Consider the following 144,179-nt stretch of genomic DNA (forward strand, 5'->3'; position numbering starts at 1 on the left):
TTGATTTAATCTTAAACCAGTGTTTTAATATTTATTTTATTTGTGGTTTATTTGTTTAAGTCAGCATTACTTTGATTTAGTCTATTGTCCAGGGAGTGTTTTTAGGAGGTCAAGTGAATAATGGAGAGGTGGAGCAGGAGTAGAAGTTTGGGTAGTTTTCTGTTTCCTAGTTTATAGCAGCACTTATTTACTTTTCATTTATATGCACGTTGTATTACTGGTTGAATAAATGCAATCAAGCGAGAGAATTTTTCTCCATTGCTTCCGTTCTTTTTCTGTGTGAGTGTGTATACATATAAGTGAGTACATCTTGCAGAGTCTGTGATCTCAAACTACACAAAATGGGGGCAAAGAAACGGACGTTTGCTGCAAACTAGTGGTAGCCCCTATTTTGCAGCAAATTCCGTAGTTCAAATATATACAACTTGCAATTTCGACAGTTCAGCCACATAATAATCTGTAGAAAAATGATAGTTCACACGCACATTTTATGCTTGAATATATACAAAATATTAAAATATGTCCGATTTTTTCTTCGATTAATCCCCGATTATTCGATTAATCTTAAATAAGTATTTTCTGCCTTCTTTTCTGATTATTGATTTTTATAACATTGCATCTGCAGAAAAATGAAAGTTCACACACACATTTTATGCTTGAATATAAACAAAATATTAAAATATATCCGATAATTTCTCCGATTAATCAATCCGATTAATCCCTGATTATTCGATTAATCTTAAATAAGTATTTTATGCGATCTTTTCTGATTAGTGATTTTTATAACATTGCATATATATATAGAGGCTACTCCAATAGAAACCAATTTAGAATAGAAACTAGAAACCAAATAATTTTTTTTAAAATTAATTCGAAATATAACACATATGGTATGCAAATCGATCGTTGAGAGATGTAGAAAAATACAGTGAAATCGGATTTTTAAAAAAATACGGTTTGACGGGAAAAATCAAATTAAAAATAGAGGGCAAAAGCTGAAATTGGGTGTGTGAGGGTAGAGAGTAATTGGGTGGGGTGATTTAGATGAACCATTAGATTAGGTAAATCTAATGGCTTAGATTGGTTCCTAATTTTTATTTTTATTTTAGTTTGTATTTGATTATTTCTATATATATATATATAATTTACATACCAGACATTTTAAGTTTAAAATTAATAAATTATGTAAACGTTGTGCAGTGTGTAAATATATTTAAGTCCAGAAGAGTCGGTACATTTCTATAAATTAACAGGATGCATTACAAACTTATACATCAGTTTTTTTAAGTTTAAAGTTGACCTTCAAATAGAGACAAGTGTGCAGGTTAGATTTATCATAATTAATGTTGGAGTAAATTGCATGCCTAGCGAGCTTTAAACGACAAATTGTGCAGTTACCAGTAGGGTGTACGCGGTTCGCATCGGATCGGTTTTGGGGTAAAAGTTGAACCAAACCGCGAAGAGCGGTTTTAAAAAATTGTCATCCGCAACCGCAAGCGAAGAGCGGTTTTAAAAAATTGTCATCCGCAACCGCATTTGCGGTTGCGGTTAACCGCGTCATTTGCGGTTGCGAATTTGCGGTTATTGCGGATCGGTTTGCGGTTCAACCACTTATTTTAAAATAATTAATAATTTGCAAAAAAATAAATTTGAAATATTAATAAATTGAAGTTTAAGTTACGTGATAAATTACATTCAAAAATAAAATATAAACTAATGCTCTGTGTGGAGTAAGGATATTAAAAATATACAAAAATGTGGAGGCGAGAGAAAAAAAAATGATAAAAAAAATTACATACTGATTATATTTTTCATTTGTTTGGTTATATATCTTATAATGATTTTGAATTTGATGAATGAAGTCTTAACATTAACCTAAGATTAGTTAATAAATGTGTATACTTATTAATTTATATGATATCAACTACATTTTTGGAAATATATTTTACTATAAATATATGTTGCGAGTTGCGGTTGCAGTTGCGATTTTGCGGTTTTCAAGAATTTAAAACCGCATCCAAACCGCGAATGAGCGGTTTTTAAAATTTAAATCCACAACCAACCCGCGTTTCGCGATTATCCGCAAATGCGGCTTTGTTACGAGCGGTTGAGCACTTTATTTATACAGCCCTAGTTACCGGAAAGAGCTACACATACAACTTAAAATTTAAAAATCAATAATATAAAGAATAAGTATTCAGAAATTGACTGATCACCCATGTGGTCTTTGTCAACATATAGATCCTGATTATGAAAGTCGTACAAAAATTATAAAACAAATGGAAAAGAAATAGCAATAAAAATGCATGTACGACTAACGAGTAACGACCATAATTTAAGCAATGTAGACTCGACATCTACTTTATATTAACAATATATTTAATCTGTACTAGATATCTACTTTATATTAACAATATATTTAACCGTCTCGTCAATTTTGATCTATTCAGGCACGCTACAGTTCTTATTATCTTTTTCGTGAGTGCTGGTTGAAAGTTAGCGTTTTTCCAAAAAAGCGGTTTTTTAATTGAATTAGAGATTTTATCAAATTAAATCTTTAATAATAGTACTTGATAGTTTACGGATTGCAATAATTTTTTTTATCTTAAAAAATTAATTTTGAAAAATTACAAGGAGAGATTTTTTCATGTATGTAATATAAAAAATTAATTAAAACATCTACCACAAAACAATTTTACTTGAAATAGTCAAATTCAGTTTTATAATTAAGATATCTTACTCAATAACTTTTAATATAACTACATATAACATATTAATTACATCTTATCCTCATATATTGTTATTTATATAAGGGTTGCACCCATAAAGAATACTTTATATAAAAAATATAAATGTTGACCGAGAAATTTGGAAACAACAAAGTTTGAGGTCCGTGATCGGAAACAAGATCTTCGAAGGTGGTTTTTCGTCAATAACGTGAACAGTAATCGGTGGATTCGATGAACAGTGTTTGGTGGTGGTGGTTATTGGTGGCTGAGATTGCTTAGGGTTAGTGGTGGCTCATTTGCGCTCTCGGTTCTGACCCCTAACAATGTGCCTACGTATCCCTATTTATAGGGAATCAAGCCAACGCAGTTCTGAGGGAACAAGAAACCTAACGGGCTTAGATTTCTTGTCCCGAGACCCAATGGGAAACCCACTGAAAACCGTCTTCTACTAGCTTTAGAAATGTCCGCCGATGAGGCCTAAGGCTCGTCCGCGACTTTGAGACTTCACGGATAAGACATCTCCTTGGCCAAGGATAACCCTCCGCTACCAGTTTTTTCTCTAGTCCGTGGATGCAGGTATAGTCGTGGTTCACCCCAAATGTTGGATGCATCCTTGTACCCCGATAAGGAGCCCCTACCAGATTACAGGACAAGTGATCCCAAGCTTTTGGGTGCAAAGTGCAGGATACTCCGAAGTCTCCCAACGAGGACACCAGTTGACTACAGAGACAGAGCTCCCAAAGCACACACCAGAATTTACCCCACATCCCCAGTGAGGACACTCATTGACTACAAGAGGAGGCCTTCCGTCCAGGCATACCCCTGGAGGTCTCTGACCACGGACACCTCCTTCATGTAGATATACTACAGAAAGGAGTTCTTCAATGGAATACATGCATCAAATAGGTTAGTAATAATAATCTCTTTCTTCCTCGAATCCTCCAAAGAACCCTTCCAAGAATCCATGTCAAAGCTCGTCTCTAACCATTCTTGAACTTAGGGCGCGCCCTAAGCCTTCCCCGGGACAACACCAGTCAACCTTATAAGGAATCCTCCGGCTTTGTTCTTATCACCTACAGGGCGCGCCTTCCTCATTCTAGTGAGGGTGCGCCATAACATTTTGCAGGTATGGCTTCTCTATCAAGCATCTATAATTCAAGGCGCGTCATTACCCCATATAGGGCGCGCCTTCTTTCCTTTTATAAGAGATATTCATCTCCTCTTCTCCTTAATTTTAGGCACATAAACCTCCATTTTGACCATTTCATCAGTCTTAATCTCAATATTGTTTATACCAATTTTTGGGCATAATAATAAAGATTATTATCATAATACTTCATTTTTTTTAAATAAATGACAATATTTAACAACAATCAAGCATAACATATCGAATCTAATTGATAATTTCATTTAAGATTAAAAATCAAATTTAAAATAGAATTCAGTATAAAATCTATTTTATATTTTTGTAACAATGAAATTATGTGTTATGATGTGTTATATTTGATCCTAGTTTTTGGTTAGATTCTATTTTTAGTCATAAAAAATATCTTTTTTGGCGTAAAAATTAGAACTAAGTGTGATTTTATGGTGTTTTCTAATGTTTTTGATATATAAAGTTCACGTGGTTTGCAGGCTATTGCGTGAACCCGTAAGGTTTACCCAGTGTGCACCCGAAAGGTAGCGGCTGCGGGTTACCTACGATAAAAAAAAGATTTGTGGGATATATGGATGTTTTTGTTAATGTTTTGATTTTTTTATTTTGAATTAAAATTAAGGTTTTAATATCATATTATTAATTTGAATTGAATTGATAATGGCTTTTATTTAAAAAAAATGTACTCCCTCTATCCTCTTAATTCTATACATTTCAAAAATAGTAAAATTGTATAATATTATAATTAACTATTATCCACTCACATTCATTAATTTCTCCACTACACTCATTTTATATACTAAATATTAATCAGTCTCATCATTTTACCTATATTCCTACTTTTTTCAATTAAATTTTATTTTTTTCTTAACTTCCGTGCTACATCTATATGTATATAAATGGTTGGTACGAAGAAAGTAATGGATTAAGAAAGGGCATGACTAGGAAAAATAACAAAAATTGTTTTAGCTGAAAAATGTAAGTTGAAAGGGGTAACATGTTAACTATTAATAATTACAGTGATACAAATTATTTGTTAATTTTTGGTTCAGAGTATTTTTTAGCTTGTATCACACTATATTTCGGATTTGAATCTTAATTTTATGAAGTTCTATATACTTTGTTTATATTTGAACACACTTTACCTAGTCCAAGTGTGATGGAATTCACATTGCATTATCAATCCTGGTTCCTCTTCTCACCCAACAAATTCATATTGATTACCTTTCCGAATAATCAGGCTGGCTAATAATATGGGCTAAAGCCCATTCCAATCATGGTTACAGAAATCGCTAATCGGACTAAATCGGTTGATGTACCGATTTGCCATTTATTGGAAATCGGAGATATATCGGATTAGAAAAATGAAATAAAATCAGATATGTTTTAATATTATTTTTAAAAAATATATATTAAATATATGATGGATCAGACCTTGAGATATTAAATTACAGTTGGGCCTTGTAGATATATGGTCCATGGACCAAATTTGGTTACAGCCCGTGTAATTTTTACAGGAGCTGTACTACCACTTGCTTGTACTACCACTTGTAGAAATGTAGTGCTTTACATGGAGTACAAATTAGCACTAGTACTAGTACCCCAGCATGGTTACGTGATCTTTTCCAGTCTCTCCCTCCTCCCTTTCTTTTTCCTTCGTCGTCTTACCATCAACTCTGTTTCCGTCTGAAACTTTTTCTTATCTACTTCTCTATTTCCGTCTTATTCTTCTTCGTATTCATATTATTCACTGGGAGTTTATGATTCATTGACCGAAGTATTTTCCTTCTCCTTGTTCAACTCTTTTGTATAATTTCTTGTTAAATCACAATAGAAAGAATCAGTTGTGATTGTGAAATATTTTGTATGTATAGTACTTGACCCAACGTCTGACTATGCCGATTTTTGACTCGAAATTTGATCGATGTCAACTATACGTATAGTGCGGCGATTTGGAAGAATAATATTGGCAACGTGACTCCAGCCGATATTTCGGCCGATTAAAAAAGCGCAATAAATTAAAGATGGTGTATATTTCAAATATCATTTCTTTATTTAAGTTAAATAAAGCATTCAATGTAAAGTTCAATCCACAATTCTCTTTAATTTTTTTTTATTAATTTTATTTTTAATATTTCAAGTTACACGTGTTATGAAAAATAAATATATCTAAATAAGTATTCATGAACATATATTTTAATGAAATAAATATTTACAATAATAAGACATGTGAAAATAGGTAATTAATTAGACATTTGATATCATACTATGTTAGATATATTTGATAATGTCATGTCTAATATGATTTGTGTTTAGTTTTCAGATCTTACTTGAACAGGACAAATCAGTACTTAACTGAAATCAGCACTTATACTGAAGTCAGAACTTAAGTTATCAGTACTTAAGATTCAGGAGATATTTATCAGGAGATAATATCAGGACTTAAAGAAAACTTTCAGATAAGGAAGGCGGCTGATTGAAAGGAAAGAAGATCAAGACAAACGTAAGAAGAGATATGCATGAAGAAGGAATTCTGTGAAGAATGGAATACTTGGAAGAAAAGATAACTGATTGATATATTTTAGGAAGCAAAATTATATTCCATGTCAATTAGCGATTATCTTGTAACTGTGTGATATATAAACACAGACATAGGGTTTACACTGTAAGTGTTATCATTATCGAGAATATTATTTATTGTAACCCTAGCAGCTCTCGTGATATTTGTTCATCACTGAGAGAGGACAGTTCTACATTGTAACAGAGTTTAATAAAGTTTGTTTTCTGTTACTTGTGTTCTTTGAATTCGATTTGATTGTGTTAAACACTGTATTCAATCCCCTTCTATAGTGTGTGTGACCTAACAAGTGGTATCAAAACCTATCTGTTAACACACAAACAGTTTAAGATCCAAAAACAATCATGTCTGAAGCAGAAACTCCAACCAAGCCCACCAAAACTGAAGAACCCCCAAAGACTCAAATCCATAGTCGATATGAGGCTATTAGAGTTCCCATACTGAAACCATCTGAATATCCCATATGGAAGGTGAGGATGACTATGTTTCTGGAAGTTACAGATTCAGAATATCTTGATAGAATCAATGAAGGACCTCACAAGCCAACAAAACTCGCTGTTGTAGTTGCAGGTGAAGCAGCAAAGTCTGTACCAAAGGAGAAGAGTGATTACACTGCTGAAGATATCGCATCAATTGCTAAGGATGCTAAGGTACGTCACTTGTTGCATAGTGCCATTGATAATGTAATATCAAATAGGGTAATTAACTGCAAGACTGCAAAGGAGATATGGGATGCCTTGGAGACAAGATTCCAGGGAACTGATTCGATTAAGAAGAACAGGAAGACAATACTCACTCAATAGTATGAACACTTTGACTCAAAGCCTAATGAGTCATTGACTGATTTATATGACAGATTTGTCAAACTCTTGAATGATTTGTCACTAGTTGATAAAGAGTATGATCTTGAAGATTCGAACCTTAAATTCATGTTAGCTCTTCCTGAAAGTTGGGATTTGAAGGCAACAATTATAAGAGACAACTATAATCTTGAAGAAACAACTCTTGATGAAATTTATGGGATGCTCAAGACTCATGAACTTGAGATGGAACAAAGAAACAAGAGGAAAGGAGGAAAGTCAAGGATAGTTGCTCTTAAGGCTGAGGAAGAATCCCCCAAAGCAGCTACCTCAAGGAAAGGCAAGGGAAAAGCGCTCATCACAAAGACTGATACTGAGTCATCAAGTTCTGATAGTGATGATGACTCAGAAACTGAAAGCTTGCCTGAGATGGATGCTGATGAAGAGATGATGAAGCTGTGTGCTCTTATGGTGAAAGGAATCACAAGGATTGCATACAGAAAGTTTAGGAAGGGAAAGAAATTTTCCAGGAAAGGTGCTAGTTTTGATAAGAAGAGTTTCAGAAAATCTAAAGGCAAAGGAGGGAAGTCTGACAGAGGAGATTACACAAATGTCAAATGCTACAACTGTGCTGAGAAAGACCACATATCTCCTGAATGCAAGAAAGTGAAGAGTGACAAAGGCAAGACTCTTGTCACAAAGAAGAAAAGCTGGACAGACACTTCAGATTCTGAAAGTGAGGTGAACTATGCCTTGATGGAAAATGCTGATAGCAGTTTTGAAGCTGCTGAGTTAAAGGTACCTCAAACTACTTATGCCTTTCATACTGATGATATTAATGAGTTGAGAAGATATCTTAAAACCATGTTCATTAGTTATAGAGATCTGTTAGATATATTTGATAATGTCATGGCTAATATGTTTTATGTTTAGATTTCAGATCTTATTTGAACAGAACAAATCAGTACTTAACTGATCAGTACTTATACTGGACGACAGAACTTAAGGGATATCAGTACTTATGTTATCAGGAGATAAGCATCAGGAGATAGATATCGGAACTTAAGTGCTGAAGGACGATCAGATAAGGACAGTAGCTGATTGAAGTTAAGAAGATCAAGATAAACATAAGAAGAGATATGCATGAAGAAGGAATTCCGTGAAGAATGGAATACTTGGAATAGAAGATATCTGATTGATATATTTTAGGAAGCAGAATTATATTCCATATCAATTAGCGATTATCTTGTAACTGTGTAGTATATAAACACAGACATAGGGTTTACACTATAAGTGTTATCATTATCGAGAATATTATTTACTATAACCCTAGCAGCTCTCGTGATATTTTGTTCATCACTGAGAGATAACAGTTCCAGATTGTAACAGAGTTTATTGGTTAAATAAAGTTTGTTTTCTGTTACATAAGTTCTTGAAGTTTGATTTGATTGTAATAAACACTGTATTCACCCCCTCTACAGTGAAAGTGTGACCTAACAAGTGGTATCAGAGCCTTCTGTTAACACACATACAGTTAAAGATCCAAACACAATCATGTCTGACACAGAAACTCCAACTAAGCCTACCAAAACTGAGGAATCATCAAAGACATCAACTCTGAGTCGATATGAGACTATCAGAGTTCCCATATTGAGACCATCTGAATATCCCATATGAAAGGTAAGGATGACCATGTTTCTGGAAGCAACAGATCCAGAATACCTTGATAGAATCAAGGAAGGGCCTCACAAACCTACCAAGCTCGCTGTTGTAGTTGCAGGTGAAGCAGCAATGACCGTACCAAAGGAAAAGAGTGATTACACTGCTGAAGATATAACATCTATTGCTAAGGATGCCAAGGTACGACACTTATTGCATAGTGCCATTGATAATGTAATGTCAAACAGGGTAATCAACTGCAAGACTGCTAAGGAGATATGGGATGCACTGGAGACAAGGTGTCAAGGAACTGAAACAGTTAAGAAGAACAGGAAGACAATACTCACTCAAGAGTATGAACACTTTGACTCTAGGACTAATGAGTCATTGACTGATGTATATGATAGATTTGTCAAACTCTTGAATGATTTGTCGTTGGTTAATAAGGAGTATGATCTTGAAGATACAAATCTTAAATTCCTGTTAGCTCTTCCTGAATGTTGGGATTTGAAGGCAACAACAATAAGAGACAACTACAATCTTGATGAAACAACTCTTGATGAAATCTATGGAATGCTCAAGACTCATGAACTTGAGATGGAACAAAGAAGCAAGAGGAAAGGAGGAAAGTCAAGGACAGTTGCTCTCAAGGCTGAAGAGGTATCCCCCAAACCACATTCCTCAAAGAAAGACAAGGATTCTGAAAGCTTTCCTGAAACTGATGCTGATGAGGAGATGATGAAGCTGTGTGCTCTTATGGTGAAAGGAATCACAAAGATTGCATACAGGAAGTTCAGGAAGGGAAAGAAGTTTTCCAGAAAAGGCATAAGTTCTGATAAGAAGAATTTCAGAAGATCTGAAGGAAGAGGAGGAAAGTCTGACATAGGAGATTACGCTAATGTTAAATGTTATAATTGTGGTGAGAAAGGCCACATATCTCCTGATTGCAAGAAGACCAAGAGTGACAAAGGCAAAGCTCTTGTCACAAAGCAGAAAAGCTGGACAGACACCTCAGACTCTGAAAGTGAGGAGAACTATGCATTGATGGCAAATGCTGATAAATCAAGTTCTGAGAGCAGTTCTGAAGCTGCTGAAATAAAGGTACCTCAGACTACTTATGCTTTTCATACTGATGATATTAATGAGTTGAGAAGATATCTTAAAACCATGTTTGTTAGTTATAGAGATCAAACTTTAACATGTGAAAGATTAACTTCTGAAAATCTTGCTTTTAGGAAAAGAAATGATTTCTTAGAAAAAGAGTTAGTCATGTTCCATCAAACTCAGCAGGATAGAGATGATGCTTTTTATGTTAGGGATGAAGTGCTAAAAATGAATGAATCTCTAAAAACTGAGTTAGAAAAGGAGAGAGAGATTATCAGAACTTGGACTAACTCTGGCAAAACAACTCAAAATTTGCTAAGCAGTGGAAACTGGAAAGAGGGCTTAGGCTATGGAGAAAATAAAAATGAAAAAGGAACTGTAGAAATTAAGCCTGTTGATAAGCAAAAGCCGAAGTTAAAACCTGTTAAGTTTGTAACTGAAAAATCTGAAAATGAGAAATCAGAAGTTAAAAAGGAATTAACTTCTGACAAACTAAAACAGGAAAAGACAGCTGAAGTTAACATAGGCTTAATGACAAAGAAGCAGCTTAAGCATAAGCTGAAAGATGTTAAGAATGCAAACAAGGTAAAATCACCTAGGAAAAACAGGAATGGAAAGGAAGGTGTAAATAAAAGCAATAACTATAAATCTGTTCCTGATGCTCCTAGGAAAGCATGTCATAACTGTGGAAGTTCTAACCATCTGGCTTCTTTTTGCAGGAAGAATAAGAATATTAACTCCTTATCTACAAAGTCAGGAGTTAAGAGTCAGTTTGTTAGATACAAACCACAAAATCCTTGTTTTCATTGTGGTAGTTTATGGCATTCCATTTATACTTGTAAGGAATATCATAGTTTGTACTATGATTATTATCAAATAAAACCTTCTTTAAAGAAAGTTTCTGTTGTTCCTTCTAGTGTAAGTTCTGATTCAAAGACTGGTAGTATAAGTTCTGATGAGAAAACTGTTAACATAAAATCTGATGCTAAATCCGCTGCAAATGTTAACAAACCTAAAAAGGCCAAAGGATCCAAGCAAGTCTGGGTCCTTAAAACTAATAATTAGTGGTCTTTTTGATTGCAGGGCAACATGAAAAATATTTTAGTTCTGGACAGTGGATGTTCAGGACATATGACTGGAAATAAGGCCCTGCTATCAGACTTTGTGGAGAAAGCTGGCCCAAGTGTTTCTTATGGAGATGGCAACATTGGAAAAACTTTGGGATATGGCAATATCAATCTTGGGAATGTCATCATTAAAGATGTAGCTCTGGTCTCAGGACTTAAACACAACTTACTGAGTATAAGTCAAATCTGTGACAGAGGTTATCATGTTGATTTCTTTGCAGAACATTGTGAAATAGTTAGTAAATCTAAAGAAAAAATTGTTCTGAAGGGATTCAGGCGTGGTAACATTTATGAAGCTAAGCTTTCAACAAGTTCTGATGGTTCTGCAATCTGTTTAGTGAGTAGAGCCTCAACTGAAGAAAGCTGGAATTGGCACAAGAAACTCTCTCATTTAAACTTCAACAAGATAAATGAACTGATCAAGAAAGATCTTGTGAGAGGACTGCCAAAATCAGTGTTTGTTCCTGATGGTCTTTGTGACTCATGTCAGAAGGCTAAACAAAGAAAATCTTCGTTCAAGAGCAAGACTGAATCATCAATTCTTGAGCCTTATTATCTGCTTCATGTTGATCTATTTGGTCCAGTGAATGTCATGTCTATTGCAAAGAAGAAATATGCATTGGTCATAGTAGATGAGTTCACCAGATACACATGGGTGTATTTCTTGCACACAAAAAGTGAAACTGCATCTATCCTGATTGATCATGTCAAACATCTGGATAAATTGATCAAAGATTCTGTGAAAATTTTGAGGAGTGATAATGGCACTGAATTCAAGAATCTGATAATGGAAGAGTTCTGCAAAAATCATGGAATAAAGCAGGAATTTTCTGCTCCTGGAACTCCACAGCAAAATGGAGTTGTTGAAAGGAAGAATAGAACTCTCATTGAAGCTGCACGAACAATGCTTGAAGAAGCAAAGCTTCCAACCTATTTCTGGGCTGAAGCTGTGCAGACTGCTTGTTTTACTCAAAATGCAACACTCATTAACAAGCATGGAAAAACACCATATGAGATGGTGAAGAACAAGAAGCCAAATCTCAAATACTTTCATGTATTTGGATGTAAGTGTTTTGTTCTCAAGACTCATCCTGAACAGCTATCCAAGTTTGATCTAAAAGCTGATGAGGGAATCTTTGTTGGATATCCACTTTCTACAAAAGCCTTCAGAGTCTATAATTTGAGAACAAAAGTGGTCATGGAATCTATCAATGTCTCTTTTGATGACAAGAAGATCACTGGACTTGAAGAATGCATTGATCATGATCAGCTGAGATTTGAAAATGAAGATTTATATTCTGATACCTCAAGTCCTGACAGTCTAAGTTCTGATACTGTAAATTCTGATGGATTAAACTCTGATGTTATTGAAACTGTGGTGACTACGTCAAAGGAAGATGCACCAATGCAGGGGGAGCATACTCAAGATATTATCACATCTCAAGAAGCATCAGAACATACATCTGGCTCTTCAAATTCTGATTCGTCAAGTTCTGATAAGCCAAGTACTGAAAATCTAAATACTGAAGGATCCAACTCAGAGAGCATAGTTTCAGGGGGAGCATCAGAAAATGAAACCGAAGACAGCATGAATCATGGGGGAGCATCCAGTTCTAGAGAAAATCTTCCATCTGCAAGGAAGTGGAAAAAATCACATACACCTGATTTGATAATTGGAAATCCTGAGGCAGGTGTCAGAACTAGAACAGGTACTTCGAATGAATGTCTTTACAATTCTTTTCTCTCTCAGACTGAGCCAAAGAAAGTGGAAGAAGCTCTTCAAGATGCTGATTGGGTGCAAGCAATGCAGGAAGAGTTGAATGAATTTGAAAGAAACAAAGTCTGGACCTTAGTGCCAAGACCTAAGAATAGATCGGTTGTTGGTACAAAGTGGGTATTCAGAAACAAAACTGACAGTGATGGCATAATTGTAAGGAACAAAGCAAGGCTGGTTGCAAAAGGATATTCTCAACAGGAGGGAATTGACTATGATGAAACATTTGCTCCAGTTGCTAGGTTAGAAGCCATAAGGATATTCATGGCTTATGCTGCTCACAAAAAGTTTACTGTCTTTCAAATGGATGTGAAAAGTGCTTTTCTCAATGGAGAATTGGAAGAGGAAGTATATGTTGAACAACCTCCAGGCTTTGTAGATTCCAAACATCCAGATTATGTCTACAGGCTTGATAAAGCACTTTATGGACTTAAGCAAGCTCCTAGAGCATGGTATGAGACTTTAGCTCAGTTTCTTCTGGAAAGTGGATTCAACAGAGGAACTATTGACAAAACACTGTTCTATCTCAACCATGGCAAGGACTTACTTTTGATCCAGATTTATGTTGATGATATTATTTTTGGGTCTCCAAATGACAAACTTTGCAAAAAGTTTGCCAAACTAATGCAGTCAAGATATCAGATGAGTATGATGGGAGAACTCAGTTATTTTCTGGGCCTTCAAGTCAAGCAGAGTGAAGAAGGAACTTTTATTTGTCAATCTAAGTACACCAGAAACTTGCTGAAGAAATTTGGAATGCAAGACTGTTCAAGTGCATCCACTCCCATGGCCACTGCAACAAAACTGGATAAGGATACTGGTAATTCAGTAGATATTACTGATTACAGAGGTATGATTGGCTCACTTCTCTATCTAACTGCTAGTAGACCAGATATCATATTTGCTACCTGTCTTTGTGCAAGATTTCAAGCAGATCCAAGAGAACCTCACTTAACAGCTGTAAAAAGAATCTTTAAGTATCTTAAAGGAACAGCTGATCTAGGATTATGGTATCCTAGAGAATCAGATTTTAAATTAATAGGTTACTCAGATGCAGATTTTGCAGGTTGCAAGATTGACAGGAAAAGCACAAGTGGTAGCTGCCAATTTCTTGGAGACAGGTTGGTTTCTTGGTATAGCAAGAAACGGCCTTTGGCAACAAGTGTTCAAATTTTGATGCCATCCCAATTCTGAGTCAGCACATCGGGTATGCTATTATCCATCAAACTCATTTTGATTTTGCAACTGGAATAATTGGTTTTATTGGGGATAGGATGACAGAGGATCGAGATGTTGTTTATTTTGCTAGATTCTGTCAACTTATTTATACGTATTGTACTGCTGAACCCCAGTTAGTCAGCACTCAAACCCCACCTTTTAAGGTTGCAAAAAGGTACTTTAACGACCTGATAAATGCTGACACAAAGAAATCAATGGTGAGACAATTACAGATTCCTCAGTCTGTGAAATAGATTCTGGTAAATGCTGATCCTGCTACTTACAAATCTGTTTACTCAAATGTTCAACCAACTCACCATAACCAAAATCCATCAACCTCAGTCCCTACTTCTCATTCTACTCAACCTACCCTCAGAACTTATCTCAAATCCTATCTCTCCACTTCACAGACTGCTCAACCTTCTTCTTCAGCACCTACTGTGAAGCCTACATCCTCTAAACCAAAGAGAACAAAGACTGTTCCTCAAACATCTCAGAAGAAGAGGAGGATTACTTTGAGAGATGAATCAGATTCTGAGGATCAGATTCCCTCTTCAGAACCTGTGGTAAATGAAGCTGAGAAGGCAACTTCTCAGAAGGATTCTGCAATTGGGGGTTCTAGGCTTCTCAAGAGGCTTAGACGTATGACGGTTCCTGAAACTCCCAAGGAATCCAAATCAACAAGGAAGTACAAGAAACAGAGGGCACAAAGGCCAGTTTCAGATGATGAGGAGGAAGCAGCTAAGGAAGGGGATCAGGAATCTCTGATCTCACAAGACAAGGAATTTGCTCCAGTCACTTCTTCTCCATCAACTCCATCTCAGGAACCTGTATCTGACAAGGCTAATTCACCTTCTATGTCTCTTGTTGATCCAGGCACAAGTGCTGAAATTGATATTCAGAACCTGGTTGTGCCTGAAATACTTTTCTTAGAAGCTCCAACAACAAATAATCCTTCCACAACACCTGATACTGATGCTGTTCAAACTCCTGAGTTATCACTAACACCTTCTCTGCATCAAGATGCTGATGATCAGATTTTAGGTGAGCATCAGGATATGGCTGTTGATCAGAACTTAGTATCAGATCAGCAATTAGAGGATGTTGAAGCCTCCATTGCTACTCACACAGTTGTCTTATCAGAAGATACTGATTCTCTAAGTTCTGATGCTGCAAATGTTGGAGATACTGGTGAGGCTGCTACAACTGTAGATGCTGATGAAGCAGGTCCTTCAGGACATACTCCTCCACTGACTCTTCCTAAGTCTGAACTGTTAAAGGAGTTTGTTATCAGGGATGCACCAGTACCTTGGAGTGAAACTCCTGCAGGTCAGGAGTGGACTAAGGAATGGAACTCAGTTTCATGTGTTCCTAATGCTTTACATCTTGCTGAGCACTTGACTAAAGCTGATGAAATGTTACATTCTGATGATTTTAAAACCCAGCTTAGAGTCACTGCATTGAGTACTAAACATCTACAAGGTCTTCATTCCAACACTCATGCAGAGCTACACAAGATTCAGGAGAACTTTATTAAACAGGAACAAGTTTGGAAACTTGATAAGAAAAAGTTCTTCCAACCTACCATTGACAGGGTTGCTTATATTGAGAAAACTCAAGAGAAGCAACAAGCTCAGATTGATCAAATTCTGACAAATCAAGCTTCTCAGCAATCACAACTTACTGAAATCCAGACCTCAGTGGAACTACTTATCTCTCTTTTATTACCTGCTGATGCCAAAAAGGGGGAGAAGGTAATTAAGTCCAAATGCAAAACCAACAAGTCACTGCAAGGAAAGGATGATGGAAAAGATGACCAAGGAAACTCTGGAATGGGTAGTGGTCATAGTCAAGGTAGAAGGTTTACATCAAGACAAGCTAGTCACAGAACAAGTTCTGATACTGGGAAAAGAATAAGTTCTGCTGCTGGTAAAAGGATAAGTTCTGATGAACTTCTAGATCTTGATGAGGAAATGTCAAGACAGTTATTTCTTCAAGAAAATCCAGGGATGGACTTGGAAAGTTTAAAGGAAGAAGAAGCCAGACTTAAATCAGAGAAAGTCACATCTAAATCTGAAGCTTCTGGTAAAAAGTTACTTCCAAAACCTAAAGGCATTGTGATCAAAGAAAGGATACATACTGAAGAAACTTTGGCTAGATCACAACCACAGATAGATCCAAAATCCAAGGGTAAAGAAAAGGTTGGTGAACCTATCAAGCCTTATGTACCTCCTGTGGAAGAAGAAATTACTGATGGAAAAGATAATCTTGCTCTGACTTCAAGAAAAGTTCTTAAAACAACCTCTGACATGGCTCAAGTTGTTCAGAGTCAAGAAATTGTAAGTTCTGATATTCAGAAGAAGCAAGTAACCTCTGACAGTGCTCAAGTTAACTTGATATCAGAAAATAAATCTAAAACACTCCTACCAGGATTCACTAAAGCAAAACAGACTCAATCTTTGAAGACTACTCCAAGTGGTTTTGAAGCAAGAGTAGTTACTGGAAAGGAAGCTAGAGATAAAACTGGATTGGGAAGTGCTGATGAAAGAAGAGTACACAACACTACTGATGATCCAACTTCCTTGAGTGAACCAGGTATTGGAGCAACTCCTGAGAGATTGAATCAACTAGAATCTGTACAGATGGTTTACCATACCTACTTGAAAGAATACATCATGTTGTATTTCATGACAGATGGTAGGGTTTATCATATAAGACAAAATGCCATTCCATTGAAGTATGTTGAAGAATTGGAACATGTATTATTCTTACTTCAAGTGGATGACAGAATAACAGAGACTGCTGCAAACTACTTAAAAGAACAGATTCAGAGACAGAAAAGGCTTTATTCTGTTAAGTCTGACAGCAGATATGTTCCAAAGTACAGAAATCACAATGGTGATATTGTTGATATGAAGCCTAATACTGCAGAGATCAGAACATATCTTGGTATTAAGGGGCTTGAATTCAATCTAAAGTCTAACAAAGCTTATGTCATAAGACTAGATCGGGAGTTGAGAAAAGCAAAGATTAATGATCTCAGAGCTGCAATATTTCAAACTGGTGAAGATACTACAGAGCTTAAAGATGTCAAACGGAGAATGATTGATGAACTCAGATATGCTGAGAAATGTTTGTTGAAGAATTATCTCAGAACAACTCCTGACATCAGAGAGATCAGAAAATGATGAAGCCAAGTCGAAGATCTACAACTGCTTAAATTCTGATATTTATACAGATTGAAGTTGTTATCAGAAGTTGAATTGGTAAAAACTTTAAGGACTATAAGTTGTAGTTATCTTGTCTATTTCTCATGCATTTGTACTTAATGTTTTTGACATCATCAAATATCTGTTAAACTTGTATATTTTGCTAATTTACAAGTTGGGGGAGATTGTTAGATATATTTGATAATGTCATGACTAATATGTTTTATGTTTAGATTTCAGATCTTATTTGAACAGAACAAATCAGTACTTAACTGATCAGTACTTATACTGGACGACAGAACTTAAGGGATATCAGTACTTATGTTATCAGGAGATAAGCATCAGGAGATAGATATCGGAACTTAAGTGCTAAAGGACGATCAGATAAGGACAGTAGCTGATTGAAGTTAAGAAGATCAAGATAAACATTAGAAGAGATATGCATGAAGAAGGAATTCCGTGAAGAATGGAATACTTGGAATAGAAGATATCTGATTGATATATTTTAGGAAGCAGAATTATATTCCATATCAATTAGCGATTATCTTGTAACTGTGTAGTATATAAACACAGATATAGGGTTTACACTATAAGTGTTATCATTATCGAGAATATTATTTACTATAACCCTAGCAGCTCTCGTGATATTTTGTTCATCACTGAGAGATAACAGTTCCAGATTGTAACAGAGTTTATTGGTTAAATAAAGTTTGTTTTCTGTTACATAAGTTCTTGAAGTTTGATTTGATTGTAATAAACACTGTATTCACCCCCTCTACAGTGAAAGTGTGACCTAACAAGATCAAACTTTAACATGTGAAAGATTAACTTCTGAAAATCTTGCTTGTAAAAAGAGGAATGATTATTTAGAAAAAGAGTTAGTCATGTTTGTTATTCCTAGAAGACTAACAATGAGATTTACAGAAGGGGGGTTGAATGTAAATCTCAAAACTTTTTCAAGTTTTGAGCAGTTTATAAAGTTGTGTGTTCAAGAAGAACAAGTGTGTGAATTGCTTTAAGCTAATACAGACAGATATATATTCAAGCACAAATGTAAAGAACACAACAGACCTTAAAAACTTTTCTGGTGGATTTGTTGTTCCACCAGAGATGGTATATTAGAAAATCTGTGTTCAACAATGTTGATCACAGCTGCATCCTAGTACAAACTAGATGAATTTTCTCTCAAGATATTTCTTAACAGCTCTGGAAAAAATCTCTCTAATTACTAGCTTCTTCTTGGTTCATATATATTACCAAGTGTACAAGTGAAAAACAATATAAAATTACAATAGTAAAATAAGTTCTTCACTTGCTTCTTTTCCTGTTCACTCAAGTACTTTGTTGACTATTGCAACTTTGTACAAAAGAAGAACGGCTGCTTTTTCTGTTGATCCTGAAATTCGGCTACCACATCTCAGTTTTCTCTGTCAACCCACGTGCCTCTGCTTGTAGGTACAACTACCACTTATCAACGGCTGATTAGCAGAACATCCGTTGAAGCTTTCATCCGTTGATGACTTCATCCGTTGAAGGATGTTATCCGTTGAAGCTTTCATCCGTTGATGCTCTCATCCGTTGAAGGATGTTATCCGTTGAAGCTTTAGAGACATCCGTTGAAGCTTAGCTTCTCATCCGTTGAAGGTCTTTTAAGTCATCCGTTGATACCACTTCATTTATACAAAATTACAAGGCATGAAATATTTACAATTGGCCTTCCTATCTGCATATCATCTAGTAGTCAACATGACTCATAGTTTCTCTCAACTTCTAAGAATTACAATTTTAGATACAGAGACTGAAATATGCTACAATACTAGACTTATTTCTAAGTAAAGCTACACCATCAACGGATAGCCAAAGTGGTCTTATCCGTTGAGGCTACAGACACTAAATTTCTACTTAAGTGTTTTGTTAAACATATCATCAAACTAATGCACATATATTCCTAACAATCTCCCCCTATTTATGTCTATAAGAACTGTAGGCATAAATTCAGGGTTAACTTGATGATAACAAAACACTTAACAAATATTTGAATTGAAACTAAGTAGAAATATAAAAAGTGCTGCAAAAGTGTATGTACTAGGAGGTAATTGAAGATTTACAGTATTTCCAAGGGTGCTCCTCTAGCCTGAGCAAAACATCATTTTCTTCTTTGTTCCCTGGTTTTCTTTCCTAGCCCTTTGTCATTTCCCTCAATTTGGAGTTGGAGTTTTCTGAAGAATTCAGTTTCATCTTCATCACTGATATCCAACTTAGATTGCATTTCCTTGAGAGTTTCATTGCTGGCAATCTTGAGTTGGTCTTCAAGTCTGAAAAATCTTCTGACTCCTTTGTCATCTCTAAATTCCATCAACCAATGAGGTGATTTGTGAATTTTAGTTCCCCTTTCTTGTATGAGTAAGGTTCTGGGTAAAGCATTTGGTTCCCTCCAAGTCTTCCTTATGTTGGCAATCTTGTTGAGAATTTCAGTCTTGGCTGTTCTGGTAAAGCCAGAATCCTTTTTGATGGCTGAAAAGACTCTGATCAAGGTAGAGTAGCCTTCATTTAGAATCCTGTGGAGAGGCCATGTTCTTTCCCCAGCTCCTTTATATCTGAACACTAATCTTTCTGGTAACTGTCTGTAGGCAGCTATTCCCCTTACATCCTCCAGCTCATCCAGATAGAGTTCAATGTCTGAAATTTCTTTTATGTCACAGATGTGAACATAATCATCTTTAGAAATGGGTGACTTAGGTTTAGGTTTTTGTTTTTGAGTGAATTTCTTAGAGGTTGTGGGAGGTGTAGATTTTGGTTTTCTTTTCTGTTTCTTTGGTGGTGGAAGAGTGGTTAGAAAGGTAGGCAATGTGATGTTGTCCCAATCAATAGGTTCCTCTTTTGGAATGATTGGTTCACCATGGATATTTATAGAGGGATCAGTAACAAAAGGTTCAGGTATGGAAGGTAGTGGTTTAGATGTGGATTTGGTATCTTCAGGGTTATCTTCACTCCTTCTGTGTGCCTTGGCCTTTCTTCTGTTTCCCTTCTGCCATTCCTCTCTTTCCTCCATATTTTCACCAAATATGCTCCCAAGAACCTCATCTAAGTTAGCAATCTTTTCTTCACCCCTGACTTCAATTCCTTTCATTTCTTCAACTTGGCTTGACTTTAGCTGTTTTTCAAGCTTTGCTTGTGCTCTTTTGTCAGCCTTTAATTGCTTGGCTTCTTCTTTCTTAGCTATTGAGAATTTGGGATGTCCTTGCATCACACATATGCTCTTTCCCTCTCTAATGATAATAGCTCTATTTCTCCTTACAGCCTCATCCATGGACTTTTTGAGATAGGCAATACTCCTGCCTAAGATCTTGTTCTCATCATCTTTTGAAGGAGGAAAGTCCACTTCTTTTAAAGGATTCTTTGTTGAGTCCTTATTGGATCTTTCATTGGGCTTGAGGATTATAGCTTGTAGCTCTTTGGAAGAAGCTTCTCCATCCTTAAGACTCCCTACTGGCATGAGCTCCATGTTGATTGGTTCAATCTTTGTGCTAAATTTCACAGATGTTGATTTATTTTGTGTAGAACCAAACACCAATTGCAACCTTTCATCAATTCTCCTCCATTGTTCTTTCATTTGTATTTCAGCTGCTGCTAGCTGAATCAAATCAATTCCATCAGATTTTCCCTTGATTTGAATGATTGGAGAGGTAGTGATGGCAGGAACTAGCACTTTAGATATCTGAATCTTTGTAGAGGGCTCTCCTTCCCCTTCCCTTTTATTCTCCCCCTTTTTGTTATCATCAAGGAGAGGGGTCAAGCCTTGTGCTTTTGCCAGCTGCATTAGGAGATTGGTTTGAGATTGTTGGTTGAGAAGAAGGGTGGCCACAGAATCTTCAATTCCTTGAACTCTGTCTTCCAACTTGGCCAGCCTTTGTTCAGTAACTGATTCCTTTTTCAATCTCGAAACCAAGTCCTGCAAAGTACCATAGGGCATGACTGAATCCAATTTTTCTGAAGTGAAGGATTTCAAGTCAGCAATATCTTTCCTGAGATCATTTAGACTCATATCTTGCTTTACTTTCTGCAACTTCATGAGATGCAGTGAGTCCAGGTGAGCTTGGAGGATAGCCTTGATATTTGCATTTGAAGTGTTCTGAATGGCCTGTTGAATAGTGATGATTTGTTTGACCAGGTGGACATTGAATTCACCTGTTCTATGCTCCTTAGTCAGGGCCCATTCAGGTAGATTAGGAATGGAACTAGGGTCTTCATCTCCCCCTATGTTCATGCTTCCATCAGAAGAAATAGAGTCATCATCATCAGAATTTACTCCAAATTCCTCAGATGGCTCACCAGCTGTAGAAGGCATCCTGTTAATAGCAGCTTTATCCCTTTGAAGAGATTCTGTTGAGTGCACTAGATGTAGTGTCCTCTCTGCCTCCTCATTGCCCTGAGCAGCCAACAGTTGATAGGCTGTCACAGGATGAGTAAAAGTGTCAGCATCCAAGGAAATGTTATCAATTACAGCTTTGTAATGTTGCTGAAATTGTCTTTCCTTTTCAGCATCATCCACAATCATTGACTCATGAGCAATGGCTGGTTCCACCCTTGTATCAACTGTACCTGCTTTTCTCTCTTTTTCTCTATGTTCTTGCATCAGGGGCTCCCCCTGGCTCACACATCTCACTCCCTCACCTTCACCTTCTAAGGTGGTACTCCACTCACTGACTTTTGCCATGCTGGAAGAAATAGCATGCATTTTTGTGCTCTCAATCTCTCCTTTTGCCTGGGAGCAACCCAGCCTCTCACTCAAATTTTCACTCCCTGCCCTCAATCCTAAAAGTGATTGCACAGTATTCATGTCTTCTACACTTGGAATCATTTCAGTTATTTGTGTAGAGACTATCAACGGATGTGGAATATCCGTTGAAGTTGAAACTGTTGTTATCAACGGATAACTGCTGTTAAGCTTATCCGTTGAAGAGCAACCACTTGTCAACGGATGAGTGATATCCATTGAAGAAGGAAAAGAAGATGAAATTGAAAGTGATATAACTGTTGAATCTGTATAGATTGATTTGATATGTGTTGATACAGATCCTTCAATTATATCTGAAAGAATTTGCGGGTGATCCAACAAATCATCTAAAAGATGATGATCACCTGTATTTGAGTGGGGCTTCTCCCTGAGTTGTAAAGAGGGAGAATCAGGAATTGATGGGAATAGCATATCCACATCCAGAGATGGTGAAGAAGTATTTGGTGATTGATGTGTAGTTATTGTGAGAGAATGGGGCTGTGACTCCACATTTATTGGAGTCACATCAAACTGAGTTTGAGAAGGCACAGAGACAGATGGATGTTTCTGTGCAGTGTGTGCACCCTGTGTAGAAGATTGGGTTCTAGCCTTCTTTCTTCTAATAAAGGCTTTTGTAGGTGAGTGTTTGGCTTTAGTGTCCCTCCCTCTTTTGTTCTGTGTTCCTGGATGGGAACTCTTTTCAATAGTAACATCCTTTTGGGAGGATGCTACTAGGGATTTGCTAGAGACCTTTTCAACCACCACAGCTTTTTGAGAAACTGGGGCTTGGCTAGCTTGGGAAGCACTCAACTCTCCTTCCTTATCCTGGGGGTTTCTTTGATGTTCACCCCTCCCCTCACCACTCACACCCTGATCACTTCCCTCAGGGTTAATGGTTGTTGTTACAACTGTTGTCTTTTGAGAAACAACAGAGGTGGTTTTCTTTGTCTTGGATTTTGAAAGTTTGGATTTGGTGACCTTGGTAGAAATCTGTTGGGGCATTGACACAGATTTCATGGCCACACTAGAAGATAAAGAAATAGAGGGGTTGGAAGAAGTAGGAGTTGTAGAAGCAATTACCTCACCTACCTGGGGTGCATTCATGATTGGTAAATATACCAATTGCACACTGCTGTTAAGATCCATTCTCTTCAAGTCTGCAAGAACTCTTTTCTCTTGTGCCCAGCACTTGAGTTTATTATTCTCATTGATTATGACTAAACCTTCAGCAACATGGTTAGCCAATAACATAAAGAATCTAGCATAATAGATGTTATTAGGTCTATTAGCTTTGTTACCTAATCTAGTACCTAATTCTAGCATCACATAGTTGCTAAAGTTAAAGTACCTATCAGAAACAAGCATATAGAACATGTTAACAAGAGATGAAGTTATGGCATCAAAATTACTAATTTTCCCAGAGAAAACCTTTATGAAGGCATCCCCAAGAAAACTCCATTCTTTCCTAAGGCCTTTTCGTCTAATACCCCCTAAATTAGCAGAGTTAAGAGAGTAACCTATGGAATCTAACATGCTGGATACATCACTATCAGTGTGTGGTGTCATGGCATTGTTCTCAGGTAATTTAAAACATGCTTGTAAGTCATCACAGTTTATACAGTGATTTTTACCTTTGAGAGTGAAGGAGATAGTCATATCCATGGAGTTGAACTCAGCAGTTGTCCAAATCTCCTCAACTACTTCACAGAAAATCGTTGGGGCTTCCAGCATTGCATAGCTAAGTTTACAGTTTTTGATGAAGTCCATCATTTTGTGATAATCTGAGTGGGCTTCATTCTTCTCTACCAGAGCTATGAAATTATTCTTCTCGTAGATGAACCCAGATTGAGACATAATCTTCACGACTGGTGCCATTGTTGTGAGTAGAAATTGCAGAGAATAACTTGAGGGTTTTGCAGAGAGAAAATGGTAAATGCTTGAAATTCTAAGAAAGCGTAAAGTAATAATGAACAATCAGAAGGGCTTATATGCTTTCAAAGAAAAAAAATAAATAAAGGATTAATCAATAAATAGGTGTTAGTGAATTTCAGCCGTTTAAGAATAAACTGTAAGTATTCTAATAACTACCTTTAAAACCAATACATACAGATGTATGTATGGTATCAACGGTTAAGAAAATAGAATCAACGGCTGTGAAACACCTCAAACGTCTGATGTGACATTTCAACGGATAATGTAAATTGTCATCCGTTGAAAGGTACTTCAGCTTTATCCGTTGACGGATAAAAGTTCCAGAGATATACTTGTCTTTCAACGGATAATGAATATCCGTTGATAGAGCAATTTTGACTTTCAACGGATAGGGAACATCCGTTGATGGAATAAACTTTGTTAAAAGTCAAATTTGTTCTAGCAACTAATATATTTCAGGCTCCACATCAAATTGCAAAGAAGACATGAATTTTAAGAGTAATTAAGCATACCTAGCTCACTTACCAATCTTGTGAATGTTGATTCATCAAGTGGCTTGGTAAATATGTCAGCAATTTGTTGTTCACTTGGAACAAAATGTAGTTCTACTGTACCATTCATGACATGCTCCCTGATGAAGTGGTACTTAATATCAATGTGCTTGGTCCTTGAGTGCTGCACAGGATTCTCTGTTATGGCTATGGCACTTGTGTTGTCACAAAAGATAGGTATTCTATCAACATGAAGTCCATAATCAAGGAGTTGATTCCTCATCCATAACATTTGAGAACAGCAACTTCCAGCAGCAATGTATTCAGCCTCAGCTGTAGAAGTAGAGACTGAATTTTGCTTTTTGCTAAACCATGATACAAGCTTGTTTCCCAGGAATTGACAGGAGCCTGTTGTACTTTTCCTGTCTATTTTGCAACCTGCATAGTCTGCATCTGAATAACCAATTAGATCAAAGCCAGATTCTCTAGGATACCAAATTCCTAAATTTGGTGTACCCTTGAGATATCTGAAAATTCTCTTGATAGCAATTAAGTGAGACTCCCTAGGATCAGCTTGAAATCTCGCACACAGACATGTAGCAAACATTATATCTGGTCTGCTAGCAGTTAAATATAAAAGTGAACCAACCATGCCTCTATAACTTGTAATGTCCACAGACCTTTCAGTCTTATTTAATTCAAGTTTGGTGGCAGTGGCCATGGGAGTTTTTGCAGATGAACATTCCATTAAGTCAAACTTCTTTAAAAGATCATGAATATATTTAGTTTGACTAATGAAAATTCCATTACTAACTTGTTTAATTTGTAAACCAAGAAAATAGGTTAGTTCTCCCATTAGGCTCATTTCATAATTACTTTGCATTAGCTTAGCAAACTTCTTACAAAGATTATTATCTTTAGAACCAAATATTATGTCATCTACATAAATTTGAACAAGTATACTAGAGCCATTAACATTTCTAAAGAAGAGAGTTTTATCAACAGTACCTCTAGTGAAGTGATTCTCCAAAAGAAATTTTGATAATGTTTCATACCAGGCTCTAGGTGCTTGCTTCAGTCCATAGAGTGCTTTCAACAGATAATACACATAGTCTGGAAAATTTGGATCTTCAAATCCTGGAGGTTGACTTACATAGACTTCTTCCTCTAATTTCCCATTTAGAAATGCACTCTTGACATCCATTTGATAGACTTTGAAATTGGCATGGGCTGCATAGGCTAGAAAGATTCTGATAGCTTCAAGTCTTGCAACAGGAGCATATGTCTCATCAAAATCTATTCCCTCTTGCTGAGAATAGCCTTTAGCAACCAATCTGGCTTTATTCCTTATGATAATGCCATTTTCATCCATCTTATTTCTGAATACCCATTTTGTATCAATAGGACTCTTGTTCTTTGGTTTGGGTACCAGCTTCCAAACTTGGTTTCTCTCAAATTGGTTTAGCTCTTCCTGCATAGCTAATATCCAATCTGGATCCAATAAGGCTTCTTCCACTTTCTTAGGTTCCTCCTGAGATAGAAAACTACTATACAGACATTCATCTTGAGTAGCTCTTCTTGTTTGCACTTTAGATGATGCATCACCAATGATCAGTTCAAAGGGATGATTCTTGGTCCATTTCCTTTGAGGTGGAAGATGAGCTCTAGATGAGGTGATCTCAGTATTGTCATGATGTGAGATAGAGTTTTGATTAGTTGAAACTCCCCCTGAGTTGTTGGTCCTTTGCAGGGAACTTGGAGTTCCATCAATTAATGATGTAAATTGATTATCAGTTGATGAGCTATGATCAACGGATGTTTCATTAAGTACTTCAACGGATGATGCACAATGTCTTTCAACGGATGCTGAATTTTGTGCATTATCCAGGAGCAAATTTTGTATTCCTTTTGAAGTGTCGTCTCCATCAATCTCTTCTTCACTATCATCACAATATATTTCAATATTGTCAAATTTGAGTCTCTCATAATGTTCCTCATCTGTTAGTCCATCAATCTTTTTATCATCAAACACAACATGCACAGATTCCATAACAATGTTGGTTCTTAGATTGTAGACCCTATAAGATTTTCCAGCTGAATAACCAACAAATATTCCTTCATCAGCCTTTGCATCAAACTTCCCTTTATGGTCAGATTGATTCCTTAGTATAAAACATTTACATCCAAAGACATGAAGAAAGTTTAGAGTTGGTTTTCTTTTCTTGAACAACTGATAAGGAGTCATGCCTTTAGCTTGATTGATCAGAGAAATATTTTGAGTGAAACAGGCACAATTAACAGCTTCAGCCCAAAAATATGTTGGTAACTTTGATTCTTCAAGCATTGTTCTGGCAGCCTCAATTAAAGATCTGTTCTTTCTTTCAACTACCCCATTTTGCTGAGGTGTTCTTGGAGCTGAGAACTCATGCATGATTCCATTTTCTTCACAGAACAGCCTTAATGTCAAATTCTTGAATTCAGTTCCATTGTCACTCCTGATGTTTCTTACTTTTAAGTCAGGATGATTATTGACTTGCCTGATGTGATTGATAATGATTTCACTTGCTTCATCCTTTGATCCAAGAAAACAGACCCATGTGAACTTTGAGAAATCATCTACAATCACTAAACAATATCTTTTTCTTGCTATTGACAATACATTGACTGGTCCAAACAAATCCATATGTAACAGCTGTAATGGTTCATCAATTGTTGTTTCAAGCTTCTTCTGAAATGATGCTTTCCTTTGTTTGCCTTTCTGACAAGCATCACACAGACCATCCCTTGAGAATTCAACAAGAGGAATTCCTCTTACTAAGTCCTTTTTGACTAGATCATTCATTGTCTTGAAATTCAAATGGGATAGCTTCTTGTGCCATAGCCAACTCTCAACTGAACTTGCTTTGCTGAAAAGACAAGTAATAGATTCTGCATCTGTAGAGTTGAAGTCAGCTAAGTACACATTTCCTTTTCTAACTCCAGTTAGAACCACTTTGTTGTCTTTCTTACTAGTGACAACACAGGCTTCAGAATTGAAGGAAACTGTATTCCCTCTATCACATAGTTGACTGATACTCAGTAAGTTGTGCTTGAGACCATCAACTAATGCAACTTCTTCAATGATGACATTCCTTGTTGAAATCAAGCCATATCCCATAGTAAACCCTTTGCTGTCATCTCCAAAGGTTATGCTGGGGCCAGCTCTCTCTTTGAACTCTGTGAGCAGGGAGAAATCTCCAGTCATGTGTCTTGAACAGCCACTGTCCAAGTACCATAGATTTCTTCTATTTTCCTGCACACCACAAAATCAATCAATTTGATTTTGGTACCCAAGTTTCCTTGGGTCCATTCTTGTTAGCCTTTCTCCTAGACTTCATTCCTCCTGCATCTTTAGACTTAGGTGAGTTTGAGTCAACCTTGGTCTTAGATGTGGTTGGTTGAGGTGTAGGGTTAGTCACAACATTATCCAGCACATTTATAGTATTATTAGGCATGGATTGTGCATACATGTTATTCCACATTGGCATATTGTATGGCAATTGAGGCATACTGAATGCAGCAAGATAAGAATTGTTAAAATATGGCATGTTTGCAAAATGTGCATAAGGATTTTGTTGAGACATAACAGGCAGAGCATGTAGAGGTGATACAGACATGTTAGGCATGGAAGAGGGTACAGTTATGGGAGATTTCTTAATAGATTTACAGTTAGCAGATAGATGATTAACACTACTACAATGCACACAGCTTTTTCTAGGAGCATACTTGTCAGGTGTGTAATTGTTATGTTTGTTAACTCCTACCTTCCCATTTCTGTTGGATTTCCTTTTGGATTCCTTTTTATCCTCAACCATCTTGAGCCTATTGTTTAACTGTTCTAAGGTCATGTGCCCTACATTCACCTTTCTGACATCTTTGGATGTGCTTGCTCCTTCTTTGACAAAGTTCTTTGAAGTTGAACCAAACTTTTTGTTGAGTTTCTTTAGATTTTCTCTTTTAGAAACATCTGCCTGTTTTAATTGAGGAACCTTCAACGGATGTTCCTTTTCTTCCTTCAACGGATAACTTTCATCATCCGTTGATTCCACATCCGTTGACAGTCCATCAATTAATTCCAGTTTCTTTTTATTTTTATCCCAGGCAGTTTCACAGAATGATTCAATTCCTTGGACTTTGGCAATTTGAGCACTTACATCCCTAGATGTTTTCCAGGCTTTAATCACCTCTTGCTCTTTCTCTAATTGATTGGAAAGTATTTCTACTTTCTTAATAGATTCAGCTAGTTCATTTTCAACAGATACACAATGCAGCTTAGTCTTTTCTAGGTCAATTAACTTATCTTCTAACACAGCATTTCTATTACTTAAAAACAGATTGTTCTCTTTAATCCTACTATTTTCTTTAGCAAGAGATTTAAGAGATACACGCAAATGATACAGTTCAGTAGACATGTCATTAAAAGCATCATTGCACTCTTCTTTAGTAAGCTGTGTTATATCAGTAGTAATTACCTGGTTGCTTGATGAACTAACTTCATTCTCCTCAGAATCAGCCATGAGAGCCAAGTTAACATATTCCATGTCTTCATCCTCTTCTTCTCCATCAGCTGCCCAGTCTCTTTCTTGAGTAATGAAAGCCCTTTCCTTCTGTTTGAGCAGATCAAAATATTTCTTTTTGTAATCTACTTGTTCAAATTTCTTCTTTTCAGAGGTTGGCTTTCTGCACTCACTTGCAAAGTGTCCACTCATACCACAATTAAAACACTTGAACTTGGATTTGTCCACCATGTTCTTATGGGGTTTAGTGGCTCTAGTGTTTTTCCTGAACTTCATCTTTGCAAATCTCCTGGACAGAAATGCAAGATGCTCATCAATACCATCAGAGTCATCTTGACTGGAGTTGTCTTCATTTTCAGCAACTTGCCCTTTACCCTTGTCTGATTCTGGATTTCTTACACCATCTTTGGAGCTTGATGTAGATCTCACAGTTTCTTTTCTGCATTCTTTCTCATTTTCAGCTACCAATGCAACTGAACCTCCTTTCTTTCTCCCCCTCTCCAATACCTCATCCTGTTCCAACTCTAGTTCATAAGTCTTCAAGATTCCATATAATCTTTCAAGAGTAAAGTCCTTATAATCTTGAGAGTTTCTTAAGGAAACAGTCATGGGTTTCCATTCCTTTGGTAAGGATCTCAAAAATTTAAGATTTGAATCCTTCACCTGGTACACTCTACCATACAGCTTCAGTCCATTCAACAGTTTTTGGAATCTATTGAATGTGTCATTTAAAGATTCATTTTCTTCAAAATGAAAGTGCTCATACTGTTGAATGAGAAGCTGCATTTTGTTCTCTCTTACTTGTTCTGTACCTTCACACAGCAGCTGAACTGTGTCCCAAACCTCTTTGGCAGTTGAACAATTTATCACATTATCAAACATATCCTTGTCAAGACCATTAAACAAAATGTTCATAGCCTTCTTATCCTTGTGGACTTCTTCTGTGTCTTCCATTGTCCATTCTGCTCTGGGTTTTGGAATGGATTGACCAACAGCAATTGTGGCCGTAGCAACTGTGGCTACTTTGTGGGGAATGTGAGGACCATTCTCAATGCAGTTTACATAACCTTCATCTTGGGAGAGTAGATGAAGGTGCATTTTCACCTTCCAGTGGTGATAACTGTCTTTGTCAAGAACTGGGATCTTTACTCCAATATCCTTCTTACTCATCTTTGTTAGATTCCAAGATCTTTAAACTCTTTGTGTGTCAAGAGCCTGCTCTGATACCAATTGTTATTCCTAGAAGACTAACAATGAGATTTACAGAAGGGGGGTTGAATGTAAATCTCAAAACTTTTTCAAGTTTTGAGCAGTTTATAAAGTTGTGTGTTCAAGAAGAACAAGTGTGTGAATTGCTTTAAGCTAATACAGACAGATATATATTCAAGCACAAATGTAAAGAACACAACAGACCTTAAAAACTTTTCTGGTGGATTTGTTGTTCCACCAGAGATGGTATATTAGAAAATCTGTGTTCAACAATGTTGATCACAGCTGCATCCTAGTACAAACTAGATGAATTTTCTCTCAAGATATTTCTTAACAGCTCTGGAAAAAATCTCTCTAATTACTAGCTTCTTCTTGGTTCATATATATTACCAAGTGTACAAGTGAAAAACAATATAAAATTACAATAGTAAAATAAGTTCTTCACTTGCTTCTTTTCCTGTTCACTCAAGTACTTTGTTGACTATTGCAACTTTGTACAAAAGAAGAACGGCTGCTTTTTCTGTTGATCCTGAAATTCGGCTACCACATCTCAGTTTTCTCTGTCAACCCACGTGCCTCTGCTTGTAGGTACAACTACCACTTATCAACGGCTGATTAGCAGAACATCCGTTGAAGCTTTCATCCGTTGATGACTTCATCCGTTGAAGGATGTTATCCGTTGAAGCTTTCATCCGTTGATGCTCTCATCCGTTGAAGGATGTTATCCGTTGAAGCTTTAGAGACATCCGTTGAAGCTTAGCTTCTCATCCGTTGAAGGTCTTTTAAGTCATCCGTTGATACCACTTCATTTATACAAAATTACAAGGCATGAAATATTTACAATTGGCCTTCCTATCTGCATATCATCTAGTAGTCAACATGACTCATAGTTTCTCTCAACTTCTAAGAATTACAATTTTAGATACAGAGACTGAAATATGCTACAATACTAGACTTATTTCTAAGTAAAGCTACACCATCAACGGATAGCCAAAGTGGTCTTATCCGTTGAGGCTACAGACACTAAATTTCTACTTAAGTGTTTTGTTAAACATATCATCAAACTAATGCACATATATTCCTAACAATGTTCCATCAAACTCAGAAAGATAGAGATGATGCTTTCTATGTTAGGGATGAAGTACTTAAACTGAATGAATTTCTAAAAAACTGAGTTAGAAAAGGAAAGAGAGATTATCAGGACTTGGACTAACTCTGGAAGAACAACTCAGAATTTGTTAAGTAGTGGAAACTGGAAAGAGGGCTTAGGTTATGGAGATGATAAGAATGATAAAGGAACTGTAGAAATTAAGCCTATAGGTTTTAAACAAAAGTCAAAGTTAAAACCTGTTAAGTTTGTAGCTGTAAAGTCTGATACTAAAAAATCAGAAGTTAAAAAGGAATTAACTTCTGACAAACTAAAACAGGAAAAGACAACTGAAGTTAACGTAGGCTTAATGACAAAGAAGTAGCTTAAGCATAAGCTGAAAGATGTTAAAAATATAAACAAGGTAAAGTCACCTGGGAAAAATAGGAATGGAAAGGAAGGTGTGAATAAAAGCAACAATTATAAGTCTGTTCATAATGCTCCTAGAAAAATATGTCATAACTGTGGAAGTTCTAACCATCTGGCTTCTTTTTGCAGGAAGAATAAGAACATAAACTCCTTACCTTCAAAGTCAGGAGTTAAGAGTCAGTCTGTTAGATACAGGCCACAAAATCCTTATTTTCAGTTTATGGCATTCCATTTATACTTGTAAGGAATATCATAGTTTGTACTATGATTGTTATCAAATAAAACCTTCTTTAAAGAAAGTTAGCATTGTTCCTTCTAGTGTAAGTTCTGATACAAAGTCTGATAGTGTAAATGCTGATAAGAAAAATGTTAACATAAACTCTGATGATAAATCCGCTGCAAATGTTAACAAACTTAATAAGGCCAAAGGATCCAAGCAAGTCTGGGTCCTTAAAACTAATCATTAATGGTCTTTGTGATTGCAGGGCAACAGGAAAAATATCCTAGTTCTGGACAGTGGATGTTCAGGACATATGACTGAAAATAAAGCCCTGCTATCAGACTTTGTGGAGAAAGCTGGCATTGGAAAAATACTGGGATTTGGCAATATCAATCTTGGGAATGTCATCATTAAAGATGTAGCTCTGGTCTCAGGACTTAAACACAATCTGCTGAGTGTTAGTCAAATCTGTGACAGAGGTTATCATGTGGATTTCTTTGAAGAACACTGTGAAGTTGTAAGCAAATCTACAGGCAAAGTTGTTCTGAAAGGATACAGGCATGGTAACATTTATGAAGCAAAGCTTTCAACAAGGACTGAAGAATGGACTTCGAAAATTATTCTTATATAGAGGAAAATTAATAAAGAATGGATTTGGAAAAAGTATAGAATATTACAATGTAGAGGTTATTTTTCAATATAACTAGCACAAATTGGGACCGTAATTTTTTATTACAATAGGGAGGCTATTACCATATAGATTATTACTATATGGAGGTTCTACTGAACATGATTATTGATCTTGGTGAAAATATGTATTGTGAGATTAATTATATCCGAGGAGTTTGTGTCGGACAATTAGTAATCCAATAAATTTTCTCAACTGTTTTCTTATATACATGAAAGTTCGATATTTATTATATATAAATACGCTTAAAATTTTTAGCATTATATCACATATATCTTTCGATGTAATATTTGTGAACGTTTGGTTTCAGTCGTATGCTCACAGCTATGCTTTCTTATAATTGTTTCTTATAACATTTGCATATAAAAAATTTGTGTTCGTCACCATGAAATCTTCGTATCGTGGGATTGATAATTTCCGAGAAATATGTGTCGTAAGATTAATGACCCTACAAATTTACTCAATTGTTTTTCTTATATACATTAAAGTTCGATATTTGTTACATTTATATACGTTTAAAATTTTCAGCATTATATCACATATATCTTTCGATCTAATATTTGTGTACATTAGTTTTGGTTGTATGATGACAACTATGTTTTTTTTATGATAATTTCTTGTACCATTCATATAAAATTAATTTGTGCTTTTCACGCTAAAGTAGTACACTAACATATTTTTTTCTTAAAAATAGTCTTTTTGTGGAACCCTCCAAACCCGGGTCAAAAGTTTGGGGTCCACAACACACACACCATATTTAAACTTGTTTATGAATATATTAATATATATTTGCAATGACCCTACTCACCATATTTCACGGATCGAAGCAGTTTAAAGTATGCCCACAAGCCACGACCTTATTTATATTACAAACGTATCAAATCCCAGTTTATTTATCTTACAACGGAAGTAAACTTTAGTTACAACGGAAATGGGCTATTTATATTTATAGAATATTGGTACGCGTTGGATCAATTAATTAGTTACTTAGCCGCTAAGTAACTATAAAGACGATCCATTTTGATACCCGTATTGGATAATTATCCTAACCGGATTTCTTATAAAATACTTTATATGAAAATAATGTAATATTAAAAATTTTACGCCGGGACACGCACGGGTCAAACCGTAATCCGGATTGAAAAAGTTTAAACATGGAAAATGTCCGGAATTAGCAGATTAGGTTAGGAAGTAGTTTTCAGAAGAGTTTCGGGTTGTAAAAACATAAAAACGGTTAAAGTTGGACGATTCCTGGTAATTATTCAGAAAATAATTATTAAATTTGTAAATCATTTATAAAATCACATAACGATCCAAAAATTACCAGAAAATATCGCAATTATCTATATTTTATTCTGGGCATAATAAAATAACATACTCTCATTTTATCACATATAAATATCTAAATATCACTATCCATCAACAGATAATTTACCATAAATCACATATTAATCATATAATAATCATTTATTGATAAAAATAATTACACGTTATATCCTGGATATTATACTTTATATTTAACATATTCACTCAAAATAATAAATTTTTAAAATTGTGCTAAAATTATGTTCAGTTTTAAAATATATTAAGATAAATTTAATTTATATATATAGTTGTATATTATTTTAAATGATGAAATATTAATAAATATGTCATAAGGAGTTAGACTAATTAATACATTCACATTAATTGTAATTAATACGTGTATATTAAATGAAAAGTTATTAACATATATAATTATGAGGGGTATTTTAGTAATTTAAAAAGAATAAAATGTCTCAATGAACCCCCTAATTGCTCTATTATATATATAATAGATTTATAAATTAAAATTATTGTCATAATTTTAATTTTTAAAAATAAAATTTTTAACTTGTAAGTTATAATTTACCAAACACATCAACAACTTATATGTAAATTTATCCAAACGCCTAAATAATTTATAATTTACGATAATCATATTACTTATATGACATTTTTTTATTTTAAGTTATCAGTTAAAGTTTTTAGAAAATTCCAAACCAGACCATTATTATATGGGAATTTGTACAATATGTCCCAATTTAATATGTTACTTTACAAATATATCCAATCTTCTTTAACAATTATAAAAATGTCCCGGAATTAAATTTTAACTTATATATATAACTCATATACATGTAACTAATTATATTTTTTGTACTTGAATTGACTAAAAGGTTCCAAATAATATAATGTACCCATTTGGGAAATCTTAAAATATGTAGCTTATGACTTAAAATGAATAAATGATTTATAAGTGATAAGTAGATGAATACTTATAAGTTATAAAAGTGTTTGAATAAATTACTTAAACGCCAGAAAATTTATTACTTAAATGAACTAAAATAAATCATTTTTAAATATAACTATCTAAATTCATGAATTTTAAATTTGAATAATATTCACAAACATATATTTTAAAACTAAAGTTAATAAAAAAAGTGAAAAATTAAAATAAGTTAAGAAAAAATACGCCGCCGCTAACATTCAACTTATCAGCTTTTAAGTTGTATATTTGACTTATAAGTTGGGTCGACAAACACTCATCGATAAGTACTTACGGGTTTATAAGTTAATAGGTCACTTAAAAAGAGGATGCCAAACAAGCCCAATACACGTGCAATAACATCAATTATCATGATAGATCAACATTTTTCAAATTAATTTTCTTATGAGAGTTTGAGTGTGATATTTGGTTTGGCTAACTTAAAATTCTTTATCTCAACTTTTTCTCTCTTCTCTTCGTCAAAAAGTCGAGTCATATGTTAGGTTTTTATTATAACGTAATAAGATCTAATCATAAAATATGTTGTTAATCGGTTAGTGTTTGTTGATTTAAAACTAGGGCTATATTGCTGTCACATGACATTAGACATAACCTTATTAATCTTACTACTTTACTACAGCTTAACCGAAAAAAATAATATAAAAAACTTGATATTTAAGTAACTAATTATTTAAGATAATGAAATAGTAACATGTTAAATATGATATTTAACTAAAGGTTAAAGAAGTCATTTAAAAATTGGAAATAGTAAAATTAACCATAATTAGCTTAAAATAGTCAAAGAAATTGAAAATGGAACATATTTACAAATAATATTATAAATAAGATCTATTTATAAATGGATTTCTAAAACGAGACATATTCATAAAAAAATCCATATTATAACTGCTGACACTGACATCGAGTAAAATTTCCATCTTAGCATGCATGTACGGATTCCTTCCCGTAATACGTGTATTACGTATAGTTATTATCCTGTCGGCTGTTAAATACAACGCCAATTATATAAATGCATACGTGTCTGACTAAATATTAGGAGATGTGCTTTCATCTTTAAATTAGGTTTTCTTTCTTTAACTTATTAAATTGAGGCACCTACGTCTGTGACACATATGAATGTATAATACTTTCTGCCCTTTTCCGAAAGCTCCGCGGGGGGACATAAAACAAATCTTCAAAGCGAAAGTAGGAAGAGCCTTCGAGTTTCCAGATTGCAGACAGTTTATTGTATTATAATATAAATAAATATACTGATATATACCATGCTTGTCTATATATAATGTATGTACTGTCCTAATTGATATTTTCGGGCTATGTTTGATATTTCTCTTGCAGAAGTTTGAGCAAATTTTTTGCTAAAAATTATTGGAAAAGTTTTTGGTCTAAAAATTGTTATTAGCAAAAATATGTCTTTACTTTTAGAAAAGGCTGTTTTCATTTTTGCAGAAAGTAACTATCAATTTCACTATCAAATCTTTTAAAAAATATTATTTTTATATATTATATCTCAAAATATGCATAAATTAAAAAAATTACCAAACAGTTATCTAATTTTTCTGACAATACTTTTTTCACCATCATTTTTTCTCACAGGGAGCCTAAATCTCATTACTAATCCAAATGCGGTGTGTCAGTTAAGAAAAAATGTAACCATATAAAGTTAATTTTTCCATTATAAAATTTACTATTTACAAAGTTTATAAAATTGAGAGAAATATTTCAAAAAAACAGTAATGGGTGAATACAATTTTACACAGTCATACACGCATGTGTACGTATACAGTCCTCGATGACATGTATATTTTAGTTTTAATTTTGATTATTCAACTGCGTATATTTACCCCCTCCCCTCTATATTTGCATCATTGCAAGTACTCTGTGTAAGTAAGTCCTCGATTATGCATGTACTTACGGGGTTACGTTTAACTTAAACGAATATTCGTGGTCTAATTTACTTAATATCGCAAAACATCAGTTCTAGTGTACATGCTCTCTTGCAGCTTTAATATTCATCAATGACCAGGACGCCTTGTCTGATGCTCGAATAAGCACTAAATATTTGTGTAGGAGTAGCATATAGCAAGCAATTTTTTATTACAAAGTTCTAGTTATACTTAAAAAGTAATTCACAATTTTAAGGATTCAAGGAAGATTACTCAGTTGTTGCTATATTTTATTTAAATTCATGCAAATTTTATTAAATAAATGAGATGGAAAAGCAACTTTTTTAACACATAATGGGTATTTGGTTTTGCAAAACAGCTATCTACCAAGAAAGTTAAAATGCCTGAAAATTGAAAAAGCAATCAAATAAAAATGCTGGTTCACTAAAAAAAATACAGCTAAAATGACCAAGCCCTTTGACCAAAAATTAAACTTTTAATACAAATATTACTAGCGGTATCGGGTGATCGTCGGGGATCGTCGAACCAGATCTTGGAATAACAAAAAATAAATTCTTTATCACTTGGGCTACTCGTGCTCGTCTGGGCGGGCTAATTAAGTTACTGTTGGAAAATATGGGTATAAGTCCCATATTGGTAAGTCATATTTTTGAGCATTATGACTAAAAGATGTGTGAGATATGATGATATTTTCTTAATAATGGAAATTATTATTTTCCATTAGAATTTGGCTCAAATATTATGACATAAATTAATTTGATTTTGTTTCAGATTAATTGATATGGTGTATGTCTTGATATATTTAATCTGATTCTGTTTCAGATTATTTATGGAATAGAGTAGCTTGCAAGTATTACACCGATTCCATAATTAATGATATTTAATTATGGAAAAGAGTAGCGCACAAATCTATCTACACCTATATAAACACCTCTAAGGCGTTAGGGTTAGACACACCAAAAACATATTCGCCTTTAAACACAAAACTCTCTCTCCCTCTCTCTCGGTGATAGTTTCGTACCCGTTCAAGCTCGCTGAAGGTGCTCGTTATCCGTAACGCCGCCGCTACCTCGTTTTATCCTGGGAGGCTATCGACTCGCACATACGGTGAGATGCGAAATGGCTTTAAGGAGACAGTTTCAACTGGACTCGAGGATCTCTCTTCTGTTTATATCTTTTCTTCCTCCGTTTGATTTCGTTTACTCACGCACACATTTGTTTGATTATATGTATTAATCGCAGTTTGTGTTCATAATCTTAAAGCTATTTATTTTATATACATCTGTGACTGATACATTTGTATCTGCTTGTTTTGTTGAGTAACACATCGATGGAGAACCAAACTGTGAACGATTCGATGAACATGACGGCTGATCCCAACGCACAGATCACTGGATCTGATGGGGTTCACCAGCAGCCGATTAACCCTAACGCACGGATCGTACGATCTGATGGGGGTCAAACGCCTGTTGGACATGTGCCTTCGGGACATGTGCCTGTGGGACACACTGTCATTGGACAGTTTAGTGTTCCTCTTGGACAGATATCGGCAGGATTCACTCCTCCGATCATACCTGCGGTGCCTACTGGTGTGCATACACCTGTAGTACAGACGCACGTACCATCTGTTCCACCTGTGGTGCCTGCTGCACCTGTTATGCCAACTGTGCCTGCTGCACATGCTGAAAAACCTGAGAAGTTCAACGGAACGAACTTCAAATGTTGGCAACAAAAGATGCACTTTTATCTGACCACGTTGCATATGGATCGCTTCCTTAAGGAAGAACCACCGTTGCTCACTGCTGAGAGTAACATGCAGACTGTGTATGCTGCTGATGCTTGGAAGCACTCCGACTACATCTGTCGGAACTATGTGTTAAATTGTTTGTCTGACCCGTTGTATAACATATACAGCGCGAAGCCAACAACTAAGGTCTTATGGGAGTCACTTGACCATAAGTATAAAATCGAGGACGCTGGGGCAAAGAAGTGGATTGTTGGCCGCTTTCTTGATTATAAGATGGCAGACTCTAAGACTGTGGTCAGTCAGGTGCAGGAACTGCAGGTGATCATTCATGACATTCATGCTGAGGGAATGGTCATAAGTGAGTCTTTCCAAGTTGCTGCTGTTATTGAAAAGCTTCCACCTGGATGGAAAGATTTCAAGAACTACCTTAAGCACAAGTGAAAGGAGATGTCTATGGAGGATCTTATTGTTAGACTTCGTATTGAAGAAGACAGCAGAGGGTCCGAGAAGAAAGTTAATGTTTCCACTGAGAAGGCAAACATGGTGGAGCATGCTCAAAGCTCCAAGCCCAAGAAGACTAATTCTAGTAAAGGGGCAAAGCTGACACCCAAAGGAGGGATTTCGAAGTCGAAATTTCAGGGGAAGTGCTACAACTGTGATAAAGTTGGTCATAGGTCTTCTGACTGCAAGAAGCCCAAGAAGCCCAACAAGAAGAAAGAAGCAAACATGGTAGAGAATATCTCCAAGGATATGGGTGATATAGACCTCTGTGCTACGGTTTCTGAAGTGAACCTGGTCGGTTCTAATCCACGTGAATGGTGGATTGATACTGGTGCTACTAGGAATGTTTGCTCAGACAAGGCGATTTTCTCTAGCCTCAAAGCTTCTGATGCTGGTGAGAAGCTCGACATGGGGAATTCAGCAACTTCTACCATTGAGGGTGAAGGCACGGTGATCCTGAAGATGACCTCTGGGAAGAATCTGACTTTGAAGAATGTACTTTATGTGCCTGATATTCGCAAGAACCTTGTGTCTGGTTCTCTGTTGAGTAAGCATGGCTTTCGCATTGTAATAGAGTCAGATAAAGTAATTTTGTCTAAGAGTGGTATGTTTGTAGGCAAGGGTTATTTAACCGATGGGCTTTTTAAGCTCAATGTAATGTCCGTTAATGACGATAATGAAATGAAGAATTCTTCTGCTTACTTGCTTGAGTCTCCTAATTTATGGCATGCTAGATTAGGACATGTAAATTATGACACTTTACGACGTTTAAGTGCAAAAGAATACATACCTAAACTTACTATCGATTCAAAACATAAGTGTGAGACTTGTGTTGAGGCAAAATTAACGAGATCATCATTTAAACGTGTGGAAAGGAACACCAAAGTGCTAGACCTAATACATAACGACATATGTGATTTAAAATTCGCTCCAACAAGAGGAGGAAACAAGTATTTTATTACATTCATTGATGATTGTACAAAATACTTCTATGTATATTTGTTGAAAAGCAAAGACAAAGCTATAGATAAATTTAAAATCTTTAAGGAAGAAGTTGAGACACAACAGACTTAGAAAATCAAAGCGATACGAAGTGATCGTGGAGGTGAATATGTTGAACCATTTGGAGAATTCTGTTCACAACATGGTATAATCCATGAGGTCACTGCACCATACTCCCCTCAGTCAAATGGTGTGGCTGAAAGGTAGAATCGCACTCTGAAAGAAATGATGAATGTGATGTTGTTAAGCTCTGGGCTTCCACAATCGATGTGGGGAGAAGCCATCTTAAGTGTAAATAATATTTTAAATATTACGATGCGCAAGAATAAGGATGTAAGTCCTTATGAAATGTGGAAGAAAAAGAAACCAAGTTACCAACACCAGAAAGTGTGGGGGTGCCTTGCAAAGGTACTGATCCCTACACCGAAGAAGGTGAAGATAGGTCCTAAGACTGTGGATTGTATTTTCATCGGATATCCTCCATATAGTACTGCATATCGGTTTCTTGTTCATGAATCCAAGATTCCTGATATTCAAAAGAATACCATTATGGAATCAAGGAATGCCTCATTCTTTGAGACGATGTTTCCCTGTAATCCAGGAAACCAACAACCTAAGACGTCTAAACGATCTCATGAGTCTATAGATGACGATAATGAGAGTGACGAAAGTGAAGACGAAAATGTGGGGGTAGTGAGAAGGAGCAAAAGACAACGAACGGAGAAATCCTATGGGTCTGATTTTATGACCTATTTGCTCGAAGAAGGTGACCCAAAAACCTATAAAGAGGCGGTTACCTCACCTGATGGACCTATGTGGAAAGAGGCCATCAAGAATGAAGTTGATTCAATTATGCAAAATCATACTTGGGAATTAGTGGACTTGCCAACTGGTTGAAAACCATTAGGTAGCAAGTGGGTTTTCAAGAAGAAGTTGAAAACTGATGGCACTATTGATAAGTATAAGGCCAGACTTGTAATTAAAGGATACAAGCAACAAAAAGGCCTTGATTACTTTGATACATATTCTCCTGTAACGAGAATAACGTCCATAAGGATGATGTTTGCTATTGCTGCAATACGTAATCTAACTGTACATCAAATGGATGTGAAAACAGCCTTCCTAAATGGGGACATAGATGAGGAAATCTATATGGAACAACCCGAAGGGTTTGTTGTCCCAGGACAAGAAAGGAAAGTTTGTAGATTGGTGAAGTCATTGTATGGTTTGAAACAAGCGCCTATGAAATGGCATGAAAAATTTGATGAGGTCATGCTGGCCAATGGCTTCAAAATCAATGAATGTGATAACTGTGCCTATTACAAGGATAACGAGAACAGCTATGTCAAGGAGAATGATAATGGCTATGTCATGATGACGCTATATGTAGATGATCTACTTATTGCCGGAAGCAATGATAAAGTGATCAAATCTACCAAGGACATGTTGAAATCAAGATTCGACATGAAAGACATGGGACTAGCAAATGTAATTCTGGGAATTCAAATTTCTAGAACATCAGAGGGTCTCACATTAAGTCAACCACATTATGTTGACAAGATCCTTGAGAAGTTTTTTAAGGATGACTTTGAGAAAGCTAGGACACCTGTGGATATGACTTTGCACCTATCCAAGAACAAAGGTGTAGCTGTTTCCCAATTGGAATACTCGAGGATAATTGGTAGTCTGATGTACCTCATGAGTTGTACAAGACCAGACATTGCATACTCAATTAGCAAGTTGAGTAGGTTTACGAGTAATCCGGGAGCTGATCACTGGAAAGCGATCATAAGGGTACTAAGGTACTTGAGGGGAACTCGAGACTATGGACTGCACTATGGCAGATATCCAGCAGTATTAGAAGGATATACTGACGCAAATTGGATATCTAGCAAGAAAGCACTTAAGTCTACGAGTGGCTATGTGTTTACATTAGCTGGAGCGGCAGTATCATGGAAATCCTCAAAACAAATGGTGATAACTCATTCCATGATGGAAGCTGAGTTTGTGGCACTAGATAAATGCGCCGAAGAGGCTGAATATCTACGTCAGTTTCTGGAGGATATTCCAAGATGGCCAAATCCTGTAACTGCAATAGGGATTCACTGTGATAGTCAATCCGCTATTGGCAGAGCACAGAGCACGATGTATAATGGAAAGTCTCGTCATATACGACGACGACACAGTTCCATTAGACAATTGATCTCAACCGAAATTATCACTGTTGACTATATACCGTCAAAAGATAATATCGCGGATCCACTAACCAAAGGGTTATCAAGAGAAGTGGTTGAGAAATCATCGAGAGGGATGGGCCTTAAGCCTATTGCTTAACGACATCATGGTGGACACCCAATCATTGCTGACTGGAGATCCCAAGAACTTGGTTCAATGGGACAACTAAATCATGATGACCAAATCACTGTGGGGGTAATCCCTGGCCTGTTCCTATGATGAGGAAACAGTGAGACCCGTAAGGTACGAGGTTAAGCTTTGAGCTTTTAATGATCTTTGATGAATACATGGAGCTCAGGAGTGAACGCATGGAATTCAGTTGAGTAAACGCGGGTTACTCTATAAGATAAAGATCACCTATGTGGGAGAGAAGTGGGGCCGCTTCAAAGGAGAATTGCGAGGCACAATTTTTTAGAAACTTCTGCAGAACCAGGACGATGTTCCATGGCCAAAATGGACATACTCATGAGAGCTGAACGAGTCAGAAATGATATAGTGATAAGTATATCATCGTTTACATAAACGGTCGAACAGTTCAAGGACAAGCACGTCTATTGTCTACCAGTAAAGTCGGTATGCTTACTCGAGCGAAGGTTCAAGGCGCATTCTCTACCTATCGTATGCTATATCTAATCGAAGAAACTATCACCAAGTCAAACTCCGTGTCTGTCTTTCTGTCTGGTGTGTGCTACTAAGATCACCAATCTCACCCATGTGGGGGGTTGTTGGAAAATATGGGTATAAGTCCCATATTGGTAAGTCATATTTTTAAGCATTATGACTAAAAGATGTGTGAGATATGATGATATTCTCTTAATAATGGAAATTATTATTTTCCATTAGAATTTGGCTCAATATTATGGCATAAATTAATTTGATTTTGTTTCAGATTAATTGATATGGTGTATGTCTTGATATATTTAATCTGATTCTGTTTCAGATTATTTATGGAATAGAGTAGCTTGCAAGTATTACACCGATTCCATAATTAATGATATTTAATTATAGAAAAGAGTAGCGCACAAGTCTATCTACACCTATATAAACACCTCTAAGGCGTTAGGGTTAGACACACCAAAAACATATTCGCCTTTAAACACAAAACTCTCTCTCTCTCTCTCTCTCTCTCTCTCTCTCTCTCTCTCTCTCTCTCTCTCTCTCTCTCTCTCTCTCTCTCTCTCTCTCTCTCTCTCTCTCTCTCTCTCTCTCTCTCTCTCTCTCTCTCTCTCTCTCGGTGATAGTTTCGTACCCGTTCAAGCTCGCTGAAGGTGCTCGTTATCCGTAACGCCGCCGCTACCTCGTTTTATCCTGGGAGGCTATCGACTCGCACATACGGTGAGAGGCGAAATAGCTTTAAGGAGACAGTTTCAAGTGGACTCGAGGATCTCTCTTCTGTTTATATCTTTTTATCCTCCGTTTGATTTCGTTTACTCACGCACACATTTGTTTGATTATATGTATTAATCGCAGATTGTGTTCACAGTTACAACCTCCCACTTAAAGATAAATTTATTTAGCTACTAAAAATTAAAAATTAGCCGGGACTTCTTTTAGCTCAAAATGTATAAAATCCTGACTCCATTGTCCGACACTAGCTAGGGTTTTCATATTGGAAAATTTGAAACTTATTTTATATCTTTAAATTAAACATTAGATTAAATTATTAAAAATTTATTAGTTCATTCAATTTAATTAAATAAAAGTAAAAAATAGAATAATAAAAAATAATTTATAATTCACACTATCTCTTTTTACCTTTGCAAATAAAATATTTGAATATATCACATTTCGATATATTCATTTAACTCAATATTTGATCAAAATCATATGATTATGTTTATAAATTTTAAAATTGTATATATACATGTAAATGTAAAAAAAATTCAATGACACAAGCTTTTAGTACATTTGTTAGACTGTTACAAGTTTTTAACTCGTCAAGGGCAAAAATCCCTAATTAGAGCGACCTCCTATTTCTCTAATTTTCCATCTCACTCAGCCGCCTCCGCCTCTACCTTCGTACACTCAATCTAAATAACTATTGTCATCGCAAAAGACATATTCTCGTCTCCTGTTTTTTCTGTTTTTCTTTCAATAATTTTCAATAATCTTCATCATTTGGGTGAAATTTTTGATTAGCGCATCCATCTTTTTGGGTGTTTTTATGTCTCTCCTTTTGGAGTGGTTTGCGTCTCTATTTTTGGAGTGGTTGATGTGTTTTAATATGTTTTGGTGTGTTCAATTTTATTATTTTGGTCCTTTGATAATGATTCAATTGGTGTATCGGGAGATCTGGGAAGCTAGTTTTGAATCTGAAACAGTGGTGATTATTACAAAAGTTCATCTTGCACAACGAAAGATTGTTCAATATATGGGGACATCGGCACCTCGGTCTCAGTTGGCGTAACTGACGGGTATGAACACGGGACTATCACATGTTTTTTATGTGTGCAGGTCAATTGTGACGCTACTGTTTTCAAGATTGTTGGTGTCGACTGGATTGCTCTGAAAACCTTTGTAATCATTTTTATTGTCAAGAATATTTATATTCTGTTTGTTAAACAATCTGAAAATAGAATGACTAGATATTTAGCTCATTTTATTTCCCAATCAGGTTGTATTATCAGTTCGGGGATTTGTCCTGACTGTATTTGAGAGTTTTAATGAATGCTTTTTGTCAAAAAAAAAGTTAATTTAATAAATGATAACTTGAACATAAATAAAATATATTGTTTCTGTTTTCTTTTTTCAAATTGACCGGCGACCCATGTGATCATGTCAAAATAAATCCTTATTATGAAAGTGGTATCATGTAGGGCTCACTAATGAAATGAGCGTACAATGCGCGTACCAAGAAAATATACTTGGACATCTTTACCAAAGAGGGAGAACGTAAAAAATATTCCTGAATTTTGAAATGAGTAATTTTTGGAGCGACTAATTTGAAATATCTGAATGTCGCTAGTAAATTATATAAAAAATTTGAACTGTAATACTATAAAGGTATGTATAATGTATACATGATAACATATACAATTTTTTTATCAAATTTAAAACAGATTTTATTAATAACTTAAAAGACATTCAATTGGGATAAAACTCCAACTGATCATGCATCCAAGTTGAAAAATAAATAGAGCTAATTAATTAGCGATTTTCTTTCCGGATTGCTTAACAAACTGAATACAGATATTTTGAAAATTAAAAATGAAGATAATGGTTGTCGGGCAATCCAGCATGCATCTCCCCCGAAAACAGTAACTTCACAATTGACCCTCACATTAATTCCTGATAGTGCGATGTTCAGAGGACTCAGTTGCAACAACTGAGTTTAGAGGCCTCTTATTATGAACAAATATTTTTTATGAGAGGTGAGCACATGTGATTTTCACCACCGTACCAAGTGCACCCCAGGTATCTACCTGTCAGACACCAGCTATAGACATGTCGAAAGTGTTGTTGATGCGAGATATCCAGATCTCCCAATATACCGTCAAATTCATTTTCAACACAACCACCATATCGCACAAAGCGAGACATATCGCATAAAGCGAGACAATCAAACACACAAATAATAACTTAAACAGAACCATATGAAAAACCCCAAAATTCAAAAATCTCGGAATAACACCAAATTATAATATGTTGTTAAACCAAAAATTTTGAATCCAAAAACTGAATTTTATTATAAAATCCAAACTCTTACCTTAGTACATCTGAAAACTAAAGTGAAGAATTGTAATAAATTTTTCTAGTTTTGTGGAACAAATATCAACTTTATTGAAAAAGAAGTAAACAAATGGAGGAGATAAAGATGAAAATGGAGATAGAGATGGATCAAAAAAGGGTAAAAAGGAAAGTAGGGCGGCTAGGGCTAGAAGAACTTAGGGCGGTCGGCTCTCATGTGAGATAACATATACAAAATTTTTATTATAAAGTAATCGAAAATTCTAGGCAATATTTAACTGGTATGATCACATATATAAATTCTTTATTTCAAAGTAATCAGAATTTGTTGGCAAGATTTAGCCTTTGACATTATTGCCAAGATGTAGAAATCCAACTATTATTCGAGCTATAAATAGAGAAATATTACTTCAGAGTAAGGTTTTAATTTTCAGAGTAAAAGAGTTTCGAAAAGACTGAATTACCTTCACATTAATTTTTACTAGGATTATTCATATACATTCAGGAAGGGCTTTTTAGACTTTACACATGCGTTTTGCTCTGAAATTTAAAATGTTGATTTGGATTTAATATTTTCCTACAAATATTATATTATACATTATTGATTTTATCATTTATGCGAATAAAAAATAAACATAATCTTATGTTAATGTAATCCAATTTGTCATAAATGACTTCATGTAACATTACAAATATGTTGCAAAAGTCCTAGAAAGTGTTGGAAATTAAAATTTTGAATAGAAATACTTTTCTGATATTAGTATTTCTAAAATATATTGTGGTTGAGATTACTGATAAAAGAAATGTTGGCGCAACTCCACAAGATAACTTAAAATTTTGTATCAAAGGACTTGAAAACTTATGAGTAGTTAATTACAAAAGAAAATATTATTTTATTATATTAGGATTAAAAAAAAGAAAGAAAAAGATGAGTAAGACTTAGTTAGAAAGATGAGCTATAATTTTACATACTGTTGTACCCGAAAATTGATATGAACTCTAAACAGACCCATAATAAGAATTATTATTATTGTTGGGCTAAAATAACCGGATCTGAAAATAAATTTGAGCTCTCGTACCGGTCTATTGACTAGAGATCATGTAAGCTATTTTCAACAAGACTTCACTAGCTAACACGCGAGGATATATCAATAAGAAGAGTCCTATCATTATATTATCAGGTGCATAGGGTTGCCTCCACATCTACAACAGGGTAGTCCTGCCCCATATGAATAGGAGGGGGGTCCTTACTTCATATTTTAAAGAGATTTGAAGAGACAAGTGGGAGTCCTTACTCATATGTCAACTACACAAAAGATATAATTATAATAATATATGACTATGTGACCCTATTAGGAATATTATGGAAATTTTGCGAAATTATATTACGCTTGGAAGGATCTCATCGAGGTCAGCACTACTTATATATTTCTGGGACCATGTCACATGACTAGACTCCAAGGGGTTGCATGTGAGACCTCTAGGTGTTCTCGTACCTCACCAACAAGATATCTTCGTCTAATGCCAAGACAGCCTATTACAACCTAGCTGGGCTTGGGCCATGGACTAATATGGGCTATTCTACGAACTGCCCAACGGTCAACGAATCTTGGCCTGATGGATAGGACCAAACCCTAAGTCATCTAAGTAACTTGTCTTATACGAATTACGTGTGGCTTGAACCTCCATAAAAGGGTATGTAGGCCTCTTGTTTATGGATGATCAATAGTATGAAATAAGAGATAAAATTTTCTCTCTGGCATTCTTTGAATTAACGAACAAGATCAGCTACAACAATCACCAAAATCCATTCCGTTTTTTCGTGTTTTTAGCAAAATAATTATATTTTGCTCCGTGATTTCAGCAAACCTCCAAAATATTGTTATACCAAATTCTCCCTATAACATCTGAAAATAGAAGGAGGGGCTTTGTCATCAATTAGGAGAAAGATAACTAATTTCAAACATCGCAAAGGAACGAACCTGGAAGTGGAGACTGGGTCGCCTGATGGTCATCCTCCCAAGAGTCTTGAACGCCCCCCTCGACAAAAAGACTCTCAACGTGAAAAATTCCTACTGTGAAGACCTTTCTAATCGCATGGCCTCCACCTATAGGTTCCTCTAAGTGCTCAAATGACTTGGAGGACCCAAAGTCGATATGTGGAGGGGCACCTCTTATTTCCTCAACATGAAATGAGGAGGTCCTTAGCTATTTGGAAAAAACGGGGGCGCAATTGGAGGACATGGGTAAGCTAGTGGGAAAAGTGGAGTGGGGCCATAGAGGCCCAAAAAAGGAATAATAATAAAGGAAGAAATAAAGTTTGAAAGGGTCTTAAGGGTGGTAGCACAAAGAAAAAATTAATTCATAATTTTGATGAGGAGGCTGAAGGCGAAACCGAGGAAATAGACATTACAGAAGAGAAGAAAGGAGAATAGTCGCAAGGTCAAGCCTTATTTGAGCTTAGGCCAACCAGTGTCTTTAATAGGATCGGTGTGCAACTCAATGAACATGATTTGAGGCTCAAATTGGAGAAAATAAAGGCTGAAAGGAAGAAAAAGAGACCCCCGAGTCACGACCATGGTTCTAAGCGACCGCCCTCTCATAGAGAGGACGGGCGGTCCTCCCAACGTGACCCAGAGTGGTCCATGCCCAAGAAAAAGGGGTTTGTAAATGATGAGGAGGGGCACTCCAGTACAACTGCTAAGCCTCCCAGAAAGGCTCCTCCTAATATAAGGATCGGAGATTTGAAGATTGAGGAACTGAAGAAGCTAATGGATAAGATGAATGCAGATAAAATGTCATTAATACAATAAGGACGTTCTCTCCGTTTACTCAAAAAATCAGGGCAACCCCTTTGCCCTAAGGATTTAGAACTAATCCAGATTTGATTTTTAAAGGGGACACTGACCCAGTTGTATACTTGATCCGCTTCAACACTGAGATGAAGGTATATTAGGTATCACCCGAGGCTAGGTGCAGGTTATTCGCGGCCTCTCTTAAGGGTAGTGCTCAACAGTGGTTCTCTAAAGTAGGTGCTCATGTCACCATAGACTCATGGGAGCGGTTCGTCGATATCTTTATAAAGCAGTTCCAGTATTCAATGCTCTATGCTCCCCTTGTGGCTACCCTGGCCAATATAAGACAAAGGGAGGGTGAAACGCTTCAAAATTACTTCATAAGGTTCAATGCAGAAGTCCCCCAAGTGAGGCATGCAAGTGAAAAAGTTGTCAAAAATTTTCTAATTGTTGGGCTTAGTGAAGGATCGAAATTCTGGAAGCATATGTAGGCACAAACCCCCTTCACTCTTGCTGACATTCATGCCCAAGCAGAACTCTTTAAGTGGGCAGAAAAGTCTATGCAGGATTTGAAGAAGAGTGGAGGCAACAACAACAACAACAACAGTAAGGGGAGGGAAGTAAGAGAAAGGCGTCTTAGAGTCCCAAAAGGAATGATAGGGGTCGCAATGAGAGCCCTAGGAGGGATCGAAGCATAAGGAATAGGTCCCCACAGCGAGGAAGGATGTGGGACAGGAGAGAGCCCACTTACACTCCCATGATCGCTTCTATTGAACACATATATGCTGTAAATGTGAAAAAGGGCATGTTCAAAAAGCCTCCTCAAATGAATACCTTTGGAACCAAGGACACCAAGATATATTGTGCTTTTCATGAGCAGAAAGGGCATGAGACCGCAGATTATTGGCAATTGAAGGAGTAGATAGATGATTTGATTCATAATGTCAAGCTCACTGAATGGGTTGTGCAAGAAGTAAATATGCATAAGACAAGATGAGTCAGCTACCATGAAGTGCCCCCACCAAATGACAAGAATGAGGAGCCCTCAGCAAGAGGCACAAGAGAGAGCAGCATACATGTGATCATGGGAGAGCCTCATGTAGGGGGAGACATCAATAAGGCAATGGAAAGATATGCCCGCGAGGCTAAGGGGCTCCCTCTCACTAATTTTTATCATCTAGCGGATTATCCTCCACGGTATTTCAAAGGGGAAGACGCAGACATCCTATTTACTAGGGAGGATGCGAAATGGGTTCATCAACTACACTCTGATGCCTTAGTGGTAATGGCCAAGATTGGAACCATAAATATTGTTATTCCCTAACAATATCCCTAACAATATAACAGTAGAATTTCAGAAGGGGGGTTGAATGGAATTCTGGTTTCTTTTGGAAAATTTAGATACCTCCAATACCAAAGTGCGGATTAAAAGATTGTAGGTATTCAAACACAAAGTAATTAAACAAGATGGTTTAAAAACATTCTGGTGGGTTGATATTTCCACCAGAGATATATATAAATTTGAGAACTCTGTGATGCAAGAATGTACACAGCTGCTTACAATTGTTTTTACAAAGATGAGCAGAGAGAATTTCTAATAGATATAGCTTTATCTATTTCTATGTTCAACTCCTATTCTTTACTTCTTCGAATACATAAATACTTGCTACCCTTGGTTTATATACTACCAAGTTACTTATGAATAAGACAAACAGTAAAAGTAATAATCTAGGTCTATTCTTATGTTGCTTCATTTCTCTATCCAGCATCTTTAAATATCTTCAGTTAAGCATGGAAATGGAAATGTTTCTTTATTCTCTAAAACCTGCAAACATGTTGCCTCATTCCTTTTGTATACAATCAACCAATGTGACTGTCAAGTCGCTTTCAACTACTATTTGAATTTGTTATCCTTTGAGACTTCAGTATTACCCGTTGATACTTCTTCTTCAGTTATTCGTTGAGTCTCAGGTGGATTATCCGTTGAAAGTGTCTTGAGTCTTTTGTTGGAGCTTTGAGTTTATCCGTTGATGATGAATTCTTTAGCAGTTGACAGTATTTCACTTATAGAAAATTTCAAGGCATCTTCTATTTATAATTAACCAACCTATTTTGTATATCTTTCTAGTAGTCAACATGACTCATAGTTCACTACAACTTCTAAACTACTAAGCTATTTGTTGCATACAGAAATGTGCTACAAACTTGTTTGATACAAGCTACTCCATCTAATGATGGTTACAAAAATCATTTAACTTATCTACTTAGAGTAGTTTATTAAGTCATCATCACGCCTTCAACATATTCCTAATAATCTCCCCCAATTTATGTCTAATAGAATTATAAGCATAAATTCAGGTTAACTTGATGATAACAAAACACCCAAAAAAAAATTTAGACTGTAAGTAGTAGATAAATTGCCAAATGCTTCAAATAAATTTTGAACAAAGGAAGTTGAGTATAGTTACATGTCATTTCAAGATGCTCCTATATTTTGAGCTGATTATTTATGTTTCCTTGATTCCCTTGACTTCTTTCCCAGCTTCTTGTCATTCTCCTCAATTTGGTGTTGGAGTTGTCTAAAGAATTCAGCTTTATTTCCATCATTGAGATCCAGCATCTCCTGCATTTCTTTGAGTGTATCATTTCTTGATATCTGTAGCTGGTCTTCAAGTATTAAAAATATTCTGACACCCTTTTCATCTCTGAACTCCATCATCCAATAAGGTCTCAAATGCACTATATCACCATCGTATAGAATAGTTAACACTCTAGGAAGTGCATTTTGATTTCTCCAGCTTTGTCTGATTTGGATGATCTTGCTAAGCACTTCATATTTGGCAACTTTGGTGAAGCCAAAATTCTTTCTCATTATAGAGAACACCTTCACAAGAACATTGTGGCTTTCATTGAGAATTCTGTGTAAAGGCCAAGTGATCTCCTTGCCTCTCTTGTATTTAAACATCGATCTTTCAGGCATCTTGTTGTAAGCATCAATTCCCCTTACTTCATCTAGCTCATCCAAGAAAAGATTGATATATGAGAATTCTTTGATGTCACAGATGAATAGTTGATCATCTTTGTTGACTTTAGGCTTAGGCTTAGAGACCACTTTTAGTTGAGGTGGGTTTGACTTGACTCCTACACTTCTCTTCCGTGGGTTTCTCTTTTTGGTGGGCACTGGTAGATTGAATTCGGGTAAAGGTAAACTGTCCCAATCTATGCTTGTGTTGCATTGGCACTACATAGCTGGAAAAAGTTTAGATATAGGAATAAAAACATAACAAGTAAAAAAAAAATCAGATTCAATCAATAATAAGTAACTATAATAAAAAAGGGGAGTATTCCTCGGTTATTACTTATTAGTATAGTTTAAACGAAAACAAACCGATTGAAGGAACTCCCATAATTTTATATTTCTAGGATCAAGCAACTCATGTTTTGTCGTTCTAGAATATGAGATTTTATAAAAGCAATAAAACTAGATATGAGTAGAATCCAAAAAGAAAAAAAATCTATGGTTTCATCCTTGGGTAAGATAGGCTCACCATGGAAGTTGGTGCCCGGATGAACCTTGAATTCAACAGGTTCCTCAGTGTACACAGTTGGTTGACTTGTAGTTCTAGATTGAACTTGATCAGTTTCCTTTTCAGTAGCACTAGCTGGCCTTTTTATGCTAGCTTTATTTCTATTCCCTTTTCCCACTCTGGTTTTGCTTCCTTCTTCTTTGGTTCATCAGCTAAAGTCTTCTCAGCTCTAGTTGAAACATCCGACATCTCAAGTTTCCTTTTTACTCCTTTAGTGGATTACTTCTTCCTACTTCTTTGAGCTCCAAGACTTTTATTTTCTTCTTCTTTAGATTCCCCAAACTGAGGTGTCCATTCATCATACAAATCATTTTCCCATATCTATAGATTCTTCCAATTCTTGGTCTTAACATGTCATCTTTGGTGATTTTGAAGCTTTCAATTGATGCACCCATCAGTTTACCTTCATATGGCCTAGGAGGAGAATAATCAACCAACATTGGGTGCTTTATTGATATTGTGACATTTGCTTGTTTAGACTTCAACACCACAAAGTTGTTGAACTCATTCTTTGTTGAGGATTCACCTTTATCTCCTTTTCCTAGCTGCATATCATTCATGATGATTGGCTTCAACTATGTGAAATGTTTCACATATTGATCCTGAGTAGCAGTTGAGCCAAAAACCTTCTCAATTCTATCAACTCTTCTTCATTTTCTCTTTTATCTTGAGCTTAGCTGTTGCAAGATTGATTAGATCAATGTTGTCCAAAGCTGGTGGCTTAGAGATAGTAATAACTGGTACTATCACCTTACTGACTTGAATATGCACATCCTTCTCCCCCTTTTTGTTATCATTAAGTGAAACAGGGTTTGAAATTTGAGCAGCCACCAACTGTTGAAGTAATTGAGATTGAGCTTCTTGGTTTGAAAGTATCTTGGCTACTGAGTTCTCAACAGCTGTCATTCTCGAACCCAAGGCCTCAACCTTCCTATTTAAATCACTTTCCTTTCTGAGTTTCTGGTTAATATCCTTCATGATTGACTCAGGAAGCTTGATCTCTATTTTGTCTTTGAGGTCTTTCTTGACTGTATCAATGGTGTCTTTGAGCTCATCCACATCTTGATTCTGTTTAAGAGTTTGAATTCTGTTCAGCTGTAGAGATTTAAGATGGAATTTTAGAAGACATCTGGTACTAGCATTAGTGGTGGCTTGAATGGCTAATTGAGTCTGCAAAATTAGCATCAACATTGTGGAGTTGAAATGATAATAATTGCAATCCTTGGTTAGAATCCAAGCTGGAATACTTATAGATGAATTGGGGCCTGAAGCTTCCCCTAAGTTCATCCCAACTTCATCAATATCTCTCCCATTTGAATCATCACCAAAAGAGTCACCAGAATCATACTTAAAATCATCACCAGCTGTAGGTGGAAGAGAGTTGATTGCATCCTTTGCTCTTAGCATTGAAGCTGTAATGTGTACCATATTGAAAGTCCTCTTTGCTTCCTCATTGCACTGAACAACCAATGTTTAGTAGGATGTGACAGGATGAGTAAATGTCTCAGCATCTAGGAAAATAGAATCTATAAATGCTCTGTTTTCTTACTGATATAGTCTGTCCCTTTCTGCCTCATTGACATTCATTGACTCACTTGCAATGGTTTCCAACCTTATTTCTTTTTTACCTGATTTTCTCTCATTTCTCTCTCTTTTTACATCAAGGGCTCCTCTTGGATCCCCACCCTCACACCCTCACCTTCACCATCTAAGGTGGGACTCCTCTCACTCACTTTTACCATGTTGGAAGAAATATCATGTAGAAGTTCACTCATTTCCTCTCCTTTTTCCTGAGAGCAACTCATCCTCTCACTCAAGTCACTCCCTTCCCTCAAACCTAGGAGTGATTGTACAACTACTAAGTCATCTACACTTGTCACATTTTTGGAAATATTAAGTTGTGTAGAGACTATTTACGGATGAGTGATATTCGTCGAAGTAGCAGTTGTGAGTATCAACAGATGAATGTTGTTAAGCTTATCTGTCGAGGGATAATCACTTATCAACGGATGAGGAATATCCGTTGAATAGGTAGGAAAAAAAGAATTAGGATTTAAAACTATGGTTAAGTTTGTGGAGATTGATTTTAGATTTTTATGTACAGACTCATCATTAGTTTCAGAAAGAAAGAGCAAGTGAGTCAACAAATCATCAATAATATGATGCTCATTTGCTGTAGATTTTATCTTCTCCAAGAATTATAAATATGGAGAATCAGGAATTGAAGTGTTTATCATGTCCATATCCAGTGAGTTTGTGGGAGAGTTGTGTGTGTATGGTGTATCAATAATGAGAGATTTTGGCTGTGACTCCACATTTATTGGAGACACATAAATCTAAATTTGAGATGGTGCAGTAACTGTGTCTTTGACTTCAGTTGGCACTGTGTGTGCACCCTGTGACTCTCTCATTGGTTTTAATTTCTTTTTTTGATATAAGTTTGAGTTTGGTCTGTGTCGCTTCCCCTTATGGCCTGTGCTCTTTGTTGAGAGCTTGTTTCAATAGTTATATCCTTTTGGGAGGATGTAACCAGCAATGAGCTAATTTCCTTATTAAGCATCACAGTCTGTTGGGAGACTGTGGTGTGGCTGGTTTGGGTCACACATACCTCACCCTCCTTATCCTTGGGGTTTCTTTGAAGGTCACCCCTTTCCTCCCCACCTTACTACCCTGAGCACTCCTATCAAGTGAAGTGATAATTGTTACAATTAATTTCTTTTGAGAGACAACAAAGGTTGGCTTCTTAGAATTGGATTTTGATTTAGGTTTGTGGCTTGGGTAGGCATCTGTTTGGTCACTGTCATAGATGCCATTGCCACAATTGAAGTTAAAGAAGTAATGGGTGGAGAAGAGATTGCAGCAGAAATAGTTACATCAGTTACCTGTTATGCCCCAAAAATTGGAAGATAGTTGAGAGGAACTTTATTGTTGAGGTTGATCCTTCTCAAATATGCAAGAACTCTCTTTCCTTGAACCTAACAAGCAAACTTGTTGTTTGGGTTCTAAATTACAAGGTCCTCAGAAAAAAAGTTAGCTAACATCATCAAGAATCTAACATAATATACATTTTTGGGCCTTTTCTTAATATCCCCTGTTAGGAATATGTTGTGAACTTGATGATAAGTTAAACAAAACACCTTAGTAGATTTAACTTAGTGAAATTTGTAGCTCTCGACGGATGAACTTTGTAGTCCCGACGTATGACAATTTGACATCCATCGAGAGTGTGCCTATGTAACAAATAAGTACTGTAGCACATTTTTGCAAACAACATGTTTTAGTCTAGTAGATTGTATAGTGTTATATAAGTCATGTTGACTACTAGATTGATATGCAGAATAGGTTGACCAATTTTAAATATGAGATGTCTTGTAATTATGTATAAGTGAAATAGAGTCAAGTGGCAGATAGACTCCCGACGGATGATCTACAGGACTCCTGGCGGATGATCAAAAAAGCTCCCTACGGATAATCATCAAGACTCCTGAAGGATGACAAATATTGTCCCGACGGATGATCAAATTCAAAATAGCTGTTGATAATGACAACACAGTCACATGCATTGGGTGTTTGCAAAAGGAATGTGGTAGCCTGTTAAGCAGGATTTTAAGAACAAAGAAGCATTACCATTTCCATGCAAATGTGAAGATATTCAAAGATGTTGGAATAGAGTAGTGAAGTAGCATGGAGTTAGACTATATATGTTTTGTTTTTATTATCTTGTCCCACTGTCATGTAAACTTGGTAATATATAAACCAAGTGTAGCAAGTAGAACATTTACCTAAGAAAATACATTTTCCAGAGAAACATATCAAGCTGTATTCTGTAAGAATTTCTCTGTAGTTTGTTTGTTCTACTTGTAAAGCAGCTGTGAGCTATTCAAAGCTTCACAGAGTTCTCATTATGATATATATATATATATACATATGGTGGATACATTCAAATCCACCAGAAATTTTTAAAGCCTTGTGTTTTATTACTTAGTGTGTTGATTTCAATTATCTTTCTATTTCGCACTTTAGCAAATCAAGCACTGTTATATGTATTAAGTTAAAAAATTTTAAAATCAAGAAAAGAAGGCAAAATTACATTCAACCCCCCTTCTGTAATTCTTGTTGTATTGTTAGGGAATAACATCCCCTAATTTATACCCTAACTCTAGCATGACATGATTTCTGAAGTTAAAATACTTATCAGTCAAGAGAATGTAAAGCATGTTATGAAGAGAAGAAATAATTTTATCAAAATTACTAATTTTGCCGGAAAACACTTTGATAAAAGCATCACACATAAAACTATATTCTTTCCTAAGACCCTTTCTCCTAATATTACCTAAACTGGTAGTTTCAAGAGAATAGCCCATAAAATTGAGCAAGTGACCACATCAGTGTTAGTGTGTGCAATAGTTGTGTTATTTTTAGGTAATTTAAAGCAAGATTGAATAACATATAAGTTAACACAATAGTTGGTACCTTTTAGAGTTAAGGCAATTGTCATGTATGACGAATTGAAAACAGTAGATGACCGCACTTCCTCCACAACTTCACAGAAGATCACCGGAGACTCGAGGATAGAGTATTTCAATTTACAGTTGCTAATGAAGTTCATCATCTTGTGAAAGTCTTCAGAACCAACACTTTTCTCTATAAGTGCGACGAAGTTGTTTTTCTCATAGATGAACCCAGACTGAGACATTATTTTGACAACTGGTGTCGTTGCAGTTACAGAGAGAGAAAGGGGTTTTAGAGATGAAGAGAGTAAAAGTTTATAAGTAATTCGGAGAAAGTTAAAAGTGAAATACATAAATGAATTGGGCTTTTACACTGTCTCTGAAAAAGATAAACAAATAATTAAAAATAAAATAAAGTATCCAATGATATTTGCCAAAAATAACCATTTAAAAATAAAGTAGTCTTTAGAAATTCCAAAACTTATCAATCAATATATACATACATATTGTAAGTAAAGTCGGCGGCTAAGGTTTGGAATTAACGGTTATGATTGAAATAATTCAATGGATACACGATGTGTCTTTATCCGTTGAGGGATAAAGTATCCAGAAATATTTTGACTTTCAACGGATAATTCTTATCTGTTGAATTCCATCAGTATTTATCTTTAGCAAATCCTGATTTTGGTGTCAGGATCTGACAACTTACAAATCCTGATTTTAGATGTCAGGATCTGACAATTTGCAAATCCTGATTTGTAATTATAACAAAGTCAAACTTATTTCTGGATGCATCAAAAATTACAAAGACATAAAAAAGAATTAAGAATAATTAAGCATACCTAACTCACTTACCAACCTAGTAAAAGTTGATTCATCAAGTGGCTTGGTAAAGATGTTTGCAAGTTGCTGCTCACTTGGAACAAAATGTAGTTCCACTGTACCATTCATAACATGTTATCTAATGAAGTGGTATTAGATGTCTATGTGATGTGTCCTTGAATGATGCACAGGATTTTCAGTGATGGCAATGGCGCTTGTGTTGTGACAGAAAATTGGAATCTTTCCACATATAGACCATAATCCAACAGTTGATTCTTCATCCATAAAATATGTTCACAACAGCTACCAACAATAATATATTCAGCCTCAACTGTGGAAGTAGAAACTGAGTTCTATTTCTTACTAAACCAGGACACAAGCTTGTTTCCTAGAAACTGACATGTGCCAGTTGTGCTTTTCCTGTCTATCTTGCACCCTGCATAATCTGCATCTAAATAACCAATTAGATCAAATCCAGAATCTCTAGGGTACCAAATTCCAAGTTTTGGTGTTCCCTTGAGATATCTGCAGATTCTCTTAATAGCTACTAAATGAGATTCTTTAGGATCAGCCTGAAATCTAGCACAAAAACAAGTAGCTAACATTATATCTGGCCTACTGTTGTCGAATATTAAAGTGATCCAACCATACCTCTATAGCTTGAAATGTCCACAGACTTTTCAGTAGTGTTCAATTCAAGTTTAGTGGCAGTGGCCATGGGAGTTTTTGAAGATGAGAATCCATCAAGTCAAACTTCTTCAAAAGATCATGTATATATTTGGTTTGACTAATGAATATTCCATCACTAACTTGCTTAACTTGTAAACCAAGAAAGTAAGTTAGTTCTCCAATCATGCTCATTTCATATTTACTTTGCATCAATTTGGCAAACTTTTTGCAAAATTTCTCATCTGTGGAGCCAAATATAATATCATCTAATAAATCTGAACAAGTATACTAGAGCCATTAACATTTCTAAATAAAAGAGTTTTGTCAATAGTACCTCTTGTGAAATGATTTTCTAAAAGGAACTTTGACAAAGTATCATACCAGGCTCTAGGTGCTTGCTTCAATCCATAAAGTGCTTTCAAAAGATAGTAGACATAATATGGAAAGTTGGGGTCTTCAAAACTTAGAGGCTGACTGGCATAGACTTCCTCCTCTAAATCTTCATTCAGAAATGCACTTTTGACATCCATTTAATAGTATGGGCTGCATAGGCTAGAAAAATTTTGATGGCTTCAAATCTTGCAACAGGAGCAAAAGTCTCATCAAAATCTATTCCTTCTTGTTGACAGTAGCCCTTAACAACCAATCTAGCTTTATTCCTTATGACTATGCCATTTTCATCCATCTTGTTTCTGAATACTCATTTAGTGTGAATAGAATTCTTCCCTTTAGGTTTGGGTACCAGCTTCCATACTTTATTCCTTTTAAATTGGTTTAGCTTTTCCTGCATAGCTAAGACCCAATCAGGATCCAACAAAGCTTCTTCTACCTTCTTTGGCTCTTCGTGAGACATAAAGCTGCCGAATAGACATTCATCTTGAGTTGCTTTTCTTGTTTACACTCTTAAAGATGCATCACCAATGATTAATTTCAATGGGTGATCTCTAGTCCATTTCCTTTGTTGTGGTGGATTAGTTCTAGATGAAGAGGCCTCATAGTTGTCTTGATGAGTGACTGAGTTTTGATTGGTGAAAACTCCCCCTGAGTTTGTGGATCTTTATTTTGAGGTTAGAGTTCTTTCAGTTTGTGATCTAGAATGACTTTCAGCTCCTGTTGAGGGTTCAACAGATGCTGAATTTTGTCTTTCGATGGATGATACAGTTTATCTGTCAATGAATGATACACCATGTCTTTCAACGGATGTTGTACTTGATCTTTCAACGGATACATCATTTTGTCTTTTGACGGATGTAAAATTTTATGCTTCATTTGTTGATCTTTCTGCATATTTCGTAGAATTTATTTCTTGATCAGTTTCATCATCACTGTCATCATAGTTCATCTCAACATTGTCAAATTTGAGGCTTTCATGTAAAAATTCATCTTGTAGTCCTTCAATCTTCTTATCATCAAAGACAACATGTACAGATTCCATAACAATGTTGGTTCTTAGATTGTAGACTCTGTATGCTTTTCCAACTGCATATCCAATAAAGATGCCTTCATCTGCTTTGGCATCAAACTTTCCAGGTTACTTAGTTTGATTCCTTAGAATATAGCATTTACAGCCAAGACATGAAGAAATTTTAGTGTTGGCTTCCTGTTCTTGAACAATTGATAAGGAGTCAAGAATTTTGCTTGATTAACCAAAGAAATATTCTGTGTGTAGCATGCAGTATTAAGAGCTTCTGCCCAAAAATATGTTGGTAACTTTGATTCCTCTAACAAGGTTCTTGCAACTTCAATTAAGGATCTGTTCATTCTTTCCACTACTCCATTTTATTGTGGAGTCCTTGCTGCTAAAAACTCATGCATGATCCCATTTTCTTCGCAGAACAACCTCATTGCAGAATTCTTGAACTTCTGTTCCATTGTCACTCCTAATTCTTCTAACCTTGAGATCATGATGATTGTTGACTTGCCTTATATGACTGCTAATGATTTCATTAGCTTCATCTTTAAATTTAAGAAAATGTGTCCAAGAGAACTTTGAGAAGTCATCCACAATCACTAGGCAATATATCTTCTTTGAAATTGACAACATATTGACTGGTCCAAACAAATCCGTGTACAACAGTTGTAATGGTTCTTCAATTATTGATTCAAGCTTCCTTTTGAATGATGCTTTAATTTATTTCCATTTTTGACAAGCATCACACAATCCATCCTTTGAGAAATCAACTTGAGGAATGCCTCTTACTAGGTCTTTCCTGACTAATCCATTCATAGTCTTGAAGTTCAGATGAGACAGCTTCTTGTACCACAACCAATTTTCATCTTGACTTGCTTTGCTAAAAAGACAAGTAACCGAATCTGCATTAGATGAGTTGAAGTCAGCTAGGTACACATTTCCTTTTCTCACTCCAGTGAGAACCATTTTATTATTTTCCTTGCGGGTAACAACACAGGCATCAGTATTGAAAGTTACATAATTTCCCTTGTCACATAGTTGGCTGACACTCAAAAGATTGTGTTTGAGTCCATCCACTAGAGCAACTTCTTCAATGATGACATTATCTTTTGAAATCTAGCCACATCCCATAGTATACCCTTTGCTATCATCTCCAAAATTAATACTTGGACTATCTCTCTCCTTGAACTCAGTGAGCAGGGTAGAGTCTCCAGTCATGTGCCTTGAGCATCCACTGTCTATATACCATAGGCTCTTTCTGTTTCCCTGCACACATCAAAATCAAATCAAGTTGATTTTGGTACCCAAGTTTCCTTGGGTCCTTCCTTGTTAGCCCTTTTTTAGGTTTCTTAGGCTTTCCACCATCAGACTTGAGCGATTGAGGATAAACCTTAGTCCTAGGGGATTGACTGTAAATCCCATTATCAATTATAGAATTATCATGCACATTTTGATTAGCATGATATGGCATAGATTGAGCAAACATGTTATTCCAGTAAGGCATGCTAAATGGCATTTGTGGCATATTGAATGCAACATAATAAGGATTTTGTGCAAATGGTATATTAGCAAATTGTGCATTTAAATTTTATGCAGGCATAATAGGCATGACATACATTGGTAATGTGGGCATGTTGGGAAAAGAGGGAGGTACAGATATGGGTGTAGGCATAACAGATTTTCAATTAGTAGATAAGTGATTAACACTATCACACTTCACACAAGTTTTTCTAGGTGCATATTTATCAGGCGTGTAGTTGTTATGTCTGTTAATTCCTACTTTCCCATTCCTGTTGTTTTTCCTTTTAGAATATGCCTTGACCTCAAATTTCTCCAATCTGTCACTCAACTGCTTTAATGACAGATGAACCACTTTTACTCTCTTTGTTTCCTTGATTCGACTTGATTCTCCTGTAACAAAGTTCTTAGAAACTGATCAATTTTTCTCATTCAGCTTAGCTAGCTTGGCTTTGCCAATTGGATTCTGTTAGGTCCCAATATGTTTATAGAAGGGGGGGGGGGGGTTGAATACAAACTATACCGTTTAATCGAATAAAATGCGGAATAAAAAAGTGAAACAAAATTCAAGTTAAATAAAACTATTATTAAACTTGAAAGGTGTTACAACAGCGGTAACGTTTACAAGGGATTAATCTCAAATAAATTATTCCAAATCTAGAATAAATTCGACATGAACTTTTTCTATTTTTGAAATAAAAAGATCAAATGCTTAAAGCAATTTGAGATTAAGTTCTAGGGATTTTGATCCGCTAGATAGTTACACAACAACAAGATAATGATTTCTAGTGGTTTGAATTTAACATTAATGACTAGAAATTAATAGGCTTGAAATGTAGTTGAGAGAGATGAAATGCTTCTGATATTTTCTTTCTTCAGGTTGTTGTTTCGTAATGAATGAGCTTCTGCTTCTGTCTTTTTATATTCAATCAATCAGAATGAATTGAACTAGCATGACTATTTGTGAGACAATCAATTGAGCTAGCAAGAAAATTCCACCAACTGGTAAGACTTTCGGTATGACAGTTAAATGAACTGGCATGACAATCCCAACAACTAGTAAGACTTCTGGTAAGACAATCAAATGAACTGGCATGACTTTCGGTATGACTATTGATTGTCACACCGATTGTCATACTAGTTCAAAAGATTGTCTTGCTGAATTAATATTGAATTTAAATTCAAAATCAATTCTAAAAATTTATAACATTAATTCAGAATTAATTAATCAATTCAATTAATCAATAAATTAATCTTTGCAGGTATAATTTATTTTCTTAATTAAATTATATGACTTAATTAATTAATAGAGAATTAATACTACTCTTGAACAACAACCATTCTTCTGAAAATCTTCTGTAATTATGAATCAATTCCACCATTTCAATGTTGACACTCGATGTACTGTCTGGTTCATGAGTGACTAACTTTCGTGACGTTTCTTCATTTCTTGACTTTAATAACTTGATTTTCTTCAGATTAAATCCCTATAAATATTTGATACCCTTACGAGATCTCTGTCACTTGATTAAATCCACAATATTGATTTATATCACTGAGGCTTGATCAATTTCTTGAACTTCTTCCAGTGAAGTAATTTCTCAAGCTGTAGATGAACATTGATACTGAATCCTTTGACAAATGTTACTTGGAGAGATCTCTTTGACTGCGGATCTACTATTTACTTATTACATTCTTATTTGAGTTGAGTTAAATCCTCGAATAAACAAATAGGCTATGACATATGCCTTTCAATCTCTCCCTATTTGTTTGTTAGACAATAACAACAAATACCTAGAGGATAACTCAACTAACAAATAAGAAAAAGATATAAATAGAAATGCAAAGTAAATAGCAGAAAAATTCTGGATTATATTTAACATTTTCAGATTCCAAAAGAAATTTACAAGTGAATACAAGATAGATGTTCCTCTAGTCTTAACATATGAATACATTGGTCTATCTTTATTCACAAAGCTCTAAGCATATTACATTAAGTTTTGAGCTATTCGAATTCAGTGATATTCCCTTCCAACTTCACCTTCTTCCAATTCTTGCAGCAATTCCTTGTCAAAGACACGATCCTTTTCTGTAGAGAGACTGCCTGGTTTGACTGGTTGAACCCTGACTGAACTTAGCTTATTCTTAAACTGATTGTACCTTTTGAAGTTCTTTTCACAGTAAGCTTGAATCAGATCAGCAGCTTGAGTTTTCAACATGGATGATTATCCGGCAGTTCTTAAGTGATGTTCCATCCAGACAAGATGCTTAGTAGAGTAGTCTTTAAGAGATTGTGCATCGAGATGGCAGATTTGAAGACAGTAAGACTTAAAGAATCTTACCTGATGAGGATTGTTGACCACTTGAGGACTAGCCCTGCTGGCAAACTCTTTGAGCCTTTCTCGAAGAACTTCATTCAATTCTGAGCTTCTTTTTACTTTGTTGAGTAGAACCCAAATCTCAGATAAAGAACGATTCTCAAACAAGTGAAGTGATACTTTGAAAGATCCTTCATTATGACAATATACAAAGATGCTCATTTCATTTAAAGATCTGTCAAAGGCAGCTGTGATCCTTGAGACTTCAGTCCTGATAGCATCCATGTACACGTCATTGTTTGTATTAGAGATTTCCAGCTTGTCGAGAAGGTGTAGAAACTGCCTATCATTGTTTGTGCTCAACTGAGGCATATCAAGTACTCTTCCTGCTTCATCCCATTTTTCACCAATCTTCAGTTTGACATCTCTTCTTCTTTCTTTAGCTTTAATGTCATGAAAACGTTGCTTTTCAAGAGTTTCTGTTCGTTGGATGTCTTTCCTCATGTCAATGATCCGAGATATCTTTTTAAGTTCAGCTTCTTTTCTCTTCAACTCTGACTGCTGCTGCTGAAACTCTTTCTCAAAAATAGGATCCACTTGAGCTTCCTCCTCCCATTCTTCAAAGTTACTTTCCTCCTCAGCTTCAAAGAAACCAGCTTTATCTTCCAAGACTGGTTCAGTGGGAACATCAAAAATATCGAAGTCATCTTGTTCTCCACTATAGTAAACATCATCATCCTTCCTTGTGTCTTCAGCAGAAGAATCTTTTTCTTTACCCTTTCCACTTCTCCCTTGCTTCTCCCCCTTAGTTGAGGAATCCTCTACCGATTTTCCTTTAGACCCTCCCTGACCTCCATTACCTCCAGAGCCTGATCCTCCACCAGACGGTCCTTCAAAAAAAGTCCTTTATTCTTCATTAGGGTAGTGAGAATTTTTTATCATGAAATACAAGTGTTTCATCCCTTCATTGAGATGTTCCATGCCCTTTTCTATCTTCACGAATCTGGAAGAGTCCAGTGAATGATTCATTTCAACCAGGTCTTCAAGAGAAGTCATTCTTGTATGGAGAGAGTAGAAGTTTGCAATATCGTCGGCTGATAAAGTTGGAGATTCCTGAATGGAATTAAGCTTTGGTATCACAGTGGTCTTGAAATCTGAGATATCATTTCTAATGAATGCCAGCTGATTATTGACAGTGGTGGAAGAAGAAGACCGTTCAACCACTTGTGCTTTGAATGTTTGAGTCTCGGCCTGACTTTTAGCAAGTTGTTCTTTCAGATCAGCAATTTGAGCTAACAGATTTTCAGTGTTTGTGTCTGTGTGTGCGCTCACCAGAATATCTCTCCTGTTTGGTTCACTCAACTCACGTGCTTGTGTTTCTCTCAATATAAGTGCTCGTGAAGAGCCATCCTGTAGCTGGTCTTCTGTACCTGCAATTGAAATCACCCTAGCCTCTTCGAGAGAGGTCAGTAGTGGTGCAATAGGAATTCGCGAGTCCCGATCCTCAGTCAAACCTATCTTTTCATGTGAAATAGATGTCTGAATTGCTTCAAGGATAGATTGACCGAGTTGCCCTCCACTTTTTCCAGATAAATCTGTGAGTGGAGAATCCCGTGAGGGAGCCAGAGGTGTTGGATCTGGGAGGGGAGAAAATGACTCTATTAAAGGTGGCTGAGAGTCAGATTTTCCCTCCGAAGCATGTGACTGCTCTTCTGCCGTAACTATGGCAGGCACTATAACCGACTCAACGTGCACTCCTCTCTCGGTGTCCTGAGTATCAGCTATAGGTATGTATGCTTCCATTGTGAGTAATGGAAGTGTGCTTGACTCAGTACAAGATGCCATGGCCCTATGTCAAATTTCAATAGATTCATCCTGTTGAGAGAATGTCTCTAGTAACTGTTCATTCGCCATTTCAAAGTCCATGTCCTGTTTGGAGGACACGGATGGGCTATCAGATGCCTCAGTAAATGTTCTTCTTTTCTTGGGAGGAGGCAGAGCTGAGGGTTCATTTACATCCAACAACATACTACTTCCTACTAACCTTCTCGGTAACATTTTAGACAGTGGGGGAGAGGTTGAGATATGTTGAGACTCTGTGTTTGGCTCTATGACCTGGGATTGAAGCTGCGGTTCTACAACTTCATGGTTAGCCCTATCAACCACTGGGGGTCTTTCAACAGAAGTAGGAATGGTGTGAGAGTGAGGAATTATTACTTGCAGTGGAAGAGCATATGATGTTTGAGCCTGGGTGGCTTGAACCACTGGAGGTTGAGCTTGCTGTTCATGACCAGGAAGATTGAAAATTGGTAAAGGAATGAAGGTGGCCATGAAAGCAGATACAAGTACTGGAACTTGCATGAATTTGAAGGAAGTGTCTTGGCGTGTGTAGATATTTTTGCTTACGGGAGGGGGTTCAGCTACTGATGAGTTAGCAAAAAGAGCCTTATGCTCATGTAAGAGAAGATGTTCTGCTATAAGCATGAGAAAGCGAGCGTAATAGCAAGAAACCCTACGATTTGTGGAATGATCACGCTTAGTTGAAATGAGACGTCTCAGAAGAATGGGTAAAAGTAATTTGCCAACATTGATCCTTTGATTGAAAACAACCGCTAGACCAATATACTGCAGAGTGGAAGTGATGTTGTGAAAATTTGATTTAGTGCAGTTGGCAAACATTGGAAAGTGTATCAAAGAAAATATCCCATTCAGAAACCAAATTGGATTTAGATAGCTTGGTTAAATTAATCACCCCCTGATAGTGAATGGCATGAAAAAAGTTTGAAATCTCATTTTCAGAGGGTAAATTACAGAAATTGTCCATTGGAAAATTTAACGCTCGATTGATGACTGCTTCATCAACTACATACTGTGTGTTTGCCACGGTGAATGAAAAAGATTTAGAATCATCGGCCACAGTAGAGGTTGTGCAAATCAGTCTAAGCAGATCGACATTTAATACCACATTTGATTTAATAGCAGAGCTAACAATCGAATGGTCATTTAAAAATCTAATCCACGGCTTAAATTTTTCCACATCACACTTTTCTGGATTAAAATAACCAACATGATTATGCGAGACAATTTGGAAATTGAGAGACATAAAAAAATTCAATAAAACACGCACTTTCAGAATTTTAAGAATTAAATTAAGAAAATTCGAATAAAAATAATAATTAATAATTCGAATTAATTCAATTAAATCCAAAAAATTTAAAAATTGTGTCTTGTTAATTTTTAGTCCCACAAACACACTGTTTTAAACTGAGGAAGCAAACACTAAACACAAGATTCGTTTTGAAAGAGAAACAGGAGAAAAAAAAACTAACTGATTTTAATAAAAGAGTTAAAATAAAAATTTGGGCAGCACTCATGTATGTATATACGCGTATGTATATGTAACAGGAGTGAATGAAAGTTATGCTGAGTAAGAACTCGGGCAGGAAGATAGAACAATGGCGGTGGAGGTTTTTAATAGATTGAAGCCGAGAGAGAAAGAAACTAAACTGGTATGACTAGAAATGACAATCTATACAAACGCAAAAACTATTAAGTAGGACAACTAGTATGACAATCGAGGATAGTCATACCGATTGTCATACCAGGCAAAACAAAACAAAAAAAATTTAAAAACAAAATAAATAAAATAACAAAAAAACGATTTAGTATAACTGGTATGACAATCCGGGATAGTCTTACCGATTGTCATACCGATAGTTATAGTAAACAAACCTTAGGAATATAACACGAATAAACCAGAAAGACAATCGGATTGTCATACCGATTGTCATTCTAGTGCAAAAACAAATATAGAAATATAAAACTATACTGAATAAATTTAAACTAAGCACTGTTAAACTACAATGACTTTCAGCAAGACAATTGTAATAGTCTTGCCGATTGTCATTGTAGTTACAAGACAAATACAGTTACAAAAACACAGAATACAGAAAATAATTATAGAAAACTGAACTAAAGACTAATAAAAAATGGCAGAAAATATTTACAAAATTAAAATATTTCATAGATAATTATATTTTCAGTCCAAAAATAGATTTCTTTTGAGTTTCAGCAAATAAAATTCATAGAAAAATATTTTTAGAGAAAATAAACTATTCTGAGATATAATAAGATTAACAAGTTGAATAAATAAATAAGATAAGATAATAACAATTACATAGAATTAAGCAAGAATTTTGGTAAATATGATAAAATTCATTTGTAAATTCATTCAAGAACAGATTTCAGATATTAAATAGTTTAATCACTAAAGCTATTCAACATACCCAATTTACCAACTAATTTGGTAAATATGGATTCATCAAGAGGTTTAGTGAAAATATCTGCTATTTGTTCTTCTGTTGGAACAAAAAATAGTTCAACAGTACCATTCATGACGTGCTCTCTAATAAAATGATACCTGATGTCAATGTGCTTGGTTCTTGTGTGCTGCACAGGGTTGTTGGTGATGGCTATTGCACTTGTATTGTCACATAGAATAGGGATTTTATTCAATACAGAGCCATAGTCCCGTAGCTGATTCCTTATCCACAAGATCTGAGCACAGCAGCTTCCAGCAGCAATATATTCAGCCTCGGCCGTTGAATTGGAAACTGTTTGCTGTTTCTTGCTGTACCATGAGACTAGTCTGCTACCTAGGAATTGACAACTCACTGAGGTGCTTTTCCTATCAATAACGCTTCCTGCATAATCTGAATCTGTATATCCAACAAGGTTAAAACCAGATTCTTTAGGGTACCAAATACCTAGATTTGGTGTTCCCTTAAGATATCTCAAGATTCGTTTAACAGCAACGAGATGAATATCTCTAGGATCCGCTTGGAACCTTGCACATAAGCATGTAGCATACATAATATCTAGTCTACTTGCAGTAAGATAGAGTAACGAGCCAATCATATCTCTGTAGCTTGTGACATCTACCTTAATGGAGTTTTCACATGGTCCAAGCTTGAGAGCTGTAGTTGACGGAGTCCTTGCTGATGTAGAATCCTCTAGATTGTAATTTTTAAGGAGTTCCTTGAGATACTTGGATTGACAAATAAAAGTTCCATCTAACCTTTGATTTACTTGTAATCCAAGAAAGAACTTCAGCTCTCCCATCATACTCATTTCAAATTTGATGTGCATTAATTAGCAAATCTCTTATAGAGATTATCATTAGTAGACCCATATATTATATCATCCACATAGACTTGGACTAATATAGTATTATTCTTATGCTTTTTAGAAAAGAGATTTTTGTCTATGACACCTCTAATAAAGCTATTTTCAATAAGAAATTCAGAGAGAGTGTCATACCATTTTCTCGGAGACTATTTGAGACCATAGATAGCCTTGAAAAGAAAGTAGAAAAAATCCAAATGATCTGGATCTTCAAAACCAGGAGGTTGCTCTACATACACCTCTTCATCCAGCTTTCCATTCTGAAAGGCACTCTTGACATTCATTTGATAAACTTTAAAGTTCGAGAATGCTGCGAATGCCAGAAATATCCCGATGGCCTCTAGTCTAGCTACTAGAGCATAGGTTTCATCATAATCAATGCCTTCAGCTTGATAATACCCTTTAGCTACCAACCTTGCTTTGTTTCTTATAACCACACCATCTTCATCTAGTTTATTCCTGAATACCCACCGAGTACCAACAACTTTCTTGTGTGTAGGTCTAAGTACCAGTTTCCAGACTTGTTGATGTTCAAACTGATTGAGTTCATCTTGCATAGCAATCACCCAATCTGGATCAGTCAGTGCTTCTTCAATCTTCTTAGGTTCCATCTCAGAAAGAAATCCTGAGAACAGACATTCATTTTGAGTAGCACGTCTAGTTCTGACTCTAACATCTGGATTTCCAATAATCAATTCAAAAGGATGAGCTTTATTCCAGATAGTCTATCTTGGAAGATTTGATCTTGATGATTCGCCTTGAAATTCATTGGGATGTTGTGTCCTACTAGTTGATCCTTCAGCATCTCCCCCTGAGTTGTTGTCAGGTTGACTTGATGATTCTTCATCAGTAGCAGTGGTATCTCCATTGTTGCCAATGTTTCCATCACCATTACCTTGAGTATCATCATAATTAACAGGTTCTTCACCAGCAACAACCTCAGGTTCTTGATCATGTTCTGATTCTGAATATGACATATCATCAAACTTCGGTTTCTCAGAAGGATCTTCAGTTTGGATACTAGGGAGTTTAGTGTCATCAAATGTAACATTGACACTTTCAGTTACTTTGTGTTGATCAATGATATACACCCTGTATGATCTTCTTCCATATCCAACAAAAATACCCTCATATGCCTTTGCCTCGAATTTACCACGACGATCATCTCCATCTTTGAGCACGAAGCATCTGGCACCAAATACATGAAAGTATTTGATAGAAGGTTTCTATCCATTCATAATCTCATAAGGAGTTTTCATGAAGTCTTTGTTGATTAGAGTTCGATTCTGAGTATAACATGCAGTATTGACAGCTTCAACCCAAAAGTACATTGGAAGACCTGATTCACTTAACATAGTTCTTGTAGCTTCAATCAATGTACGATTCTTCCTTTCTACCACTCCATTTTGCTGAGGGGTTCTAGGAGCTGAAAATTATCTGGTAATCCTTTTTTCTATACAAAATTCATTGAGAAGTGAATTCTTGAATTCTGTTCCATTATCTGACCTTATTGCTCTAACAGAGACATTAGAATCTAACTCGATCAACTTGATATGATCAATCACAACTTCTGGTGTTTCATCCTATAAGTGAAGGAATAAAACCCACGTATACTTGGAATAGTCATCAACTATCACAAGACAATAACACTTCTTTGACATCGAAAGAACATTAACTGGTCCAAACAAATCCATGTGCAATAATTGAAGAACACCAGTTATGGAGGATGTGTTATTGCCTTTGTGACTTGCTTTCTTTGACTTTCCTTTCTGGTAAGCCTCACACAGTCCTTCTGGGGAGAATTCCAGCTGAGGCAGACCTCTGACCAGTTCTCTCTTGATAAGAGAATTCATTGATTTGAAATTGAGATGGGAAAGTCTCTTGTGCCATAGCCAACTCTCATCTGAAGATGCCTTTGCATAGAAACAATTGACTTCAGGATTGCTTCCAGAGTTCATGTCAGCTACGAACAGATTTCCTTTCCGGATTCCCATCAAGGAGGGTTTTTCACTTTTCTTGTGCAGAATCTGACACTTCAGCTTGTCGAATAAAACATTGTAGCCGTTGTCACAGAACTGACTAATACTAAGAAGATTGTGTTCAAGTCCTTGCACAATATACACATTTTCAATGATAACATTACCAGCTTGCAAACAGCCATATCCCTCAGTTAGACCTTTGCTATTATCTCCAAAGGTAACCACTGGGCCAGCTTTCTCAACCACATTTGATAGCAGGGCTCTATCTCCGGTAATATATCTTGACGATCCGCTGTCAAGAATCCACACTACCGGTTCCACCTGTTTAATGCCCTGCAATATAAATGGATTAGACCTTCTTCGGAACCCAAACTTGGTTGGGTCCGGCATATTTGTAGAATTGGCCTTTATCAGGCAAAACAATATTCTTAACTTTTATGTTCTTAACTTTCTCAATGACTGGACATTTGACCTTGTAAACAGCCTTGACAAATTTCTGTTTAGGCTTAGGCACAAATGTCTCATTTCTAGCTTTAGGAGGACTAGTAGTCTTAGACCTATTATGCTTCTTATTATTCACATGCTGACGAGGAGTAGTCTTATCACTAGAAACGTGCTTACCATTAAAATAAGCAACCATCAAATTAAAAGCACAAGACATGCAATTAGAAACACCACATACTTTATGAGAGGAATTAGCAACAGGCAAATTATGCATGGTAGGCATGGCATTTTTGTTTTCCGACTCAGGTCTGTCTGAGTTAGTCTTAGTTGCTTTCACAACTTTGACTGGAACTTTCAACACAGTTGACTTGGAAACAACCTTCTCATTAGCAAGATCTTCAGCACATATTTCTTGTTGAATGATAAAGGAGGTCTCATCAAATGGTTCAACAATTGATTTTTTATAGAGGGGTGTATCAACACCCTTAAGCACATGTGGTACTTCCCTTCCTTTAGCACAAACATGAGGAGGGGAGTTTATGCCTAATTCTCCAATAGCAACATTGTAATCATAACCTACTCCAGATGTTTGATTAATAGCTTACTTATTGTATAACTCTTTAGCCTTAGAGCAAGAATTAAAGTAAGCTTTGACCTTAGTCTCAAGACCGGTGATCTTGTCTTTGAGAATAGTTTCGAGTTGTCTATAACAGTCAACTCAATTCTCTAGAAAAGATACTTGTTCTTTTAATTTATCTTGATTAATGTGCACAAGTCTTAATTCATTGACCTCTTTCTCAATATCTTTGATTTGTTAACATTTCATTATCACGACGAGCACAATCTAAGGAGCCTCCTAGATGATAAACTAATTCAGCATCAGTAAATTTTACCTCTTTTCCTGACGATGAGGTGTTTGCATCACTAGTCATAAGAGCAAGATTCCCAACTTCTTCATCTTCACTGTCAATATCATCCCAGCTTCTTCCCTTTGCCAGGTAAGCCCTTTCAAATTTACTCTTCTGATTAGAATTATAAGAGTTCTTCCTAACTTGTTTTGGCTTCCTGCATTCTGTGGCAAAGTGTCCCAACTCATTGCAGTTAAAGCATCGAATGGTGCTTCGATCAACCATCCATGTTTTGTATCCACCACTGCTGGTGTTAGAGGATGAAGATCCACCTTTCTGGAATCTGTTGTAGTTGGACTTGTACTTGAACTTGGGATTCCTCTTGAATCTGACATTGGAGAATCTCTTGACAATCAGGGCCATTGACTCATCTTCCAATTGCTCCAGTTCTTCCAAGGAGTAAAAATCATCTCCTGATTGATTTGTAGTAGGAGGGTCAAATTATGTTACTATCACATTTTCTTCAGCCTTGGAAGACTGTACCATTCTCTCTGACTGTTGAGATTGTTGTTGTTGTTGTGGTTGTTGTTGTTGTTCTTAAGCTACTAGAGCAGTAGACGTGCTGACCACTCTTCCTTCCCGTAGACTTCCTTCTGCTGAATCTGCTCCAACTCATAGGTTTTTAGCACACCATAGAGCCTTTCCAAATAAATCTCATTCAGATCTCTCGCTTCTCTTATGGCAGTGATTCTATGTTCAAGATTAGTTGGCAGTGTTAAAAGGAACTTTTTGTTGACCTCCCTGATTGAATAATATTTTCCATTTATGTTCAGGTTGTTGATCAATGCATTGTACCTCTCAAACACTTCAGTAATTCCTTCTCCTGGATTGGATTTAAAATGTTCATACTCAGAGGTTAGGATCTCTAACTTGTTTTCTCGAACTTCCTCTGTGCCTTCATTAATCACCTCAATAGTTTCCCAGATGTGTTTGGAATTTTTACAGTTCATCACATGTCTGTTCATCAAGGGATCAAGGGAATCAACTAAAATTAATTGAAGGCTAGCATCCAAGGAGGCTTCTTCTTTTTCAGCAGGAGAAAAATCCTCAGGATCCTTTACATAGGTTCTAGCTTTGGTAATTACAACATCATCTTCTATAACCTCTGGTTCAATAACCATCGAAATTTTTTGACCCTTCTTTAACACGTCCAGATATTTGGGATTTGCAACTTGTAAAAACAAGAGCATCTTCTTCTTCCACATAATATAATTTTCTTTATCGAACAGTGGAATTTTAACGGTTCCAACTTTTTGTGTAGTCATTATGAATTTTTGAATAAATAAAAATTCAAGGAGTGGAAGAATCACAAAAGTCTAGGATCTTGATTTGTTCGTTAATCAGAAGGCTCTGATACCAATTGTTAGGTCCCAATATGTTTGTAGAAGGGGGGGGTTGAATACAAACTATACCGTTTAATCGAATAAAATGCGGAATAAAAAAGTGAAATAAAATTCAAGTTAAATAAAACTATTATTAAACTTGAAAGGTGTTACAACAACGGTATCGTTTACAAGGGATTAATCTCAAATAAATTATTCCAAATCTAGAATAAATTCGACATGAACTTTTTCTATTTTTGAAATAAAAAGATCAAATGCTTAAAGCAATTTGAGATTAAATTCTAGGGATTTTGATTCGCTAGATAGTTACACAACAACAATATAATGATTTCTAGTGGTTTGAATTTAACATTAATGACTAGAAATTAATAGGCTTGAAATGCAGTTGAGAGAGATGAAATGCTTATGATATTTTCTTTCTTCAGGTTGTTGTTTCGTAATGAATGAGCTTCTGCTTCTGTCTTTTTATATTCAATCAATCATAATGAATTGAACTACCATGACTATCTGTGAGACAATCAATTGAGCTAGCAAGACAATTCCACCAGCTGGTAAGACTTTCGGTATGACAGTTAAATAAACTGGCATGACAATCCCAATAGCTAGTAAGACTTCCGGTAAGACAATCAAATGAACTGGCATGACTTTCGGTATGACTATTGATTGTCATACCGATTGTCATACTAGTTCAAAAGATTGTCTTGCTGAATTAATATTGAATTTAAATTCAAAATCAATTCTGAAAATTTATAATATTAATTCAGAATTAATTAATCAATTAATTCAATTAATCAATAAATTAATCTTTGCAGATATAATTTATTTTCTTAATTAAATTATATGACTTAATTAATTAATAGAGAATTAATACTACTCTTGAACAACAACCATTCTTCTGAAAATCTTCTGATAATTATGAATCAATTCCACCATTTCAATGTTGACACTCGATGTACTGTCTGGTTCATGAGTGACTAACTTCCGTGACGTTTCTTCATGTCTTGACTTTAATAACTTGATTTTCTTCAGATTAAATCCCTGTAAATATTTGATACCCTTACGAGATCTCTGTCACTTGATTAAATCCACAATATTGATTTATATCACTGAGGCTTGATCAATTTCTTGAACTTCTTCCAGTGAAGTAATTTCTCAAGCTGTAGATGAACATTGATACTGAATCCTTTGACAGATGTTACTTGGAGAGATCTCTTTGACTGTGGATCTACTATTTACTTATTACATTCTTATTTGAGTTGAGTTAAATCCTCGAATAAACAAATAGGCTATGACATATGCCTTTTCGATTCTTTTCTATCGACGGATGTGAATTCTTGTCTTTCAACGGATATGCACTATCAGCTTTCGATGGATAAGCTGTTAGTGTATACTGAAAATATTTATTTGAAGTATGTACATTTATTTCTGGCCAGTTTATTTGAGAATCATTTGAATGTTTACATGTTGTCTAATATGCAGCAACCAAAAGGATTCATTAAGGAAGGCCAAGAGCATCTGGTATATAAGCTTAAGAGGTCTATTTATGGACTTAAACAAGCTTCTAGAGACTGGAATATTCATTTTGATCAGGCAGTCCAGTCATATGGATTTGATCAAAGTCCAAGCGAATCGTGCGTGTATAAGAGAAGTGAAGGTAATGCAGTGGTTTCTATAGTACTATATGTAGATGATATTTTACTCATTGGAAACAATGTTGAGATGTTGTCATCAGTAAAGACATGGTTGTTCAAACAATTTGACATGAAGGACTTAGGTGAAGCGGCATACATCCTTGGGATCAAAGTTATAAGGGATCGCAAGAAAAGGATGTTGGCTTTATCTCAAGAGACCTACATTGATGAAGTATTAGCTCGTTTTAACATGCAGAACTCCAAGAAATGTTTTTTACCTTTTAAGCATGGAGTTGCTCTATCTAAGAAGTAGTGTCCTTCGACACCTAAGGATATAGAGAGCATGAAAGCAGTTCCTTATGCTTCAGCATGTGGAAGCTTAATGTATGCTATGTTATGTACGAGGCCTGACATCTACTTTGATGTAGGCATGGTTAGTAGATATCAGTCGAACCCAGGTCAGGAACATTGGAGTGCAGTAAAAACTATACTCAAGTACCTGAGAAGGACTAAAAAGTATATGTTAATTTACAAGGCCTCAGATCTATTTCCTTTGGGATATACTGATTCAGATTTCCAATCAGATAGGGATAAGAGGAAATCAACCTCGGGATATGTTTTTACTTTGGGAGGTGGAGCCGTAATATGGAGGAGTGTAAAGCAGAAATGCATTGCAGACTCCACCATGGAGGCCGAGTACGTGGCGGCCTCTGAGGCTGCCAAGGAGGCTGTATGGTTCAGGAACATCCTTTTGGACTTAGATGTGGTACCTAATTTGCCTAGGAGCTTGATGATGTATTGTGATAATACTGGTGCTGTGGCAAATTCAAAGGAACCGCGAGACCACAAAGCAGCTAAACATATTGAACGTAAGTATCATCTCATATGAGGAATCGTAAAGCGAGAGGATATAGTTGTGGCTCACATATCATCAGAAGACAACCGAGCAGATCCTTTCACAAAGAGCTTGCCAACCAAGGTTTTTAAAAAGCATGTGGAAGCGATAGGTTATCAGATGGATGGACACATAGATATTTATTTAATAGTGAATTAAATAAATACTGATGTACACATAGAATATTTTGAGTATAAGTGGGAGATTGTTAGTGTATACTGAAAATATTTATTTGAAGTATGTACATTTATTTCTGGCCAGTTTATTTGAGAATTATTTGAATGTTTACATGTTGTCTAATATTATATATTGTGAACAATCTAGTATCAAATGGGATACATAATATTAGATTGTTAAATACGGTTATATAATATAATAAGGTTCACAGCACAGGTGGTGTTGGACAATCCACTGGTATGGCTATAGTATTATTTAGATTAGTTTATATTGACTAATAAATAATGCTAGTATACTTTGTGTTTATTGAACATGATCAAATTTAGAATTGTTCCCTTAATACTGATTAAGAAGGAGAACTAAGATTCTATGTTATTATTAATGCTTAGGTTCTTAATCCGGAAATAGTAATTGACACGTGTATATTATTTACATGCTTTGATTTATATATGAAATAATTCTTTTGAATTATATCATTATATTTTGGGTGATGGAATTATATACATGGTGGATATTATTTATTGAAGGAATCCATGTCCTGATAATATTCGGGTTAATGATGTCCCCTTGAAAGCTCAAAAAGATTTAATTATGTGAAACCCTGCAGGTGGAATTTATTCTGGCATAATTAAATAAAGGTTGAGTGGATGATCAAGGATAAAAGATATTAATTAAATAAATTATCATTAATTTATTTAATTAATGGACATATGATATTTTAAATATGGGGAATTTAATAAGCAAATAATATTGGAACCGAATTAATTAAATTACGGTATTAGGAAAGGTAGTGCAAATATTAATTCTTTAGTGGATTGAATTAATATTTAATTATATTGGGCTAGGCTCAAGATGTAATTAGAAGGCCCAACCTAATTATCCATGGTCCTTATTGTAGCCTATATATATTCTTATTCTCTTCTTGCTTGGCAATTGTGTGAAAACATATTGTAGCCACCAAGGAGCAAGAAGAGAGGATAACTTGAGAAGACGGAGGCCACACTTCGCTCAAGGGAATTTGGGAATACAATAGAAGAGCGTGGAATCAACCATTAACAAGGTAATCCTCTTTTCGTAATCTTTATCGTAAAACGTAGTAACACCCTAAGTCTGTGGTTCCCAACAATTGGTATCAAGAGCCTGGTAATGGGTTCTACATTTTATGATATAATGTCCATGTCATAATTATATATGCGTGTATATAGTATTTTGCTTGTATTGGTTTTGATGCAGGTTGTTAATCCACTATTATGGCCATGTATATTTTAATTATGTGTTTGGATCCCACGTGGTTTAATCGTGGTTAATTTTTGTTTTGGTTTCCACGTGGTTTAATCGTGGTTGTAATTTATACGAGGGTTGATCGTGTTAGAATAGATTTTACAAAATTAGTTTTGTATTAGATCTATTTTTTTGTAATTGTTCCGGGTATTTTGTAATAGTTATGTGCGATCGGAAATCAATTCCGGTAGTTTGTTGTTCCGCTGTGCGATTACAGGGGGCTGCTGTTGATGTTTAGATCGAACAAAATCAAAACAAAACTCACAGAAAAGCAACAGGCGCGCACGCGCTGCGGCTGCTGCGGCAGCTGGGGTTGCTGGGGCCGCTGCGGCAGCTGGGACTGCTGGGGCTGCTGGGGCTGCTGGGGGCGTCGGGGCGCGCTTTGGCCAGATTTTTTTTGAGAGCTGGATTTTTTTTTTCAAGGGCCATAATAGTGGAAAATTTATTTTAATTTTTTCCATTAAATTTTAATTATTGCTTTAATTTATTGATTATGTGTGTCGTTAATTATGTGTGTAATTCTTTTAAAATTGCATGTTTAACTTAATTAGGACGACATGGACATAAATTTTATTTATTGCTTTAATTAAATGTTATATGTTGCTAAAATTATGTGTGTATTTTGAATGCATGATTAGACATAATTATAACAACATAGGGCCCCATTTAATTTTAAAATTCCTCAATTTTAATAAAAAAAATTCTAAGTGGGAGAGGGAATAATATGAAATTAAATCCCATGGTCTCCATTATTGGTTGTAGATAATTTAACATAAAGACGAATATAAATTATATATACGTCACCCATCGTGGCATGTAATTTATGGTGTCTAGAATGTTATAGAAATTACTAGAACAAACTTCTTAAATTAATAAATTTTGAAAGGAATAAATACGGATTTTCTTTATTTCTAATTTGGGGCGATTTTGTCAAAAACGGGTTCATCGAACTTGTAAGGCTGTGGGTTTTAAGCGAGACCGATGTGACTCCTCCACTACCTGGAAATCAAACCATTGATGAATATTGAATTGAAGTATTCTATTCAAGGCAAAATTACGAATATTGGAAGGTATACACGCCACCCATCGTGGCGTACCAAGTTCCATAGATTTCGAATAATTTAAGATTTGATGATGGTATACACTTAGCTATGAAAAATAATATAGTCCACCCCAACGTGGCATATTGTTTAGTAATAGGACCGAAGTAACATTTAAACAAAATTAGGTGGTATACATGTCACACATCGTGGCGTACCAGAAGCTTATGGTGTTTAGATGTTAGTGCATTAAATTTTAATAATTTAGATCTTAATAATTAATGCACCCTTATTTATGTGATGTTTTTATGCATGATTCTCAGGTTAAAATGGGCTTTAATCCACTATTCACCATTCTTAAGGATAACAAACTTACCGGACCTAACTATATTGAATGGAAACGAAATTTGGACATTGTGTTGACTGCTGAGGAGTACAAGTTTTGCACTTATGAACCCAAGCCTGAACAGCCTGTTGCTGATGCTCCTGAAGATGAGAAAGAGTATTATAAAAGGTGGATTATGGCTGATGAGATGTCGCGATGTTATATTCTGGCAGCAATGTCGGGTGTTTTGCAGCATCAACATCAGTCTATGGCCACTGCTTCGGATATGCTCTTTAATCTCAAGGAACTTTTTGGAGATCAGAATAGGGCTGCTAGGCAAGTAGCCATGAAGGCTTTAATGAACACTCAGATGGCTGAAGGCACACCTGTAAGGGATCATGTTCTCAAGATGATGTCGCATCTGAATGAGATAGAGATCCTTGGTGCTGAACTTGACGAAGAAACCCAGATTGACATTATCCTTATGAGCTTGTCCAAGAGTTTTGAGCAGTTCCGCTTGAATTACAACATGAACAAGAGGCAGTTAGTCTCACGGAACTGTTGACAGAACTTCAGGCAGCTGAAGGATTATTTCGGCAGAGTGTTCAAGTGAATGTGGATGAGAAAGGTTCTTCCTCTAAGCCAAAAGGTATTAAGAAGAAGAAAAAGGCTCAGACACAGAAAGCTGTGAAGGCAGTGGGAGTTCAGGGTGGTGTGAAAAAGCCTAAGGGAAAGTGCTTCAGATGCAAACAGTCAGGTCACTGGAAACAGGATTGTCCTCTTCCTAAGAAGACAAACAATACTGGTATGTCTCTTTCTCTAGTTACAGAAACATTTATAGCGGCTATATCTACGAGCACTTGGTGTGTAGATATAGGAGCCACTGATCATGTTTGTAATTCTATGCAGGGGTTCCAACTATCCAGAATGCTTAGAGATGGTGAGATATACGTGTTCATGGGAGATGCTACGAAAGTAGCAGTAGTTGCAGTAGGAGTTATTCATTTATCTTTTGGTTCTGATAGGGTTTTGGTTTTGAACAGTTGTCTTTATGTACCTTCTTTTAGAAGGAATTTAATTTCAGTTTCTAAACTTGCTTTGGATGGTTATAATGTTTGTTTGGATCGTAATGTTTCTATTATGATGAATAAACAAATTATATGTTCTGGTACATTGCAAGACAATTTGTATATAATTAATCCTAGTCAACCTGCACTGCAACTGTAATTTAGGGAATTGAACAACACATCTTCTAACTCTACTAAAAGAAAGGAACCTTCTAGTTTGAACCAAACATATCTTTGGCACTTGAGATTAGGTCATATTAACTTGAGGAGGATTCAAAGACTGGTAGTAGATGGGCCTTTAAGCTCATTGGCAGTGGAGCCATTTCCAGTTTGTGAATCCTGCTTGGAAGGTAAAATGACTAATAGGCCTTTCAAGGCAAAGGGGAATAGAGCCAAACAAGTATTAGAATTGGTTCACTCTGATTTATGTGGACCCATGAATATCCAAGCAAGAGGTGGTTATGAATATTTCGTCACTTTCATTGATGATTATTCTAGATATGGGTACGTTTATTTGTTGCGCCATAAGTCTGAGTGCTTTGATAAGTTCAAAGAGTACAAAGCTAAAACGGAGAAGCGACTTAATAAAAGTATCAAGTCACTACGATCAGATCGTGGTGGCGAATACTTGCTTGGAGAATTTAGGGAATATTTATCGGAAAATGGAATAGAATCCCAGTTAACTGCACCAGGCACACCCCAGCAGAACGGTGTAGCAGAGAGAAGGAACCAGACTCTTTTAGAGAGTGTTAGATCGATGATGAGTTATTCGGATTTACCCAAGTCATTTTGGGGACATGCCTTAGAGACAGCAGCTTATCTTCTGAACTTAGTACCTTCTAAGTCGGTTCCTAAAACCCCCTTAGAATTGTGGATCGGGGATAAACCGAGTCTAAGACATATTCGAATATGGGGTTGTCCAGCACATGTGCTGAACAAGAACGCGACTAAGTTAGAATCTCGTACAGAAGTAAAGTTGTTTATAGGCTACCCTATGGGAACGGAAGGATATTTAGTTTATAGTCCGAAGAATCAGAATGTCATTGTTAGCACCAATGCAAGATTCTTGGAGGAGGACTATATAATGAATCACAAACCCATGAGTAGTGTCGTTTTAGAGGAACTAGTGGGAGGGACAAATAATACCCATGAAGTTGTAGTACAAGTAGAACAACCACAACATAATGTACAACCTGTCACTAATACCGCACCAGTGCCTCGTCGTAGTGGGAGGGTTGTTCAACAGCCTGATAGATTCATGTTTTTGGGAGAGTCTTCAGACTTGGTCCCTGGTGAACAAGATGATGATCCCCGTACATACGAATAGGCAGTACAAGACAAAGATGCAGATCTTTGGCAAAAGGCGATGGAATCTGAGATAGAATCAATGTATTCTAATCAGGTCTGGGAGCTCGTGGAACCACCCAAAGGTATAAAACCTATTGGATGTAAGTGGATCTACAAGAAAAAGAGGGGATTAGATAAAAAGGTGAAAGCCTAGAAAGCAAGACTTGTTGCGAAAGGGTATACTCAGAAAGAAGGTATCGATTATGAGGAAACCTTTTCACCGGTAGTCATGCTTAAGTCAATCCGTATTCTTTTATCTATAGTAGCTCATCTCGATTATGAGATTTGGCAAATGGATGTCAAGACAGCTTTTCTTAATGGAAGTCTTGAAGAAACCATCTATATGCAGCAAGCAAAAGGATTCATTAAGGAAGGCCAAGAGCATCTGGTATGTAAGCTTAAGAGGTCTATTTATGGACTTAAACAAGCTTCTAGAGACTGGAATATTCGTTTTGATCAGGCAGTCCAGTCATATGGATTTGATCAAAGTCCAAGCGAATCGTGCGTGTATAAGAGAAGTGAAGGTAATGCAGTGGTTTTTCTAGTACTATATGTAGATGATATTTTACTCATTGGAAACAATGTTGAGATGTTGTCATCAGTAAAGGCATGGTTGTTCAAACAATTTGACATGAAGGACTTAGGTGAAGCGGCATACATCCATGGGATCAAAGTTATAAGGGATCGCAAGAAAAGGATGTTGACTTTATCTCAAGAGACCTACATTGATGAAGTATTAGCTCGTTTTAACATGCAGAACTCCAAGAAAGGTTTTTTACCTTTTAAGCATGGAGTTGCTCTATCTAAGAAGCAGTGTCCTTCGACACCTAAGGATATAGAGAGCATGAAAGCAGTTCCTTATGCTTCAGCATGTGGAAGCTTAATGTATGTTATGTTATGTACGAGGCCTGACATCTACTTTGATGTAGGCATGGTTAGTAGATATCAGTCGAACCCAGGTCAGGAACATTGGAGTGCAGTAAAAACTATACTCAAGTACCTGAGAAGGACTAAAGAGTATATGTTAATTTACAAGGCCTCAGATCTATTTCCTTTGGGATATACTGATTCAGATTTCCAATCAGATAGGGATAAGAGGAAATCAACCTCGGGATATGTTTTTACTTTGGGAGGTGGAGCCGTTATATGGAGGAGTGTAAAGCAGAAATGCATTGCAGACTCCACCATAGAGGCCGAGTACGTGGCGGCCTCTGAGGCTGCCAAGGAGGCTGTATGGTTCAGGAACTTCCTTTTGGACTTAGATGTGGTACCTAATTTTCCTAGGAGCTTGACGGTGTATTGTGATAACACTGGTACTGTGGCAAATTCAAAGGAACCGCGAGACCACAAAGCAGCTAAACATATTGAACGTAAGTATCATCTCATACGAGGAATCGTAAAGCGAGGGGATATAGTTGTGGCTCACATATCATCAGAAGACAACCGAGCAGATCCTTTCACAAAGAGCTTGCCAGCCAAGGTTTTTGACAAGCATGTGGAAGCGATAGGAGTCAGATGGATGGACACATAGATATTTATGTAATAGTGGATTAAATAAACACTGATGTACACATAGAATATTTTGAGTATAAGTGGGAGATTGTTAGTGTATACTGAAAATATTTATTTGAAGTATGTACATTTATTTCTGGCCAGTTTATTTGAGAATCATTTGAATGTTTACATGTTGTCTAATATTATATATTGTGCACAATCTAGTATCAAATGGGATACAGAATATTAGATTGTTAAATACGGTTATATAATATAATAAGGTTCACAGCACAGGTGGTGTTGGACAATCCACTGGTATGGCTGTAGTATTATTTAGATTAGTTTATATTGACTAATAAATAATGCTAGTATACTTTGTGTATATTGAACAGGATCAAATTTAGAATTGTTCCCTAAATACTGATTAAGAAGGAGAACTAAGATTCTATGTTATTATTAATGCTTAGGTTCTTAATCCAGAAATAGTAATTGACACGTGTATATTATTTACATGCTTTGATTTATATATGAAATAATTCTTTTGAATTATATCATTATATTTTGGGTGATGGAATTATATACATGGTGGATATTATTTATTGAAGGAATACATGTCCTGATAATATTCGGGTTAATGATGTCCCCTTGAAAGCTCAAAAAGATTTAATTATGTGAAACCCTGCAGGTGGAATTTATTCTGGCATAATTAAATAAAGGTTGAGTGGATGATCAAGGATAAAAGATATTAATTAAATAAATTATCAGTAATTTATTTAATTAATGGACATATGATATTTTAAACATGAGGAATTTAATAAGCAAATAATATTGGAACCGAATTAATTAAATTACGGTATTAGGAAAGGTAGTGCAAATATTAATTCTTCAGTGGATTGAATTAATATTTAATTATATTGGGCTAGGCTCAAGATGTAATTAGAAGGCCCAACCTAATTATCCATGGTCCCTATTGTAGCCTATATATATTCTTATTCTCTTCTTGCTTGGCAATTGTGTGAAAACATATTGTAGCCACCAAGGAGCAAGAAGAGAGGATAACTTGAGAAGACGGAGGCCACACTTCACTCAAGGGAATTTGGGAATACAATAGAAGAGCGTGTAATCAACCATTAACAAGGTAATCCTCTTTTCATAATCTTTATCGTAAAACGTAGTAACACCCTAAGTCCGTGGTTCCCAACATAAGCTTCATCATCCGTCGACTCTACATCCATTGACAAGCCATCAATCAATACAGGGTCCAGTTTCTTCTTGTCCTTTTTCCAGGCTTTTTATAGAAAGACTCAATTCCTTGAACTTTGGAAATTTGGGCACTTACATTCCTTGATGATTTCCAAGACTTGATCACCTCTTGCTCATGTTCAAGTTGATTTCTTAAAATTTCCTCTTTCTTCAATGATTCAGTTAGTTCAACCTTTGCAATCTTGCACTCTATTTTCAGTTTCTTAAACTCAATGAATTGAGTTTCCAACACAATATTTCTCTCACTTAAAAATAGATTATTATCTTTAATTATATTATTTTCTTTAGTGAGTGATTTAAGTGTAACACGCAAGTGATATAATTATGTAGACATGTCATTTATGGCATCATTACACTTATCTTTAAAAAGGTGTGCTAGGTTTATAGTGATTACCTGATTGCTTGAGGAACTGACTTCTGCTTCATCTAATTTGGCCATTAGATCTAGGTTGACATAACTTGTTTCTTCATCTTCATCTTCCCCATCAGCTGCCCAATCCTTTTCTTGAGTCTAGAAAGCCGTTTCCTTTTATTTGAGCAATTCAAAATGTTTCTCTTTATTATCCATTGGCTCAAACCTCCTTTTCTCAGAATTAGGCTTTTTGCACTCATTGGAAAAGTGACCACTCAAGCCACACTTGAAACATTTGAATTTTTACTTGTCCGCCATGTTTCTATTTGGCTTGGTTGCTCCAAAATTCTTTTTAAATTTAAGATTGGAAAATCATTTTGATAGGAAAGCTAGATGTTCATCTATGTCCTCCATTTCCTCCTGACTAGGATAATCTTCATTATCAGTCATTAGCCCTTTTCATTTGGCTTCACAAACCCTTGAGTTTGGTGCAGATTCCACAGCTTCAACCTTCAACTCTATTCCTCTCTCTTGTCACCTACTAGTGCAACAGATCCACCTTTCTTCCTTCCTTTCTCCAATAGCTCATCCTGCTCCATTTCTAGCTTATAGGTTTTTAAGATACCATACAGTCTCTCTAGATTAAATTCTTTATACTCTTGAGAATTTCTGAGAGAGAATGTCATTGGATTCCATTCTTTTGGCAGAGATCTCAGGAATTTTAGATTAGAATCTTTAGTTTGGTAGATCCTCCCATACAACTTTAAACCGTTCAGCAGTTTTTGAAATCCACTGAAAATGTCACTCGGTGACTCACCATCTTCGAAATGAAAATATTCATATTGTTGTATGAGGAGTTGCATCTTATTTTCTCTGACTTGCTCAGTTCCCTCGCATAATACTTGGATTTGGTCCCAAATTTCCTTGGCAGTATTGCAGTTGATAACATTGTCACACATATCTCCATCAAGACCATTGAACAGAATATTCATGGCCTTTTTGTCTTAATGAACTTGCTCAATGTCTTCATCTGTCCATTCTGACCTTGGCTTTGGAACTGTTTTCTCATTTCCAATAGATCCTTCAACATCAATTGCAGCTCTACGAAGAACATGAAGACCTTTCTCGCAGTCAACATATCTTTAATCTTGAGAGAGTAGATGAAGGTGCATCTTCACTTTCCAGTGATGATAATTGTCTTTATCCAGAAGTGGGATCTTCACTCCAACATCCTTTCTACTCATGTTTTTAGTTTGTTTTGATCTTTAAACTCTTAGTGTGTCAAGAGCTTGCTCTGATACCAATTGTTATTCCTCAACAATCTAACAACAGAATTACAGAAGGGAGTTGAATAGAATTCTGGTTTCTTTTAGAAAATTTAAAGTCTCTGTTGAATATATATATATATATAGATGTGAATGAATATGCAGTAGTGTGGATTAAAATATTATAAGTATTCAAACACAAAATAATTAAACAAGACGGTTTAAAAACTTTCTAGTGGATTGATCTTTTCACCAGAGATATATATATATAGATTCAAGAACTCTGTGATGTAAGAATGCACACAGTTACTTATAAGTATTTTTACAAAGATGAGAAGAGAGAATTCCTAACAGATGTAGCTTTATCTAATTCTATGTTCAACTCCTACTCTTCACTTCTTCGAATACATAAAAACTTGCCATATGGATAAGACAAATAATAAAAGCAAGAATCTAGGTCTATTCACATGTTGCTTCATTTCTCTATCCAGCATCTTTGAATATCTTCAATTAAGCATGGAAATGGAAATGTTTCTTTATTCTCTAAAACCTGCAAACAGGCTGCCTCATTCCTTTTGTATACAATCAACCCATGTGATTGTCAAGTCGCTTTCAACTGCTATTCGAATTTTTTATCCTTTGAGACTTCAACATTATCCGTTGATACTTCTTCTTGAGTTATCCGTTGAGTCTCAAGTGGATTATCCGTTAAAAGTGTCTTGAGCCTTTTGTTGAAGCTTTAAGTTTATCCGTTAATGATGAATTCTTTAGCAGTTGACACCATTTCACTTATAGAAAATTGCAAGGCATCTTCTATTTACAATTAACCAACCTATTTTGTATATCTTTCTAGTATTCAACATGACTCATAGTTCACTACAACTTCTAAACTACTAAGCTGTTTGGTGCATACAGAAATGTGCTACAAACTTGTTTGATACAAATCTAATGATGGTTACAAAAATCATTTAACTTATCTACTTAAAGTGTTCTTTTAAGTTATCATCAAGCCTTCAACATATTCCAAACAAATATCTACCGGGTTCTTGTAGATACTGGAAGTTCAGCCGATGTTCTCACTTATGATGTCTATAAGAAGATGGGTTTTCTTGATAAATATTTGTCACCAACAGCGAGGCATCTTTATGGTTTCACAGGGAACTTGATTAGCATAAATGGCTCATAAAGCTGCCTATCACCATTGGTGATGAGCCTTGCACGATAATGCATGTGGCTGAATTTATAATTATTGACCAACCTTGTGCCTACAATGCTATCATTGGGAGGACAATTTTAAAAATGATGAAGATAGTGAATTCCATTCATGCTCTCTCCATGAAATTGCCAACTCCTCATGGGGTAAGATGTGTTTGGGGAACTCAGTATGATTCCAGAGTATCCTACAACAAAGCATTGTAAGCGGCCTCAAAGAGACGCAAATCCTGTTCAGATGATGTAGAAATGGAAGATTGTGAGGGCTCTAAAGAAAGGAAAGGGTTCGTGAACATTATCTCCATTGAGGATCTCCCAAAATGATATTTTGAAGGCTTAGGGGTACATGTGGAGCCTATCCCTGGGGCCATTATGACGGAATCCTCTCAACCAGTCATAACTCTCCAAGAAGGTATTGTTGAGGAAGCAAGTGGTGAAGATAAGGCCCCTGAACAGATCGCTATACGAGCCCAAAAGGGGAAGGGGGCATATATGGAGACATTTACATTGGTAGACCTCCCTGGAGGAATCACTCGCGATACTATATTTATTTCTAAAAAATGGATGTTTAAAGAAGACCACCAACACATGCCCGAACTCGAACCCACTACAGGTGTAAAAACCCTAATTTTTGGAATTTTTGAAACCCTGATGAATAGTAACTTTTGCTGATTTTGATGATTGAGTAAAATTTATTAGACCACACTATATAGGAGTACTGTTATGAAAATTCTGAGATCGTATTAGTATTTCATAAAGTAAACGAGTGTTTGTTAAGGTCATCAGAATTCGAATTCGAACACTTTGATTTTTCCCAAAAATCCACCAGATACTGAAAGAATTAAGTATAAGGTAACATGATTAAAAGGAATTCAATTCAAGGATTATAACAAAGGATCATAAAAGGAATATAAGATATTAATAAAGGTTTAGGGAAGCCCAAGTAATAAGATCCCGGATATGATCCCTCAAAAGAACAACGAGAATGAGAGTTAAGCGAACCGTAAGATAAATAAGGGGCCAAGGATCAAGCTTGTACAAGAAGCAAGAGAGATTAAGCAAGTGGATTAGAATCAAGATGACATCATCAATCCATAGGAATTGGATAAGTTTCTAGATGGTGAGGTAAGCTAGAAGATGCAAGCAATGACCCACGACCTTTAATAAAGCAAATTTAGATATTTAGCTAAGGATGAATATTAACCAAGTAAATAACTTGGTCAATAATCCACCAACCAACCAAGCAAAGAATTGACCAAAAGCTCATTCTTCATTTTTTTAGAAAAACCCGAGAGGAAAAGGAGATAAAAATGGTAGAGAAAGAAATGCTTATATCTTGAGTTTCTCTTGGCCGATTCGCGCATTTTACCAGTCAAATCGATGCTCTCGAGAAGCTCTACACATATAGAGTAACCAATATCCTCACCTCCTTTATTCCCATACTCATTTTTCATGATTTACAATTAGGTGAATAGTAACCATGTTTGTGTTCTTTGTTTTGTGTTGAAGTTTATAGCATGTTAAGGTTGCTTAAGAGTATTAGAAGCTTCAAGAAGGTATACCAGAGCTTTCCCTCTTTGCTTAATATTATGAACTTGTATGTTTTAAGGATTGTAAATGGATGTTTTGATGGTTGATTAGTGTATGAAATATTAAGCATGTTTAGTGTAATATTTGTAAAGTTGTTTTTGTGATTGTTGAACCATGAGTGAGATTGGTAGGGTTAGATGTTCTTGAGATTTTTTTGACCTTAGTTCAGTAGTAAGAGTTTAGATCTTGAGTTGTGGTTGGTTTTTGTTGGAAAGAAGTGATTTTGTATAGTAAGAATTTGGGAATCGCTAAAGTATAGCGGTCATAATGCCCATTTTTCTAGAAACTTTTTTTGTTCTTATATTTTGGATCCGGACACCCACTTCCATGAACTTAGCATTGCCATTCTTAGATAGTTTATGATTTAAGATTCGTTTTGACATGTGGTTCGCTTCGATCCGATTTACGGTTTAAGAGAAATGACCGTTTTAAGTAACGACATTTCGCGAACGAACCCCTACCCCTCGAGTAACTTTGAGACCATGTTTAAGGCCCCTAAAAGAATTATCAGTACACGAAAATTATGTAAAGTTTCTTAGGCAGTTAGTAAGGTCCTCGCGAATGATTCTCCTTAAAAAGTTTAATCGTTGATTTTATAAAATAGTGGAGCCGAGGGTGCGCGAGCAAGAGATGTGTATAAATAACTTGAAAGCAACCACTAGTATAAGTGAGAGTAAAACTCAGTTTCTTAAGCGACCGAGGACTAATCCCAAGTTATGATATTGTTTACAGGTTATCGTACCAACCCAGGACCCTCGCAGTCGCATTCGTATGTGCAGTCGCATTTGCATTTGCATCAATGAGGCAAGACTTCTATCCTTTAACTATTAACTTCTTGAATTTATGATATTGTTCGTTATAAAGTGTTCATATGTGTATATATGTATATATATGCATAGACTAGATATGAGTTGAGAATTATTTCGATGTATGAACAACTTCCCTAAAATATGTATGTATAAGGATTTGTGAATCCATGTAATAGGGAAGAGTAATTAAGTGAAGTGGATTCAAATGAACGAGAAAGTTATTAGCTAATTATTTCCATTTTCGTTATGTCGACCGGAAGCCGACCTTTCTTCTGACATTAGTCATCTTAGTTTGAAGATTGTTCCTTCGAATATTATTCGATTGTATATTATTCCTTTCTTGGTTATCAGAGTTTGAAGTATTTAATCTTATTAAATACCAGAAGGAGAATAACAAACAAGTTGATCACAACCTAAACTTATAAAGACAATGTAGTCATAAATTCATTATCTATCTATTCCTCGAAACATTTTGGGAATTATGAAGGATTTAAGATGGACTTTGGTAAATACAAATTAAATGACAATAATTAATTATTTAAATAAAGTTTTTTCTTTAGTTCAATTATTTTGAAATATTGGTTAAGGAATCTTAATTGATATTCAAATGAAGGCTAAATTCTAAAAGTATTATTTTAAATCAGAGAGTAAGAAATTATTAAATATCTTAGCAATTGTTAAGACTTCCCGGTCAAATCGAGAATGTTCTTTGATTAATAATATTCCTTGATGAATGATAATTAATGTGATGACTGTTAAGATAAATAACAGTAATAACGAGGATAAAGAGATAAGAATGATGTGATTGATATAGAAAATATTGAGAGGTAATTGTGGAATGTGAACCATGGAATGTCATGAATGGATTAAAATAAAAAGTAAAGATTTTTTTTATAATGCATGGGACTCAGTTAGTGCAGGAATCGTTGTATATGATGCCAAGCAGATGCGACCGGATTGGTCAGCTTACTATTAACACTAGATTACGGTCGACATGAACGTCGGTATCGTGGATTGAGAATACCGGAAAGGTGGTACTTCTGCGTAAGTGGTCATGTCTAGTCGGTCCACCCATTTTTATTTTGGGCCCATGTGCTTCCAAATGATGTGATCAAGTTCCAAAAGTAATCTTGTCCATCATAAGGTCAAGTTCGTAAAGTGTTCTTGCCTCGGTCAAGTTCAAAAAGTGTTCTTGTCCATCTACTAGTAGTAAAAAGGTTCCTCGGAAGGACATGATTGAAATAACTGAGCATCATTTAATCATATCCAGTTGGTTGAAAGTCCCAATCCCTCGGAAATGAAATGTTTAAAATGTTTTTAAATTGTATTGTCACCGATAAGTGTTGATAATAAACAGAATAAATAAATAGTTTTATATCTAACAACATATTGGATTGTTAAGATTGTTTGGTAATGGAACATGTTAGGTCACACAACACTATAGAAGGGGGTTGAATATAGTATTTATACAATCAAATCGATTTAGAAAAAAAGTATGTAACAGTAATCAAGTTTATTCAATATAATAAGCTCTGTTACAAAGTAGGTTAAACTACTCTCTCAGTGATGAACAATATCACTAAGAGCTGCTAGGTTACAATTAAGAATGTTCTCGTGAATGATAACACTTGTAGTGTAAACCCTAAGCTGTGTTTATACAATTACAAGATATCTTCTAATTGATATTGAATATAATTCTGTCTCCTAAAATATATCAATCAGATATTATCTTCTACAAGTCTTCTAGCTGTCCAACTCTTCATGCATATCTTCTTTTGTTTTAGTCCAGATCCTCTCCTGTAAATCAGCTGTATTCCTTATCTGAAGTACCCGCACTTAAGTCCTGATATAAATCCGGATGGCCTTAAGTTCTTGTTGGTGAGACTGCGTAGATGTATGAACAGTTAGTGATAACTCAACACGATAACAACACTAGAACAAGACAGGTTAATAATACTACGTCTACACAAGAAATCAGGAAGAATGAAGACAAGGCAAATACAAAGAATCAGAAGATTAGAAGAAGGCCTGAAGTCTGTCTACAGGTCACTGAAAGAAGTTCATTAATATGATCATGCCTCAGTGAAGAACAAAGGTTAAAGACTTTTAGGGTTTCAGAAATGTTAAAGATTCAGTATAGAAGTGCTACCGGAAGATTTCAGTGTATTGGCATTGATTGAAGATAGACAGTGTTCGAAGCATAGGAATCTGGTAAATTGAAGACAGGGTATAGACAGAGGTTAATGAAGACGTTATCTAAAGTACTAGAAAGGATTCCAGTGAAAGTACAATTGTTTATTGACAGTCAGTGTTCGAAGCAATAAAGTTGAGGCAAGCTTAACAATTTAATCAAGGCCATAATACGAAGACCTGAATCGGGGTTAGTCGTTTGTGAACCCGACCAGTTGTACTAGGCGTCAACAGCTCATGAAAGGAATCTGGGTATTATTTAAAAAAGAATTGTTAAGTTGAGAAATGTACTTGGATTGAACATTTATGTGTTAAAGTACGAGAAGAGGTGCATGGGGTATACAACTAAACAGCTCAAGGGGATTGGCGAAGCTCAAAGTTTAATTGCTAAATTAAATAAATTTATTTTAAAGGACTTTAATATAATTTATTTAATAAACTTAAATTGATTTATCTTATAAACTTTAAATAATTTTATTTTATAAATCGAAATTAGTTTATTTATATAAGTTATATTTAAGTTAATTTTATAAATTAATTTAATTACAATTTAAACAAAAAGAAAAGAAAATAGAAAACAAAAAGGAAACAAAAGAAAAAGAAAACAAAAAAAACAAAAAGAAAATAAAAGAAAAAGGAAACAAGAATGTGTACATGTTGCTTTTGGTTAACCAGGTACATATACATGTACTGGTTATAACCTGTCGCCACAGGCTCCCCCCTCACCTGTCGCCACAGAGCAAAACACCTCCCCCTGTCACCATAACAATCTTTACTCCCTCTCCTGTCGCCACAAAGGTTTTGATAAGGTTGTCGCCACAGAGGTTTTGATAAGGTTGTCGCCACATAAGCTTCTCTCTCCTCAGCCACACATTATTGGATATAAAGTCTACACTTTGCAGCAGATCAGTAGTAGTTCTGTTTATCTTTTTCTCCAACAAAAAGAGAGCTGATAATACAAGAAGCATAGATTTATAGAGAAGCTCCGGCACCTTGAATATCCGTTTAACTTCTCACCAGAGTAAAGTTATAATGCCCGATTTAACTCTTATATATTCTTAGGGGCATTATAATCGTTAGCCGGTAATTAAATCCTAGTACAAACAAAAGCTAGATCATTGTATAGGATTTGATTTGTAAATCTTTGTAGTAGCTAGGAACTTTATTGTTCTTAGATTGTAGCCGGTTAATTTATTTACCAGAGTGCAGCAACACCCTCGAGGATTTATATACGAATATATATTTCCCCGAATATCTTGTGTTCCTCTTTTTTATCGTTCCAAACACTATTCCTCTCAAGAACACGAAACCACTAACCGAGCACTAAATCTATATCCGCTAAAGATTCGAAAGAATTTTTAATTTAGTGATTATCGTATTCAACCCCCCTTCTATGACAATTCGGGACCTAACAATTGGTATCAGAGCAGACTGATTGATACACAAATCAGGATCCTTAAAATTAATTTTTTTTATTAATTTTTCATTGACATAAATTTATTTTGTAAATTTGATTTAGAAAATTTATCTTATAAATTTAATTTAAATAATTTTATTGTATGAACTTAATTTAAACAAATTTATTTTATAAATTTAACTAAATTAATTTACTTCTTAAATTTTAGTAAATAAAAATTTTTAATTTAATTATTTTTCGGTTCATGTTTTTTTTTTGCTGCCAAAATTTCTGTCATCTTTTGTTTAGTTGTATGAGTACCTGGATGTAAATTTTTACTTGCACAAAATGGCAGCTGTTTATTCAGGAAACTAAGGAAATGGCACCATTTTATGTGCATTAAGTGAAAACATGCGCGAAGGAAAAAAATGACGGTAGCCAGCTTGCTGCATTTCACACGCAAGTAAACAGAGACTAAATCTGAGCAGCTTGTTGCGTCCACGCGCCCCATTTGTCACCATAGAATGAAAGAACCTTGTATGTCCTTTGTCGCCACAGCCGACCCGCACTCTATGTCGTCATAGGGAGGCCGCCACAAAAAAACGGCGCACAAAACATTGGAGGTCGCCATAGAAGTTGATCGCCAGTGAAATTATACTTCAATTTTTTTGTAACTCCTATTTAAATTTTTTTGATTGATTTATTTTCCCATAATATTTAAATTTCTTAAATTTAAAATTTTCTTAGATAATAATTTACGTTCTATTTAATTTTTAAGAAAATTCGAAATTCTTGAAAATTAGATTTTACGTAAATATTTATTTTTGATTAATTTATTTTCTAAGAAAATTAAAAATACTGGAAATTTAATTTTTCTTAAATATTAAATTAAGGATACTAAGGATTGGTAGACTCAGGATTTCTCCGGGCTTTTAAAGTGGATTTTAATCTTTCGAAGAAAACGAAGACCATGTGCTATCCAGACGGAAAATTCCCGAACACGGAAATTATAGATAATGGGTTTCTTACTCCAATGGAACTGATTGTGGATCTTCCTCAAAGGCTTACTCCATAGGATATCACTGGGTTTTCAGATGCAGGAAATTAATGAAATTTCTACGGGTACAATTTTTCTTGAAGATTTTAGGACAACTCTATGATTCCAGATTATACAGCTACACAGTAGTTTGTACCAATGCTACATTTTTCCGGGAATCAATGAGATCATACAGGCAGGAATTGTGGAGGTCAGAGAGAATGGTGAGGACATACAGATATCTCAGTTACATGCAGTAAAGTTGGAACCTTAGGACAGAATGTAAGAGTTACTGATAGCTGAATCAGAAGAAGCTCAGGTAGAAGTACTTGAGGGACTAGACGTCAGGGAAGTGTTTCAATTTTCAGGGAAGTTTGGTCACATTGGATTCAGATACAATACAGAAGCTATATCCAAGGATCAAGCCTATCTATTCTGAAGCAGAGATTCTTACAGATTCAGTTCAAGAGGTGGTTACAGACTGATGTTGGGACATAAACAAGATTTGATAGCTACAGGTTTGACAAGCAATATATGTCAAGTAACTATCAGGGGTTTTGCTACAACAAAATAAGAAGCTTGACAAACAAGGATGAGTAGGGATTCAGTTGAAGAGTTGAGACAAAGGTGGAATGTTTTCTTAGGGAAGCAGCCAGTCAAAACTTATAGTGCACGGGAAAGAGTGGGATGGATCAGATGAAGAGAATAATGAATATCTTGCTTTCATAGCAACCTCTGAAGATGTTCCAAGTCACATATCTCAGGTTTCAAATTCTTGAACAACTGCAATATTTTGCTCTCAATATTCAATGCATGATAAGATCATAGTATTTAAATGTTTAACACTCGCATAAGCATGATAGCATCACACATAGATTATGCTGAACTAGTTCACTAGATTATTTTCTGGTAACTAGGATCGATGTTTAACTTGTGCATGTTACATTAGATGATCTTAAATAATTGTTTGAATATTTGTTGAACATGATTAATTGTTTTAGTGAGGTATATATTTTTCCAGCACATAAGACCTTTGTTAATACTTACGCTCTGTATCCTATCATAATGTGATTTATCCATTTAATCTGAATTGTTTGTTAAGATGTGTTAGTTTATAATTGGATTGAGATAACTAGATAAGATACATCAACATGATTGGACTAGATAGAATTAGTGATTTATTTATTAATTCTGTTTGTTCCATATCATGCCTATATTACTTAATTCTTATGTGTCATATTTCTGAATGAATGCCATATATTCCTATTTCAATGCTTGCTTATTTTTATGCCATGAATGCATCTCTTATTACTTGCATTAATTGTAGAAAGCATGTTTAGGATTTCAATAGGGCAAAGACTGCTAGTCCTCCTTATCTAAGGTCGGAACCATTTTTCCTTAGCCTAGAGACAAATCTGTCAAGGGTATTTAAATGGAGAAAATGGTCAGTGAAAGATAAGAATTAGCATGATAAGGTTGCAGCTGTTGTTATCTATTTTTATAGTAAAATCTCTAATCCAACTGGACCCAAGCTGATAAGTTGGGTACCAAGAACTGTTAATCAATTTGTGAGTGCAGGACATAACAGGTTAATTGATTCATATGTATTCTTGATAATTCATACTCAAGGCTTATGATCAAAGAAAGAGCCTCACAATCAAATGTGATTGACAAAAGCTATTCCGTCAGTAATATTTGGAGATGACAGTAAAGGTTTTCATTACGGGACAAGCTATGCAGAAAAGGGATGTCATCATGGAATCAACAATTGCTATCACTGATAACAACTAATATTGAAGTCATTGATAACAATTGAAGCAACTTCCTTGCTGGAGAATCAAGGCACAAATCCTCTTATCAGACAGTTGTGCATCAAAGGACAAAATGTTAATTCAATGAAGGATTAGTGTCTCATCTGAAGCAGGAAGATTGAAAAGCTTGCTCTTGTTAGAGTAAGGAAAGGAAATGTTTGTGGCTAGACTGGAAACTCTGAAAAGGTGAAGTCAATGGTTTCTACTGTAAATCTTCATCTGACAAAAGTTTAGCTATGGCATTAGAAGCTCTCACCCTTGAACATCAACTCAAGGAACTCTTTTGTAAAAAAGGATTAGTGAGAGGACTGCCTCATCTGAAATTCAGAAGATGATAAATGTGAGGCATGTCAGAAAGAGAAGTCAAAGACAACATCACATCAAAGCAAAGATATACCTTATTGATGGTGGTTGACTACTCTTATGAAACAAAGTTGTTGTTCGTGCATTCTCAAGACAAGACATCACATATGGTTATTGATCACATCAAAGAAGATCAAACTGGAAGCAATTATAAAAGAAATGATCTGGTGATTAGATGATGGGACTGAATTCAAGAAGTAGTTCTGATTAATATCTGTAACATCAAGAATATTTAGAGACATATTCAGCACTGGGAGCTCCGTGTCATAATGGAGTGGTACAAAGGAAGAACCAAAACTTGATTAAAGCAACAAGGATAATATCAAGCTAATCAAGACTTTCTAAATACCAAAGGGCTGGAGTAGTCAAAACAATTTGCAACAAGCAAGATCAAGCCTTGATATGCATGTATACATGAACACCACTAATGAGTTAATGGCCAACAGGAGCAAACATTGGATAACCTGAAAGTGTTTGGAGAGAATGTTCTACAGAAGCAAACAATGAAATATTTTCAGTTGTTCGAAGATCTTGGCATTTGCAGCTAAGACTTGTAAGGATATTTTTCATGGATACTCAGTGGAGTCTACAACCTACAGGGCATGTGTGGTTGATCAACAGAAGGTGATAGACAGTCTAAGTGTACAGTTCAACAACCCCATGATCCAAGCTGTTAAAGGAGAAATTAATGGTATTGATGATCATATCCAAGCAGTGGAATGGCAGTGTATAATATAACTCATTAATTCAATGAAGCCAGTCAGCAAGGGTAAGGATTTTCAGGAAATCCAAGCAACAACTTAGGGGGAGCGAAAGAAGGATTAACTAGTCAGACACAACACCACATTGAAAATCAGAGGACACTACAAGAACATATCTGCTGAGACAAAGGGTTTGATGTCAATATTATTCCCAGAGTCTAGTTCTTAAGTGATCCAGATGGTGGAGTAATGATTAGCAGGGCTACTGAGAATGAATAATTAATTCTCTAGTTTTCTATCTGACGAATAAACTGAGAAAGGTATAGAAGCTCTGATAGATCTAGATTGGTTGGGTGATTGCAAAGCAAGATGAACTCAATCAGTCAGCAAGCAGATTGTAGGGAAGCTGATATCAAAACCAAATGACAGTATTGTAATTGGTACAAGGATAACCAGAAGTCAATTTGGATGACAATGGCATTGTTACGAGGGACAAGGCCAAACTGGACGCTAAGTTATTATCAGGAAGTAGTATCTAACAGATAGCACATTGACGAGACTTGAGGATATTACGACATTTCAGGAACCTGATGCACATTACACTTGGAATTGGACTCTAGTAGATGTGTACAAGTGCACTCCTGGTTGGTGAGTCAAAAGATGAAGTCAATGCACAGCAGTTCATGGACTTTGCAGTTGCAGATCTATTGGACTACGTATATCTTTTCTTCACAAGCTCACTTCAGGTTGGTATGAACTAGTATACTACTCAAGCAATCGTCAAGGACATGGTATGACACTCTAACTGAAGTTACTATTTAATATGAACAAGTAGAGTCGTCATATTAATGACTCTCTTATCACTCTGCACACACATATTGTTTTATATGTGCACCGATATAATGATAATGTTATATGTTGGTCTACTAACAAAGACTTTTGCAAGATTATTTGCTAAGTAATTGCAGAGTAGGTATGGAGGAGCGTGTTGGAAAGGTTGCAATTCTTTTTGGGATTGCTTTAAGCAAGCCATTAGAATAATTCTTTTAGGAGCTCAAGCAAGCCAAAAGAACAATTCTTTTAGGAGCACAAGTAAACCAAAAGAATGATGGCAATACAAGTAAGTTAAGGATCTTTTGAAGATGCAAAATTTAGAAGATTCTGAACATGCCAAGACTACTTACCAACAGAAACCACTAAAGCTTGATCAGTGCAACTCAGGTATAATGACAAGCTATAGAGGTATGACGAGCTCACTCTTTTACTCAAATGCTAATAGACAACATGTAATGTTCTCAAGATGCCAAAGTGCAAGGTTCTAAGTAGATCCTAGATAATCCAATCTTATAGCTATTAACAAGATTATTAGATATCTTAAGGGGCTATCAACTCTTGGAGTAAAGTACCCTAAAGATATTATGCTTAACATGGTTGGCTATATAGATATATATTATGCAGGTTGTAAGAAAGACAGGAGAAGCATCTCTGAAGTTGTCAACTTAAGTGACAGGAGAAGCATCTCGGGAAGCTGTCAACTTCGTGGAAGAAGATTGATTTCTTGTTATGATAAGAGACAAACCCAAATCCAACAACTCTGTAAACACTCTATGACAAGGCACCTTCACACCAGGTATCATCACTTTAGAGAGCATGTCACTTTAGTCAAAGAGTCACTTGTGGAAACACTTATTAAATCACTTGTTAAAGTTAATTTTCAAGACTGGTTTGTACATGTGGGATATCATTCATTGCATATTAGTTGGAAATCCCATCTGTAAGGAATTCTTAATATAAGTTCACAAGTATTAAATCTTCAATATTTAAAGGACTTGTGAATTTATCAGTAATCCAGTACCTCGTACTTAGTGCTACTATCTTAATTATCATGATTACAATGACATATACATTTGTGGTAGTTAAGTATTATAACATTAAGTTTGAATATTATCTTAATTGATTTAAATTATGACTGTAGACAATTCCATTCTATATCAGTCTCATAACTTAAATTATATTAAAATAATATACAACATAGTTATTTATATCTTGTACGAATAATAATGATACTTCTAATAATAGTGATATTATTTAGAATTTTTGTTCTAAGTAATCAATGCCTATTTCTAAAATCACTGATATAAAAAGTTGAAGTATTTTTTAAGTTATGTGTATAAAATTCTCAATATTTTATATGCTTAGAAAGTATTTCTCAAATTACTAATTATCCAGAGAGTTATTGCCATGTATATAAGTCATATATCATATTGGTGATTATTCAAGGATAATTATGAAAATATTTAAGTACTAGTATCTAACTCATAAATATTTAGTATTTTTTTATTTAGTATTTATTTTGGGTAATTTGGATTATGGAAATTGAAGCAATTCAATAATTTTATTTGCTCCATAATTCAAACTAACATAAAATAAATAAGCAGCATGATTGATTATAACTAAATATGTCAACAATTGATATCTAGTATATTGATTGTAACTTGTGTGTTATTAGTTAATTATGAGATTTTGGTTTTAGTGAATTTAGCAATGCTTATATCTCAAGAATTCACTAAAATCAGAACATGATTGTAGCATGATTAGTTGTGTGTAATTTCTTGACTTATATCAGTTAATGATATTTAGTTAAGAGTTTAACTATGAACTAATTGTGAAGTATTAGTATTTGTGACATTACTTAGAACTCCTCTAAGTAATCAATGCTTATATTCAGTCATTTATACTAATATAAAAAGTGTGGAAATTTTTCTTAAGTACAACTATGGTTAAAATATTTGATTGCTTTATTAGAAGTAACCATATGTTGTCAAGTTAGAATAATTTTTATACTTATTTGCAAATTCCTAAACACTTTGATAATAGATGCAATACTCAATGGATCAAAGTATATGGAACTTAGAATATTTTTCTAAGATTGCAAACAAGTCAATGTTGGTTAATGTTGTTTTATTTATCGAACCAATATTGTTTGAGATTTTACAGTTGTTAGGAGTTAACAATTGTACGATATATGAAATTGAATACTGATGTCTTTTTGATAGTCAATTGGTATTTAATTCATTGATATCTTATTTTAATATTTAAAATAGGATGCAACATAATTATTGGTATCCAAAGTACTTGACAAGTATCAAACAATGATATATTGTTAATATTTTGTTGCAGATAATTGTGAGATTATAAGTTCTAGTGGATTTACATGCTTGGCTATATCTGACAGATTCAGTACAATTTAAAATTAGCAGCATAGTCAGTTTTATTAAGGATACTTATCAACAAACAATTTTATTGATTATAATCTTATAAAGATAGATTATGGAGCTTTTGACATGAATGAGAATTGCTTAGACTTTACCCTAAGTGATCAATGCTTTTACAAAAACTCATTCATATTGGAAGAAAAAATCTTTCTTTCTCTGCTAGGTCATCAGTCTGTGTCTTATCAAATCATTTATCTTTTTAGGCATAAAAACAGACTTGTGTACTCGAACAGTTTTAGGAGAAAAATCAAACTTCTTTCTACGTTAGTGATTGCTTATTTCATTAAAATCTTTTTGAAATCACTATTGTACATCATTTCTCTCAAAAGATTAAATGCATAATTTTTATTCATTATAGATCTTAGGTGCATTTTATCTCTATATTGCCATATGTTCTGTGATGCAGGTTCAGCCTCCAATGGCCTTATTTCATTTGATAGTCATGAGGTTGAAAACCCACAACTTCTATCCCAGACTATGAAGACAAACACAGAAACAGAACCAACCAACACTCTCTTACCACTAAAATGAAGTATGAATGAGCGTGAGGGATAAAGTGCCTTAGTGCACCATATAAGGAAGGTTCTGAAGTCAACCTAGCAGCTCTGTCTCCTACAAAGATGAGTAGTATTAAAATAGAGACAACTGCTAGCCCCCATACATCTTCTCAAAAAGATGTAATGGCTGAAAAGGCACAAAAACAATTACTAGATTCATCCTCTCAACAGGGTGCGTCTATTGAAATTCGCCTGTCGGCCAAGGCATCCGATGTAGTGTGACCACCTTAAACATAAACCATTCTTGATGCACAATGAAATTTTTCACACACAAAGGAAGAGTTGACGGAAATAAGAGTTTTGACCATTTTAAGGTCAGATTCGATTGTTCAAGGTTCTTTATTGGACCAATTGCCTTTACAAGTGTTAGGAGAGGATACTGATCCAATAGCCATATATCAGTGGTCAGTGTCTCCCTCCCCAGGCTTAAATCCCCTGGATGCATCTGCGAATAGTGAATTTGACATAGGTGTAGATCGGCAACTTGTTGACAATGATTCAGATATTACCTGATGAGTCACAAGGAAATGTCTTCACAGATATTAGAAGGAAATATTGATCTTTATGCTAAATTCTTTGGATCATTGTTTACCTTCCCAGAGTTCAAATCTGGAACCCTAAAAGGGAAACTAGCAACTTGTAGATTATGACTCAGATTCATCTGACGAGTCTAACAAGGATGGGGATTTGCGAACTCCCATTGCACCACCTGTGACCTCCTTAAGGATGGCTAAGGTGATTTTCCTTGCAGGTACAACTGGATTTTGGAGCTATGAGAGGAGTGATACACTTGTGAGAATGAGTATAAACATGAGTGGAGAGAAGAGTGAAACACTTGTGAGGTACACGAAACAGAATCACACACTCACAGTGAGGAAGAAAGACAAACACCATATCCCATTCACTATCCCTAAACATGGTTCTTGATACTTCGGATCTCGAATCTATTTATGATTGGAACCTAACTCTTAGGAACCTAACATTTACAGATTGGATTAGAATACTTCGGGATCTAACAAGTTGGGAGCTAACAATTGGTAACAATTGGTGATCTCACATTTGGGAGGTATAAGGAGTTGGGAAGATTGGTGAACATGATGATCAATAGTGAAGTCATTCTTGCAGAATTTAACGGGACATGATTGACCAGACTCTGAATTATTATTTCTTTTCCAACCAAGTAAAATATGAGAACTCCTTCAGACAATATCATACATTCCTTCTCTAAGGGGGAGATAAAAGCTTATATAATAGTTTGGAGGATTCCTCAACTAAGGGGGAGATATAGCAGGGAGGAAGAAAAAGGTAAAGCACATGTACACTACACCACACCATTGTTTTTTGTAACTACGGATCCTATTGTACGGGAGAGGTGGCAAATACAAGGTGATTTCCTAGTAATTGGAAGAAGTGGTTTGGTTCATCACTATTCTTCATATGGGGATAAGCTGTTTTCCAAAAGGGGAGTACCATTAGTTTTTATCTGCGGATCCTATTGTATGGGAGAGATGGTAAACGAAGGTGATCTCCTTTAAACAGTTGATTCTCATAGGGGGAGAAGCAAGAGAGATATGCGCTTCTCAACAGGAAATGTGGTTATACAAAAGAAGCTGCTGATGATTACTTCAAGTCTGAGAAGTGTTATCTGGAAGAGATTTGAAGAACCAAGGAAATAAAGATGAAACTACTTGAAGATCAGTTTAGTGCTAGAGGAACAAGCATCTTTCATTTCAGTTACTTAAGAAATCTGGAAATGCAGTATTTGATCCAGAAAACCAGTAGCATTATTTACAAGTCCTGGTACTTTACTTTTTCTAGTTGTTAGTTGAGTTATCCTCTGTATTTAATTTGTTTATTAGGTTTAACAATCAAATAGGGGGAGATTGTTGGTGAGACTGTGTAGCTGTATGAACAGTTACATGATAACTCAACACGATAACACTAGAACATGACAGGTTAATAATACTACATCTACACAAGAAATCAAGAAGAATGAAGATAAGGAAAATACAAAGAATCAGAAGATTAGAAGAAGGCTTGAAGTCTGTCTATAAGTCACTGAAAGAAATTCACTAATATGATCATGCCTCAGTGAAGAACAAAGGTTAAAGACTTTCAGGGTTTCAGAAATGTTGAAGATTCAGTATACAAGTGCTACCGGAAGATTTCAGTGTATTGGCATTGATTGAAGATAGACAGTGTTCGAAGTATAGGAATCTGGTGAATTGAAGACAGGGTATAGACAGAGGTTAATGAAGACATTGTCTAAAGTAACAGAAAGGATTCCAGTAAAAGTATAATTGTTTATTGACAGTCAGTGTTCGAAGCAATAAAGTTGAGGCAAGCTTAACAATTTAATCAAGGCCATAATACGAAGACCTGAATCGGGGTTAGTCGTCTGTGAACCAGACCAGTTGCACTAGGCGTCAACAGCTCATGAAAGGAATTTGGGTATTATTTAAAGAAGAATTGTTAAGTTGAGGAACGTACTTGGATTGAACATTTGTGTTAAAGTACGAGAAGAGGTGCGCGGGTTATACAGCTAAACATCTCAGGGGATTGGCGAAGCTCAAAGTTTAATTGCTAAATTAACTAAATTTATTTAAAGGACTTTAATATAATTTATTTAATAAACTTAAATTGATTTATCTTATAAACTTTAAATAAGTTTATTTTATAAATCAAAATTAGTTTATTTATATAAGTTATATTTAAGTTCATTTTATAAATTAATTTAATTACAATTTAAACTAAAAGAAAAGAATATAGAAAACAAAAAGAAAATAAAAGAAAAAGAAAACAAAAAAAAATACAAAATAAAAGAAAAAGGAAACAAGAATGTGTACAGGTTGCTTTTGGTTAACCAAGTACATATACATGTACTGGTTATAACCTATCGCCACAGGCTCCCCCTCACCTGTCGCCACAGAGCAAAACACCTCCCCCTGTCGCCATAGCAATCTTTACTCCCTCTCCTGTCGCCACAGAGGTTTTGATAAGGTTGTCGCCACAGAAGCTTCTCTCTCCTAAGCCACACATTATTGGATATAAAGCCTACACTTTGCAGCAGATCAGTAGTAGTTCTGTTTATCTTCTTCTCCAACAAAAAGAGAGCTGATAATACAAGAAGCATAGATTTATAGAGAAGCTACGGAACCTTGAATATCCGTTTAACTTCTCACCGGAGTAACGTTATAATGCTCGATTTAACTCTTGTATATTCTTAGGAGCATTATAGTCGTTACCCGGTAATTAAATCCTAGTACAAACAAAAGCTATATCATTGTACAGGATTTGATTTGTAAATCTTTGTAGTAGCTAGGAACTTTATTGTTCTTAGATTGTATCCGGTTAATTTATTTACCGGAGTGTAGCAACACCCTCGAGGATTTATATACAAATGTATATTTCCCCGAATATCTCGTGTTCCTCGTTTTTATCATTCCAAACATTATTCCTCTCAAGAACACGAAACCACTAACCGAGTACTAAATCTATATTCCCTAAATATTCGATTTTTTTTTAATTTAGTGATTATCGTATTCAACCCCCCCCTCTACGATAATTCGGGACCTAACAGTTCTGATATAAGTTCTGATTTCAGTAAGTTCTGATTTCCAGTAAGTCCTGATATTAAGTTCTGAAACTAAACACAACAGATTATACATGACATCATAAATATATCTAACAATCTCCCCCAACTTGTAAATTATGAAAAATATACAAGTTAATAGATTTTATGATGTCAAAAACATTTAAGTACAAATGCAATGAGAGTTTATTTAAACAACTAACTACAACTTACAGTCCTTGCAGCTTTTACTGATTTTACCGAGTCAATCTGAATCCAAAGTGATTCTTGACAAAGTTTGATATCAGCTTCTCTTTTGCATTTCTCAGGACTTGAGCTAATGTAGCTTTGACTTGCTTCAGTTCTTCATCTTGACTTCCAATCTGGTAGATTGTAGTCCTAAGTGCTGAAATGTGATTTCTTTCCAATCCATCACCAAGTCTGATTACTCTTGGGTGAGATGTGTCTTCATTATAGCACATACATTTCTCTTCCAGAATAACTTCAAGTTTAGCAGAATTCTCCTTCATTGGAATTTCACTTCCATAATCTTCAACTATCTTTGGAACAAATTATGTAACCCTTGATCCAGAGATTCTGGCTTTATCCCTTATAGTCTTCATGATGAAATTTGACCATCTCTTGGTAATCTCAGACTTTATCTCCAAAAGATAATGAAAGAATTGAAGTTCTTTCAGAGATTTGTTCAGCACATCTGATTCTGACATTCTGTATATTCTTCCATCTTCAAGAAATAGAATAAGCTTTTCTTTGACATTACTCTTATCATGAGCATCCAGTACCACTTGAATAGATATAACCTTGTCAAGGTGTTTCTGTGTAACTTCCTCAAGAGGTTTGTCAGTCAATAAAAATGGATCTCTAGTAAGTACTTCAACTCCTGTTTTGATCTTGGCATCTTTAGAACCTAATCCAGCTCTATCTCTTGCTTCTCTGGCTTTCAATCTAACAACCATGAAATCAGATAGAAGTTGACTTTTCTTAGGATCTGATGGTTTAACATTTTTCCATAGGAGTTTCTTCTTATCAGTAACTGTCATCTTGTTCAAATCAATTTGAGCTCTATCAGAGGTTGATGTCTTGATGACTTGATCAGGATTTGCTGTTTCATTTATACCTTGTTGTTCTGAAATGTCTTCACTCTGAATAACTTGAGCTATGTCAGAGGTTGTCTTAGATTCTTCTGTTATCTTTCTTCTTTTCAGAGTTTCAACAGTTCCATCTTCAGCAGCTGTATCATCAAAAACCTAATCCAGTTTGCATACAAGTTTCATCAGGATTTGAGTAATATTCATCTCCTCTTTCTTTGTTGGTTCATAATCCTTCTCTTTCCCTTTTACCTTGGGATCAATTTCAACTTGTGATCTTGTCTTGGGGTTTGAAGCCTCAGAAGTTGACCTTTCTTTGATCACAATGCCTTTTGCCTTAGGCCTTGGAGGTTTCTTTGCATTAGAAGCTTTAGATTTAAGATTTATCTTCTCAGCTACAAATCTAGTTTCTTCCTGCTTTAGAGTCTCTAAATCCATTCCAAGATTATGCTTGAGAAATAATCTTCTAGCAATTTCTTCATCAAGTGTCTGAATCTTGGGATCTTTATAGTAGACAGTAGTTTCCCTTCCCTTAAGCTTCAGAGTTTGTAAAAACTTCTGAGAGTCTTGACTTTCAGCTTCAATCAGAACATCAGAAGTTGATATCAGATTTTGATTATCAGAACTTGCTATCAGAGTTTGAGCATTCACAGCTTCAGAACTTGTATTCTTCTGTGTAGAAGATTTTCTAGAATTAGGATTTAGTTTCTATGAAGAAACTTTGCTGCTTTGCCCTTGACCTTGACCTTTGTCCTTACTAGGGTTTCCCTGGTCATCTTCTTTATCATCTTTCTTCTTCTTCAGTGTTTGAATAGTAGAGCATTTGGACTTAACTACCCTCTCCCCCTTTTTGGCATCATCTGATAGGAGTAGAGAGAGAAGATGTTCCACTGAAGATTGAATTTCATTGAGTTGTGCTTGTTGAGAGGCTTGATTCTGCAGGACCTCATTCAGTTGGACCTATTGCTTTTCTTGAACTTTCTCAATAGCCTCTACTTTTTCATGAATAGGTCTGATAAACCTGTTCTTATCTAGCTTGAGCATCAGCTACAACTTATCAGAATTTTCCTGTTGTTTATCAACCTTGTAGAAGTGTTTCTTCAATCTGAGCTTTAAAAGTACAATCTTCTAGCAAGTGTAGAGCTTGTCGAATAGTTGACAAGTTAACTAGATGCTCACCTTCCCCTGTTGTGAAGATAATACTTGGGAACCCAGCTTCACCACCATCATCATAAACTCCACTCCTCCAAAACTCCAGTATCTGTGTTCCTGAGAGTAATTGTGATTGGGTCAAAGCATACCCAATCTCACTGTTAGCCATAAAATCTTGAATAAAATGAAGATCTGATGGAGCATTATCCTTGCTAAGAATAGCCATGTAGTTATTGGGGATGAACTTGGCTTCATTAAAGATGATGTCCTTGGGTGCAATTTCTGTAAGAAATTAAGTGAAAATTTGGGTGTACAAAAGGTGTTTGATAAAATGCCTGTAAGAAAGAGCTTTAGAGAATATTAGAGAGTGAGAGAGAATAAGAGAGATTAGAAAATAAGAATAGTAGGTAAAAGATTGTAAAATCTTTTAACTCTATTATTTATACACTCCATGTGACAACGGCTATTTTTGTGAAGCAGAACAGACTTTTTACACCTGGAAGCATGGAAACAGTCAAAACAGTAATGAGTGGACACGGTAAACGTGCAGTAATTATTGCTCACATGTTGTTACCAAAACAAACACGCAACCCATTAACCAAATGATTATCACTGTTTTTATCTCACTTAATTATTTTCTGACAAAATATAACCGTTACAATATATACTAAAAATAAGTCAAGTAATTAAATAATTCCACGCAAGCATCAGAGTTTCCATCAGGATTTGCATCAGAACTTGACTATTATCAGAATTTAATGGTCATCAGAACATGGCTTCTGTACTCAAAAGTGAATGACTGTTTCTGTGATTCTTCACACAAATACTGATTGGTTTCTTCAGAGTTTAATCATCAGAACTTTCATCAGAACTTGTCCTCAGAATTTATGCAAATAATACTTAACTGTTTATCTGAAACAACTTAATCACCACAGTAATTTTCATCATTCATATGGAGTGAGAGTGTGTGCATTTGTAAATGATCAGATAAAGATTAAAGTCTGATAAACTTCAGATATCTTAGAAATAAGGCATAACTAAGAAAAATACTTAAAATCTGTCTTTAATTTTGAAGTCTACTATAGAATAAATTTATGCAAGAGTCCACCTCAACTGTTTGTGCTCATTTTATGCATCTTTTGAAATTCTTTTTATAGTGGCTTCTCAGTGTAAATGAGTCACAACTGCTATCAGAATTTATGCTATTATCACAATATTTCTCCAGTAATCAGAGAATGTGAAAAGTCACTAAGAAAAATTTATTTGCTTTTCTAATGCATATAACTTAATACCAGCAATGCACTTGGGTCTTTACTTTCACATATTTACTCTAGATCTCAAAGGAGTACCTGACTTATGTAACGTCTGGGAAATATTATGTAATTATTTTTATCAATAAATAATTATTATTTGAATTTTGGTGAATTATTTGATGATGGATAATAATACTTGGATGTTTATTTATGATAAAATTGAGATATTTTAATTTCCAATTATCCAGAATTAAATCTAGATAATTTTGGTATTTTTTTGGTAATTTTTGGATTATTATATGATTTTATAAGAATTTATAGTATTATTAATGATTATTTCACGTAATTATAAAAATTACTTTTTAGAACCAGAAATCGTCCTACCTTAATCATTCTTGCGTTTTTACAACCCAAAACTCTTCCGAAAACTCCTTCCTAACCTAATCTGATAATTCTGAACACATTCCGTGTTTTGACATTTTCAATCCGGGGTACGGTTTGACCTGTACGAGTCCCGGTGTGAAATTTTTGATACGCAAATCATTTTATAGTCCGATAAAAATTCGTATCCTCAAAAGGCGAGACATTATTACTTTAATTTCGTATAGAGTATTTTATAGGAAGCTTTGTTTTGATAATTATCCAAATTTGGTATTAAAATCGTATCGTCTTTTTAGTTACTTAGCGGCTAAGTAACCTATTTTCGGATCTGATTTGTAAATGTAATTATTGAAATATTAAATAAATAAAATATGCAATGGTACTGTTAACAATGTGTTGCTATATTGTTAATTGGGTTTGATTGGTTGGACGCAAAGATTACTTTTATAATTAATTATCGAGTTGTATGCATTTAATTCATTTAAAAGTAATTTTATTGAATATTTATTCTTAAAAATACTAAAATTGCTCCTAAAATTATTTTTGTTGTTTTATAATTTTATTATTATTTTTAGGAGTTTATAAAATTTAGAAACCAATATTTTATTTATTAATTATCTTTAAATGATTTTCTGACTCCATTAAATTATAAAATTAATATTTAATTTCAAGATGTTTCAAAAATCATGAAAAAATTATTTTATTAAGTTTGGAATATTTCAAGAATTTTAAAATTTATTCGGAGATTTTCTGGCTTTTATTTCCCCATACGAGTATTTGTAATTATAAAATGCGGATTGGTGTGCTTTCCAGAAAGGATTTAAAAATTTGGAAAATTTAGTGTATCAGTTTTGTAACTATTCCGAGAACTTTAATTATGTTTCGAATAAATCTTTTTATTTTTATTTGCTTTTATCTTCGAAATTCTATCGTTAAAACTCAGGCTTGCGGTCAAATTGGGGCGTGTGGTGAAGCAAGAAAAGAAAAAAAAATATAAAATAATAAAAAGGGAATAAAAACACACACGTCCAGTCCACCACCTTGATCCCCAACCTCTCTCGTCTCTCTCGAATCAATTCTCTCTCTCGTCCTCCTCAATCTCTCTCTGAACTCTCCCCCAATTCTTTTCTCTTTCTCAATTTCTCTTCCCCTTTTTCTTTCCCTTCCCTTCCCGCCTTGATTCACGCCGCCTGTTTCTTCTCTTTCTGGTAAGGGTCGCCGCCTTCCCTTGTTTTCCAGGCGAGGGCGTTGTTGTGGCGCGTGTCGCTGTTGGGTGTGTATTAAGTGCGTGTGTGTGTAGCGTGTGTGTGTTTATCATGTGTGTATGTGCAGTTGTATAGGTGTTCTTGCCGCCTGGATTTTCTTTCTATTGTTTTTCCCGAGTCGTGCCCTGTTCTTGTTCTGGTTGCGCGTAGGCGTGCGTGCTGTGGTTGTTTAACTGCTTATTTTAATTATTGACTGAATTTTTTATTTTTGCAGATTATTCGATGGATTTTCGTGAAATAAATAAAAATCGTGTGGGAAATGATTGTAATTAATCAGTGAAATTTATTTGGAAACCCGACTTTTATCGGGCACTAATAAATTTTGCCGCTGTTGACGATGACTTTTAACGAGTCAACAGTGGACCGTGATGAATTAATTCTGAGTCCTAAATCATAAATAAATAAAATTAGTGTAAAATAAATTTCGAAACGAAAATGAATAATAATAATTAATAAAGCATTTTCTTATCGGTGAATGGGATTGATGAATTGATTTGGGAATTGCTTGGTGATGCGTTTGTGTTGTGATTGACATCGAAATGATTCGACGGGTAGGCCGATAAATAAAGGAAATGTTGCCCGATTTTTGGGGAAATTAATTCCGAAAATACGGGAACGTAACCTGTAATTGTCGGAAACGTCGAACGAGGATATAATTGAACTTTATGAAACCTATTTACGTGACGTGATAAGATATTTTGTGAATAATTGATTACCTTATTTTTCAAAATGACAAATATACGTATTTTCCGAAATTAAATACCGAACCGAGTTTCGAAGATGTGAACCATAATTGCTATATGTATTTCAATAATACATATGAATATGAATTCGGTTATGAAATCGTATGGGTAGAATAGGATAACGATTTGATGTTAAGCTTAAGCAGTTATCTGAATTAGGGTAATTCAACCCTGTAGGTTTTAGACGGAAGACCCGAGACGTGACATCGGACTAGGAACGATCTAGTGATTAGACGTCGAGATTAATGAAGTTTCAATCGAAGGGCCTGAGTGTTGGGATCGTATCCAGAATGGGATAATAGTTTGACGATAAGGCCGAACGTTCAAGACGAACCAAAGTCAACTAGTAATAGCGATTAAAGCTTATTGAGGCAAGTATTCTTGATTTTCTTTTAAATACTGCAAGCATTCCTAATTTTCTTTTAAATTATTGTAAATATTTATTCGTTCCTATTCTAAGTTCAGAATAGTTAAATGTTTTACATTTCGCTGCAATTACTCTGATTATGCACGTTCTTTTATTCTTGTTCCTGTAATTCGATTTCTCTCTTGAGAAAATACCCATTTTTTCGTGTTATTTGTGAACCCTGAATTGGGATGTTTTGAATTCAAAATGATTTGACATCAAAATACTCTATGGGCTGGATAATGATGATATTTTTGGAATTAAGTGTGTCTTAATCCTGAGGACCGGGATATGACTGGTGCCTCGAGATGGGCCGTAGTGCCCGGGGACCCGACTGGATCTATATATGAGATATAGATCTGTATTATATTCTGACTGATCAGCAAAATATAGATGCAAACTAGTGTCTAGTCTAATTTATTGTTGATCGCCATTAACGGCATTCTCTCTCGAAAGGTTTTTATGATTCCAAAATCGGACAGAACCCGGATTCAGGAGATGGATCGGGGAATCGCTTGTCATTTTTGAATTTATAGATAAAGGCTGGTGACAGCCAACATTGATTTGCTCAACTCATTCAATTGAATAGAATTGTTTAAAATTATTTTGAGATTTTGTCCGGGAATTTTCCTTTGTTATTAATATTTGCAACTCAAATTATATACTTGTTGGGGATTTTTGGCTCACTCTTGCTTTGTAAATTCTTATTTCTGCCAGAAATAGATAAGGATAAAAGTGAATAGCTTTGATAGACAGCAGAAGTTAGAGAAATCTCCGCTGCGAGAAGTTAAAGAAATTAGAGGAATATGACAAGAGCGTTAGGACAAAGGTATTCTCATTTGTATTTTAGTTGTTGAAAGTTGTAGAAGATTAGATTCTTATTTCATACCATAACCTGTAAACGATCCGGATTAAAGGGGTTAATTAAACATTCTTTTATTTTATGTAAAGATTATTTCGTGACACCAAATCTTGACCCCAGATTTGGGTTGTTACAACTTCAATTTTTCTTTTCTTTTGTTTTCTTCAGATAAGTGAGGCTTATCAAGCATGTAGTTCATCCTTAAGATTTACTAACATCAGAATTTGACAGATAAGAAACAATAATCTAGTTTGTGACTTAGTAATAAGATACACAAATTAAATTTGACTAAGATCAAAATCAGAGTTTGCTTGTGTTATGGATTTCCACATAAACAACTAATTCAAACATGGGATACATAGTTTGTTAAAGACTACTAAGTCAGCATCTAGCAAAGTAATCCTCATTGGATTGAATAGTCACAAAACATTCAAAACACTATCAAAGTATATAGTGTCACATCAGATAACAATCAGTATTTAATATGTACAATCTAAGCACATATTACATTGAGATAAGACAATCTATAAACACTGATCATAAAGTCTGATGCATGAGAACAAAAACTAAACAAATTTTGAGAAAAAACCTGAAACCATTCCAAGTTTATTTACCAGTCTTGTAAAAGTAGCTTCACATAGTGGTTTTGTGAATATATCTACTAGTTATTGATCTGTTGGGACAAAATGCAATTCCACTTTACCTTCCATCACATGTTCCCTTATGAAATGGTACCTAATGCTGATGTGCTTTGTCATTGAGTGTTGAACTGGATTACCTGCCATAGCAATAGCACTTTGATTATCACAGTAAATGGATATTTTAGAAAATTCTAACCCATAATCCAGTAACTAATTCTTCATCCAAAGAATCTGTGCACAACAGCTTCCTGCAGTAATATATTCTGCTTCTGCAGTTGATGTGGAAATTGATTTATGTTTCTTGCTAAACCAAGAAACTAATCTGCCTCCAAGAAATTGGCAGCTTCCACTGGTGCTTTTCCTGTCTATTTTGCATCCTGCAAGATCTACATCTGAGTAACCTATTAGCTTAAAATCTGATTCCCTAGGATACCACAATCCTAGATCAGCTGTACCCTTGTGGTACTTGAAAATTCTTTTCACAGCTATTAGATGAGGTTCTCTTGGATCAGCCTGAAATCTTGCACAAAGACAGGTAGCATACATGATATCAGGTCTACTTGTATTTAAATATAGTAAAGATCCAATCATACCTCTCTAGTTAGTGATATCTACTGATGCTCTAGTATCTTTATCTAACTTGGTGGCAGTGGCCATGAGAGTTGATGCAGTTAAACTGTCTTGCATTCCAAATTTCTTGAGTAAATTTCTGGTGTACTTGGATTGATTTATGAAAGTACCTTCTTCAGTTTGCTTGACTTGAAGTCCCAGAAAATAGCTAAGTTCTCCCATCATACTCATTTGATATCTTGACAGCATTAACTTGGAAAATCTTTCATAAAGTTTTGTATTTGTAGAGCCAAAGATGATATCATCAACATATATATGTACCAAAAGTAAGTCCTTTCCATGGTTGAGGTAGAACAGAGTTTTATCAATTGTGCCTCTGGTAAATCCACTTTCCAGAAGGAATTGAGCTAAAGTCTCATACCATGCTCTTGGAGCTTGCTTAAGGCCATAAACTGCTTTGTCAAGCCTGTAGACATGATTTGGAAATTTTGGATCTACAAAGCCTGAAGGTTGTTCAACATATACCTCTTCTTCTAATTCTCCATTGAGAAAAGCACTTTTCACATCCATTTGAAAGACTTTAAACTTTTTGTGAGCAACATAAGCCAAAAAGATTTTTATGGCTTCCAATCTAGCAACTCGAGCAAATATTTCATCATAGTCAATACCCTCCTGTTGAGAGTAACCTTTAGCAACTAACCTTGCTTTGTTTCTTGTAATTATGCCATCACTTCCAGTTTTATTTCTGAACACCCATTTTGTGCCAACAATGGATCTGTTCTTTGGTCTTGGTACTAGGGTCCAGACTTTCTTTCTTTCAAATTCATTTAACTCTTCCTACATTGCTTGCACCCAATCAGCATCTTGAAGAGCTTCTTCCACTTTCTTTGGTTCAGTCTGAGATAGAAAAAAATGATAAAGATATTAATTTGTTGTTGCTGTTCTAGTTCTGACACCTGCTTCACGATCTCCAATTATTAAGTCAGGTATATGTGATTTAGTCCATTTCCTTGCAGATGGAAGTTGATCGCTAGAACTGGATCCTCCCCATGATCTATGCTGTCTCCATCAGCATTTTCTGATGCTCCCCCTGACGTTATGCTCTCTGAAATTTCAGAATTTGAGTTGGATCCTTCAGGAATTGAAGAATCAGAGTTTCCAGAGTTATCAGAATTTGGCTCATCAGAACTTGATGAATCAGAACTTGAAGAGCCAGTGACAGGTTCTGATGCTTCTGAGGGACTTGAGATGTGATATGATCATCAGCTTGCTCCCCCTGAACAGGTGCATTTTCATTTGTTGTAATTACCACAGTTTCAATGACATCAAAATTTAACCCATCAGAACTTATATGATCAGGATTTAGGTCATCAGAATTTACAACTTCATTTTCAAATCTCAGCTGATCATGATCATTAAAATCTTCAAGTCCAGTAATCTTTTTATCATCAAAAGATAAATTGATAAATTCCATGACAACCCTTGTTCTTAAATTGTAGACTCTGAAGGCTTTTGTGGAAAGTGGATATCCAACAAAAATTTCTTCATCAGCTTTTAGATCAAATTTTGACAGCTGTTCATGATGAGTCTTAAGAACAAAACACTTACATCCAAATACATGAAAGTATTTCAGATTTGGATTCTTTTTCTTTACCATCTCATATGGTGTTTCTACATGCTTGTTTATAAGTGTTGCATTCTGTGTAAAACAAGCAGTCTGCATAACTTCAACCCAAAAATAGGTTGGTAGCTTTGCTTCATCAAGCATAGTTCGTGCAACTTCAATAAGAGTCCTGTTCTTTCTTTCTACAACTCCATTCTGCTGTGGAGTTCCAGGTGCAGAAAATTCCTGCTTTATTCCATGCTCTTTGCAGAACTCTTCCATGATTGAATTCTTGAACTCAGTGCCATTATCACTTCTTATTATTTTAACAGAATCTTTGACCAACTTATCTAGCTGTCTGACATGATCAGTTAGAGTAGATGCAGTTTAATTCTTCTTGTGCAAGAAATACACCCAAGTGTATCTTGTGAACTCATCCACTATAACCATAACATATTTCTGCTTTGCAATTGACATGACATTGACTGGACCAAATAGATCAACATGCAGTAAGTGATAAGGCTCAAGAATTGAGGATTCAGTTTTGCTCTTGAACGAAGATTTTCTTTGTTTTGCCTTTTGACATGAGTCACAAAGACCATCAGGAGAAAATACTGATTTTGGCAGTCCTCTCACAAGATCTTTCTTTACTAGCTCATTTATTTTGTTGAAATTTAAATGAGAGAGTCTCTTGTGCCAATCCCAGCTTTCTTCAATTGATGCTCTGCTTAACAGACAGATTGCAGAACCATCAGAGTTTGTTGAAAGTCTAGCTTCATATATGTTACCATGTATGTAACCTTTCAGAACCACTTTTCCTGTAGAATTACTTACAACTTCACAGTGTTCTTCAAAGAAATCCACATGATAACCTCTGTCACAGATTTGACTCACACTTAGCGGATTGTGTTTAAGTCCTGAGACAAGAGCTACTGATTTAATTATGACATTCCCAAGATTAATATTTCCATATCCCAGAGTCTTTCCCATATTTCCATCTACATAAGAAACTCCTGGGCCAGCTTTCTCCATAAAGTCTGATAGCTGGGCTTTATTTCCAGTCATATATCCTGAACATCCACTGTCCAGAACTAGGATGTTATTCATGTTGCCCTGCAATCACAAAGACCACTATTGGTTAGTTTTAAGGACCCAGACTTGCTTGGATCCTTTGGTTTTTTTAAGTTTGTTAGCATTTGCAGTGGATTTAGTTTCAGAGTTTATGCTAACATGCTTTTTATCAGACTTTATATCATACTTTGCATCAGAACTTACACTAGAAGGAATTACACTAACTTTCTTTAAAGAAGGTTTTATTTGATAATAATCATATTACAAACTATGATATTCCTTAAAAGTATAAATAGAATGCCATAAGCTACCACAATGAAAACAAGGATTTTGTGGTTTAAACCTAACAGACTGACTCTTAATTCCTGATCTAGGAGGTAAAGAGTTTATATCTTTATTTTTCCTGCAAAAAGAAGCAATATGGTTAGAGTTTCCAGAATTATAGCATTTCTTTCTAGGAGCATTAGGAACATGCATAAAATTATTACTTTTATTCACACCTTCCTTTCCATTCCTATTTTTCCTAGCTTCCTTTCCATTCAGATTTCTAATCTCTTTCAGCTTATGCTTAAGCCGCTTCTTTATCATTAAGCCAACATTTACTACAGCTGGTTTATCCTGTTTCAATTTGTCAGAAGTTGACTTTTCTTTGATTTCTGTTTTAGAATCATTCATGTTTTTAGATTTTGACATATCAGTTTTTGCAAGAAATTTAACAGGATTTACCTTTGGCTTTTCAGCTTTCTTGGTAAAGTTTAGTTTAGATGACAAAGTTTCCTTTTCTTCTTTATCATCTAGGTAACATAATCCTTCTTTCCAATTTCCATTTTCAAGATTTTCTGAGTTGTTCTTCCAGAGTTAGTCCAAGTTTTGATTATTTCCTTTTCCTTTTCAAGTTCAGATTTAAGAGATTTATTCAATTTTAGCACTTCATCTCTAACATACAAAGCCTCATCTCTTTCTTTCTGAGTTTGATGAAATATAACTAACTCTTTTTCTAAGTAGTCAGTTATGTTTCTAAGAGCAAGACTTTCAGATGTTAATCTTTCATTTGTTAAAGTCTGATCTCTAAAACTAATGAACATGGTTTTAAGATATAATCTTAGCTCAGAAATATCATCAGTGTGAAAGTAAGAGTTGAATGAGGTACCTTCAATTCAGCAGCATCAGTACTGCTATCAACATTTTCCATTAAGGCATAGTTCACCTCATCTTCAGAATCTGAAGTGTCTGCCCAGTTTTTCTTCTTTGTGATAAGTGCCTGGCCTTTATCACCTTTTCCTTTCTTACATTCAGGAGAGATGTGGCCTCTTTCACCACAATTGTAGCATTTGATATTTAAGTTGTCTCCTCTGACAGACTTTCCTCCTTTGCCTTCATACTTTCTGAACCCTTTCTTTTCAGAACTTCCACCTTTCCTGGAAAACTTCTTGCCCTCTCTGAATTTCTTGTAGGCTATATTTGTGATACCCTTCACCATAAGAGCACACAGTTGCATCATCTCTGCATCAACAACCATTTCAGATAAATTTTCAGATTCTGAATCATCATCATCAGAATATGATGACTCTGAATCAGACTGTATGATGAGAGCCTTTCCTTTTCCCCTCATTGAGACAACCACTTTAGGAGATTCCTCAGCTTTAAGTGTAACTGTCTTTGACTTTCTTCCATGCCTTTTGCTCCTTTGATCCATCTCAAGTTCATGAGTCTTGAGCATATCATAAATTTCATCAAGAGTAGTTTCAGCAAGGTCATAGTTGTCTCTTATGGTAGTAGACTTCAAATCCCAATATTCAAGAAGAACCAAAAGGAATTTTAGATTTGAATCTTCAAGATCATAACCTTGTCCACCAGTGACAGATCATTCAAGAGTTTGGCAAACCTGTCATATAAATCAGTTAATGATTCATCAACTTTTGAATCAAAGTGCTCATATTATTGAGTGAGTATAATCTTCCTGTTCTTTTTTATGGCTTCAATTCCCTGGCATCTTATCTCCAAGGCATCCCATATTTCCTTTGTAGTCTTGCATCCAATTACTCTGTTTGACATGACATTGTCAATTGCACTATGAAGCAGATGCCTTACCCTTGCATCCTTAGCAATAGATGAGATGTCTTCAGTTGTGTAATCACATTTCTCCTTTGGTATCATCTTTGCTGGTTGATCAGCAACTGTAACAGAAAGCTTGGTAGGCTTATACGGTCCATCATTAATTCTATCAAGGTATTTTGAATCTATGGCTTCCAGAAACATAGCCATCTTTACTTTCCATATAGGATACTCAGCTGCTCTCAGTATGGGAACCCTAATACTCTCATATCGACTGTGAGTTTGATTGTTTTGAGTATCTTGAGTTTTGGTGGGCTTAGTTGGAGTTTGTGTTTCTTCAGACATGATTGTAAACTGGATCTCACTGTTTGTATATCAACAGAGAGGCTCTGATACCAATTGTTAGGTCACACAACACTATAGAAGGGGGTTGAGTATAGTGTTTATACAATCCAATCGATTTAGAACACAAGTATGTAACATTAATCAAGTTTATTCAATATAATAAGCTCTGTTACAAAGTAGGTTAAACTACTCTCTCAGTGATGAACAATATCACTAAGAGCTGTTAGGTTACAATTAAGAATGTTCTCGTGAATGATAACACTTGTAGTGTAAACCCTAAGCTGTGTTTATATAGTACACAGTTACAAGATATCTTCTAATTGACATTCAATATAATTCTGTCTCCTAAAATATTTCAATCAGATATTATATTCTACAAGTCTTCTAGCTGTCCAACTCTTCATGCATATCTTCTTTTGTTTTAGTTCAGATCCTCTCCTGTAAATCAGCTACATTCCTTATCTGAAGTACCCGCACTTAAGTCCTGATATAAATCCCGACGGCCTTAAGTTCTGATCTAAGTTCTGACTTCAGTAAGTTCTGATTTCCAGTAAGTCCTGATTTTATGTTTTGAAACTAAACACAACAGATTAGACATGACATCATAAATATATCTAACAGAACATCTTGAAACTGATATTGGTTGGGGAAAGAGGGAATGAGTAATTGTTGTTTTTAAATTATAGTCCAACTAAGTGCTGGATAATGATACATTAAAGATTGATTGAATGAAAATTATATCATATAGTAAATTGAACTATTGGAGAATTATAAAAGGGTTTGAGGTTTATGAAAGATGTTGAGGTTGAGGAACAATATAAAGGGTATAAAGGTTTGATTTTTTTTCCAGATTACTCCTATTGAAGTATATTCTATTTTTATAAGTTGATAGTTTCTGGTAGAACTTGCTGGGAATTATTTGCTCATTATTATTATTTCACCTTCCAACCCCACAGATAGAAATATGGCCATACCATCGACGAGTAGCAAGGAAGTCGGTGATATCTATTAGTTCATATGACTGGCTTCAGGTGAAGGATTAAGCTGGTATACGACTAGTTATCCTAGCATGTTTTGTTTAAGTTAAATCATGTAAATTTTGTAATAACCTTGGGTTAAATCTATATTGGACTGTTGATTATACTTCATCTAGAAGTAGTAATCAGTAGCATATCTAGAAGATATATTTGGAAGAATATAATAATTGTTGAATCATAGTATTTTTATGGTTCAGTATTGTATCGATGCATTCTCTGAGACTATAACCTATGTATGTGTGTAAAAGGTAGGGGTCGAGATTGAGTAATTGTGTTGATGAGAATTATAAAGGAAAGGATTTTTAAAGTTGATCGTGAAAATCCGGACTCCTGACCCCGGATTTGGGGGTGTTGCAACAAGGGTCGCTATGCAGGAAATAGGTGACCTAGCAATGTGAAGGATCTTAACATCGATCTCGATCCATGTATATCGGAGCATGTTAAAAGAGTATGAGCAGCTGATGACAATATTTCTATTTTAATGAATGCACATGACTCTTCTAAAGTCCTCAAAATTGGCTCTCAATTGTCCCAGAACTTAGAGAGAAGCTTGCCATCTTTCTCAAGGAAAACTTAGATGTGTTCGCTTGGTTTCATGCTGATATGGCGGGGATCGATCCCTATATGATGTGTCATCAGCTTAACATTGATCCTGATAAAAAAGGAGTGAGGCAGAAAAGGTGACCAGTTAGTGGGGAACGAGACGAGGCTCTCAAAGAAGAAGTGCACAGACTCATCCAAATAGGGTTGGTAAAGGAATCTTTCTACCCTATGTGGCTGGCGAACCCGGTATTGGTAAAAAAACCAAATAGAGAGTGGAGGACATGGGAGGACTTCACAGATCTTAACAAGTCATGTCCAAAGGATAGTTTTCCTTTGCCAAGGATTGATCAACCATTGGATGCTACAACACGTCATGCGCTCCTTAGTTTCATGGATGCTTATTCGGGGTACAATCAAAATCTCCATGTATGACTCCGATCAGCATCACACATCTTTATCATGGATAAGGGTCTCTACTACTACATCGGGATGCCATTTGGTCTTCTCAATGCTGGAGCCACTTATCAAAGGTTGGTGAACATGATGTTCGAAAGGCAAATTGGGAAGATTGTGGAGGTCAATGTGGATGACATGTCGGTTAAGTCTAGAGATGCCAATGATCATATTGACCACTTGACTGAGATGTTTAACATCTTGAGAAAATACAGAATGAAGCTCAATCCCCAGAAATATGTGTTTGGAGTAGAGTCCGAAAAATTCCTTAGCTTCATTATAAACCATAGAGGAATAGAGGCCAACCCAATAAAAATTCAAGCATTGATGAAGATGAGGTCTCTTCGGAGTGTTAAGGAGGTCCAAAGGCTCACAGGAAGGATAGCTGCATTGAACCGTTTTATTTCTAAGTTATCTGCCAAGTGTCATGAGTTCTTCAAGGTCATCAAAAAAATTGGAAATAAATTCGAGTGGACCCCTGAATGTGAGGAGGCCTTTCAGGAGATTAAGGAACACCTAGGGAAGCCTCTTCTCCTCTCAAAACACAAGGTGGGGGAGACTCTTATTATCTATCTTGTTGTTTCTGAACATGCTATCAGTGTTGTTTTCATTTGTGAGGAAGGGGTTTAATACCTGGTTTACTATGTTAGCAAAAGAATGTTGGATGCCAAGACTAGATAATCTAGCATGGAAAAGTTGGCATATGCTCTCATATTGGTCTCACACAAGATAAGGCCCTACTTCCAGGCTCATAAAATTGAAGTACGGACTACCTACCCCTTGAGGCAAGTCATGCATAATCCTAAGACGTTAGGTAGGCTTCTTAAGTGGATAGTTGAGTTTAGTCAATTTAAAGTGGAATACAAGCCTCGAGATGCTTTAAAGGGCCAAGCCTTATCCGACTTCATACTTGAGTTCCCTCCTCAATCTGAGGAAGACTCTGGGGTTTTTACAGAAATCCAAGGGTAGTGGAATCCTTCGACGATAAGAAAAATTGTGCCCCATAGTGGGCTCTTTATATTGATGGGGCCGTGAATAATGAAGGATTAGGAGCTGAGATAGAATAACCCCCGAAGGGCACAAGTTGTGGAGTGCCATCCATTTTACCTTCAAAGCAACCAAAAATGATGCTAAATACGAGGCTCTCATTATAGGCCTCAAACTAGCTCTGGAGATGAGGGTGGAGAATCTTAATATTTACGGCGACTCAATGTTAGTAACCCACCATATTGGTTACAGATGATCGGGCAGGGGACCCGAAACTGAACTCTATCTCACGTATGCACAAAGAATCATCAAGATTTTTAATAAAGTGAGGGTGGAGAACATCTTAAGGGATGAATACAGGGATTGGTGCACTATCCAAATTGGGATCTCAATGAGAGGCCACCCTACTTGGAGTCATCCCTCTCGAAATTCAAAACAAACCCAATGTTCTTAAATAATTTGCTTTTGATATTGCTGCTTTGGGGCTAACATGGATGACTGCAATTTGGGACTATGTCAAGACATGCACTTTTCCCCAATAAAAGAAGGAGGCTAGAAGGGTCAAGTATCAAGTGGCCCGTTCTGTCATCTATGATGAGTTCTTTACAAAAGGGGCTTCAACACACCACTACTGAGGTGTGTAGATGGAGAAGAACATAGTTACATCCTAAGGGAGGTGCACGAAGGCATATGTGGAAATCACTCGGGGGGTAGCTCGCTAGCCCAAAAGGTCCTCATATAGGGTTATTATTGTCCTACTCTAAAAAAGAAGCTTTTGAATTTTCTAGGGCATGTGATAAGTTCTAAAGGTATGCCAACTTCAACAATGATCCGACCACTCATCTCACTTCTCTTATGAATCTTTGGCCCTTTTCTATGTGGGGGGATAGATCTTATCGAGGAGTTGCCCAAGGCTAAATGATGAGTTAAGTATGTAGTTATCGCAGTGGATTACTTTACCAAGTGGGCTAAGACTGAGCTCCTTGCCACTATCACCGCGAATAAACTCAAGGACTTTATCTATAGGGACATTGTATGCAGGTACAAGATCCCTTATTAACTTATTTCTGATTATGGGAAGCAATTTGACAGCAGGGAGATGCGGGAGTTCTGTGAGACATTGGGTATCAAAAAAGGTTTTTCTTTTATTAATCATCCTTAAAATAATTGGTATATATAGGATATCAACAAAATTATCAAACATACTTTGAAGGCTAAACTCGAAGAAAGCAAAGGAAATTGGCCTGAGGAGTTACCAAAGGTGTTATGATCTTACAACACTATTCCAAAAAGTACAACTGGAGAGACTCCATTCTCTATATCCGATGAATATGAGGCCATATTCCCATGGAAGTTGGGTCAGGCTCATTTAGAAGAGATCACTACGACCCCAAAGCTTATGAAGTTAATCACAGGCTCTATCTGGATATGATTGAAGAAATAAGAGAAGACTCCCAAGTGAGGCTAAATACCTATCAACAGAGGACTACGAGGCACTATAATGGGAGAGTGAACACCTGCCCCCTCCGGGTGGGAGATCTAGTCTTAAGGAGGGTTATGCCAAACACCAAGGTCCTGGGTCATGTTGTCTTTGGAGAAAATTGGGAAGGTCCTTACAAGGTGAAATTGGTACTTTAGGAGAGGACTTATCATTTGACAAACATGAATGACAAGCTTGTTCCATGAGCATGGAATGCAGAGCATCTCAGGAAATACGACGTGTAGTGGGCATTCACCATTTGGTAGCCTTATTTATTTATTGACTTAGTATGAATAAAACAACATCCTTAGTCTAGGGGGTAGTAATTATATAAACTCCTCACATAATAGATGTAATGATATTGGGCTTCATCCCTTATTATCTATGCATAGGTTTTCTTCAAATTTTTAACTTTTACTGTTAAAGTCATTTTACTTGTGTTCTAGCATTCGAAGCACTTGACGGACTAGGCCAACATGTCAATGGGAGGCCAAATAATCTAGGATAAAGCTTTGGGAGGCCCCCAAGAGGTCCCTTCTGTGATCAGGATTCCCGTCCATAAGTCTATATAATGCTTACTCATGAAGTGACGGCTAAGACAGAGCCACGCCTACCAAATAATTACATGACGTCTCTCTTATGTATTCTAAGCCGCTTAGAAAGAGATAATAAATATTGATAAGGATTAAAGACAAAATCTAGACATATTAACATAATATGGCGCGTGTGTCAGCAAATTTGATGCAAGGCCTACATACTCGCATCATGGAACGCAAGGCTGGTGGACTACAATCACATTGCCATAATTATCATCTCATCACATGAACAATATAGTTATCATAAAATATTTTGCAATTTTATTATGAAAACTATATGAAGATGCATAAATAAAGTAAGACAATAAAGGTTCCAAAAAATATCCAGTTAAGTCAAAAAATGAAGTCTACAAGTGTGAGGCAAATAAATGGAGTGCTCATACCTACAATGAGTCTAGCAGATAAATTTTGAGAGAAATGAAGAAGAAATCAATGAGCCTCGTTAGTTTCTCCCTTCCTCATCTACTTCCTAAGGTCATCAGCAAGTTTCCCAGTGTCTTCATTAAAATGCTACCAATCAAAGTCATCAATCTTTTCTAAGAAGATTTTCATAAATTTAACAGATCCCGTGTCCTCATCCATATCAATGGTAATTAGGAGGGCATCAACAACAACTTTAGCTTCCCTCTCTAGCTTAGCAACATGATTTGTAAGGTCCTTTATCTAGGATTCTGTCTTCTCTTTCTCGTCAACATGATCCAACTTGAACTTCTCTTGGGCTGACTTCTCATCTTAAAGATCTTTATTAAGTTTCTCAGTCGCAATCTCAAGCTTTTTCTTCCAAGTATCCTTTGAGCCCTCGACACTGGCCCGAGTCTCTACAGGTCTGGATTCAAGGGTTGCTAACTGTTTGCTCATCTTTTGATTCGAAGAAGCTAATTCTCGAATCTCTTTGTGATGAGTGGTTTGATGATAGAAAAGCTCAGGTATAGCTCTAGTCATGGAAGCATTGAACTTCTCCATAAACTAATAGGACCAAACATACATATCAGCTTCTGCAATATGGGCATGCGCCAATTTTCCAAAGGTCTGGCTAACCTGTCTAGGAGGAGGATTGAATGAAGAGCTTGTGTTTTCTTTGGTCCGCTTTAGTGGTGGTTCTTCATGAGTAATCATGATCTCAGTAGGCTTTTTTCTACTAGAAGAACGTAGAGAAGATGTTTGTGGAAAATGCTCAGTATATGTTATTTACTTAGGAGGATCCTGGGCAGTTACACCCACAAGGGATGAAGAGTTTGCCTAGTCACGAGAAAGGTTATCAGAAGCATATGCCACCTTGTTCTTCCTCATAAAAGGGATAATGGGAGGTTTTTTGGAAGTCATACATGTACAATAAATAAAAAATTAAAACATTACAAGAAAAAATCAATAAAGTAAGCATGTGAATGCATTATATTTCAATGCAAGTGATATGAAATACAACAGATCAACGTGGGCTACCATGAAATGTATATGATGTGAAGACTATATAGCGTAGCACTCTATTTGTCGATGAAACGGGTACCAGTTTAGCTGTTACAAGGGTTGACAAGACTCTTTTTTGAGGTCTTCACCTCTTGTCTTAGATACCTGTACCGAATTAAATTATTTTTTATAAGTATGAGTTGAAGGTTTCTTTTCTTGTTAAGAAGTTTAACTATGTTTTCTGCATTCTCCTTATCTTTGCCTTTGAGTATGAGGCGGAATGGTTGATTTGTGACAAAGTGGGGAGATATAAAATATATTAGGGCAAAGGTGCAAGGTAGTGGATATAGGAAGGGATACTAAATTGGAAGAAACTTACCAAGTCTAATGTTAAAATGGGTCTGTACGCGAGGTACATTATAAATATAGAAGTATGGATTTTCTCAGTCTCCAGAATTTCTTGGACTTCCGATGGTTAAATTCTTTCCATAAAATTTGGGCCGGACAGAGAAGTAAACATAACCATAGTCCTTAGCACCAGATTGCTTAATAGTGACATAGTAGTGGAGTTGTTGAGTTGTTAGTTTGGGGTATCCCTCAATGTCATACATGATATAAAGTGCAATCATAATTCTATACCCGTTCGGATTGATCTGGATGGGAGCAACCTTAAAATATTGGAACACCTCTCGAATGAAGGGGTGGAGAGGCAATGAAACCCCAATTTCAAGGAGTGAGGTGGTCAAAACCATGCGGGGTGGCCTTCCATCATTCTCCTTATAATTAAAATGGTAACATTGCACATGCTTTTGAGGAATAATAACACGGCCTTTAACTTGATATCATTCAACAGCCTTTTCTAGAATGTGTAATCTGAGGTTGGTTGAGAGATCTCTGCAACAAAGTGTGAACCCTTGCTTCTTATTCTTTCCCTTGGGATACATAGTCCCTTCAAACATCGGTTTTCTAGGAGGAACACAAGCTTCACCATCAGAAATCTCAGGAATGTAATCATAGTTGCACAGGTCAACTGTCTGTGTGTCATCCTCTAGCTCTTTTGTCCTAAGGGATTCTCCCTTATTTGTTTTCTCCTTCTCAAATTTCTCTTTTGTTATTTCAGTGTGATGAATGGCTCTTTTTGTTGGGTCTCGGGCATGAATAGAGCCTCTTGGTGAGTAGGGCTTGCATCTTGAAGTGCCTTAGCATGTGCCTCATTAGATGGTGGTGGAGCGACCTGAGAAGAATGGGCACTCCTTTTTAGCGTGAAGCTGTCCTGAAGCTTTTCCTTTAGTTATGGGTCGCATCATAGATAAAGGAATATGAGATGAGCTAGAGCTTGAGAGAGTCATTTTCTATAATATCCAGGTGTATGGGTGACTATTTTTAGTAAAGTTTTCATCTGGGAGGTGAGGATTGCAATTTATGTCAATAGAGTGGGGGTTGCCCTATATCGGCCTCTCTATAACTACAACAATTTCAGACCTTGTGTGCTACATATGGGGGTAGAAATGTTCGTTGTCACTTCCAATCAATATAAATACATGGGGTGGATGATTCAATAAAAACATGAACGTATATGCATGTACAAAGTATGTACGAGAATGATTATGCAAGCATGAAGAACATATGACATGAAAACTCATAGTGATTATGCAAGTAAAAGAGGAAAGAAAGAATAGTTGAAAGAGCTATATTTACAAACCTTGTACATAGCCTAGTAAAGAGGATGAAGATCCGAATGAACACAAAGAACTCGGAAGGCGCATACTTTGCTTCTAAAAAATTCCCGTATATCTTGGTGCACGCTTGAAGTCTTCTCTATTTATATTCTTGAGAAGATTTAAATAATGAATAGAGGGAGGTGATATTTATAGGCTTTGTATGAGGGGGCCAGAAATTATATACGACTTCAAATTTGAATAATTTTTTGGGGCTGAATATTTAACTCGGAGTATGATTTGAAAATTTGTGTATAGGAGCTCAAATAAAAGATATAGATTTAAAGAAGGGTTGGAATTGTTTATTTATAAAAAAAATATTCGAGGAGCCCTCACAAAGTCTGTCTGGATCGTGTACATATAGTCAGTTTGTGTTAAATAATAACACTATAGGGAGAGCGGCGCGAGGTGAGGTGTACCTGTAGAACCGCTCGGTTGGATGTTTAAAATAAATAAGTGTGTCCGGGTCTGATCGCACATTAAAAATTGACAAGCACGTGTATTTGGTTTGGAAAAATTCCCAACAAAGTTGAAGAAGAGGGACCCATGAGTTTATTAAAATTTAATGGAAAAGAAGAGTCATCTCTAGAATAATCAAAAAATTGGGAGGAGTCTTTGCGGGTCTGCGAGCTAGCTATTTGCAAGGACAATTAAAGAAAAAAAATACTTGTGCGAGGTGGACTACACTACAGCTCGTGAATAACAAAGAAAAAAAGACAAAAAAGGAAAGCTAGAGGTGTTATCACCTTGACACCTTCCAAGAACTTCTTATTTAGGTGGAATTACTGTTAAATTATTTAAGCGGGGCTTGCGTGTAAAAAAACAACAAAAGAAGCTGCGAGGTAACAAAACTGAAATAAGTTAAAATTACAATGGGGCCCACATACAATGTATACAAGTTGAAAAGAAATTGTTAGGTCCGTACTTAAAAAAATAAAAAGGCATGATATTTGTAAGAATTACAAGCACGTGCAAGCCGCACCGTGTCACTGCATTAAAAATCAAAAAAGGTAGTTAGCGAGGAGTCCTCGCCTGTGTATAGATGAGAGGTGGAAAATGCGATACGGGAAATTCGAGGTGAAGCTGGATTGCATGAAAAAATAATAAATTTGACACCTGAAATGAAAAAATTAAAGTCGTGAACCAGATACTGCGAGAACTCCACTCTGGGAATATCATTTCGTTATAAAATAAATATGCTTGGAAGAAAGCGAGGACTATAAAATAGTGTAAAAATTGTTTTTGGATGAGTACAAAATAATATTGAAGAAATTTTGAAGACACGAATATTTAGTTCTCCGCTACAGCCACCTGCATTGAAAAACTAGGGGTAGCCGCTGTACCTGAAAATTGATATGGGTTCTAAACAGACCCATAATAAGAACTGTTATTATTATTGGTCTAAAATAACTGGATCCAAAAATAAAGTTGAGTTCTCGTACCAGTCTATTGACTAGAGACCATGTATCGCTATATTGACCAAGACCTCACTAGCTGATACATGGCAATATATCAATAAAAGGAGTCATGCCATAATATTACCAGGTGCATAGGGTCGCCTCCACATCAATAGTAGGGTAGTTATGCCCCATAACAACAGGAGGGGTGTCTTTTAAAAAGACTTGAAGAGATAAGTGAGAGTCCTTACTCATATGTCAACTGCACAGGAGATATAATTACAACAGTATATGACTATATGACACTATTGGGGCATATCATGAAAATTTTGCGGGACTATATTACGCTTGGAAGGACCTCATCGAGGTCAGCACTACTTACATATTTCTGGGATCATATCACCTAACCAGACTCCAACGGGTCGCATGTGAGGCCTCTAAGTGTTCTCCTGCTTCGCCATAAAGATATCTTCGCTTAATGCCATGACAGCCTATTATAGTCTAGTTGGGCTTAGGTCATGGACTAATATGGGCTTTTCTACGAACTTCCCAACGGTTAACGAACCTATGCCTTGATGGACCGGACCAAACCCTAGCCCGTTTAGGTAACTTGTCCTCTAATGTAACATCCCGATTTTTTATCATTATTTTTAGTTGAATTATTTGATTTAATTATTTATTAATGTCAGTATGTTGTAGTTAAAATAGTTTTATAAGTTTATTTTTATTCTTATATCAGAATATTATTTTAAGGGTATTGGTTTAAAAAAAATAGTAAGGCTATTATAAAAAAAGAGTGAGGGTTTTAATAAAAAAACAAAAGGAGGAAGAAAGAGTTAGGGTTTGAAAAAAAAACAACAGGGAGAACAAAAAGAGATTACTTACGTTTTATGAAAAGAGGAGAAGAGAGAAAGAGATGGAGAGAAGAGGAGAGAGTAAAATAGATAGAAAAGGAGGAAAAGAGAAGGCAAGACAAGGAGAAATAGATGAACAACAAAGTCAAATCAGAGATTATGGATTTAGAGTTTAAGGGATTAGGGTTCTAGTGATTTGGGGTTCTGAATTCTTTGTTAGCATTCTCGATAACTAAGATCTCGAGGTACGAACATCTTTTTTGTACTCTTTCTTTTCAATTTCAAATTCGTGTGTATGGACATATTTTTGTACTCTTTCTTTTCGTATTCGAATTCGTGTGTACAAATATTTTCGTTATACTATCATTCTTGTTGTACTTCATCGGATTCGTGTGCCTCGATTCTAGTAATCCGAGTTCTTATAAATTTCATATTTAATTCTCTGTTTATTGGATTATTTTGATTCTATACTCGTAGGAAAGCTAATTTGATTATCTTCATTTTTTGTTCTTTGCATTTTCTAAAATTCTGCTTGTAAATATGTCAAAATCTGTTGTTTATGTAATCTATTGTGGAAATTTCTGTTTGTGCAGCCTAACTTCGTAAATTCATTATAAATTGAATATTTGTTCAAATATTATGAGCAATACAATACTGGAAATCTCTTTTCGATATCTGTAATTTGTGTTTACATTCTGCTGCTAAATTATGTGATTTTGATGTCTTAAACATCAAAATACAATTGTAATCAGGGGCTGATTCTGTTCTGCAGTCCGCATTTATTTGTTTTCTGAATTTGTTACTTGTTCGTTTTTGACGAGCCTTACCATTCTGGAAAGGTCTCGGAATTTTCTACGACTTTCGTGTTTCGTACCTTTTCAGTTGACTTCATCTTTATGCAGTAATTTGACATTCTTTGAAACTGATCAGATTTGAGCTTATCAATAATTAATGGTTTGTTATGTTATTTTGTTTCGTGATGTTGGGTTATAGTGTTTTGAGGTTATTTGATAAATTTATATATGATTTTGGAGATGTAAGATATTTGAGTGTCTGATATTTGAGTATTTATTTTGAGTTATTTATGTTATTTGTATGACTTGGGAGTTTGTAAGACATCCGTCGCGAGTGGATAATCTCGTGCTTGGCACCTCCTATGTGGTGTACTTAAATTGTATGGGCGTATCGCCAAAGTTGTGGGACACGTATAGCCATGACTAGTATGTGTATAATTTGGCCTTTTGGGTAGCACGTGCTTATTTCCGTGCAAGCCCCTGTAAGATATTGGGTAGCATTTGCTTTGTGTTGTGCAAGCCCCTGTAAGTTTTGATGACTACATATTTCTGGATTACCGAAAATGTAGGACATCATGCAAGTGTAAGATTATCTCCCATGTTCGTATGTATGCTATTTTATGTATTATTTTGTAAGTGTGAGAATATGTGTAAGAGTATGTGTAAGGGTATGATTTCTTTTTATCATTATTCTTTCGATTATATTATTTGTGATTATTATGTATAATTGATAAGGATATGTGTAAGAGTATGATAAGTTTTGGGTGGTAAGCATTTAGTTTTGTTTTGTGAGTTGAGTATTCATTTTTTTATATTGTCTCATTCACTATTATTATTGTGCTTCATTCAGATATTCAGTTGTGTCCTTAGCCTCGTCATCTTTTAATCTTTGTTCAGTTATGCTTTATTTTATATCCGTATATGAGCCTTTCGCTCACTGCCGGTCCTTTGTTTTTCTTGTTTTCCTCCGGCAGGTATTCTCTCTTTTAGGTGGGTTGTTTAAGGGGAAGAGTGCGAGTTCCAAGACTTTGAGGAGTTTTGTATTTTCTTAGATTTTCTTTAGAGTTTGTTGGTTTGGTTGTAATTTAGTTGTATTTTATTTCAAAAATTGAAAGTTTTATGGGATTTTAATGGAGTTTAGATTTAAATAAGTATTATCTTGAGAAATTTTATTAGTTGGGTTGTTAAATCTAAGAACTACACGTAGATTGAACTCCTATAAAAGAGTACGTAGGCCTCTTGTTTATGGGTGATAAATAGTCTGTTATTAAGAGAGAAAAATATTTCCTCTCTGGCATTCTTCGAATCAACAAACAAGATCAGGTACAGCATTCATCAAAATCCATTCCCTGTTCTTCGCGTTCTTAGCAAATAATCATATTTTGCTCCGTGATTTCAGCAAACCTTCAAAATATTATTATACCAAATTCTCCTTATAACATGTACTACTATATGTTCTTCAGCATTAAGTATGATAATCTAAAGATAACTTGTAATCAGTAACTAGCATTCAACCTACAAAGTTATGGATTGATTAGTGTTCCTGTTAATGATTTGTGTAAATCAACATTTATAATATAGTATTAGAGCACGAGGCTTCGATTCTGCGACATTTGAATGTGCCCTTTCATCATATTCATCGATGTTCATTGCAATTGATTATCTCTAGTTGTTTGTAGCTGTTCATCATTCTGAATCATCATTTTTCATCAGATCGGCTAGCTTTTATCTTTCTCTATCATTTTTGTTATGATTTGCAATCGATCTTTGATGATTTAGTGAATTTTTGTTGATTTCTTGCCATCTCAAATTGGGTGTTTTTGTTTCGATTAGTTTTATATCGGATTGCTATTCATTTCTTGTGGATTCTTGTCGATTAAAAGATCGAAACATGTAATAATTTATCCTTTTTTTCTTAAGATCTGTGTATATGATTATATTGAGTTTGTTAGAGAATTTTTTTTTATTTTAATATGTGAAATCTTAAGTGTATTTAAAAAATGGCAACGACGTCAATGTAAATGGAAATCCGAATACAAATAATGTTAATGTCGTAGAACCATCACAAAATACTGTATCACTTTATTATATTCATCCTTCGGATAATCCGGGTATGAAGCTTCTCCCAATAAAATTTGATGAAAGAAATTATGGTGAGTGGAAGAGATCTATGTTGATAAGCTTGTCAACAAATAACAAAACTGGATTTGTGGATGGAACTATAGGTAAACTAAATATTATTGATGATATCTATAAGGCTTGGGACGTATGCAACAATATGATAATTTCCTAGATTTTAGTAGTTCTTGATCATGGCATAGCAATGAGTGTTTTGTATATTAGTACTATTAGAGACATATGGCTGAATCTTGAGGAAAGGTATGGATAATCTTCAGAAACAATGGTGTTCTCATTATAACAAAGATTATATGAGATAAAGTAAGGACAAGATATCATTCTTCTTACTATACAAAAATGAAAATTATTTGGCATCAACTCGATGGTATTGATCCTCTTCCAGTTTGTAGTTGTACTCATTGCACCTATACCATAATAGAAAAGTTGATTTAGTCTCAAGAAAATATTGGTTGAGTTTCTCATGGAACTAAGTGATGGATTGAGATAATAAGAGGCAGTTTACTGATAGTGAATCCACTTCCTTTTATATCTCATGCTTACAAACTGTTGTTGTAGGAAGAAAAATATAAGAAATTATGTCAAGGAACTTCAACTAGAGATGAAGCTATGGTATTTTCTGTGAATGCTAATAGGAGAAGGTTTAAGGATAGATCAATAAGTAATTACAGTAAACAAGGTTTCGATCAAAATGATGCTAGAACCAGAACTAACACATAAATATGTGATCATTGTAAAGTGTCAGGACATAACATTCAAAGATGTTATAAGATACATGAATACCCACCTTACTTCAAGTTTGACATAGACAAGAAAGTTGATGATAATGCTAATACACATGAAGACAGTGAAGTTTTTGCTGCTACAACTAGTGGTAATATGGAGAGCATGACTCCTACTTCATCCAAGTATTTACAGCTGATTCAATATCTGGGAAAAGACAGAACAACTAAAACTTCTACTAACTCAAATCTGCACATGTTACAAGTAAAATATGTCTTACCCGTCTTCTACTAATTGGATTATGGATAGTATGGCTACAATTCATATGTGTCATAAAATGTCTTTATATTCTGAGTACAAGGCAATATTTAGTTCCGATAATCATATTTCTATTCCAAATGGAAAGAAGGTCTCAATAACACATTGGTAGTGTTGATCTAAAAAATGACATTACTTTGCAAGATATTTTATTGTTCCAGAATTCAAGTTTAATCTTAAATCCATTTCCAAGTTATGGAAAGCTTTGAACAGTACAGTTACCTTCACTGATAACAAGTAATTTCTGAAAGGATATCTTCGATATATTATTTATTTTGGTATTTGTATGATTAAACATAAAATTAAGAACACATAGATTCTTTCCATTAGGACATGAATTTAATTGATCCAAATCAAAGTCAAAAAGTTAAAATAGCAAAATCATGTCTTTTAAACAGATAAAAGAGATATTTCATTCTTGCAAAATATCAAAACTATATCTTTATGGAATATATCTCTAAGGCAATATCATCAAAGAATAAACATCAAGATATGATATTTCTGTGTTGCAACAGGAATATGGCAACAAGCTCGAATAAGGAATATTTCATAAATATTCTTTAGAGATCTCGTGCTATATAAAAATTATTTAACTCTTCACTCTAAAATATATCTCTACATATATCAAAAGAGTTTTTATTCAAATTATTCATGCTTGGAATATTAATATCCTGTTCTGCAAATCATTTATGTATACTTACAGTAATTTTCTCCTGGTTCGTAAAATAATCATTTCTCGGTGAAAATTATTCAAAAATACTAAAAAATATTTCCTATCATCCAAATATATTTTATATATTATAAAATATATTTTAAGTATTTATCCAAGTCAAAACTTTGGGTAAAAAATCCATCTCCTTCATTTCAAGACCAATGATATTTTCACTCGGAAGAAAGGCTGACAGAACAGTTTTATTTTTAGATAAAATACCTCCCATGCTAGAATGACTTGAAATTTGGTATGGATCATTTAAATGGTATTTTCTAATTATGGTAAAAATTTCGTAGTATTTAGAGAATTTTTGTCTGGGCACAAAAATCAAGGCAGTTGGTCCCACGGTTGACCACGTTTGACCTAGTTACCATTGACTAAAGTTGACCAAAATTTGAAGGACATCATTTTATATTATTTAAGTAATTATCATATATTTTATGGTATTTATTTAGGAGTTTTTAAGGTGGTCATAATTAATGGTGTTTAATCCTTAATTAAAGTTATTAAATAATGATTAAAAGAAAAGGAAATATATATTTATTCAAATATATAAGCTGAGATTTTGAACCCATAAAGTTGTTTGTCTTATATGTCTATGTCAAAGAAACACAACCTACTTTCCTAGTTATCAATCCATATGACATACACCATTCACCATCCATTTTCCTCAAATCTCCACCATTCAATCCACCCAACTTCTCCTATAAATAAACCCCCACCCCAACCCATTTTCTTCAATCTAAAGAGCCACAAAGTTTCTGGGATTTTTTCAAGAAGTGCTTCTCTTCATCTCTTTCAAATTCTATACACACACTTCTTCTAAAAAACCTTTTCTCTCTTCTATATACTTAGATATATACAAGGTTTTTGAAACCCAAACTTAGCTTCACCCAACCAAACTTTATCCCACCAAGTGAGCTCATCCACTACCACTCTCCGGCCTCCCGAAGGGCTGCCCAAGTTCGACCAAAGTGCCAAAGTCCGGCCGAACCTCCGACGAATTTTTCTGGCGAACTTTTCCAATCATTCTTCAAAAGTGGTAACTTTTAGCTTCTTATTTGAGTTCATTTTATTTGAGCTTTGTACTTAATTTCTCTACTTCATCTTAAGCTCTAATAAAAGATCTCTTATAAATAAAGTTCTTAAGAGAACTAAGATTCGAACTCGAAATTCGAATAAGTACTTGATCTTCACATAAATCATCTAAAGAAGAAGATCTATAAACAAAACTACTTCATCTCTAAAGGGGAGATGTTATTAGACCCAAGTTCATGAGTTAGCCAATTATTTTTATTATTGGACCTTGGATAACAATTATTCTTGTACATAAAATATTACTATGTAAAGCTTTAATCCCTTCTAACATCTCTAGTGTTCCGGAGGATTATAACTCGATCTATAAACACTTCGTAATTTGTCAAATATCAAAATGGATTAAGTTCACGAGTTAGCCAATTACTTGCACTATATTTAAATGGATCTTAGATAACACATTTCGTGCACATAAATTATTACGAAGCATAGTTTTAATCCCTTCTAACATCTTTAGTATTTCGGGGGATTATAACTCGATCTATAAACACTTCGTAATAATCCGTTAAAATTAAGGACGAATCAAATCCACGAGTTAGCCAATTAATTTCATGCTATTTAATTGGATCTTGGATAACACATATCGTGTATATAAACAATTACGAGTCATATCGTATAAGCCCCTTCTTACATCTTTCAGTATTCCGTGGGGTTATACTACGATATCTATAAAATACTCGTAATTATTCGTCCAAACTTCGAAAGCACAATCTTAAGCCAATTATTTGCACTTAACTTATTTAGATCTTGGCTAAGACTCATAAATCTTATAAACGTGCTTGAAGTTAAAAGAGTATATTTTGACCTTTATAATCGTCAATATACAAGTATACCTTAAAACCTTAAGTTGATATTCTTAAAGGTAAAATTACAACTCCGAGGTTGTAATTAAAGTATTCTTCGATCTAAAAATATATAATCGAAAGAAGAAGAATACTAAGAAAGTCATAAGCCATAAGTTATTAATATAAAAAGACTTCATATATTACTCCACCTATCTATTTAATCTATAAAGGAGTAATCATAAAAATACTTGGACTACTATTTATTATCTAAAGTCAAGTATTCTTATTTAGTTTTAATATTCTTTTTTGAATATTATACTATTTGTGGGCTAGTACAGTAACATACTAGTTCAAACCATCTTTTCTATACTTGGTTTGTTTCGTGGATTGTCTTATTAGTTTTGTAGGAGGTGAAGTGACGTGAGGTGATTCTCGTTCTAAGACCCAAGTCCTAGACGTACTAACGGGGAGTTAGTAGTCTTCTCACCGTGAAGAAGAGGAAAGACCCAAGAACGGATCACTAAAATCCAAGACCGACAAAAGCTAAGGAAGCCAATTTCACACAAAGGCTCTACAACAACTTTGAAGAAATAGTAGGGATTTATTGTCTAAGATAAGTTGTGTAGATATTACATTTATTTTGAGGTGGTCATCCTTGTGTTACGCACCAAGACAAATGCTTGTACGGGTGTAAAGGCATCTCCGCCTACTAAAGGAGCAAGTTTATTATAAGGGAAAATCCTGAGTCCGGGAGAGGAGCTCGGGGACTGGAGTAGGGGTGAGCGAATCTATTAGAGGTTGCGCCATCGCGAACTAGGATAAAATCACCGTGTGGTATTTTTTTTTCCTTGCACTTTATTTTCCACACATATAAATTGCATAACCACTTGGTAAAGTTTTAAAAAGGGATATATTATTTTAAAACGCCATAAAAATTATTAAATTGATAATTACGCTATTCAACCCCCCTTCTAGCTTAAAATAGCTCTCTTACGGGACCTTACAATTGGTATCAGAGCAGTGCTTTTTAACGTGTTTGTTTAGTGATTTGCAGATTTACAACACAACAAAAAGTGATCCGGAATGGCGTATATTAATCCCGTTGGATGTGGTGAAGGTCTATCTAGCTCACGACCTCCTCTATTTGATGGCACCAACTTTGCAACATGGAAAATGAGGTTTCACATTTATGCTAGATCTCAAGGAGTCAAAGTTTGGATGGCTATCGAAGACGGTGTTCGCATTCCTACCAAAACTATCGATGACATCATCGTCGAAAAGAAGTTTAGTGAATACAACTTAGAGGAAGAAGCCACAATGAATATAGCCGCCAAGGCGGAAATGGTTCTCACAAGTGCACTTGCAGAAAAAGAATATAAAAGAGTAAATAATTGCAAGTCGGCACAAGAAATGTGGAACAAATTAGTGGTAACCTATGAAGGAACCACTAATATAAAAGATTCTCGGATGGATACATTGATCCAAGAATACGAGAACTTTAAACTCCAAGAAGGAGAAAATATCATCGATATGGAAACAAGATTTACTCATATTATCGATGAGTTATCTAAACTTGGAAAGAATTATACTCAAAATGAAAAGAATAGAAGAGTGCTCAAATCTCTACCTCCTAGTTGGAAGGTTAAAGTCACTACTATAAAAGAGATGCACAACTTAAATGAGTATAAGATTGATAACCCATTCAGAAATCTTCGTGCTTACGAAGAAGATAATATTCTGGAAAATGTTACTTCAAAAGTGGAGGATAAAAAGAAAAATATGGCTCTAAAAGCCATATTAATTGATGAAGATGAAAATGACGAGGAGTTAAACGAGGAACTCCAAAATCTCGATGAGAGTGAAATTGCTCTACTCACGAGACAACTTCGTCATGTGCTTCAAAGTAAAGCTCAAACATACGGAAAAGGCTTCCTCAAATCAAATAATCAATAAAGAGTTTTTAACTCAAGCGGAAGGCTAAATTACTCTCAAAATTATTCTTCCAACTATAAGAGTAATTATCCATCAACAAGCTACAATAAAGGCAAAGGCAATCAAAATATAAATACCTATAGTAATGCCAATGCCTCTACAAACCATCTTGTTTACACTCCTCCAAAACCTAAAGATCCATCGCCGGAAGAAACACAAGATGTTTGTTTCGAGTGTAAACAACCCGATCATTATAAAAGAGAATTTCCTAAACTTTCAAAGGGACGAAGTCTCGTGGCCGAAAATGGTTGGGATCTAAGTGAAGATGAAGAAGCTCCGGAAGCTAGTGAAGAAGTGGTAAATCTATGCTTGATGGCTCTCGGAGATGAAACTACCTCAACGGAAATCTCCTCTTCAAATCAAGAGGTAACATCTAACTATGTGTCAATTAAATCTTTATTAGATGAATCTAATTTATCTCTTTTAGATATGAATAAACATGATTTAATTGAACTTGTAGTAAGTTAAAAGAATAAATATAAAGATGTTGAACAAAGGTTTCACTTATTATGGTCCGAGAAGATAAAAATTGAGGAACTTCATCATACTCAAAATAAAGAATATACTCAGATGATGGACTCAAAAGTCCAATATGAGAATGAGATTACATCTCTAAAAGATCAAAACCGTCTCATCAAGATTGAGGTAAATAAACTTCAAGAAAATATACTCAATCTTGAAACGGAGAATATATCGTTAATTCTCAAAGACGAAGAGATGGAATGTGAGAAGATACAATTGAATGATAATATTTGTAAACTTCATGTTGATCTATTGAACTTAAAGATTCTAAATGAATCAAATGTTCAAGATAAAGAAACATCTTATAAAGACAATCTTGATAAAGAAAATGAGCTATTAAAAACCAATGAGCTTAAAGATGAAGCTCTAAGTTAAAAGAAGAAAATTATAAACTCATAGCTCAAGTTAAGGATCAAGAAATAATCCTTAACAGCAAGATTGATGCTTTAAAGAAAGAAAATGAAAATCTTGAAGAAGTTATTCAAAGATTTACAAAGGGCAAGATGTTGGATCAAATGGTGCATACAAAAACCTCATATAATCATGAAAGTTTGGGATATAATAATAATTCTCCTCCTAAAGGAAATACTCGGAGATTTGTATCACCAGTAAAGACTTCACCCGAATCACCATCTTATAAATGTTCTTATTGCAATAAAATGGGACATACCATTCAATATTGCAAATTCAAGAATGGTCAAATTAAGGGGAAACATGTATGGATTCACAAGGAATCATACAAGAAAGATGATAAACATGTGCCTCATAAAAATATGGAATATAATAATCCAAGGCAATAATGGTCTCATCAACCAACTATGTCTCAAACTAGAAACACACAATATCATGTAAATGGTAATGCATTTAGAAGGCAACAACCTCTTAGTATAAATGCTTATGCTACTTACCATGCTAGATATAATGTTTATCATGCTCCACCAAGATTTCATGATAGCTCTAGGTATTATCAACCTCAAACTAGGCCTTATGCATCTAGATTTATTTATATGCCTAATGATAATTATACCATGCCTAGATTCTTTCATAATTCAAATGTTATATATGATGTACTAACCCCAGGACCCTCAAGACAAAGGGATGCCTATAAATTTAACTAATCATGTATGCAGGTTTGTCTTGCCGCGAAACAAGACATATGGTACCTTGATAGTGGATGTTCAAGACATATGACCGGTAATAAGTCACTCTTGAACAACATTAAAAAGGTTACCGTGGGGAGCGTAACATTTGGTGATAGTACTAAAAGAAACATTGTCGGCATCGGAGATATCGGAAATGGGAAAGTTAAAATTTCTGACGTTCAATTGGTCACCGGGTTAAAGTACAATCTTCTCTCCATTAGTCAATTATGCGACAATGATTACAAGGTAATTTTCTACACTACTCATTGTTCTATATTAGATAAATCTGGAAAGTTGGTTCTCACTTGCCCTAGAAATAAAAATGTTTATACATGTGACATGAGCAAGTGAACGTGTGCCTAATCACTATAAATGATGATCCATGGCTATGACATCGAAGATTAGGACATGCCAACATGAAGTTGATAAAGAATATATCAACTAAAGACCATGTCTGAGGTATACCAAAACTAAACTATCATAAAGATCATACTTGTGAAGCTTGCGAAGTTGGTAAACAAATTCGAGCTTCTCACAAAGCAAAGTTTACGATATCTACCTCGAGACCTCTCGAGCTACTACATATGGATCTTATTGGTCCGGTTCCAATACAAAGTCTCGGAGGTTGCTCATATACGTTGGTAGTTGTGGATGATTATTCACGGTTTACATGGACTAAATTTCTCAAAGCCAAAAGTGATGCTTTTGAATCCTTCTCATCTTTATGTAAAAGGATTCAAAATAAACAAAATAAAACCATAGTCTATATAAGGACTGATCATGGTAAAGAAATTGAGAATTCGAGTTTCACCAACTTTTGTGATGAACATGGCATCACACATAATTTTTCTGTTCCATACACTCCTCAATCCAACGGAGTAGTTGAGTGGAAAAATAGAGAACTCCAAGAAATGGCTAGCACAATGCTAAATAAATATCATCGACCTAAATATTTTTGGGTCGAGGCTATGGCAACCGCTTTCCATATTCTTAATCAGGTTTTGCTGCGACCTATAAAACAAAAGACTCCTTACGAGCTATATTTTGGCAAAACTCCGAAACTAAGCTACTTTCGAGTATTCGGAAGCAAGTGCTTCATATTAAATTCAAAAGAGTACCTTACGAAGTTTGATCCTAAATCAAACGAAGGTATATTTCTTGGATACTCGAACAATAGTAAAGCTTACCGAGTGTTTAACATTAAATCGCTTATGGTGGAAGAATATATGAATGTCGCTTTTGATGAAAGTAAACCACCGACGAAATATAAAGATCTTGTTGACCAAGAAAATGTTGAACAAGATGATACTGAAAAGGTTATTCGATAATTCAAAAATATGGATCTCGGGACTCCCGTACATAAAAATCCATTAAAATTGGACGAAAAGGAAGATGAACTTCATAAAGCAATTCCCACTATAAAAAGACATCCACTGGATAATGTGCTTGGAGACTTAAAGAAGGGAGTTCAAACACGGTCACAAGTTCAAAACGTTGTGAATCATTTTAGCTTTTTATCTCAGATAGAACCTAAGACCGCGAAAGAGGCCTTATTAGACGAGGATTGGATTTCTGCTATGCAAGATGAATTAATCCAATTTACTCGTAGTAAAGTATGGGAACTTGTCCCTAAGCCTCATGATACATCCATAATTGGTACAAAATGGGTATTTCAAAATAAATTAGACGAAAATGGAACGGTAGTTCATAATAAAGCAAGATTAGTCGCACAAGGATATACCCAAATAGAAGGCATAGACTTTGATGAAACATATGAACCAGTAGCAAGAATTGAATCAATTCGAATGCTATTGGCTTATGCTTGTCATCAAAATTTCAAAGTTTATCAAATGGATATGAAATCTGCATTCTTAAACGGGATTTTGGAAGAGGAAGTATATGTGAAACAACCTCCCGGGTTTGAAGATGCAACGCATCCCGACCATGTCTATAAATTACAGAAGGCTCTATATGGCTTAAAATAAGACCCAAGAGCATGGTATGAAAGGTTGAGCAATTTCCTACTAGACAATAAATTTAAGATGGGAACGGCCGGTAAAACCTTATTTATGAGGCAAGAAAAAGATGATATATTGCTCGTACAAATATACATAGATGACATCATAATTGGTTCAATAAATGATGCACTATGTAAAGAATTCTCTTAAAATATGAGTAAAGAATTCGAGATGAGTATGATGGGAGAATTAAACTTCTTTTTGGGATTGCAAATAAGGCAATCTGATGAAGGCATCCATATCTCTCAATCCAAGTATTGTAAAGAGATGTTGAAAAAATTCAAAATGGATAATACCAAACTCATCTCTACTCCTATGTCTATATCCGATAAATTAATGGAAGATCTGAAAGGAATTCTCGTAGACACAAAGAAATATCGAGGAACGATCGGTAGCTTGCTCTATATAACTGCAAGTCGTCCCGATATTCAATATAATGTTTGTAAGTGTGCTAGGTTTCAAGTAGTACCAAAAGAATCTCATTTATCCGCGATAAAAAGGATACTGAGATATCTTAAAGGAACCACTGATGTTGGTCTTTGGTATCCAAAAGGAATACCATTTGACTTAGTATGTTTTTCTGATTCGGACTATGTTGGGCATTTAGTCGACAGAAAAAGTACTAGTTGAACTTGTCAGTTCCTCGGTGGATGTTTAGTTTCTTGGTTTTCCAAGAAACAAAATTCCGTATCCATCTCAACAACTGAGGCTGAGTATATAGCAGCTGCAAAGTGTTGTGCTCAAATACTGTGGATGAAGCAAACACTAGCCGACTATAATATAAAATTTGATGTGATCTCAATCTTATGTGATAATACGAGGGCTATTGATCTTAGCAACAATCCTGTATTACATTCTAGATCTAAACATATAGATGTGAGACATCATTTTTTACGTGATCATGTCAATAAAGGAGATATAAAAATGACTTATATTGGTACTGAGATCAATCTCGCTAATATATTCACAAAACCATTAAATTCCGAAAGAATCACTAAACTCCGCTTGGATTTAGGAATGTTGGAATCTGTAAAATAATGGTTTATAAAAAGAAGAGTTATAAAGAAATCTCAACGATAAGGATATTTTCCCGATCAAGTTATTTAAGTTTTTCTAAAACTCAGATTCATCAATAAAGAAATTTATTGATCGGGTTAAGTTAACTTAAATAGCCCAGATTAACCGGGAAAATAAACTTGATCGAGTAAATAATTATTATTCCATGAGATTTATAATAGTCACTCTCATATAAATATACCTATTTTAGTGTTAAATATATATATATCTGTAATATACATATATTTTCTTGAAAAATATTTTTTACAAAATAAATATTTCAGCAAAATTGTATAAGGATATATATATATATATATATTAATCCAACTATTAAAAAAAATAGTTTATCTAAATATTTTTTTATTAAACCTTGTATTTTCCAGCCCAAACAGAAATTGTATCCGTCCCAAATCATTTTATAAACCCGTATATATATACTTTACAAATATATAAACACCTATTTATTCTCAAAAATTAAAACCCAATTTTTTAATCAGCCCAATCATAAAACCAAAAGCCCAACCCAGTTTTTTTAGCCCAAATTGATAAAACCCTAGCATCTGGATCGTTGATCATCTAGTTGATCAAATCTCAGCCGTTGATATACTAAAATATATATACAAATATTTGTTTGTACAATGTCATTTGACACGGTTTAGTTGAAACCCTATTCTTTCGCCTCTTGCATCTTCTCTGTAATAACCCCAATTTTTGAGAAATTTTGAAACCCTTATGAATAGTGTTTTTGCTGAATGAGAAAACTTTTCATGCCACGCTATGTAGGGGTTCTGTTATTGATCTTATGGGATATTATTAGTACTCTATGTGGTATATAAGTGTATGTAAAGATCGTCAGAATCCAATTCCGAACACTTTGATTTTTCACGGAAATTCACAAGATACGGAGAGAATTGAGTATAAGGTAACAGGATAAAAAGGATTTAAATTAAAGGATTATAGGAGAGGATCATAAAAGGAATATAATATATTGAGAAAGGTTAAGGGAACCTAAGTAATAAGATCCTGGGTATGATCCCTCAAACGATAAACGAGAACGAAAGATAAGCGAACCGTAAAACAAATAAGTGACCAAGAGACAAGCTTGTACAAGAAGCCAGGGATTGTGACATCATCAAACCACAAGGTGTGGACAAGTGGGAGCATTATGACATGTGCAAGGTGACATAGGCATGACAAGAAAGGAAGGAGATGTGGTGACTTTTTAACCACACAAATTCAAGGGCAAGAAGGTAATTGACTAAAGCAAATACAAAAACCTAGCAACCAAGCAAAACAAATCACAAAACACCAAATCCTCCATTTCTTCATGAAGCTCTCGCCTTCTTTCTTAAGAAATGGGAAGTCCAAGCTCCTCCACTTACTATTTAGCAAGGTAATTATCTAAGCTTCCCCATGGATAGTTACATACTTCCTATAAGTTTAAGCTTCTAATTCTAAGCCAATCTTTTTCTATAAATCATGAAAGAAGATGGTGAATAGTGTTTTCAAGAACTAAAATTTGTGTTCTTGAAGTTTTGTTTAGATTAAGCTTGGATAAGGACTTTAAGGGTGATTCCAAGCCATTCTCTTGATTCTCCACTCTCCAAGGAAGGTATAAACTACAAACCCTAGCTTTAGTTGTGAGTAATTAGGATTGAATGTGTTTGATATAGCATATGTGAAGCATGATGCTTGATTGGTTGAAGTTTGGTTGAGTTGTAGAGATTAGTTGGTTTTGTTGCATTGTTGGAGTTGTAAATCTTGGTAATTAGTTAAAGAACCTAAGTAAAGCTTTTAGTTCATGTGAGGAATAAGTATAAATGGTTAATGTGGATTTGTTGGGGCTGTTATGATGTGGTTTGGAGGAATATTGGTTGTATGATTGAATTGGGGTTGATTTGTGGTTGGTATTGAATGGTTTAAAATTTGGGAAATCGCGTAAACATAGCCGTCGTAACGTCCGATTTTCTGTAGACTGTTTTTGTGCATAACATTAGGACCCGAGAACCCCCTGCTATGGTAAGTGTGTTAGGAAGTTGGTAAGACACTCGCGAAGGAATCGCTTTAAAACTCGTAAAGGTTAAATTATTAAAAATGGTGGAGCCGAGGGTACCCGAGTGACATAAGCGAATCAGTGAGCGCAAAACAAGCGTTAGAGTCTAAGTTAGTTAAAGTATAGATTTACAAGTGACTTTGGTTTAATTCCAACTTACTTGTTGCTTATAGGTTACCAGACTCGTCCCGAGCCATTCGTAACCCCCAGTCGCTCAGGCAAGTTTTCTACCCGTTATACTGTTGTTGTGATGAATATATGTATATGCATTATCTTGCGATAGATGCATGTTGGTTAATTAGCAAATGTTGCGATATATTGAAGCATGCTGATATGGTATATATATGCATGCCTGTTTCGTTTCTTGATTTATATATCTGTTGGTTCAAATGCTTATTCGTTGCATAATACCTATGCTAGAGATAAGCGGTATTTGTGTATACCCTTAGTATAGGGACCCAAAGGTGGAAATATTTTCTAAAACCGGGAGTCGAGGATCCCGAGTAGATTTTGTATATGTGGATATATATATATATGTATACTTATATATATATATATGGTCATAGTTTTCAAAACTATTAATCGAATAAGGGTTATTCGATTACTTTAACTTTATTTTATTATTGAATATTATTTCGAATATTCATTTGAGGACGTATGACTCCTTTTATTTTATTATTTGAATATTATTTGAATATTCATTC

The sequence above is a fragment of the Apium graveolens genome, chromosome 8, assembly GCF_009905375.1.
Source record: "Apium graveolens cultivar Ventura chromosome 8, ASM990537v1, whole genome shotgun sequence".
Classification (NCBI taxonomy): Eukaryota; Viridiplantae; Streptophyta; class Magnoliopsida; order Apiales; family Apiaceae; genus Apium; species Apium graveolens.